The sequence below is a fragment of the Trichosurus vulpecula genome, chromosome 2 (genome assembly GCF_011100635.1).
Source record: "Trichosurus vulpecula isolate mTriVul1 chromosome 2, mTriVul1.pri, whole genome shotgun sequence".
NCBI lineage: Eukaryota > Metazoa > Chordata > Mammalia > Diprotodontia > Phalangeridae > Trichosurus > Trichosurus vulpecula.
In genome coordinates, this window is record NC_050574.1 from 192687259 (window position 1) to 192831437 (window position 144179).

At 39.0% G+C, this 144179-nt stretch overlaps 2 protein-coding genes across 2 annotated transcripts; both read left to right on the plus strand.

Moving 5' to 3' along the window:
• Positions 1 to 17784: 17784 nt before the first annotated feature.
• RXFP2 (relaxin family peptide receptor 2) lies at positions 17785 to 104131 on the plus strand. Its single transcript, XM_036744005.1, has 18 exons — positions 17785 to 17827; positions 34544 to 34690; positions 39145 to 39222; positions 46448 to 46553; positions 48112 to 48183; positions 61579 to 61650; positions 63269 to 63340; positions 64833 to 64904; positions 69273 to 69344; positions 77063 to 77134; positions 79388 to 79459; positions 83228 to 83299; positions 83421 to 83492; positions 86274 to 86345; positions 93482 to 93711; positions 95897 to 96304; positions 97283 to 97501; positions 103869 to 104131. Exons 1-18 carry the CDS (start codon positions 17785 to 17787, stop codon positions 104129 to 104131), a joined length of 2214 nt encoding a protein of 737 aa, XP_036599900.1.
• Positions 87572 to 89643, plus strand: LOC118839331 (NADPH--cytochrome P450 reductase-like). The gene is given in 2 exon segments (XM_036746792.1): positions 87572 to 87620; positions 87623 to 89643. Coding segments are annotated over 2 exon segments (2031 nt in total). The 5' UTR covers positions 87572 to 87595; the 3' UTR covers positions 89629 to 89643.
• Positions 104132 to 144179: the final 40048 nt, after the last annotated feature.

The window sequence follows — 144179 nt, forward strand, 5'->3', positions numbered from 1 at the left end:
GGGAGAGACATGGAAACTCAAAAAAAGTTTTTACTTTTAAATAGTAGTGAAAAGATCTGAGGGTGCACCTGTTTTAATGCTCACTGAAAATACAAGGTTTTCCTGAAGCAAATAATTGAACTATGTGTGCTTTCAGAAAGGTAGCTTTGGCACTTTAAATGGAAATTCATTTGGCTAGATGTCCACAGTGGGGAGGGTGGGGAGGGGAATGAGCAAACCATACCATTAAATAAATATTTGTGACATTTTCAAAGAAAAAAAGACCCCAAACAACTGCTTGTAAATACTTCCCTTTAGTCACAAGAGGAATCAGGTGAGAGAATATGAATGGATTTCACAAATAAAAATCAAAATGAAATTTAAAAGCTCTTTTGGGTTTGTGGAAGCCCTTGATACATGTTAACTCAGTTGAGCCTCATAACAACCCTGTGGAGTTTCCTTTTAAGTAGCAGCTACTTAAAAGTAAAAGCAGGCTATGAATAATAAAGATCTACCATTTCAAGTCCAATCTTATTTTTCCGTTCTATAGGTTTTATGGAAATGTTCATTTTATTTGATGTTTGTTAAGTTCAGGATAAAAAAAGTCCAAGACAAAAATAGCACCAAGAAGCAAAGGTGGTCAACAATATCAAATACAGCAGGGAGATCAAGGATGATAGCGATAATAACATTATATTTGGTGACTAGGTCACTATCCCTAGAGTTGTGGGCTAAATGTATTTCTTGAGCATAAGGAATAAATTTTTTTGATCATCTTTATCTTTGTGTTCCCAGTCCTTGGCATATAGTAGGTGTTTTTTAAATAGTGTCAAATCTCCTTGAACCAAATTGCAAGGGGTTGTGGAAGAGGGAGCAAGTATTCATCGAGCAATCACAAACAATCACTTGTGAAGTGATTTACAAATATTTCATTTGATCTTCCCAACAACCTTGGTTGGTAGGTGTTATTATTATCCTCATTTTACAGTTGAGGAAACTGAGCAAACAGAGTTTAAGTGAATTACTTAGGGTCCTGCAGCTAATAAATGTGTCTGAGGCTGGAATTGAACTCAGGTCCTCCTGACCCTAAGTTAAGTAGTGAATGAATGGCAAGGAAGTAGAAGCAGTGAGTGAAGACCAACTATTCTGCCCAGGATTTTTTTTAATAGAAAAGGAGAGAGATGGGGGCACAAGGAGCTAGGACAATTAAGGAAGAATTTGGGGGGGGGGGTAGTGGAAATCTAAGTATGTTTGTAGGCAGAGAGAAAGGAACCAAGCGAGAGGGTTGAAGATACTAAAGAGAAGTTGATTGATGGAGCAAGATCACTTAAGATCATTTTTTTAAGCAAAAAGTAAGATCAAGAGTATTGGTGGGTGAGTTAGTCTTGGCAACAGGAATCATCTCTTCCCCTGAGACAATAGAAAAAACAATGGATAAGGGAAGACATAAAGAAACCTTAAGGTGGAGAGAAGTCAATAAAGTGAGGACATGTGTTGATCTTAGGGTTGGAGGAAGCTGCCAAGTTTGAAGACGGTGAGAAAGGTTTAGAAGAGTTTCTTCAAGGATTCAGTAGTAAACTAGAGTAGAGATGGGTGAAAAGATAGCAGCAGTGAGGACCCAATCAACAAGCTAAGGCTTAACTGCCATAACTTTGGAATAGGACAATTCAATACAGGTTCAGGACTTTTCTCCTGAAATGCTTGAGAAATGAACACGGAGAGGTAAACTGATGGGAGGGATAGCAAGAGAAGCATTATCGGGGTGGTGGGAAGAATGTTATTGAAATGGATAATTGTAGGGACTAGGTTGAGTAAGGACACAAGTAAAATTAGAACAGAAATAATAGGTGGGGAGAATAAGGAGGATTACTGGAACCAGAGGCCAACATGTGGTAGGAGCAAAGAAGTGGAAAAGATGGAAAAGAGGACATTGTATTCAGAGAGGAGAATTTGAGAATGCAATGTTTTGGAAGTGGAAGAGTTTAGAATGAGGGCAAGATCTAACAAATGACTAGGTTTTATACTAAAACTTTCTGCTAATAAGACACTACAATACATTTGGGTCACACTTAAAAATGTATTTATTGTAGGGGGGAAAGATGCTGTCCCCATTTCCCCTAATGTCACTGACTGGGTAAACTAATAATTAGCATCAGAACAGTTAACAATGACTTTAGTATGTTGTAATATCATTGTCAGAGGTCTAATACCATGTAGCAGTTTAAAGTACAGAAGAATGCTGGATGATATTGGGAATGTCTGCCTCTTTCTCTAACCTGAACTCCCCTTTTCTCTGCACCTCACCCAACTGTGTGTATTTTTTAAACAAGTGAGATCTGATTAAAATAAGAAGAGCTGACATTTACAACCTTGCACCTAAAAAGTACTCCATAAATGTTTGCTGACTTTAATCAAATATTGCACTGTACATTTTGCCAAGCTGTATCTTATCTAACCCTTATAATAGCTTTGTGAAGTCAGTAGTTTTAATTTTATTATCCTCACTTTTTGTTGTTTTTATTTTTTGGTCCATATTTGATTCCATTGGTGGGGAAGTTCTCAAAGGGGAAATTTCTCTCAATGCAGATTAGCATTACTTTGCAACTTGTAATCTTAGAGAGTAACTTGAAGGCACTGGGAGGTTGGATAACATACTCAGAATCATGCATGTGTGTCAAAGGTGAGATATGAATCAAGGACTTCCTTACTGTGAGACCTTCTCACCATTTTACAGATCAGTAAATTGGGACTGTAACAGGCTAAATGACCTGCCCAAGGCCACACTACGAATACATGATGGAGCTAGATATCAAATCCAGGTTTTTAGACTCCATTTCTATTAAGATAGCCATAAAAAGGAAATCACAAGGAGAGAGTAGCCCAAAAGGATGGTATGCTTGTTTGTTTCCCCATGACTTGGCACAGTACCTGGAACATTGTTGTTTTGTTGTTGCTGAGCCTTTTCAGTTGTGTCTGACTCTCTGTGACCCCATCTGAGGTTTTCTTGGCAAAGATACTAGAGTGGTGTACCATTTACCTCTCTAGCTCAATTTTACAAATGAAGAACCTGAGGTAAGCAAGATTAAGTGACTTGTCCAGGATTACACAGCTAGTGCCTGAGGCTAGATTTGAATTCAGGAAGATGAATCTTTCTGATTCCAAGCCCAGTGCTCCAGCCACTGCCCTACCTAGCTGCCCCTACACTTTACAAAAATATAAATTGCCAAATTAACAGAAGAAGAAATAGAATACTTAAATAAACATCTTAGAAAAAAAATTGAACAATGAATTCTCTAATAAAAAATCCCCATAACTAGATGGTTTCACAAGTAAATTCCACCAGACTTTTAAAGGACATTCAATTCCAATACTATATAAACTATTTGGAAAAATAGGCAAAAAAGGAGTTCTACCAAATTCCTTTTATGACACAAATATGGTGATGATACCTAAGCCAGAAGAGTGAAAAACAGAGAAAGAAAACTATAGATAACTTTCCCTAATGCATATTGATGAAAACAATTTAGATATAATACTAGCAAGGAGATTACAGCAGTATATCACAAAGATCATACTCTATGACTGGTTGGGATTTAGATCAGGAATTCAGGGCTGGTTCAATACTGGGGAAAACTATCAGCATAATTAACCATATCAATAACAAAAACAACAAAAGTCATATGATTATCTCAATAGATTCAGAAAAAGCTTTTAACAAAATACAACACTAATTCTTACTAAAAACACTGGAAAACATAGGCATAAATGGAGCTAAAATAATAAGTATCTCTCTAAAACCATCAGCAATCATCAATAATGTGGATAAGCTAAAAGCCTTTTCAATAAGGTCAGTAGCAAAGCAAGGATACCCATTATCACCACTATTATTCAACATTGTACTAGAAATGCTAGCTATAACAATGACAAGAAAAAGAAACTGGAGGAGTAAAAATAGGCAATGAGGAAACAAAACTGTCACTTTGCATATGATATGATGGTATACTTAAAGAATCCTAGAGAATCAACAAAAAAATTAGTGGAAATAATGAATAACTTCAGCAAAATAAACCCACATAAATCATCAGCATATGTGTGTGTGTGTATGAGCAACAAAGTCCAAGAGCAAGAGACAAAGAAATTCCATTTGAAATAACTATATACATATAAAATACTTGAGTGTCTACCTGCCAAGGTCAATCCAGAAATTATATGATCATAATTACAAAATACTTTTCACAAAAATAAAGTCAGATCCAGAAATATTAATTGCTCATTAGTAGGCTGAGCAAATGTAATAAAAATTACAATTCTACCTAAATTACTTATTCAATGTCATATTATTCAAACTGCCAAAAATTATTTTATAGATCTCAAAAAAACTATAACAAAATTTATCTAGAAGAACAAAAGGTGAAGAAAACAAGGGAATCAATGGAAAAAAAAATGTAAAGGAAGATGGCTTGGCAGTGCCAGATCTCAAACTGCTTTACAAAGAAGTAATTATCAAAACATTCTGGTTCTGGTCAGTGAAATAGATTAGGTATACCAGACAGGGTAATAAATGACTACAGTAACTTAGTGTTTGATAAATGCAAAGACCTCAGCTTTTGGGACAAGACCTCACTATTTGACAAAAATTGTTGGGAAAACTGGAAAGAAGCTTGTCATAAACTATAGACCAACACCTCACACCGTATACTAAGACAAGGTCAAAATGGGCTCATGATTTAAACATAAAAGGTGATATCATAAGCAAATCAGGAGAGCATGGAATATCTTACCTCTAAGACCTATGGATAAGGAAGACTTTGTGACCAAACAAAATATAAAAAGCAGTATGAGAAATAAAATGGACAATTTTGGTTACACTAAATTTAAAAGGTTTTGCACAAACAAAACCAAGCAGTGAAGATTAGAAGGACAACAGAAAACTGAAGGGAAAATTTTACAGCAAGTTTCCCTGATAAAGGCCTCCTTTCTCAAATACATAGAGAAATGCATCAAATATATAAGAATATGAGTCATTCCCAACTGATAAATGGTCAAAAACATGAACCAGCAGTTTTCAGAAGAAGACATCAAAGCTATCTATAGTTATATGAAAAAATGCTTTGAATTACTATTGACTGGAGAAATGCAAATTAAACAACTCTGAGATACATCCTCATACCTATCAGACTGTCTAATATGACAGAAAAGGAAAATGATAAATGTTGGAGGGGATATGGAAAAATTGGAACACTAATGCATTGTTGATGGAGTGGTAAATTAGTCCAACATTCTAGTGAGCAATTTGGAACTATGCCCAAAGGGCTATAAAACTGTGTATACCCCTTGACCCAGTAATGCCACTATTATTATATGTTATATATTATTGTTATATACTATATTACATTATGTTATATTGTATCTGTATCTCAGAGAGATCAAAGAAAAAGGACCTATTGTATAAAAATATTCATAACAGCTCTGTTTGTAGTGGCAAAGAATTGGAAATTGAGGGGATGCTCATCCATTGGAGAATGGCCAAATGAGGTGTGGCATACGATTGTGATGGGATACTACTGTGCTATAAGAAATGATGAACAGGATAGTTTCAGTAAAAAAAAAGTTTCAGGGAATACTTATGTGAACTCATGCAAAGTGAAGTCAGTGGAAGCAGGAAAACCTTGTACACAGTAACAACAATATCACACGACGATCAACTGTGAATGACTTAGCTATTCTCAGAAATATAATGATTCAAGAAAATTCCAATGGACTTATGATGAAAAATGCTATCCGCCTCCAGAGAAAGAACTGATGGAATATGAACACACATCAAAGCATTTAGCTTTCTTTATTTTTCTTGGGTTTTTGTCTGTGTTTTCTTTCACAGCATGGCTAATGTGGAAATGTGTTTTGCAGGACTGTACATATGTAATCTATATCAGATTGCCTGCCTTCTCAAGGAGGAGGGAGGGGAGAGAGAGGGAAGGAGAGAATTTGGAACACCAAATTAAAAAAAACATGTTAAAAATGGTTTTTACACATAAGTGAAAAAATAAAATATAAAAATTTAAAATATATATCATAGGTCTTTCCCTCCATCCCCATCCCCCAACAATAGCTCAAATATTTATATCACAGTTTAAGGTTTGCGAAGTGTTAACATATATCATCTCAAGTCTGACAATAGCCATATAAGATAGGAAGAAAGGAAAGGAAGGAAACAAGTATTGATTAATCTTCTAGAGCGTACCAGGCAGTGTGCTAAAAATGTTATACGGTGTTATCTCATTTGATCACCAATCACTCTCATTTGATTGTCAACAAATATTATCTCAATTGATCTCACCAACAACCCTGAGAGAAAGGTGCTATTATTAATGCCCAATTTACATTTGAGGAAACTGAGGCAGACAGAAATTAAGTGACTTGCCCAGAGTTTCACAACTAATAAATATTCAAGGTCACATTTGAACTCAGGTCATTCTGTCTCCAGGCCTACCACTGTACCCACTACACCATCTAGATGGTACCATTATTCTCTTTTTGCAATTAAGAGATCCATGGATCAGAAAGTTTAGGTGACTTGGCCAGTATCATAGAGCTGATAAATATCTGTGATCAGATTCAAACCCAGACCTTCCCATCTCCAAGTCCAGCTCTCTGTCGTATATCATGTGTCTAGGGATAGCTTTGCATATAGATAGACTTCTACATTCCCCCAGCTCATAGCATAGTCAAACTAAATTATTTTGGGCCAATCAACTTTTCTTCTAAAGTCAGCAGCTACATAAATGCACATCTGAGGATATTACAGTTGATTATACTGTTTACCCTCCAGTCATCATTTTAACTATGCAGCTTAAATTACTTTGAACTTCACATCTTGAAATCTAAGAGGCTTATTTAATTGGGTTCCAGTAGGTAATTATTTTCATTTTCTCAACTGCTGTCCATATCTATTTGCTGTTTCTAAGGTCTTCTCTTTCCTGAAGTCTTTTCTTCCTGGGTAATAAAGCTGGCATCTACATACACCATGAACCTTTTCATTATTCACTAAGTACCTAATTTTATTATCTGAGAGATAATTAATCCTTTTGCCTTGGATGCTTTGGTTCTCTTGGAATTTAGATGACTTCAAAATAGCCTCTTAATAATAATTGTCAAACATTCAAGAACCAATTGATTTATTGAACTCCATGCAATTTTTCCCCTTGTTTTTATCAATTCTTTTATTTTAAGGCCATTGTAGATAATTACTTTGGCAAGAAAAGAGAATAAACAGTGATTCCAAAAAAATCCAAGAATCACAGGATTTGAGAGTCAGAGGGACCTCAGTGACCAACCCATATGCAAAAGGAATACCCACTATACCATAACCAATCAGCAAGCATCCAGCCTCTGCTTCGATTGTAAGTTCCTGAAGGGCAGGGACTGTCTTTTGCCTTTTTGTATACCTAACACTTAGTGCAGTGTCTGGCATATAGTAGACACTTAACAAATGTTTATTGCCTATCTGACAGATTCTGATTGATGATCACCATGGAGCAGGAACCCAGCACTTCTGGAGGCAACCCATTCCACTTTTGAAGCTAGGTACTTCAGTGGATAGAGCACTGGACCTGGCTGGAGTCAGGATGACCTGAGTTCAAATCTAGCCTCAGACATTTACTGGCTGTGAGATCCTGGACAATTCATTTAATTTCATGCCACCTACATCTTAATCCAAGTTATTAATAAAAAAAGTCACACAGGGCCAAGTACAGACCTGTAGGGCACTCTGCTAGAGGGCTGTTGCTATCTTGACACCAGACCATCAACAAATATTCTTTGAGTTCAACCAACCAACCAGTGCTGAATTCATTTAGTTGTATTATCTCCTGATCAATATTTCTCTATTTTCTCCACAAGATTAGTATAAAATACTTCATTAAAAGCTTGGATAGAATCTAGGTAAACTGTATTCATGGCGTTCCCTTCACCCACTAGTTTAGTAATCTTGTCACAAAAGGGATTGTATCCCTTCAGATGAGAGACAGGTAGGTGACTCAGTGGATAGTGTGCTGAGCCTGAAGTCAGGAAGACCTGAGTTCAAATTTGGCCTGAGACATTTACTAGGGGTGTGACCCTGGGCAAGTCACTTAACCTCTGCCTTAATCCACTGGAGAAAGAAAGGGCAAACCACTGCAATATCTTTGTCAAGAAAATCCCTTGGACAACATTGGCATATTATGATCCACAGGGTCCAGTAGAGTTGGACGAGACTGAACAACAACAACAATGCCTTAGGAACCACTAAAGACAGTCCTCGCCTAGGGAAGGGCTTATAATTAGAAGTGATTATTGACAGCCTTTTTGGACATTTGAATAATACTGCCAAACTGCATACAGAGAGTAAACTGAAGGAACAAGTGGGATGCTTTTCAGAATCCTGGATAAGGGGAGACACATACCCTTTAGTAATGGAGACTTATTCTTAGTGCCAGAGAGTATCAGGGTTTAGGGTCACCCTACCTAAACCTGTAGCTTAAGGTGAGGACTCTCAGGAAGCTCAATGGGTCAATGTCTAGAGTGTCAAAGTTAGAGTCAAGAGTACCTGAGTTTGAATCCTAGCTCTTAATAGCTAAGTGACCCAAGGCAAGTCTCTTAACTTTTTAGTATCCTTATCTGTAGAAATGAGAATAAGAATAGCACCTAGTTCACAAGGATGTTGTGAGGGTCCAATGCGATAACATTTTATAAAGTGTTCTGAAGACCTTTATGGGCTACATAAATGCTAGTTGTATTATTTTTTTATTTTATCATCATTATTATTATTAAATGCTAGATTTTCCCTCAGAGCACATCTTTGTGCCTGGAAGTACCACAATTAGCTCCAACCAAGGGAATCCATCACTAGAACTGTGATGCAGGGAAGTCTAATTAGGTAAAAGAATTCAAAAAATTATTTTCCATTTCCTAGCCTATGGAGACTTCTCTAGAGAGAGCCATAAAAAGTTACTGCCAGCTGGTAGCCTTGGAGAAATATATTGGGAGCCAAAGGCTTAGAGCAGCATCTGGGGCAACCATCTGGGGCAGCAGAAAGAAGGAGAGAACCATAGAGGGAGTCACCGACAGAGAGCAAAGAGCAAAGACATGTAGAAAGCATCAGCTAGAGAGGTGCTCGCTTGGGGGATTACCAATTATTTGGACAGAGTGGGGAGCAGAGTGAGTTGCATCCTAAGATCTCTGGGACCAAGACACAGTCATTCAAGATTTTCTGTTCTGTTTTTCTGTTTCCTTTCAGTAAAATGTTCTTCTGTGATCTTGTGAACTGTGTACTTGGGGGTGGGGACTTAGCACCACATTATCTGGTGCTCCAGATAATTAGAGAATTTTGCCCCAAGTTTCTGAGGGGGGGGAGCTTTTGTTCAAGGGAAGGAAAAAATTCCCACAAAATGAATTCAAGCTTTTTGCAAAGGTTTCCACGGGGAGCTTTAGTTATTCAAGAGCTAATTACCCGGTCGCTGTTTGCAGGAACTCAGTTTCTTGCTCCTTTTATTTTGATATGTACTCTTCTATGTGCAGTACTGCATGGGTTCTCTCAGTTTCACCTAGAGGCAAGACATCTGCTTATACTTCATTCAGCCCTTGAATTACTGCAAGTTTGTCTTGGTGTTAACTCAAAACGATTGGCAAAAATCCTAGGAAGGCTCAAGGATTTACTTTTGTGTTTGAAATCAGAGAAATAGAGTAGTATGTACAAGTACTTCTAAAAACACATGCCCTTCCCCTCCACTCTCTACCTGTCCAAATCCAATAGCAAGGGAACATTTTCTATTTTTCTTTGCAAAGATCACCCATTTTGCACACTTTAGCAGTATTAGAGTAAAAACACGTTTGAATCCCACTGCTACTTTGTACCTACGTGACCACAGGCAAGTCATCTATGCCCTCCAGGTCTTACTTTCACTATTTGTAAAATGTGGGGGTTGGATGAGATGACATCTAAGGTTCCAGTCAGCTCTGTACCCACAATTCTATGATATAGAGAGCTATAACACTATAAATTAGCTGCAATCTATGTTAGTTCAATAGAATTCCCACAATGACCAATCACAAATTTTTGACATTATTGGTGGATATTCACACAGCTATATAAGGAAGGTCAGTTTGTCTGTTTTTTAGAATATTTACTAAAATGTTATCAACTCAGAATTTTTAAAACAATCTTCTGTGACTAATGTTCCCTCTAATTTTCCTCCAATTCTTTCTTATATGTAAGCAGATGACCACACTTCACATTAGGAAGATTTAGTACACAAAATGTGACCACAAAAAAAAAACAGATTTTCTTGAATGGAGCCAGCCTCCTTATTCTCAAGCCACATTGTAGATAGATAGATAGATAGATAGATAGATATAGATATAAACACATAAATATACATATATAGATATATAGATATCTATCTATATCTATGTATATATAAAGTTTATTCTTAATTACATACAATTCACAACAAAATTCATGTAACATATTAAGTGGTCATAGATCTAGAAGAGGGGTTCTTGATCGTTTTTTGTCACTGACCCTTTCTTAAAATAACATGTTGAAATGTATAAAATAAAACACATAAACCATAAATGAAACCAATTATCCTGAAATTCAATTATCAAAATCTTTAAAAAAAATTATAAGCAAACAAGTTCATGGACACCATGGTTTAGAGGTAAGGACTGCAGGGGCCATCTTGTCCAACTTCTATATTTCATAGATGAAGAAACTGAGACACAAGAGGATTAAGTGACTTGCCCAAGGTTGAATTGGTAATAAACATCAGAGGTAAGATTTGAATCTAGGTTCTCTAGTCTAGAGCCAGTGTTTATTCCACTGTACCGTATGCATAATTACTATTGTGCTGCGTGGCATATAAGCATAAATGATAAGCAAGTCACATTTTGAAACTATAACTTGTCTGACTTTTTTTAGACATTAAATTTTTGAGGGTTTTTTTCTTGGTTAATTCATTATTACCTAAAATCTGTGTGTCTGTGCATGTTACACACACACACACACACACACACACAAAAATACACATTCACTCCGTCCCTACACCTCATGGCCCCAAATTTTCCCTCTTCCAGTCATGTACTCCTATTTCATTGTTCTTTTAGATTCCTGTCCCTAACTCCAACCTGTAAATTGTTAATTCCCTAAACAGAACATTCAGCCTCTTGTCTCCTTTTGCCTGGATAATTGCAATTTTCTCAGTTGTTTTGCTGTCTCAAGGCTCTCTTGAAGCTTCCATGCTTCCTGAATATCACTACCAGAATAACCTTTCTAAATGACCAATTCCATATCCTTTCTAACTGCTCAAAATCCTCCAATGACTCTCCTTTGCCCATAAAATAAAATCTGTTACTCTTCATGTTAGCATTTGTGGGGATAATCTGACCCAACTTTAATACCTATTCTCCCTTAGTAAGAAACAATTCCATTCCTGGCTGCCTACTCTCCTAACCACAGCATGCTCATGCCAGACTCCAAGCCTTTGTACGTTCTTCTCCCCTAAACTAAAATGCCCTCCATTAATCTAAATCCCAGACATTCAAATCTGGCCTCTAATGCTTACTAGCTGTGTGACCCTGCACAAATCACTTAACCCTGCTTGCCTCAGTTTCTTCATCAGTAAAATGAGCTGGAAAAGGAAATGACAAATCACTCCAGTATCTTTGCCAAGAAAATCCCAAAATGAAGTCATAAAAAGTCAGACACAATTGAAAAACAACAGAAAGTTAATTTTATACACAGTGCTATCGAAATAATAGCTCACATGTATGTAGTACTTCATAGTTACAAAGATCTTTACATATCTTGGCATATTTAAGTCTCTTAAGGTAGGGAAGTAGATAGTACAAATATTATAATCCAAGCATTTATTTGTTTGAATCTGTCATTATCTAATATGAAGAGAACCCAGACCACCCACCAAATTGATTATCTTATACTTTCCATTTCCATCTTTATCTAAACAGTAGGCCATTGGTTCATCCCAGCAAAATGTTAATAGTACTATTTCCTTATTAGGCCATAACTACTGTTTCCTTCTTCCCAGCTCCACCCCCAACAAGCATTCAAAATAATTGTTGGGCTACCAAGGGGACATGTCTTTTGAGTAAATTAGTTCTTCTATGGTGGTATGAAGAACTTTCAGAGGTGCATTTGAGGCTGTTTCTGCCACTGTTGTTGAACAAACTGACTCCTTTACAAGTGCCTGGAATGAAAAAACAACAATTAATTCATTTAAGCAGTATTTTCAAGCAACCAACTTCAATGAGTTACCACTGGTCTTAAAATGTACAATTTGAATTTGGAATTATCTGGCCTGTAATTTAAGAAATCTGTGCTTTCTGATGGAAGACTTAACATTTCAGCTGAAAGCAATTTCTAACAAAATAAATGACCACTTATTGGGAGCTAACTAAACAGGTTGTAGTACATAGATGTAATGGAATCTTCCTGAATAGTAAAAAACAATGGATGTGATGACTATTAAGAAACATGGAATGACATATATGAAGTGTTTGACAGGATGACCACTAAGGTTCCTTTCAACTCAAAATTATAGTATGATCCTATGATGCAAAGTGAATTAAGCAGAACCAGGAAAGCAATATACGTAATTAACCAATAGTCATTTAAAAGCCCTGGCCCATTGTAGCAGGCAGAGTGATTCCAACAAAGTAACTGGAAACAAAACGCTTTGGGAAAGTAATAAACAAGCTTGGCTCCAAAGAAGTGATATGAAACTGTACCTCTCTCCCCTCTCAGAGAAATGGGTGAACTATGGGTGTGAAACCTTACAGCCTTGGCTTATGTGTTCATTGGTTTTGCTGAACTGTTGTGTTTCTTTTTTCTTTTGTTATAAAGAATGGCTATCTCAGAGTGGGGGTGGGGCTATGCTGGGAAATGTATGTAGTATAAAAATAAAAGATATCAATATCTTACACCATATGCGAAAATAAAGTCAAAATGGGTTCATGATTTAGGAGTAAAGACTGATACTATAAGTAATTTGGGAGAGCAAGGAATAGTTTACTTATCAGGTTTATGGAAAAGAAAAGAATTCATGACCCAATAAGAGATAGAGAGCATTACAAAATGCAAAATGGATAATTTTGATTATGTTAAATTGAAATGTTTTTGTACAAAAAAAAGCCAATGCAACAAAAATTAGGAGGGAAGCAGAAAATTGGGAGAAAATCTTTACAACTAGTATCTCTGATAAAGGCCTCATTTCTAAAATATACAGGGAACTGAGCCAAATATATAGGAATACAAGCCATTCCCCAATTGAGAAATGGTCAAAGGATATGAACAGGCAGTTTTCAGAGGAAGAAATTAAAGCTATCCATAGGCATATGAAAAAATGCTCTAAATCACTACTGATTAGAGAAATGCAAGTCAAAACAACTCTTAGATACCACATCTCTCCTGTCAGATTGGCTAAAATAACAAAACAGGAAAATGATAAATGCTGGACAGGATGTGGGAAAATTGGAACATTGTTACATTGCTGGTGGAGTTGTGAGATGATCCAGCCATTTTGGAGAGTAATTTGGAACTACGCCCAAAGGGCCACAGGAATGTTCATACCCTTTGACCCAGTAATACCACTTCTAGGGTTGTATCCCAAAGAAATCACACAAGTGGGAAACGGACCCATATGTACAAAAATATTTATAGCAGCTCTTTCTGTGGTAGCTAAGAATTGGAAATCAAAGGGATGCCCATCAATTGGGGAATGGCTGAACAAGCTGTGGTATATGAAGGTAATGGAATACTATCGTGCCATAAGAAATGGGGATGATACGGACGTCATAACAACCTGGAAAAACCTACACGACATAATGCTGAGTGAGCGGAGCAGAGCCAGGAGAACATTGTACACAACCACAGTAATATGGATTCTGTGAGGACCAACCCTGACAGACTTCGCTCTTCTCAGCAACACAAGGTGCAAGGACAACGCCAAAGGACTCATGATGGAGAATGCTATCTACATCCAGAGAAAGAACTATGAAGTTTGAATGCAGATTGAGGCACACTTCATGCTAGCCTTTTATTCTTCTCTTTTGTTTTTGTTTTTGGGGTTTTTTTTTTGGTTTTTTTGGTTCTGTTTCTTCTTTCTCATGATTCATTCCATTGGTCATAATTCTTCTCCACAACTTGACTAGTGCATAAATTAATTCAATGCAAAGTTATACGTGGCAGTTATATGAGATTCCATGCCATCTTGGGGAGGGAGGGGAGAAAATCTGGAACTCAAAATTATGTAGAACCATGTGTTGTAAACTAAAAATAAAAATTTAAAAAAATAAATAAGAACTTTTGCTGTGAGGAAAAAAAAGATATCAATAACAAATTTAAAATAATATATATGAAAAGTGATTTCTAACAAGTGACTGAAGGTTAAACCAGAAACTAAGCCAACTCATTAGAGTCATATTGTTTCACTCTCCTCGAAGTCCACAGTATAAGATATCTTCATGAGTGAAGATGCCTTAGAGGACTCTTTTGGTACCTTCAGTAATTTTGGATGGGCCCTACAACATGCCAACTTTGCACTCAACTTTGCTCTGTGGTGAATTGTATTATAGTGATGCTTCATTATATTAGCATTATATTTTATTACATATTTCATTATATTAGCAAAGATTCCTTGATATATTATGAGTTACAGAGGATATGGTGTAATTTTTTTAAGACTGGTCCGCACTAATAAATTGCTACAGGCTTGTTGAAATGAAATCCATTGGTCTCAATTTAGGATTAAAAGCCATTAATGAATCAATTTATCCACCTCTAGTCCATCTCTCTGCAGTGCAGCAAAATACCTTGCAAAGTCATGCCTGAGAGAAAACTTTTTTTTGCTACTTCTTTTTTTTATTTTTTCTCAATTACATGTAAAATAATTAACATTCTTTTTTAAAATTTTGAGTCCCAAATCCTTTCCCTCCTTCTTTCCCCTCCCTCTTCTTTGATAAGACAAGCAGTTTGATATAGATTATACATGTGCGGTCATGCAAAACATATTTCTATATTAGCCATGCTGTGAAAGAAAACAGACAAGAAAAAGAAAGAAAGTTTTTAAAAGTATGCTTTGATCTATATTCGCTCCAGTTCTTTCTCTGGAGGTGGATGGCATATTTCATCATAAGTCCATTGGAAGTGTCTTGGATCAGTTGCATTGCTGAGAATAGCTAGCTCATTCACAGCTTGATCATCATACAATATCGCTTTTACTGTATACACTGTTTTCCTCATTCTGCTCACTTCACTTTGCATGAATTCATATGAGTCTTCACAAGTTTTCTGAAACCATCCTGCTCAACATTTCTTATAACACGAGTATTCTATCACAATCATATATAACACCTTGTTTGGCCATTCTTCAATTGATGGGCATCCCTTCAATATCCAATTCTTTGCCACTACAAAAGGAGCTGTTATAAATGTTTTTGTACCTATAGGTCCTTTTTTGTTTTCTTTCATCTCTTTGGGTTATAGATCTAGTAGTGATATTGCTAGGTCAAAGGGTATGCACAGTTTTATAGCCTTTCGGGCACAGCTCCAAATTGTCCTCCAGAAAGGTTGGACTAGTTTGCAATTTCACCAAAAGTGAATTAGTGTCCGAATCTTTCCACATCCCCTCCTGCAGTTGTCATTTTCCTTTTGTGTCATGTTAACCCATCTAATAGGTATAAGGTGGTATCTCAGAGTTGTTTTAATTTGCATTTTTCTAATCAGTAGTGATTCAGAGCATTTTTTTCATATGAATATAGATAGCTTTGATTTGTTCTTCTGAAAAAAGCCTCTTCACATCCTTTGAACATTTATCAATTTGGGAATGACTTTTGTTTTTATAAATTTGGTTCAGTCCCCTATACATTTAAGAAATGAGGCCTTTATGAAAGAAGCTTGCTATAAAAAAATTCCCAGTTTCCTGCTTTCCTTCTAATCTTGGCTGCATTGGTTTTGTTTGTGCAAAACAAATTTAATTTAATTTAAACAAATTAATTTAATATAATTAAAATTATCCACTTTATATCTCATACTGCTCTCTGCCTCTTGTTTGATCATAAATTCTTCTTTTATCCACAGATTTGACAGGTAAGTTATTCTATGTTCCACTAGTTTGCTTATGATATCACCCTTTATGTCTAAATCATGTACTCATTTTGACTTTATCTTGGAGTACAGTGTGATATGTTGGTCTATACCTAGTTTCACTTGCTATTCTTATAGTAAAGAAGTGAATAGTCTCTGTCTCTTCTGTTTCTCTGTATCTCTCTTTCTCTGTATGTGCCTCTCTGTCTGTCTTTCCCTCTCCCCCTTCCTCTCTCCTTTTCTTCCTCTCTCTCCCTGTTTTCTATCCTACCAATCTTTCTTTCCCTCTCCCTTTTCCCTTCTTTTTTCCTCCTTATTTCTTTTTCTCTCATTTTCTCTTCCTCTCTTTCTGACTCTCTCTTTGTCTCTATCTCTCTTTCCCCCTCTCTTCCTCACTCTCTCTTTCTTTCTTTCCCTAACATATATAAACAAACATTCCTGTGTACACACGATGATTCCCTCAGCAATGCCATTTCTGCATCTATTTAACAAAAAGGAAGCATTGACTTGTTAAAAGTCTCAGTACAAGAAATACTTGTGATTATATGCTTTAAGATTTCAAAGGCTACATGAATATATGATGCTGAAAAGACCAATAGAAATGGGAAAATATACTGTGATATTTTTCTAACAATGTGAGTGTCTAATTCTTAATGGTGTCCAAAGGAAGCCTAAACTTAGCTCTTGAAAATTTTGACATTTCTCTTCCCACTAAAGAGATTTTTGCATAGGAAATACATTTAAATTTCAAACACATTCAAATAGTAACTACACAGTATTTATTTGTGTTTAAAAGTTATGCACAAATATCTCAGTGCCAGGAAGTGATTACTCATCATTTGGACAAAATAACAATTTAGTTCCTTTAATATCTAGATCACAAAATAGGAAGAAAACTCATTAGAGAGCTGGGGGTGGGGAGTAGGGGACCAATATATGAAGTAATATAATTCTTGTCTAAAATTATTCTAAAGTTATTAAAGAAAATTTTTTTGAAAACGTATGGTAAAACTCTGAATTAGTTGATTTTTTTAAAAATTTCTTTATTCCCTCCTTCCTTCCTTTTGCTTAGAAAACAAGATTCAAGTACATTTAAATGCATCTGGAAGGTATCTTGGGGGGTAGTTCATTTTTAAAGGGGAAAAAACATTATATCATAAATAAAATCTCTGCTGTTTCAAATTTTCTTTAGGTCCTTATAAGGGTGACAGCAAAACTAGAAGAAAGAGCAATGAAAACCCCAATCCTCTTGTGTGATGGTATCCAATCCATCAGAGGATTATTTTCTGCATAACATTGTTGTGACATGGTCAATAATAACATACAGGAGAGGAAAATATGAAGAAGTTGTCTTGATGAGTATCTCTCAGTAACAAAATCCTCTAACCAAACCAGGGCCATATGCTACATAGAGCTTTTCTGAGAAGAGGATCAAAAATACAACTAAACAACCTAAAAGTTCAGCAAAGTCCTCTTCTGGGAAAGGCTTGCTAAGTGTGCTCTCACCAGTCTTTTAAGAATAGAATTTCGAAGCTGAAAGGAGCCTTAGAGATAACATCATCCAACCCTTCTTGTTTACAGATAAGAAAACTGAGGCAAAGAGAAATGAAGAGAATATCATGATCTGCAAAACATTTAAATTTCGTTGCGTGTTATCATCTAAAAGGATGTGGCTGGTGAATCCTTTTCGAAAAAACCAAAAAATCATCGGTAAGCTAAATACCCCCTGCCTGGTTTACCTACCATACAGTATTGCATTTCCAAAAATCAGTTTTTTTAAACATGGGTGTGTGTATGTGTGCTTATGTTAAGTCTGAATGCAGAATTTAGGTTAAAGGAGCATTAGGATCAGATGTTGCTCAAAAGCATAGCTATCTGTAACATGGTGATTTTAAAAGACTTTGTCATGTGAAACAAAGCGTGAGAAGATGGCTTCTGGAGAATATTGGAGCCAACCTAGAAACGGAAGGTCCTTTTCTATATTTCCATTTTTATTCGAAGAAGCATGGCAGTTTGTGCTGCTCCTGAGTTGGAAAACTTGCATACAACTCATATTGTTTAGGTTTGGTAGGTGGAGCTGGGAAGCAAGAATGAAGTGATTCTTGTTTCAAAGCCCATAAGGTCGTAGCCGGTACAGCAGACCCAGGACCAGAGACTATACATTTCTCTCCTCTGAGAGCTCCATGTTCCCTCGAAAAGCATTTCAAATGCATCTAAGCCAAATCGACCCATTCAGTTATTTCACTCTAATTGTTCCTGTCTCACTCGTTCATTACATGAGACATAAGGCTTTGGCTAAAGACTTATTTCACCATTATTTCCAGGTTCCCAAATAACAAGTATTTTGTGTTTAAGAACTTCAATATGCAATGTTACCTAAGACCTGAAGATTCCAAGTAAAGTAAATAATATTATGTATTCCAGAAACTGTAATCATGGTAACAATTGGGGGAAAGTTAGTTCTTTTTACTACTATTTACTATTTACTACTATTAATAATAATAATAACAGCGATGATTATAATATTAATGAAGAAAAGTCTTTCTCATCAAACCATGTCAAAATATTTTTGTCACCTCTCTGCATATAGTCCTGCCAACAGATATCCAATAAGACTATTGCAGTTTAAAATTTGATAGAAAGCTGCTAGGTGACAAGAGACCATCTCCCTTGATGCCAGTGAATTTCTAGCTATGAGCATGCTCAGAAACACAGGAGGCAGCCCTGGGGTTCACTATATCAGGGCTGCTTTCTGAGATATAAGGAGCATAAGTATAATAACTCAATTGGTTTACCCCATTGCTGTTATTCAGCTGTTATCCATCTCTGCAGCTTAAAATCGACTGCAATGTTATTTCTGCTCCATTTGGTCATCTTGTTAGATGTTAAAGGTAAGACTCCTACTTTCTCACTAATTTAAGTTTTAATGACTAGAATTCCAGAAGGCTGAATTTCTGAAAGAAAATAACATTCCTACTATTTATTCTATTTTACAGATGTATATGCGTATACATGTATACATTTGTAATGGCTTCTAGCAATCTCTATCCAGCAGAAAAAATAAATTTGCACTGTTATTACCATTAGTCACTATTTGTTTTGTCGTAAGGTTTTTTTTTCAGATGTGACAGATCTTCCATCAAAAATTGTCTTTGAAAGTAGCCAAAGTTGAAGGTGAAACATTTTTATAGTAGTACAGAATGAAGCAACTATTTTGAAAAGTCACTTTTTATTCTTTTTAAGATACGCCTTCTGAAGTATTGTATGACATTTAATAATCTAAGACTTAGTATGTTTCATAAAATTAGACCTTGTTCAATGACAAGGATATAAACCTTCTTTAATATTCATTTGGTATTTTTTCATTGTTCAAGAACTCTGAGTTACAAAGTTCACCACCAAATCTTAGAGTATATTTTTCACTAGCAATAGAGTTATTTTAAAATATAAATTTAAATCTATAAACTCAAGTTTATTTAGATAATTTTATTCTTTTAGTTTGTGGGAAATTAATTTTCCTTTGAAACAAATCAAACTATATAACTTTTCAAAAGCACTAACATTTCATTATGAGACAGAAAAAGGAACAAGCTTTCACACAGCCTATTTCACACACAAAAAAATGGAAAGAGACTCCTTTTTATAATGTGAAGATTATAGTTTTGTAAATAAGTAACTTGCTCATCCAAAGGCATAAAAGCTTTGGATTGCTGGTTAATTTGTTTGAATGTGTAGATTTTAATATACTATACTTAGTAGAGCCCCCTGACAAACCATCTTCTAGAGAACAAAGTTTAGGATGTATAGGGAGGGAAAAAGTCTTTCTGAGAAATAAAGTTTTGTACAAAATCACTGCATTTTAAGAAAAAAAAATTAAGAAAAGATCTAGTCTTAAAAATAAAATACTCCCAAAAATTATTTTAAAACTTTCAAAATGTAATTCGTTTATTTTAACCCAACTAAATTAAATATTAACCTAATTCTGTTTTGTATATCTCTAAGTAGATAAAATATATCAAGTCATCTATGAAATTATACAAGAAATTTGTAGGGAAGGAGTCTCCTTCTCTGATATAACCTCCCATAGCAAAAAGTTTATGCCCTTACCATCATTCAGTTTTCAATGACTTTTCAAGACTAGACAGTTTTATGGCCTGTACACAGATTCACAGGCCACTTCATAAACAAAATCTATAGTTTTAAGGAAACATTGTATCTGTATCTATTTAACACATGTATAACATATACATCTATATGTTCTATATAACGATTTGACTATTTGTTAACAAGATCACTATGGTATTACCTCAGATTTGAAATTATAAACTTAATCAGTTTTACTAAAATATCATAAAGATAAACACCATTTGGTTTACGGTCTGCTAAAAATGCTTTACAGTCTTCCTCGCAACGTTAACACCAAAAAGGGGTAGGGGAAGGTAGAGGTTTAAACAAGACACCGCAGCTTGCTTTTCTTTACAAGAAAATGTCAAAGTTTGTGCACATAATACTGGTATTCAAGTAAATACGGGGTGGTTTCTTTTTTCATTCCTCCTGACATATTTTTATTTCTGAATTTTGAATTTCAGTAGAACTAGAATACTACTTTAAATCCTAGTACTTTTCAAATGAAGACATAATATTTAGGATATTAAATCATTTCCCCAAAACTAAAGACATTTCATTGACAGCTCTAATGTTTGGTTTTTTATTTCATTTTGAGCTGACTCCACCCTCTTTTTAGAATAAAGACGTAATAGAAAGGTTTTCTTAAATTGGTTAGTTGTAGGGCTTGTCTTGGCCTCAGGATCAAAGGCCTATACAAAGAAGTGGATGAGAAAAGGTCTGATTGATCGATTTGCCTTGCAAAATACCCATGAGTGCTCAAGGCCCAAGCTGTTGGAAGTTTATAATATTAATTGTCAAAGAAACACCTTATTTAAGCCAAATGGATCAGTGTTTTAAAAAGAACTATTTGGTGATTGCAAGAAATCACTTATTCCCAATTTTGCTTAATGAAACTCTTATTTAAAAATTTTTTAGAGTAAATATGGGGAGAGTGTCCACAACCAGTAACCTAAGTTCTGTATTACTTGCTCAAAAAGTCACTGGAAAACTTCACATCGATGGTATTTAAAAGAATAATGATGCTTAGGGTCATTGCTTCTGATACAAGTAATTTGTCAACCTCTGGTAACTGTAGCCAGTAAGTAAATGCAGGGCCTGAGCCTGTTGAAAAGGCAGTAGTGTTTGACTGCCCCCTAATGGCCCACAGAGGATTAGGTTTTGACTTAGACTGTCAATATCAATGGTCGCTATGGCAGGGGACAAGATGTTCCCACTATATTTTAATTTCACACACTTCCTGCCACGCTGTTAGTAGCTGAAAAAATCAATTATGCTGGGAGCTAAGCGAATGGAAGGAAATAAACCAACATTATTGATTGCTAAAAAGCCTGCCTTCATGTCTCAGTGAGGGTCTGTGTGCTGCTGCTAATTGTCAATAAGCTAATATTAGGAGGATAGCTAGAATCTAAGTGGTAAAGTGACCAAGCAAGTGTTGCCTTTATTCCTGTAATTTGGAAATATTTCACATTGTTCTCAAAGTGTAAACATCATACAAGTCAGTTTGCTCACTTGATATGTGGCAACGAGCAAATTAATCCAAATGCTAGCGATAAGAGAAAGAAGCAGCAAGTTTGTAATCAAATGTACCCAAGGGCTAACTTCGTTGTCGTTTGCAGGTAAAATTGAAGTTTGTTTCCTCTGAAATGGGTTGGGTAGAGTGATTAGTTGCTACATTTTTTTTCCTATCAAAAGCATCACGGCTTGAAAATGGGGGTATGGATCATAAAAGGATTAATCCAGAGCTATATCCTAACTGTTGGCAAGATGTAAAAGGAAAAATACAGCATTCTGAGTTAATATAAAGGGGAGACCCAGGAAAAGCTAGGTCTATTTGTCCTGTAAATGTGTAACTAAAGAAGCTCATCAAGGACACTCCCTGGAACATCATTAAAACAGAAATCATTAAAATCTGAGAATAGGAATAGAGACTAGAGCTATAATTTCATTAGCAGAGGAAAATCTTGTGGGAGGTCCAACAGTGCAGGTCAACACCTTCTCTACAACCTAGAATCCTAGAAAGATGGTTATACACTCTCTCTTAAAAGCCAAGCTAAAATATGTTTAACCTCTTCCATGAACTCTTTCCTAATCATTCACTGTAATCACCTTTACCCTTAAACATCACATAGTATTTGTTTTCACCTTTCTGATATAGCACATATTAATTCCTTATATGCATTGTGGAAGGAGGAGATTAAGGGAGGCAGAGGGAGAGAGAGAGAAAAAGAAAGAGAGAAAGAGACAGAGAGAGAGAGAGAGAGAGAGAGAGAGAGAGAGAGAAGGAAGGAAGGAAGGAAGGAAGGAAAGAAAGAAAGGAAGGAAGGAAGGAAGGAAGGAAGGAAGGAAGGAAGGAAGAAAGAAAGAAAGAAAGAAAGAAAGAAAGAAAGAAAGAAAGAAAGAAAGAAAGAAAGAAAAAGGAAGGAGGAAAGAAAGAAAAAAGAAAGGAGGGAAAGGAAGAGAAAGAGAAAGAAAAGAGAGAGAAAAAGAAAGAAAAGTAGGGAGGGAGGGAGGAAAGGAAGGGAGGAAGGGAGAAGAGGAAAGAAAAAGAGAGAAAAAAGAAGAAAGAAAGAAAAGAGAGAGGAGAAGAGAAAGAGAAAGAAAAGAGAGAGAAAAAGAAAGGGAGGGAGGAAAGGAAGGAAGGAAGGAAAAGAAGAAGGGAGGAAGGGAGAAGGGGAGAGAAAAAGAGAGAGAAAGAAGGAAGGAAGGAAGCAGAGAAGAGAAAGAAAAGAGAGAGAAAAAGAAAGAAAAGTAGGGAGGGAGGAAAGAAAGGAAAGAAGGAAGGAAAAGAGGGAGGGAGGAAGGCAGAAGGGCAGAGAAAAAGAGAGAGAAAGAAGAAAGGAAGGAAGAAAGTGAAGGAGGAAGGAAGGAAAGAAGGAAGGAAGAGAGAAAGAGAAAAAAGAAACAAAGACAGAAAGAAACATAGAAAGGGAGAAAGAAATAAAGAAAGAGGGGGTGAAGGAAGGAAAGAAGGAAGAAGGGAAAGAAGGAAGGAAAGAAAGAAGGAAGGAAGGAAGAGAGAAACAAAGAAAGAAAGAATGAAGGAAAGAAAGGGAGAGAGAAATAAAGAAAGAAAGAAGGGGATGGAAGGAAAGAAGGAAGGAAGGAAGGAAGGAAGGAAAGAAAGAAGGAAGGAAGGAAGAGAGAAACAAAGAAAGAAAGAACAAAGGAAAGAAAGAAAGGGAGAGAGAAATAAAGAAAGAAAGAGGGGGATGGAAGGAAAGAAGGAAGGAAGGAAAGAAAGAAGGAAGGAAGGAAGAGAGAAACAAAGAAAGAATGAAGGAAAGAAAGAAAGGGGGAGCGAAATAAAGAAAGAAAGAGGGGGAAGGAAGGAAGGAAAGAATGAAGGAAAGAGAAAAAAAGATGCCTGGAGCACAGAGACAGGTTAAATGACTTGCCCAGAGTCACAAAAGTAGCATATGTTGGAGGGAGGATTTGAGACCAGGTCTTCCTTCTCTGTCCTGTCGGCTTCTCCATGCTTTGTGTTACTGCATCTGTTCAGAATCAATAAATATACAGGAAGAGCCTATATGTAATGATAATGATGATGACAAAGACTGTGATAACGATAATGATGATTCTTATTTCTATAGAACTTAAAGGCTTAGAAGCACTTTCCTCTGAGCAGGCAGGTAGAACAATAATTATGCCCATTTCAGTCTGTGATAAAGATGAGTGTAGTCAAATAAAATAATAACAACAACAATAATATTATAGCTAGCATTTATGTAGCACCTACTATGTGCCAAGCACTATGCTAAGTACTTTATATATATTGTCTAATTTGATCCTTACAACAACCTTGGGAGGTAGCTGCTATCATTATCTTCACTTTACAGTTAAGGAAACTGAGGCAAGTAGAAGCTAAATGACTTGCCCAAGATTATACTTTGGATTTTTAAAACTGGTTATAAGTACTATAATTAATTTAATACTCACATAACCATGCATTTTTAGTATTTTAAGCTTAGGGGGAAAACCCTTTAATGCTAGTTGAAGTCTACAAAACAATTGTGATCCATCAAGTTTCAATAGATCTAACTCCTGTCTTTTCCATTGCCCTTCTTTCCTCCTATGCTTACCTCTTCCCAACTAGCCTTCTAGTTGCAATTTCATTTATCTCTAATAGTTGCCTAATGTTCACAGGACTCACTTAACCATTTACCTCTTATTCAAATGGCTTCCTAACCGCTCTGCTGTTCAATTCTTAACCTTCCCAAATCCCATTTTGCCCACCTTCTTGGTTGCAAACAGAAGCATAGTAATTGTCCCTCTCCACTCCTCCCACCCTCCACCCCTTCTTGGCTTACCCCTCTCAACCTACCATCAGCACTGCCTTCCTCACTCTCTGATGTTTGCTGCTTTCTGTCTGACAAAAATCCCCTCTAATTTTAATTCTATGCTATTTTTATCTCTCGCATGCTTTTAAAATTGTTTTATTTACTTAATTTGCCAATTACATGTAAAATGTTTTAATCTTTTTCTTTTTATTTCATTAAATAGTTCCCAATGACATGTAAAAGAATTTTTAATGATCAGGTTTTTTTTTAAATGTGAGTTCCAAATTCTCTCACTTTTCTCTACTCTCCACCCTCTTTGAGAAGGCAGGTACTTAGATTTTGATTATACATGTGAGGTCATGCCAAATATATTTCTGTATTAGAGAAAGAACTGTGAAGTTTGAATACAGATCGAGGCGCACTACATGATCGCCTTTTTTTTGCTTCTCTTTTGTTTTTTTGGATTGGTTTTTTTTTTTGGTTCTGTTTCTTCTTTCTCATGATTCATTCCATTGGTCAAAATTCTTCTCCACGACTTGACTAGTGCATAAATTAATTCAATGCGAAGTTATACATGACAGTTATATGAGATTCCATGCCGTCTTGGGGAGGGAGGGGGGAGGGAGGGGAGAAAATCTGGAACTCAAAACTATGTAGAACCGTGTGTGGTAAACTAAAAATAAATAAAGAAATTTAAATATATATATATATTTCTGTATTAGCCATGTTGCAAAAGAAAGCACATAAAACATACAGCAATAAAAATAAAGTTTTTTTTTTAAGTATGCTTCAATTTGCATTCAGAGTTCATCAGCTCTCTCTCTGGAGAAGAAATATCATTTCTTAATCATGGGTTCTTTGGATCATTGTCTTTATCAGAGTAGCTAAGTCTTTCATAGTTGATCATCCTTACAATAATGCTGTTACTGTGTACAATATTCACCTGGTTCTACTCATTTCACTTTGCACAAGTTCATATAAGTTTTCCCAGGTTTTTTTCTGAACCCATTCCCTTCATCATTTCTTATAAAACAATAGTATTCCATCACAAACATATGCCACCTACTGATGTGCATCCCCTCAATTTCCAATTCTTTGCCACCACAAAAAAAGAGCTGCTGTAAATATTTGTGTACAAATAAGTCCTTTTCCCTATTCTATGATCTCTTTACAATTTACACCTAGTAGTAATATTGTTGAGTCAAAGGGTATGCACAGTTTTACAGCTGTAGTTCTAAATTGTTATACAGAATGGTTAGACTAGTTTACAACTCCACCAACAGTAAACTAGTGTCCCAATTTTTCCACATCCCCTCCCTCATTTGTCATTTTCCTTTTGTGTCATGTTACCATATGATAGGTGTGAGGAGGTATCTCAGAATTGTTTTAATTTGCATTTTTCTATTCAGCAGTGCTTTAGAGCATTTTTTCATGTGATTGTTAGCTCTGATTTCTTCTTCTGAAAACTGCCTTTTTACATCCTTTGATGATTTCTCAATTGGGTAATGATTTTTATTTTTATAAATTTGTCTCAGTTCCCTCTGCACTTGAGAAATGAGACTTTTATCAGAGAAATGTGCTATAAATTTTTTCATTTCCTGTTTTATTTCTAATTTTGGCTGCATTAGTTTTGTTTGTGCAAAAGCTTTTTAATTTCATGTAATCAAAATGATCTATTTTATCCATAAAAATATCTACTTTCCTATAATCTTCTCTATCTCTTATTTGGTCATAAATTTCCCTTTATCCAGAAACCTGACATGTTCATTTTTCCATGCTCCCATAATTTACTTAGACTATGACCTTTTATGTCTAAATCATTTATCCATTTTCACCTTATCTTGGTATATGGTGTGAAATGTTGGTCTATGACTAATTTCTGCCACTGCTTTCCAGTTTTCCCAGCAATTTTTGTCAAATGGAGAGTTCTTACCCCAAAAGCTTGGATCTTTGGGTTTATCAAACACTAGATTACTAAGATCACTTATTACTATGTTTTGTGTACCTAACATATTTCACTGATCTACCACTCCATTTCTTAGCCAGTACCATATTGTTTTGATGATTATTGCTTTGTAATATATTTCAAGACCCGGAACTGCTATACCACCTTCCTTGACATTCATTTTTATTGATTCCCTGGATATTCTTAACATTTTTTCTTCCAGATAAATTTTGTTACTATTTTTTCTAGCTCTATAAAATAATTCTTTGGTAGTTTGATTAATATGGCAGTGAATAAGTAAATTATTGTGCATGGAATTGTCATTTTTATTTTATTGACTGGGCCTATTCATGAGCAATTAATATTTCTTCAATTGTTTAGATCTGTCTTTATTTGTGTGAAGTGTTTTATAACTATGTTCATATAGTCCCTGGGTTTGTCTTGGCAAGTAGACTTCCAAGTATTATAATGTCTGCAGTTATTTTAAATGGAACTTTTCTTTTATCCTCTTGCTGCTGGGTTTTGTTGATATTATATAGAAATATACTATCTATGTGGGTTTATTTTATCTCTTACAGCTTTGCTAAAGTTGTTAATTTTCTCAACCAGTTTTTCAGTTGTTTCTCTAGGGTTTTTCTAAGTATGCCATCATATCATCTGCAAAGGGTGATAATTTTGTTTCCTCATTGTCTATTTTTATTCCTTCAATTTCTATTTCTTGTCTTATTGCAATAGCTAGCATTTCTAGTACAATGTTGAACAATAATGGTGATAATGGACATCCTTGCTTCACTCCTCATGTTATTGGGAAAGCTTCAAGTTTATCCCCATTGGAGATGATGCTTGTTATTGGTTTTAGATAAATACTACTTATCATTTTAAGAAAGACAACTCCATTGATTCCTGTGATTTCTAGTGTTTTTAATAGGAGTAAATGGGCATCTTTTTCAGATCTGTGATCTGTCTTCTGATTTTCAAGGTTTCCATTTCAGTGTTTAATAGGGGATTTTAATTTTTTCCTTTTTTTAGCTTTATTAGTTGCATGCCCAATTCTTTGATCTGCTCTTTCTCTCTTTTATTTATGTACCCATTAAGAAAAATAAATTTTTCTCTAAATACTTCTTTGGCTGCATCCCACAAATTTTGGAATGCTGTCTCAATGTTGTCATTTTCTTTAATAACATTATTGATCATTCCTATAATTTGTTCTTTGACCTACTCATTCTTTAGGATTAGGTGACCAAGTTTCCAATAAACTTATTCTATGTTTCCTTGGCCTTTTATTAAATGTAATTTATTACATTGTGGTCTGAAAAGGATTTATTCAATATTTCTGCTTTTCTGCATTTTGCTGTGAGGTTTTCATGCCCTAGTACATGGTAAATTTTTTCTGAAGGTACCAGCTGAGAAAAAGGTATACTCCTTTCTATTCCCATCCAGTTTTCTCCAGAGGTCTACCCTATGTAACTTAGCTAAAATTCCATTCATCTCCTTGACATTTTTAAAATTTATTTTATGGTTAGATTTATCTAGCTCTGAATGGGGAAAGTTGAGGTCTTCTACAAGTGTAGTTTTACTGTCTATTTCCTCTTCAAATTCTTTTAACTTTTCCTTTAAGAATTTTAAGTGCTATACCATTTGGTGTATATATGTTTAGTACCAATATTACTTCATTGTCTATGGTTCCTTTTAGCCTGATTAGTTTCCCTGTTTATGTCTTTTAATTAGTTCTACTTTTGCTTTGTCTAAGATCATGATTGCTACTCTTGCCTTTTTAACTTTAAGCATAATAGATACTGCTCCAGTCCCTTATTTTGACTGTGCATGTCTCTCTGTTTCAAGTGTGTTTATTGTAAACAACATATTGTTGGATTCTGGTTTTGAATCCATTATGCTATCTGCTTCCATTTTATGAATGAGATCATTCCATTCACATTCCCAGTTATGTTTACTAACTGTAAATTTCCCTCCATCCTATTTTCTTCTGTTTATCCTTCTCTCTCTCTCTTTTTATCTTATCCCTTCTCTAAAGTCTGTTTTGCTTCTGATTGATGCCTTCTTTTATCTGCCCTCCCTTTTATCACTCCCCACTTTCTTTCATGCTTTTCTCCTCCTACTTCCCTGTTAGGTAAGATCACTTTCTATTGCTGTGTGTTTTTTCCTTCTTTGAGGAAATTTAAATGTGAGCAAGGTTCAAGCATTGCCCATCTCTCTCTCTCTCTCTCTCTGTCTCTCTCTGTCTCTCTCTCATACACACACCAACACACACCATCTTCCCCTTCACTGTAAAAGCTCTTCTTGTGCAACTCTTTTATGTGAGATAATTCCCCCCATTCTTCCTCTCTCTTCTGCCTTCTCCTAGTGGATCCCTCTTTCTCACCTATCCATTTTTTAAAACTCATCCCAAAATAGACTAACTCCCACAACTTCTTTCTATGTATAGTCCTTTTAACTGCCCTAATAATGGTAAAGTTCTTAGAAGGTACATGTATCATCTTCCCATATAGAAACAGTTTAACTTTATTAGTACCTTATGATGATCTCTTTCATGTTTCCCTTTTTATGTTTCTCTTGAGTTTTGTATTAGAAAGTTAGTTCTGGTCTTTTCATCAGGAATGCTTGAAAGTCCTCTATTCCATTAAATATGCATTTTTCTCTGGAAGGATCATACTCAGTTTTGCTTGATAGGTTATTCTTGGTTTTAATCCCAGCTCTTTCACCTTCTGGAATTATATTTCAAACCCCCTGCTCCTTTAATGTGGTATCTACTAAATCTTGTGTGATCCTGACTGTGGCTCCATGGTTTTGGTAATGGTTTCTTGAAATATTTTCTCTTTGACCTAGGAGCTTTGGAATTTTGTTATAGTATTCCTGGGAGTTTTCATTTGGGGATCTCTTTCAGGTGGTGATTGGTATATTTTTTAATTTTCTATTTTATCCTCTGGTTCAAGGATATCTGGGCAGTTTTCTTTGAGAATTTCTTGAAATTTTATGTCTAGATACTTTCTTTGAACATGGCTTTCAGGTAATCCAATAATTCTTGAATTATCTCTCCTTGATATATTTTTCAAGTCTGTGCTTTTGCTAGGAGAGATTTCACACTTTTTCTATTTTTTCATTCTTTTGGTTTTGTTTGTTTTTTTTTCTTTCATTGACGGAGTCATTAGCTTCCACTTGCCCAATTCTAATTTTTAAGAAATTATTTTCTTTAGTGAGCTTTTACACCTCTTTTTCCATTTGGCCAATTCTGCTTTTAAGGAGGTATTTTCATCAGTGAATTTTTGTACATCTTTTCCCATTTGGCCAATTCTGTTTTTTAAGATGTTACTTTATTCAGTATTTTTGTGTCTCTTTTACCAAGCAGTTAACTGTCTTTTCATCTTTTTCTTCCTTTGTTTTCATTTCTTTGCCTAATTTTTCCTCTACCAATCTTATTTGATTTTGAAAATCATGTTTAGCTCTTCCAGGAATTCTCATTGTACATGTGTGCAATTCACATTTTTTTTTCCTTTGAGGCTTTGCTTGTAACTGTTTTGACTTCTTTGTCTTCTTCTGAGTTTGTGTCTTGATCTTTCCTGTCACCATAGCAACTTTTTACAGTCAGGTTCTTTTTCTGTTGTTTGCTCATTTTTCCATCCTATTTCTTCATTTGGAACTTTATGTAAATGTTGGGCTGGGGGCGGGGAGAGGGTGGAAGGGCACTCTCTCAAGCTTCAGGCTATTTTGCACTGCTATTTTCAGAGCTAATTCTAGAGGGTTGAAAGTTTTTTGGTACTTCTTAGGTCATGTGATCTGGAGAGAGGCATAGTCACTCCTCTCCTGTTCTGCACTCTGGTCCTCACTCTGTTCACTTGGGATTGCAACTGATACTGCTCCTCAAGGTCCCTGATCCCTTGGGACCAGAAATGATACTGCTCTAGACCAGCCACCAGCCCCACATTACAGCTCCTGAAACTGCTGCTTCTTCTGTCACCTCCACCTAGTCCTACCACTGGTGTTTCATCCACATGGTCTATAGGCCAGCCTCCATCCTCATATCACAGATCTCTCTTTCTAACCTTCTACATTATCTTGGGCTAAAAGAATGTCTCACTCTGACCCTTTGTTGATTCTGCCACTCTGGAATACATTTTAAAGTTGTTTAGAGGGGGACATTGTGGGGGTGCCTCAGCTGAGCACTTTCTTTACTTCACCATCTTGGTTCCACCCCCAGAAGTCCCTCGCACATACTTTTAATCTAACCTTCTCTCTACTCTGACTGACCTTGTCTATCGTCGGCACTTGTCCTTTACTTTGGTGTCTGCCACGTCACCTACTTCTCACTTCCTGGAGTCTCTTGTTCATCTAAAATAGCCTTTACTGCCCTACCTATTGCTCCTTCTTCCTTCTTGGCTTTCTCATTTCCAGGCTCTTCTTTGCTTCTCTCTGTGCTTTGCCCCTTATTTCCACCATTGCTGTTGATTCAATCTGCTGAGTTTATTAATGCACAGATCCTTTCTACAAATTTTCAACAGACTGAATCAAGGTGGTATTACATAGTTTTTGAGCTTTTCAACTGAAAGATTAATCCGGTAACAAACAGCAGTTCCAGAGGACTAATCTTTTGACAGATAAATGATGGATTAAAAGTGCAGAATAGGATATGACATACATGTTTGGACATGGCCAATGCAGGAATTTATCTTGCTTGACTGTACACATTTGATACAAGGATTTTGTTTTCCTTTCTTTCCCATTCATGGAGGGAGGGAGAGAGTTAAAATAAATGCTTGTTAATTAGAAAAAAATTAAGATCATTCCTATCATATATTGAGGTAGCAGAGAGGAGGGAAAAATCTCATTTATTGGAATGAGTACCCACAGTGATGGAGTATTGGAGTAAGCTAGATCCTTTTATAGACTCATGAAACTTTAGAATTGAAAGGGATCTCAGAGATTCTCTCCAAAATTTCAAAACCTGTAACAGGCAAGAAGGGACTTGGATTTGTAAGGGACCCTCTTTTGTCCTCTCAAATCCTACTACATAGGAAGACCTATGTAACCTATGCATGCAGAAGAAAAAGAAAAAAAAATATTATTGCTTCTCAGGCAATAATCTACATATTCTTAAAACTACAATCTCTAGCTTCTTCTCATGTGTTCATTCTCAATAGTCTAAGGCAGATGTTGCCAGGAAACGTAAAGGGTGCTGGGACAGAAGCCCAGTTGCTTTCAGCTTGTCATCAAATACTTGGAAAATCACTTTGAACAAATGTGTGCAGAATAATGCAGGAGAATAATTGTAGGATCGAAACCCAAATGTCACTGGGAGACTTTTGAATGTAAAACTCTGTCATCAGCAATGTGTTTGGCAATAATCAGATACAGATTATAGCAGAAGCTATCAGGACCACTGTTCTCTTCTTTCCCCCCCCCCCCATAGGCCTCCTACTTTTCCCAGTCATCAAGTTTCAATAACTGCTCTTCTTGACATCCACAGATGGTGCAATAGTGTAGGCAGCAAAATGTACTTTCCACAAAGAGATATTAGCTCTCACTCAGGGCTTAGGTCAGAAGGGGCTCTTGATAAAAACCCATTTGATAATAAGAGAGTAGACAAATTAGTGGGCTGCATACAGTGGCTGAACAAAGATAAAGAAGCCCCAATGGGTTTCATCACTGGGATAGGAATGTCAGCATTAGAAAAGTAAGTTAAGAAGGGCCCCTCCCTAGGGGGCCCTTTTTATTCCTGTAGGTTCCTGGTAAGCATGAAATAAATAGAAAAGACAGATAAGTAATTTGTCTATATAGCACCCAGTAGATTATGTTCATTAAAAGGAACAAGAGGAAATGAAATGTCATTTCATAATATTCTAGTCACCCAGTCTCAGATTCATTCTCTCAAAATTGTGACTATGTATGTAAAACAAGTGCTTTATGAACCTTGAAAGTACCATACAAATGCCAGTCATTATTGCTAATATTGATTGACCGTTTTGCTACCTTTGATAAATCACTAAAAAGATGCCATATTTCATCTTCAAAGCTCAGTGGATAATGCACTTAGAGTCTTAGAGTCAGGAAATTGCTGTTGTTTTTCAGTTGTTTCAGTCGTGTCCAATTCTCCATGACCTGATTAGGGATTTTTTTGGCAAAGATATTGGAGTGGTTTGCCATTTCCTTCTCCAGTTCATTTCACAAATGAGGAAATTGAGGCAAACATGGTTAAGTGACTTGCCCAGGGTCACCCAGCCAGCAGGTGTCCGAGGTCAGATTTGAACTCAAGAGGATGAGTCTTCCTGACTCCAGGCCTAGCACTCTATCTACCACCTAGCTTCCCCTAGAATGAGGAAGACCTGAGTTCAAATCCAGTCACAGATACTTACTAGTTGTGTGGCCCTGGGCAAGTCACTTAACAGCTTCCCTAATATAAAGCGGATCAAAATGGCACCTACATCCCAGAGCTGTTGAGAGAACCAAATGAGTTAATATTTGTAAAGCACTTAGCGCAGTGTCTGGCACATAGTAGTAGGTACATAATGAATTCCCTTCCCTCTCCCCTTCATCTGCAGCTGCCTGGCTATCCCAGTGGAAAATTAATTACTTGGATGGCTTAATTTTATTTATGATCAAAAATACTAATGTTCTCTCTGTTATTTCTTTAAATAACAATAATAATAGCTAGCTTAGCCTTTTAAGGCCTGAAAAGCAATTTACATTTGTTACCCCATTGAATCTTGTACCAGGCCAATACCAGGTCATATGCTGGACATGAACAAAGCCCAGGGAATGTCAGTCCTTTCCACATTGTATTGGGTTCTCCATTTACTTTCTATTTCTTTCTTTTTAGGCAGTCTGTCTACCCTCTTTTAAATGAAAATTAGGTACAACCATGTTGGAAATATGGGAGAGATTTCTCCTCTTTTTGATTGGGCAAGTACAACCATTATCTTCCCAAGTCACAAAAAAAGAAAACCCTGTCCCCGATTTCTCTGGTGGCCTGGAAAAATTAAGCCCATATTAGCCCCATTCCCATCTGCAACAGTAATAAAAAAACTTTTTATACTTTTTAAATAAAAGTCAGTTATCTCAAAAAGCTTATTAAAATAACCATAATACCTATGACAATACCCCTCCAACCTGGCTGCATCACTGAGGCAGCACCTAAGCCATATGTCTTCAGTGGTGGAAAGGGAGAGAAATGTTCTTCCCACCACATATATCCACAGAGGACTTCACCTTTTTAACATAAGGGCTCATCCATGTAAGTTACCCAAAGAATGCTTTGCATGAGAGCATGATTGTTCACCATGACATCAAGCATATACAGCAAAATATTTTCCTTGTATTATCTTGTTTGAGCCCTGATATAACCCCATGAGGTAGCCACTGTTCTTATAATATGCATTTTAGCAGTGAATGAACTGAGACTAGCCCAGATTCATATAGCCACCTTATAGATGTGTTACTTTATCTATAGATCTGTTGCTTTATCTCCTTTTTGAAATTATCTTGATTTTTAATTGAACTGTTTCTTAAAACAGTGATTTCCATAAATTTATAATCTACTGGGTAAAGTAATTCTTTCTTTTATTCACCCTGAAACTATTTCTCTCAAACTTGAAATTTTCCACCCTAGGCTTAAAACTCTGGCGTTGGGTAAACAAATCTGTGGTTACCCTATTCATATCCTTAATAATGTTATAAACAGAATGGAGTCCTGGTTTTTGTTTGTTCTCACAAAGGCATCCATTCATTTGATCCTTTCCGGGCTTGGAACTTTTTTTAGCTCACTCACTAGAGAACTTGATGTCTTTCTTGAGGTACAGGGGCCAGACCTCCTTCAGCATTCCTGGCTGGAAAAACAGATTATGGTTTCCCTTTCTCTTATGGCTTTGTCAATGGTCTGAAACCCCTTTCTAAGGTGGTATTTTTTCTAAATGCAATGTTGATGGATTAAAACTATCACTAGAAACAAGTCCAAGTGAGTGAAGACACACTCTAGAACTAATACTCCCTGTTTTCCTAAGCCTTGTGCGTCTCAATTCTGTAATTTAGTCTGGTGGTTCATTTGTCTTTTTTTTAATCTATCTACAGAATTCACACTGACTGAAGGCAGCTTAGTTGGCCCATTGTGCCAAAAGGGATTTTTCCCCTGTGGAAATCTTACAAAATGCTTACCTCGGGCTTTTCATTGTGATGGTGTGAATGACTGTGGAAATGGAGCTGATGAAGAAAACTGTGGTGAGTATCTGCCACTTAACATTATAGGTATATCTCACTAGAAGTGCTATTGAAAAGCCATGAGTGAATTGAATCGTATATTAAATAGGCAAGAAGGAGAGTACTAGGTATCATGTAGGGAGTCTCTTTGGAAAATGAGAACAGTAACCTCGTAATTGATTGGGTATGAAAAACTGTGTCTTTATGTATCTAGTTTCCATGAAGTAGGGGTATAATTATGTATAAATTATATAATTTTTTTTATTTTAAAAATGTGCATGTATTATGATATAGTATACATTTTTAATTTTAAAATGTGTTATTATAATTAGGCAGCTAGGTGTTATAGTGGATAGTGCCTTTCCTGGAATCAGGAAGAACCAGGGTCAGTTCTGACCTCTGATACTTACTAGCTGTGTGACCCTGGGCAAGTCACTTAACCCTTGTTTGCCTCAGTTTCCTCATCTGTAAAAGGAGCTGGAGGAGGAAATGGTAAATCACTCCAGTATCAAACTCCAAATGCGGTCAAGAAGAGATAAACATGACTAATCAACTAAACAACAACAAACGTATTATGTAAGAAGTGATGTTCAAGGACATTACATATGGGTTGTTATCTTAACCTTGGCCAGCATGCCACTATATATGTTATCTTTCCCTATTAGAAAGTAAGCTTGGTCAAGTCACTTAACCCCAATTGCCCTGCCCTTCCCTCCTCCAAAAAAAATTTGTTTTAAAAAGTAAGCTTCTTGAGAAGAAGAGATATCTTGCTTTTTAAATTTATATCCCTATACTTAACACAGTCTTTGGCATATAGTAAGCACTTAATAAATGCTTTTTTTACCACCACTTCCCTCCCTTCTTTCAGCCCCTCTCCCTTTTCTTTCCCTTTTCCCTTACTTCTTCCTTCCCTTCTAACCACCCCCTCCCTTTTTTTCCCCTTTCCCCTCCTACTGCTTATAGGACATTAGATTTCTATACCTATCTGAGTATGTTATTCCCTCCTTGAACCAAATCTGATGAGAGTAAAGTTCAAACAAAGCTCATCTCCTCTTCTTTCCCTCTACTGTAATGTTTTTGTGCCTCTTCATATGATGTAATTTACCCTTTTCTGCCTCCTCCTTTCTTCTTCTCCAATTACAATCCCTTTTCACCCCTTTATTAAGTTTTTTATCATAACAGTTAATTTATACCCATACCCTCTGTCTATGTATATCCCTTTTAAATACCTTAATAAAGATTCAATTCTCAAGATTTATAAATATCATCTTCCCATGTAGGAATGTAAACAGTTTGCCCTTATTGAATAACATGTTTGTTTGGTTTTTTTTCTTTCCTGTTTACCTTCTTATGCCTCTCTTGAGTCTTATATTTGAAGATCAAATTTTCCATTGAGCTCTGGTCTTTTCATCAGGAAGGTCTGGAAGTCTCCTATTTCATTGAACAACCATCTTCTTGCCTGAAAGATTATGCTCAGTTTTGCTAGGTAGTTGATCCTTCGTTGTAATCCAAGTTCCTTTGCCTTACAGAATATCATATTCTAAGCCCTCTAATCTTTTAATGTAGAAACTGCAAGGTCCTGCATGATCTTAAGTGTAGTGCCAGGATATTTGAATTGTTTCTTTCTGGCTGCTTGCAGTATTTTCTCCTTGACCTGATAATTCTGGAATTTGGCTACATTATTCCTTGGCATTTTCAATTTGGGATCTCTTTCAGGAGGTGATTGGTAGATTCTTTCGATGACTATTTTACCCTCTGGTTCTAGAGCCTCTGGTTAATTTTCCTTGATGGTTTCTTGGAAGATGTTGTCCAGGCTCTTTTTTCATCATGGCTTTTTGGTAGACCAATAATTCTTAAATTATCTCTCCTGGATCTATTTTCCAGGTCAGTTATTTTTCCAATGAGGTATTTTACATTTTTTTCTATTTTTTTAATTTTTTTTAAATTTTGTTTGACTGATTCTTGATGCCTCATAGAGTTATTAGCTTCTACTTCACCAATTCCAATGTTTAATGAGTTGTTTCCTTCAGTTAGCTTTTGTACCTCCTTTTCCATTTGGCCAATTTTACTTTTGAAGGAGTTGTTTCTTCAGTGATCTTATTTCCATTTTGTTGATTGTATTCAATTTTTCTTCTAACCCCTCTAATTTGACTTTTAAAATTCTTTTTGAGGTCTTCCAAGAAGGCTTTTTGGGATTGAGACCAGTTCATATTCCCCTTTAAGGTTTCAGATGTGGGTATAGTGACAATGCTGTCCTCTTCTAAATTTGTGTTTTGATCTTTCCTTTCCCCATAGTAAGGATCTATGGTCTTTGCTTTTCTAAGTGGCTTTTTGCTCATTGTGTTTGCCTTTTTCTTGGCTTTTAAAGTTGATCTCTGCTTCTGGGGCACAGAGGACTCTGTCCCACACTTCTTGAGCTGGGCGCTAGGGGCTTGGTTACTGGCCTTGTGTACTGGGGCCTCAGGTTCTGGCAGCTGGAAGCTGTATAATGCTGTAGCTTACCTGGTGCTGAGTTGAAGCTGGTGGTGATGGCTGGTGCGTGCCAAGGCCATATGAGGTCTTTCTGCATTTCCCATGGGTTACACTGAAGTTACTACATGAGGTGTGGGGGAAGGGTAGTCTGGCCACTGGTGGTCTCCTCCTCCCCAGGGACTGTACTAAAGCAAGTGTGGGTTCAGCCACTGGTAGACATCTGTCCATGGTGTAAGTGGTGTTTCTCTATACTGGTGTCTGCCGATTCCCCTGGCTGAGAGAAAACACTGGTGGGGTCCTGGTGTTGGCATTTGCTGGCTCCTCCACCCTGGGGCTTAGGATGCCCTACTGGTTTGCTGAGGTAGGGTTTGCTTGGATGCCTCCTGTCCTGTACTGGTTCCTTTCAGGCACAGCAAGAGGGACCTTTCCTGTTAATCCCCCTAGCCTCATAAGCTAAAAAATTGCTATACCCTGTCTTTCTGCTGGTTCCACTGTTCCAGGATTTTTTCTGGGGCAGCATTTTCTGCAGTTTTTCAAGATCAGTAAGGGAGAGTGAGAGCTACTTACTGCTTACTCCACCATCTTGGCTCCTAGAACTAATAAATGCTTTTTAAATCAACTAAGTCATTTATTTATTCAAATGCTAGCTATTCATTCACTCTATCCACAGTATTCTGACATGTTAAGCATGAATTTTTACCATCAATTAGTTCAGAAAATTAATTAGTATTATATCAGCTTTGTTGTCTGGTTTATAAAATGTCAACTTTACAAATTTTTATTGTCATAGGTATTACTGGGGGAAAACATATGTCTGATAAAACTGAGTTACAGGAAGCTGAAACATATAGTTTGGGTGTTTCCAGCTGTATTTTCAGTTTCATGTGAAAGTTCTTGCTTTCCTAGACTATAATTTGATAGAGGCAGGGCGGGGGTGGGGGGAGAGAGAGGTAGTTCTTAAGTTTCAGACTGAACATTAAAATGTTTGCCGTCAAGAATCAGTAATGAAGGACAGGTTGCAAATGGCTACCTGTGATTATCTATGATTGCTATGTATGATATACATTGACAGGTTTGCATCTATTGTACTACATTGAAAATACGTTTGTATCCATAAAGGCATTTCTTCCACTGACACAAATCATACCCCAGCTATGCCTTGGTAAAAAAAGTCTTTCTGAGTTACTTTGGTTAAAAAGAGTCATAAACCAGCCACTAGGCCTTGGCTTCAGGGGTTGGACCTTCTAGAACATGGCTGTGTCAACCTTTGGACAAGACATGCCAGTACTAGGTCCACTGGACTCTAGCGGAAGCGGAAGATAATTAGTATTTGTATATCACCTACTATGTGCCAGGTGCTATGCTAAACACTTTACAATTATCTCATTTGATCCTCACAATAACACTGTGAGGAAGGTGTTGTTATGATACCCCCTCTGCAATTAAAGAAACTAAGGCAAACAGGGCAAGCTAGGTGGTACAGTGGATAGAGTTTGGGGGCTGGAGTCAGGAAGACTCATCTTCATGACTTCAAATATCACCTTAGACACTTACTAGCTGTGTGACCCTGGGCAAGTCACTTAACCCTGTCTGCCTCAGTTACCTTTTCTGTAAAATGAGCTAGAGAAGAAAATGGCAAACCACTCCAGTATCCTTGCCAAGAAAACCCCAAATAGGCTCACAGAGAGCCAGAACTGGCTGAAATAACTCAACAACAACATTGCAGTTAAAGAAACTGAGGCAAACAGATTAAGTGATTTGTAGGAGGACCTACCTGCATATTTTTGAAATACAAATAGTAACAATTAGCCCATTTAATGTTTTCCTAATTCCTAGTTCCTCTTTACTTGATTTTACACTTTAATTAAAAGAATTTTATTTTTAAAAATCATTTAACTCACTTCATTACCAGTTTTAATGTAATTTTCATACTTATGTCTGTTTTATAATTGGATATCAGTTCTACTAGAAAGTTAATACAAGAGTTCATTACTCTTTTATAGGAGACAATAGTGGATGGGCCAGTATCTTTGACACAGTTCACGGAAATCCTAATAATATGGAATTATCACTGGAATGCTGTAAGTGGAATTGGTTAAAAGGTTCAGAGTTGTGACATTATAACCAAGATGGCAATTTGTGGGTGTGGGGGGGTGAGGGAGTGGGGTAGGGTGTGTGTGGTACATAGAAACATGTCTGAGGATTGGGATTTTACAGCTTGGTCACTTTGTTCCACATATGGATTTGCCTGGTGGGTGGTGAGGGGGTGAGGTTTTCATAAATCAACACATTTATTTTTTCTCACAAGGCAAGAAAAAGATAGGAGAAAGAAGATGAGTGTGTCATTCCACTGAAGTCATGTTTTGTGCATTAACAGGCTATCAGGGAGAAAAAGTAGGGTATTAACTAAGCACTACAGGGATTACAGATATTCTTTGTAGAAACATTCAGAACCCTTTTTATTGTGTGTGTGTGTGTGTGTGTGTGTATTTTTAATTATATAAAAAGTTATTCACTGCAAAAGACTAGCAGGTACTGAGGCTTAATAACCTCCAGAACTGGGAGCACACTTGCCCCCTCTACATACCCCCTCTTTGGTCCCCAGAAAGAGCGGGCTCAAACTTAAAGTAGTTGCTAGAAACATTTCCCCCATCTAGTTCACTTCTGTGTGGTACAGCTGCTGGAAGAATGTATTCCTTTATTTGTATCTCAGATGCCTGGTCTACTCATTACTGGGCTAGACAAGCAGGGTGATCCTCAGAGGTGGCTCATACAGATCTCAGTTCCTGCTGTTCTCAGTTCTACTTGCTAGGGGACTGTTAAAGGGTATTCTTAATGTTTGAAGCTGACAAGGTGTAATCTGGTCCATTCAACTCCAATACTCATTAGAGAAAGGAAAAGGAAGGAAAGAAGGGAAGGGGAGAGGAAGGGAGGAGGAAGAGCATGGTAGTGTCATATGCTTATTTCCACCATGCTGTAAGGTAGGGAGTTACAATTGCTTCTGTCACTGTGATCTTTCCCCCAACCGAACTCTTTTTCAAAAATGAAAAGTTGCTAACACCTGAAAGAATACTTATTCGATTAAAATTACATAACTGGAAATATTTTAAGCAAAGTGGGAGAGGCAGTATTTATTTTGACCAATAATAACATCTGGTCAAGTTCAAGTCCTCAACAGCCATGAATATAGAATACCAGTAGAATGTAACCACCTTCAAGGCTAATAATAATGTTTTTGTCTTTGTCTCCACAGACTTAGCATAGCATCTAACACATAGAAGACATTTAAATGCTTACTGAATTCAACATGTTCATATTTGCTTATCCAGAGACTTATCTTTAAATTCTTTAGTATGTAACATTTGACATGGCACTAAAAGCAAAGTGAGGTTTTGAAAGATGCTTTGAAATGTTTTTCTTGCTAATAAGAACTCATATTGATATAATGCTCTAATGCCCTACATACATTCTCTTCTTTGATCCTCACAACAACCCTCTCAGATTGGGTCCATTATTATTCCCATTTTATACATGAGGAAACCAAGGTTTGGAGAGATTAAGCTACTTACTCAAAGTCACATAGTTTGTATGCATCTATAGCCCAATTCTAACCCTGAAACAGAGGTTAGTGATTGACTGCTGCTAGGGATACTGTGATTTGGATTCACTGACAATATACAAAATTTTATTGCCAAAGAGACAATCAGTTTGTAGCCTTCGTGTTGTAATTAGGTCTAAGAGGTCATTTGTCATGCCCAGAAATATAAAATGAAAGAACTTCTAACTCTGCAAGTTCATCCATCAGTCACTTTTCTTTTTCTTTCTTTTTTTAAAAGATTGGGTTTTTCTACCTCAAAGTTGACTAGCAGGGAATCTTTGACCTGCTCCATTTCCAATTTGGGCTGCTTCTCTCCTCCTTAGGCAGCAACCTGATGGTCCCCTGTTCCCACGTTGGTACTGAACTTAGTATGGACACCCAATTGATTTAGGGTCTTGCACTCAAAACTCCTGAGCTCAAGCTTCTGCCAGCCTCGGCCTCCCTGCCTACAGTGTGCCCACCATGTCTGGCCAATTTGTCACTTAACAAATATTTAGTAAGCATCTGCTTGTGCAGCCACTTCAAACTTCCTTTTGTAGCACAATCCTTCTATCCAATGTTCTGTGCCACAGGAGGAACACATCCCTCTACCCTCAATAAGCTTATAGTCTAATTGAAGGGATGTCATGCACTGGCCTAAGGCACCGCAAGGACCCAGGGAGAGATGAGCATGCCAGCACAGGTCCTGTCAATAGACCAGAACCAGGCAAAATACACAGCCAGTAGGGCTAAATCTTCATAAATGCCAGAAGACAGGACACCCATATTTAATGTTAGGATCACATAATTTCAGAACCATAAGGGACCTAAGGAACCAGCTAGCCTGACCTCTCTCTGATCAAGAGTTAGGCAAGTGACAATTTTAATGGTTATCTGATTTACTCTCAGCTAGGTGAACCTAGGTCTACCAGATCAGGCCTAAGGAAGTAGCTCCTTGGCCAACGTTTCCCCGATGAACAAGACCTTTATCAAAGACAGCTCAAACCTACTCAGTTAGTCTTGTCCCTTGAGTCTGAAACCTCCAAGCCTAAAAAGGTTTTGACTAATTATAGCATGTATATTATACAATTATAGCCTTTGAATATGAATAGGCCTCCTCATCTACAAAGGAGCCTTCCAGAAGGAAAAGTATGTGTCGCCCACCTCCATCCCACTCTTCTTCTGGTACATCTAAGTCCCCAAGGGTAACCTGACTCTGGACATGAGCTAGCAGTTTGTCCTTGGCATCAGAATCCTTAGCTTCAGTCACCCAACTGACCTCTACATCCAGGTCAGGGGCCCTGGAAGCAGATATCCTGAAATCTATTCCCAATCTGAGGCACAGGCTTCATATGTGTGTGTGTGTGTGTGTGTGTGTGTGTACACATATATATGTATATATACATATATACATACATACACACACATGTATACACATATATAATCATATAAGAAAGAGCAGTTTAGAAATTAATATATATACATATTCATTTATCATATACACATGCATACCTATGTAAATGGGAGTGTGTGCATATACACATATAACTTCAATTATATATATAGATTTCCAAGTGGCTCTTTCTCATATGATTCTAGATTCTAGGATCACCTCCCTCTGAATCTCTTACCACCCTCACCCTATTTTTCCCTTGTATAAGTGGTTAGTTTCAGTAAATTGGCTAATGCAAGCACAAAAGATCAAAAACATTCCACCAATTGCTCCAAAGGAGCAAGGGGCAGGCCCAGAACTGGACACATGGTTCACTTCATAGTTCTGGTGTCAGAGACACATACACTGACTTGTTATGGGAGATCTGCTCTTAGAAACCCAAAACAAGGGACAAATGTGAGTTGTTAATAATAATAGCTCATGGTTATTTACGACTTTAAGGTTTGCAAAGCAATTTACTTGTTATGTCATTTATTATTGCTATAATCTTTGCTGCAAAATGTCCATACCCTTGAAACAATAAAGCAATAAACACACCAATGAAAACTGTGAATATGCCTATGTAGTTCTGTATCACAAAGTATGAGAGACTCTCCATAAAGAAGGTAAAAGAAGTATGACATTTATTCAGACACCTGAAAATCATATCCCATAACCAAATGTTCAGCTCCCACTGTCAGTTAGCCCACTTTATCATAACAGCAAGGAACTTAAAACACCATATCACAGCCTGGAAACTTGCCATCCCAAAACCTCTCTGACTCCCTGCTGGGGTCTTCCCCAAAACGAACTCACAGTACAGCTAAGTCAGTCTGTTCAGCTCTAACGATCACAAGGGTGGCCATTAGCAGCAGTAGCCATAACATCTTTCTCTCTCTCTCTCTCTATACATTTTCTGTGCCATAACTTTCTTTTCCTGTCAGGAAACTCCTCCCACCATGTAACTTGGGCTTTCTGTGATGTAAGCAGGTCACATGGCCTATTAATGGGTGGGAAAGATCTTCAGATTTAATTGCTACTACAACTCTATAGAATGTAAACTCCTGAAAGGCAGGGCCTTTATTTTTAAAATGTTAATAAATAAGATTAGTTTTTTTTAATAAAATTGGTTTGTTTTTACCTTTGTATCCCCAGTGCTTACCACATAAGGATAGGATCCAGACCTATGATTTAATTGCTCTAGGCAATAGTTCTCAAACATTTTTGGTCTCAGGATGCCTTTACACTCTTTAAATTATTGAGGACCCTCCAAAGAGCTTTCACTTATTAAAGTATCTATGCACTGTGTATATTTATAGATAGTTGAGATATACTATTTAAGAAGTTAAAAAGTCTTAGTATTATTATGAAAATAGTTTTGACCTCATAACCTGAAAAGTTTCTTGGGAGTTCCCAGGGATAGCTGGATTATACTTTGAGAACTGTTGCTCTAGGGAGCTCTGTGGTTAGGAAACAGGTCCTATCAATATAATTTATATAATTTCTCTATAATTTATAGACTTATACTTGCCTAGAGCAATAAGAGGCAAGTGACTCACCTGGTCACACACTCAGATGTCAGAAGCAAGACTTGAATCCAGATCTTGCTGGTATTACAGTCAGTTCTGTATCCACCATCCCTCGCATGCCTGATACAGAGTAGGAGCTTAATAAGTACTATTGACACCAGCTGGCAGTAGTTTAGCTATCAGCCTTGAACCACCTGTTTCCAATCACTTTCTACTGGCAGTAAGTCAAAGGTAAACTAATATAAGGTAGCCCCTGAATATTTACTAATGCTGGTTACCTGGGGATTAAACGTTTTTCTCTGAACAAGCTGAAGTAAGCCAGTAGCACTACTTAGGTTATCTATTTATACAGTGGAATAAGATGAGGTTACAGAACCAGGGACCCTCCTATGCTCACAGTCTTGGGTTTCTATCCCAACACTTGATATTGTAGGCATGTGTGAGGTGGTGTAGCTCCCTGGGCATTCCTTCCAGGGGTTGGTGTTGTTTTTCCAAGTTCTAGAGAACATTTATGTCAAAGTGCTGCACTGGAGGACCTAGAAGGCCACATGTAGCCTTGAGGCCGCAGGTTCCCCACCTCTGTATCTAGACAAACAGATCCCTGAGTAGGGAAACTACTGCTTTTTTCTCTCTTTGCATAGTGTGGATGCACCAAAGGTGTGGTGTGCCCTGGTCAGGTAATGATAGGAATCAGATTTTGGAGATATCTGGCCCCAGGGGTGGTTGGCTCAGCAAATACCTAAGAAGAATTTGTCTGAGACTTTCCATCTCATTACAAATAGGCAGGAGGGAGGGAGGGAGAGAGGAGAGATGCTTTGCAGAGTTTTCCTATGAACCACAGAATCTTGGTTTTGTAAAGTGAACTCAATATCACCAAGGGCATAAGACAAAGAAGTAATCTTCCATCTCAGAATATGTTTTATGTTGATGCTCTGTTGCGGCTGCCCTAAAGTCAATGCTACAAGGATTAGTCTCTGATGCTATCACACCAAGGACAGCAAAGGAACAAGGAAGCCCAAGCAGGGATCAACACTTAGGTTTAGTTGAGCAGGAAGAAGCCAACAAACCCCCCAAGTTTATTCAAAAAAGAGGGTCAAACCCACAGAGTCTAGCTAAGTCAGGGAGGGACAGGTAGGCACCTCAGACCTAGCCAAATTGGGTCCAGTTACCTAGAAAGCCAGCCAGTAACAATGATCTTAATGAGTAAGGTTCAATGATGAACTTTACTGGCTATAATTAACAGACATAAAGTCTTTCCAAATTAGTTCTTAAAAGTTACCCCCTAACCCCACTCCTTTTCTTTGAAGGTTCAAAGAGCTTTTAGATACACATCTTCATGTCTTCTGAGAAGTGAAGGCTGTCTGCCAGCTTTCCACCTATTTCAAACAAAAAGCTCCCAAGTGGTATTTCAATTTCTCAAGGGCCCTACTCATCAGGTTCTGGTTAACCAGAGCATTTTTTGGTACTCATGTAACAGAAATAGTGGGCCTGGCCAGGCAGCAAGAGCTGTGAGAGAGGAGAGCGACCACAGGCCTTGTTTCAAAAGGAGCCAAGATTGTCTCCTGTGTGCACGCTGAGCTAAGTGATGTAGTGTATAGCACAATGGGCCTAGAGTCAGGAAGGCCTGAGTTCAAATCCAATCTCAGACACTCACTAGCTGTATGACCCTGGGCAAGTTATTTAACCTCTGTTTGCCTCAGTTTTCTTATCTATAAAATGGGGATAATAATAGCACGTAGCTCTCAGGGTTGAGGATCAAATGAGATTAATTATTATAAAGTACTTAGCACTGTACCTGTTACATAATAAGTGCTATATCAATGTTAGCTCTCATCATTATTAATATTAAAAATTAGGACAAATGCTTTGTAAAGATGTCCCATTAAATGGAAACATTGTGGTGATTATAGGAACTAAGAAGCTGCAAGGCTATATATATATATATATATATATATATATATAGGGCCTGGCAAATAGTATACATTCCATAGCTAAATGTTTATTGGGATGAATTAAATGATTCCCCTCTATTTACACATTTCTGAGGTACAATATAGATTAGTAGTAAGAATTTCCATGTTGAGTCTGAAGACTGAGGTCCCAGTCCTGGATCTACCTCTTGCTGGCACTGTAATCCTGAACAACTGAATTCACTTCTTTTCCCTGAGCTCACTGTATAACTCTAGTTTACATTTGGGATGTCTCTGAATAAATGCCCTTCATCAACAAGTATTTATTAAGCATGTACTATGTGCCCAGCACTGTGCTAGACACTAGGGATACAAATACATTGAATGATGTAATCTGTATTGGAAACAAGCATACATTCTAATGGGGTCTGGGTGTTAAATATTCAGAGAAAAAAGAAGGAAGAGGCTATCTGAATCCAGAGAAAGAACTGATAAATAGAAGCATGTGTAGAATGGTTTCACACACACACACACACACACACACACACACACACACACACACACACAAACTTGTGTCTAATGATAGCCATCTCTAGGATGGGGAGGGAAGAAGAAAAAAAGAAAAAAGTTACATGATAACTTTATTATACACTTAAAAGTAATACAAAAGTGTGCAGCTTTACGTACAATCATCTTTTTCTATTCTACTATGTTATGGAAATGCTTGTTTCATTTCTTAAGTTCAAAATAAAATAATTTTTCTTAAGAACATGGGTAGTATGCATACTATTATGGTTAACTAGTTTTTTTTTCCTAGTTAAGAGACTTTTTTCTTTCTTTTCATTTTTCCTCACCTAGGTTTACAGCAATATCCACAAAGTTGTGCCTGCAAAGAGACTGAACTGGAATGTATAAATGTGAATTTAAAATCTGTACCACTGGTTTCCAGCAATGTAACATTATTGTAAGTAGAACCTAACACTGGGATAAATATGGTTTTCTCTAAAGTAACATGGGACCAAAGAGAGCCCCTAGTGTCTGTGTATGTTAGCAAATTATAGAAACCTCCAGGCTGCCAGCTGAGAATTTCAGAAACATTTTTAGGAACGCTGTTGATTAGATTGATAGATTCTCCTTTTGGCTGCAGTTGGATGTTCAAATTTCTTTTCTAATTATCATCTGATGCCAATTATTATGCAAGTATGTCAGCACTGGCCCTGGGGCAATGGGAGGGGAGCATTATTTGCTCTTTGGAAATCAACCATTCATCCTGATGCTTGTTGGGAATGAGGGAAGTTCATGTAAGATTCCAAACAGGTAGGAGGATCATGTGGATGGCCTGATTAAAAAAAAAAACTATGCAAGGTTTGGAGGTGGAGACACTGCAGTTTAGAAAATTACCCATGTAAGGGAGAAAAAGAAAAATGACCAAATATTGTCTAAATTTGTGTTTTAATTCACTGAATTCAATTGTTAACCTTCAGATACATAGACTTGGCACATCTGGTACTTTTCATTCATATTAAAATACAGTTGGTTTCTTCTATTATTTGCAGCAATAGCTTTTCACTGATTCTTTAAAATGACACTGAGGATCAAGTTACCAAATAAATATTTGAGATCACAGAACCTGAGTTTTGTCTCCATGAGAGTTGATACTATTTCTAGTAATATCAGTCAAGAAGTTCGGGTTCTAGATTGCATCCCAGAGCCATAGTAAAGAGAATAATTACAGAGGAGTACCACTGAGCTTTTGCATGGTCCCTCAGGACTCCAAAGTACTCCTTCCTCACCTCCACCTCTTAGAAATCCTGGTTTATTACCTGGAAAGACTTACGTGAACTGATGCTGAGTGAAATTAGCAGAACCAGGAGAACACTGTATACAGTAACAGCAATATTGTGTGATGAGCAACTTTGATAGACTTAGCTCTTCTCAGCAAAACAGTGATCCAAGATGACTCCAAAAAACTCATGATGGAAAATGCTATCCACATTCAGGGAAAGAACTATGGAGTCTGAATGCAGATCAAGGCTTACTTTTCTTTTTTTTCCTTTCTTGTGTCTTTTCCCTTTTGTTCTGATTCTTCTTTCACAACATGACTAATGCAGAAATATGTTTAATATGATTGTACATGTCAGCCTATATCAGATAGCATGCCAACTTGGGGAGGGAGGAGGGGAGAGAGGGAGAAAATTTAGAACTCAAAATCTTATAAAAATGAATGTTGAAAACTAAAAATAAATAAATTAACTGATAATAATAAAGAAATCCTGGTTTATTTAATGTGTCATCTCCCACACATTCCTTTTGGGATTAGCCTCCTCCTCTTGAAATGACTTTGTCTGTACTTTGTATAGTCCACTAGTAGAATAATGTACATTCGTTGATGACAGGGACAGTTTCATTTTTGTCTTTTTATCTCAATGGCCTAGTATGGTATCTGGCACATAGTAGCTATTTAAGAAATATTTGTTGTATTTGATTTGAACTCAATTGAATTATTTACTACATTATTTTAGGTCTCTTAAGAAAAATAAAATACATATTCTTCCAGACGAAGTTTTCATCAAATACACAGAAGTGAAGAAGATGTAAGTATGTATAAATATAATGAGTTAATAGAAAAACCCTTATTGTATTACACTGTCCAAAATAGTCATTATAAAAGTAAAATGAAGTTGAAATATTTTCATTGAGAGTTTATTTCTTACCTCATAATTTTTAAAAGTTTTTCTATTTGTAAGTTTGAGTAAAGTCAATTGAAAGATATATTTTCTTTTTTTAATTTTCAATTTTAAATGATTGAACTGATTTGTTTAAGCATTATGATTAATTTATATATGAATTTTTAAAAATTCATCTTCTGAGAACATCCATTGCCAAATAATCTAGACTATTTAATACATCTATATCTACATGACCAAACTAAATAGTTCAACTCTTTTAACTTGAAATAAAAAAAGAAAGATTCCAAATGATACAAGTTCACTTGTATTTTACAGACAACACTACTTAGAGCTCTTGATGATATAAAATCTACATTTTCATGCCTTAGATTTAGAGCTGGAAGGGACTTCAGAAGTCATGTACTCCAACCCCCTCATTTTACAGAGCCTCAAAGAAATGCAAAGTAATTTCTGGTGGTGGAGAATGCTAATAATTAGGTACATCAGGAAAGACCTCATATAGAAGGTGTCATCTGAACTGTGCTTTGAAAGAAGCTAAAGATTCTGGCAAGGCAGAAAGGAGGAGGGGGTTGTGTATTCCAGACATGGGGGACCTCTTCTGCCAAGACATAGAGTGGGGAGGAGATGCAATGTCATATATGTTCATTGCTGTTGTTCAGTCGTTTCAGTCATGTCTGACTCTCCATGACTCCATTTGGGGTTTTCCAGGCAAAGATACTGGAGTGATTTGCCATTTACTTTTCCAGCTCATTTTACAGATGAGGAAACTGAGGCAAACAAGGTTAAGTGACTTGCCCAGGGTCACACAGCTAGTATCTGAAGCCAGATCTGAACTTAGGGAGATGAGTCTTTCTGGCTTCAGGCCTGTGTTATCTAGCTGCCAATGTCATATATGAAGACTAGCTAATAAGCCAATTTGGTTAGACTAGAGAGTATGTGAAGGGAAGAAATATGAGAGGAGTTTTAATATCATGCTAAAAGGTTTTTATTTTATCCTAGCAGCAATAGGGAGTCATTCAAGATTATGAATAGGAAGTTGGCATGGTTAAATCTATGTTTTAGTAGTGTTAATTTGGTACCCATGTGAAAGATGAATTGGAAAGGGGAGAGACTGGAGATGGAGAGACCAATTAGAAAGCTATTGCAATGGTCCAAGTGGAAGACGAGAAGAATAAAGTCCACATCTACCTATACTACAAATAAATGAAATGTATGAAAACACAAATTAAAAAATAGAATCTTGGAAAAGGCTTGGGATGTCATCTTTTTCAATCCCCTCCTTTTTACAGATGAGGAAACTGAGACCTAAATACATGAATTTTCACACAGCAAGGGATTGAGACTTGGAATTAGAACCCAGGTCTTCTGACTATCAGAGAAAGGATCTTTCCAGTAGAACTGTACATATTTAGAATTGGAAGGAACCTTAGAAGTCCATCGCATCTCATACCATTCAGAAATCACTTCCACAATCTTATTTCTCATATTTAGGGAATATGAGAAGGTAGAGGATTTCGGTCAGGGACAATTCAACTCAACAAACATTTCTTTTTTTTAATCAGCTCTTCTCTTCCCAAAGATTTTTCTTTTTGAGAGGAAAAGTTAACATTCATTTCCACAAGATTTTGAGTTATAAATTTTCTCCCCATCTCTACCCTCCCCCCACCCCAAGATGGCATGTATTCTGATTGCCTCTTTCCCCAGTCTGCCCTCCCTTCTGTCACCCCACTCCACCCCCCCTTATCCCCTTTCCCCTTACTTCCTTGTAGACCAACATAGATTTCTATACTCCATTGCCTGTATATCTTATTTCCCAGTTGCATGTAAAAACATTTTTTTTAACATTTTCACCAAACATTTCTTACGCAGCTTCTATGTGCAAACCACTGTGTTGGATATTAGGGATACAAAGTTGTAAAGTCTCTGCCCTCAATAAACCGAAAATTTAATGAGCAGTATATGACAAATCCATAAACATGATAACAAGACGGGCTATGATAGGGACAAAGCAAGACAAAGTGCTCTAGAAACATCTGAGAAGGAGAGATCACTTTCCTCTGGAGACCGCTGGGAAAGCGGCATCGAGGTGGATACACAAGCTGAAGAGATAGACTTCCACAACCAGAGTTGAGTAGGAAAGTGTATTCCAGATATACGGTCAACTCGTGCACTTGAGTAGAGGTGGGAGAATGCAGACCAGCTGAGTCTAGAATTCTCTGTGCTTTTCTGACCCATTGGAGTCATTGCTTGACTGTTAGAGTCCTTCCTCCTCTGTGGAGTATTTGGCCAGTGCCTGTAAGTGGAGAATGTAGCTAAATCCAGCTATATTAGGCCCCCAAAGATGATGCAGTGTGTTGATCTGAATTATGGGGGTTGGCTGGTCAGGTCCCCAAATAAATGTTTAATTGTATACTTCATTTTACCTGAGGAAACACTATAAAAGAGTCAATTTCACAATTTAAAGTTTAGTTTTAGACCTTGAAAAGACCTCAAAGAACAATGAGTCCAGTCCTGAAAGTCAGAAGATCTGAAAATTTGGTTTTCTGAATCTTGTTTCAGAATGAGAATTTGAGAATTGGAAAAGAGTACACTGGCCATTTAATTCAACCATAACTCCCAAAAGAATCTTCTCTACAGTAGACCCAACAAGTGGTCATACAGTCTTTGATAGTAGGGCAGCTAGGCAGTGCAGTGGATAGAGCACCAGATCTGGAGACAGGGAGATCTGAGTTCAAATTTGACCTTGCTTATTAGCTGGGTGTCCCTGGGCAAGTCACTTAACCCCTATTTGCCTCAGTTTCTCATCCGTTAAATGGGAATGTACTGGAGAAGGACTCTAGTATCTTTGCCAAGAAAAACCCCATAGATTTGTCCATGGGGTCATGCAGACCCCGACATGTCTGAATAACAACATTATTAAAGGGAAAACCCACTGCCTCCCAAGGCAGCCTGTTTCATCTAGAGACAGCTCACACAATAAGGAAGTGCGGTTTTTTCCTTACATCAAGCCCAAATTTGCCTCTTTGTAACCATCACCTGTGGTTACTAGTTCTGCCTCCTGGCTCCAAACAGAACAAATCTAATCCCTCTTGCATATGGTTGCCTTTCAAATTCTTGTGCCCCTGGGTCTTCTCCAGGTAGAACATGTCATTTCCTTTTAGTTCATCTGCATATGGAAGCATTTTTCTCACAATATTGGACCACCACTCCACTCAATTTATGCTATTAAATTACATCAGGTTCGGGGATTAGATATCTATTCCTACCAAGGTGTGAGAAGCAGGAAGTTGAAACTAGGTTGGACCCTTTCTCCCAAGACAGATGTTCAACTTACAGTTTGTTTTCATTACTGTATTTAAAGCGAATTTCTGAAATACCTCTTGAGCATCAATATAAGAATTTCCCTTATTCAAAAATTGGGTTTTCTGGGCCCCAATTTAAATAACCTATTTGGAATAGTTGATCAAAGGCTTTTATGGATGGCTCTTCCAACATGACAGCAACTAAACTGAGAACAATGGAGCCTTTCATGTTTTTATATGCTCATGAGATATGAGATTAAGCAATCACCAGTAGCAGAAGCAACAAACATTTGTTGAGTACTTATTCTATACCAGGCACTGTCACAAGGTCACAAGGACCTGAGTTCAAATCTGGCATCAGACACTTACTAGCTGTATGACCCTGGGCAAGTCACTCAACCCTGCCTACCTCAGTTTCCTCATCTATAAAATAAACTGGAGAAGGAAATGGCAAACCACTTTAGAGTCCTTTCCAAGAAAACCTCAAAATGGGGTCACAAAGAGTCAGCCATGACTGAAAAATGACTCAACAACAACAAGGCGAAACTAAGCCGAGGAAACTGGAACTTTTAAAGCATCAGATTTAGATGACACTGAATGCACCTCAGGAGCGTAGAAACAACAGAGTTTAACACCTGTTTACCAAGAATAATTAGTTAAAATAAAATCCAGATCATTGGATAGATGAGCTCCTCTCCAAAAAGTACTCTGACACATATACACACAGATACATTGCAGGGACCCCTCTGAAAGTGGCCTTGTGCCAGCACTCAAGGGTCTTTGTGCTCCCACCATGTATCAATATCCCATGCCCCACCCCAGCTGAGAGTGTGCTTTGTGTCACTTGCCCTAGACAAAAATTACAGCTAGTAAATATCTGCAGCTAGATTTGAACACGGGCTTTCCTGACTCCCGGTCAACAGCTCCATCTACTGCCTCACCTAGGTTGGCGTCAGGCTGTGGAAAGCCTTGAATGCCAAGCTATGGACATTAGAGTTCTGCAGACAATGGGGAGCCATTGAAAGTTTTTGAACTACACTCAAAAACATACATAAAGGTAACTCTGGATTTCTAAGGCAGTTAGTGGTATGCGATGTTAGCTCACTGAGGATTTCTTTAGCGTTATTTTCATATGTGATTTTTTTTAAATGAGAAGAGGTCCTTTTGGGGGACCTTCTTTTTAAATCTGAAAAATAATTAAAACAATGTGAAGTTTTAAATGCCAAACGAATGTGTTTAGAGCCCAACTGATGAGAGTCCCTGCCAAGCCAATTATTAGGATCATCTTTAAAAATGCTAAGTCTTATTGAACCTTCTAACAAAAATGGCACTTTCTTCCTGATGACCTTTCAGAGAGAGAAAATTTGTGGGACTGACTGTAATACTTTATCACTGCTACCATGGAAACCAACCAGAAGTCTCTTCTTCCATGTAACACAGACCTTTATGTAAATTAAAAAAACTCCAGCATCATACACTAGGCTCTTGTTATGTGTGACCACCAGCAACAAAATATATTTGAAGCAGTTTGAAGCCAGCTTCTGAATATCAAACGTTGTCATTTAAAAAAAATAGCCAGCCTATGAACATGCATATCATTAAAGCATTTATTTTCTTTAGCTTCAGGTACATAAATTCCTGGTGTTTCTGCTTGAAAAAGTCCTGACAGCTGAAACTGCAGGAATTCATGAACCGGGGAGTTATTTTTAGTAAATGCTTTCAACACACAGTAGAGTAAATGGCTTTATTGCTTCCTTGTGATTTAAAAGAGTCTGCTAGGGAAAGAGAATAAGCATTGACATAGTACCTACTATGTGCCAAGCATTGCGCTAAGAGCTTTTACAAATACTATTTCATTTGAGACTCACGACAACCCTGCAAGGTAGGTGATATTATTATCCCTATTTTACAGTCAAGGAAACTGAGGCAAACAGAGGTTAAGTGACTTGCTCAGAGTCACACAGCTAGTACATTTCTGAGGCTAGATTTGAACTCAGATCTTCCTGAGGACCGTAACTCTGTCCACTGTGCTATCTGGCTGCTTATTGGCAACTATTTGCCAGTTTTCTGTGTTCATGTTTTCCTATGCCCAGACTAAACTCTTCTTTTAGAAAGGAAGAAGAGGCTACTACAGGATCAAATTAAAAGTGAGAACTCCCAGTCTGAGTCCTTTTCCATTCTACTGATGAGCTAGGTAGTTTCAATGCCACCCGTTCTTGTATGGGATGATTGACAAGTCAACTCGATTCAAAATAAACGTTTATTTATTAGTGGGGAATGAACGTATTGTGTTCAGTATGCTGTGCTAGGGACTGTGGGAGAAATGGAAATAAATAAGAGAGAGTCCATGCCCTCCATGATCTTGCTGGCTCATAGCCAACTAAAATGAAGAATCATGGGAGCAATCCAGTTAATTCAGGTTCCAAAATTGCTCAGTGTTGCAGGAAAAAGGGGGTAATGTGGTATAGTGGATGGCCACTGGATCTGGCTGGAGTTAGGAAGCCTTGAGTTTAAATCTCAACTAAATCACTTGCTAGCTGTTCTAGCCTGGGAAAGTCAATTAACCTCTGTGTCTCAGTTTCTTCATCTGTAAAAAATGAGACAGTTGAGAATGATGGCCTCCAAGGTCCTTTCCAGCTATAAAACTTTATATACATATATATGTATACACACACACACACATACACATATACATATATATGTACATATACAGAGAGAGAGAGAGAGAGAGAGAGAGAGAGAGAAAGAGAGAGAGAGAGTGATGCTGAGGAGGAGGTAATGTCTCAACCTTGTAACAACAATGTAGCAGCGACTGTGGCTGTGTAAGATCAATAACACCAGCACACAGAAGGGCTGCCAACATAGGTTCTTTGATCTGTTTTTCTAAGGAAAGCAACCTTAAGGGGTTAACAATCTCACTTTAATTAAACATACATATATCATTCACTTAATTTAGGGGGAAAAGATCAGCCCCTGAACTTCAGGGCAAATACAAACAGAAATTACAAACAAATCAACAGACAGACCTTGTCTGATCAAATCACATACATAGTTACCAAAAAGGGAAGCACCAACACCTGGGTTTTCAAAGCCAAGGGGACTGCTTCAAGGGCTTGCCCAGAGTCTCACCACCCACACTCTTTCAATGAGTGTGCCTTCAAAAGTCAAATGGTAGTCTTCCAGTACATATACACTGTTCAGGACCCTGAGGGCTGGGGGCCTACCATTTAGGGTGTGGGAAAGTTAGTTCTTCAATCGCTAGCACCAAAGTGTGGGAAAGTTCTTCAATCACTAGCACCACATCATATACATTGTTTCCAATCAATGACTCCCGATTGCCTTAGTGCTGCCAAAAACACTCCAAAACAAAAAGGGGTCCACTTTACCTGCCCCATTCAAGCAAAGGTGAGACTCATTAAAGGCCCTTGATAGCCTTAGCACTGGGAAGAGAAGAACAGCAAAAAAGTCCTGCCTTTATTACCGTTACAAACCTAAATCATCCAGATTAAATGTCCAGGACTCCACAGTGCTTGGCATATAGTAAGTAAATACTGTTTTGTTTCATTCGTTAGTTCTATGCTTCGCTCCTCCAGAGGAGACACAAACACTGACTGCATTCATATATGCAATGAGAATTTAGCCATCTATCTGTCTGTTCATCCATCTGTCTGTCCATCCAACCATGGATCTATCTATCTATCCATCTATCAAAATCTGTCTATCCATCTGTCTATCTGTCTGTCTGTCTTTCTCTCTATCTGATTTTAAGACTGAGTCTCCCTGTCTCACTCAGGATGGAAGTGCAGAGGCAACTCACAGCCAGATCCAATTACAGATCAACACAAGAGCTTTGATCTGCTCCATTTTGAAGCTGGATCTATTTGCCCCCTCCTTAGGCAACCTGGTAGCATGCCACATACCCTTTTCCTTTCTGTGTTCACACCACATTAATGTTGAACTTACTGGGCACACCTGATCAGCAAAGCCCACTACAACCTAGAACTCCTGAGCTCAAGAGATCTTCCAGTCTCAGCTTCCTTTGCAGCTGGTATTATAGTGTGTAGCACCACACCAGGAGATAATGAGCATTTATTAATGCCTAATTAATTAATGTATGCAGATCACTGAGCCAAGTGCTTTGGGAGGTAAAAAGATTAGATATGATGATTGTCCCAGCTCTCATAGAGCTTATAGTCTAGGTACAAGACACAAACACAGAAAAGCACAATATATAATATCACAAAATAAGTATGATGGGGAAGAGTAAAACAAGCCTTGAAGAGAGGAGAAAGAGAAAGGCATTCCTAACAAAGAGGATTAATTGATAGCAAAGGCAGGGTTATAAACGATGGTACCTTGGAAGAACATTTTGGACAGAGTTTGAATTTGTGGAAGGTTAAGTTAACAATGCAGGAAACTGACCACTTTGTCAAGATTTCACAAGATGGCAGGAATGGATAGGCCTTTGGAAAGCATTTACTATTAATAAAATGTAAATATCACAGGTAACAGTAAATTTTATATTTAAGGGGCACCACAGGGCACCTATGTTTTTTTTCCAAATTCTGCTGTTGCTGTTATCATAAAAATTCATATCATTAACTTTTCATTTTGTAATTGCTTTCACTAGTATTCTGTAAACACAAAAATTGACATTTACCTTTGTAATCACATTTTACCCACATCTGAGTTTTAGACAAGTTTATGATGAAATTTGTCTGTAGTCTTTTTACTTACATTAATTACACTGTGAGCTCCTTAAGAGTAGAGATAGCTTTTTGCCTTTTTTTGTATCCCAGCACTTAGCACAGTGCCTGGCATATAACAGATGCTTAATAGATGCTTGTTGACTTCACTACATTCAGAGAAAAAAGCAGATCAAGGAAGGGAAAGGATGTTTGCTTGGGATGGATGGGATAATGATAACTAACAATAGAGAGAAGGCAGAACTACTAAGCTTGTGTTTTGTTTCTGTTTTCTCTGTCAAGGAGAATGACCTTTAAACTGGAAATGATAGAACAAAAATAACTGAGAATGAGACCCAAGATAAGTTTGGAGATAACAAGAGGGCACCTAGCTGCTGCTCTTGATAAATTTGAGTCACCTGGCCCAGGTGAACTACATTGTTAGGGCCTGAAAGACCTATCGTGTAATATTTGAAACACTGATGGTGATGTCTGAAAAATCATGGGAAATGGAAGAGGTACCACAAGTTTGGAGGAGGGACAGTGTTGTCCTGATCTTCAAAAAAGGGAAGAAAATAGATTGCTAACTAAATTTTAGAAGAGATTACTAAAGAGATAGATGGCAAACATCTATATATAGAACTGGTAATTACAAAGAGCTAGCGTCATTTTATCAACAACAGGTCATGCCAAGTTGGCTTCATTTTCTTTTTTAACAGGATAGGATTGCTAAGCTAGTAGAGGCAGGGAATGTAGTGGACATAGTCCACCTAAGTTTTAGCAAAACATTTGATAAAATATCTCATGCTATTTTCATGGAGAAAATTGAAAGAAACAGATTAGATAACAATACAATCAGATGGATTCCAAATTGGTCAGATAGCTGGACTCAAAGAGCAGTTGTTAATGGTACAATATCAATGTGGTGGGAGGACTCATTGGAGTACCTCAGGGGTCTGCCCTTGTCTTTGTGCTGTTTAACATTATTAATAATGACTTGAATAAAGCCATAGATGATATGCTTACCAAATTAGCGGATGACACAAAGCTGGAAGGGATAGTTAACGCAGTGCATGACAGAGTCAGTACCCAACAGGATCTTGAGTGGGCTACATCTAACAATATGAAAGTCAAAAGGGATGAATGTAAAGTCTTGAACTTGAGTGGAAAAAATTATCTTTATATATATAACATGTGAAGTATGGTTAGACAGCAGTTCTGGAAAAGCTCTGCAGATTTTAGCAAATATTTAGCTCAATATGGGTCGGCAATGTGATGTAGCAGTCAAAAAAGCCAACGCATTCTTGGGCTTCGTGAAGAGGGCCAGAGCTTCTCAAAGTAGAGAGGTGGCAATTTCACTTTGCCCTCATCAGACCTCACCTGGAGTATTATGTTCATTTCAGGCCACCACTGGATAAGAAAGAAATTTAAAAGCTAAAGAATATCCAAAGGAGGGCAACCAGAATCAGTCATATGAAGATTGGCTGAAAGCATTAGGGTTGGTTAGCCTGGAGACCAAGACTCAGAGGGGACCTGATAACTATCTTCAAGTATTTGAAGGGATGTCATGTAGAAGAGGGATTACAATTGCTCTGTTTGACCCCAAAGAGCAAAGATAAGAGGAATGGGTAGAAATTGCAGAGAGACCACTTTAGACTTGATGCCAGGAAATTTCATAACAATTAGAATCGTCACAAAGTTGAATGGGCTGCCTTGAGATAATGGCTTCCACTCCATTGGAAGTCTTCAAGTACAGTCTGGATGCCTGTTTGTTGGGTATGTTTTAGTGGGTTTTCCACTATCATATGGGTTGTGCTGGATGGTCCCTTCTGGCCCTCAAATTCTGTGGTCCTGAAATATGTTACTATCTTACTCTAATACTGACTAGGGTTGATGGATAGGGGAGATGAAGAGAGAACAAGGTTTTCTCTGTACTATTAGAAATGCCATACTTTACAATGTTATGAAGACAGTGATTAACCCACAATATAATCAATTCCCAGTTACAATGAGCTTCTTTCTAAGAGATTCTCAGTTTAGTGTTGTTCTATTTGTTGTTGTTCAATCATATCTGACTCTTCATGACCCCATTTTGGGGTTTTCTTGGCAAAGATGCTGGAGTGGTTTGACATTTACTTCTCCAACTCATTTTACAGATGACCAACTGAGGCAGACAGGGGTGACTTGCCCAGGGTCACACAGCTAATAAGTGTCTAAGGCCATATTTGAACCCATGACGTCTTCCTGACTCCAGGTCCAGTACTCTACCCACTGTGCCACATAGCTACCGTGGTGTCGCAGTACTGGAGAGATAAGTCATCATTTAATATTTGAGGGGATGAGGCAAATGAAATCAAAGAAGAATATCTGGCAGTCATACAAAAAATCCATGTTTTGGGCCTCTTATTATAATAAGGGGTAAAGATCACATCTGCCCTTAACAGACTCTGCCTAGAATAGCTTTGATTTGCCTAGAGTTCCAACATAGGTGAAGCAACTATTCATTGGAAAATTCCCTGAGTTTTGATACCTCCTGCATGCTCAGCACCTGGGTGAAGGGATAGTATCAGGTATGAAGTACAGAGTAGGGATAGAGAGAGAAGCTCTGTGGAGCAACCCCGAGGCTTTTCTAAGCAGTCAAGAGTTTCCTTACGTGTATCCAATACCTTAAAGGAGATGCCCATGCTCTAAATGCTAACCTCACACTGAATGGATGATCAGCAATACAAGCCGATTCACCAAACATTCCTTGAGCAGCAGTGTATAAAGAGTGTTGTTCCTTATACACTCGGGGAACTTCAAAGTTTAGATAAGACATAGTCCCCACCTTCATGGATCTTTCAGACTGGTAAAGAAATGTGACAAAAACACAGATGGTTATAATATACAACTTTGCAAGCAAGTTGAAAGTGTTTGTTCAGTAATCTTAACCATATTATGATTTTGTCAGTTGTCCATTGTTGAGTGATTAGGCTTACGATGGAACCTAAGGTTCCGAATCAGGAGTCTGGAGGACCATTGCCAGCTTAGTCACTGTTCACTGTAGGAATTCGAACAATCCATTTAACTTTTGTGTGTTTTCAGTGTTTCATCTGTAACAACAGGAATAATAATGCTCGCTGTTCCCTCATAGTGATAAGAGGAGAAATTTGATATTTCATATGTAAGAGCTCTGAAATGTGAACGTGCTATACACAAGTTCTCAGCAGTCTGGCTCAGCAGGAACAAGTCTTTCCAATGTACTGTTGTCACTAACCCACCATATTTTCCTAAACTCTTGTCAGACCATGGCATACCACTCTCTTCCCCCATTTATTCAAGAAACTCCAGTGGCTCCCTAATAACTAGTTAGTCAGTCAGCAACGGTTTATTAATGCCAGGCGCTGTGCTAAATGCTGAGATAAAAAGAAAGACAAAATGACAGTTCCTGTTTTCAAGGAGCTCAAAGTCTAATGTGGCAGACACTATGCAAACAATTTTATACAAATAAGATACATGCAGAATAAATTGGAAAAAAAATCAGCAGTGGAAAGGGGAATTGGCTTCCTGTAGGAGGTGAGGTTTTATCTAGGATGTAAAGGAAGCCAGGGAAGCCAGGAAGCAAAGATGAGGAGGGAGGAATTTCTAAGCATGGGGGAGGACCAGAGAAAATGCCCAGTCAAGAGACGGAGTGTCACATGTGAGGAATAGCAAGGAAGCCAGCATCACTGGGTCATGGACATAGTGGGAGAGTAAGGTGTAAAAAGACTGGAATGGTAGGGGGACAAGCTATAGAGGGCTTTGAATGTGGAATAGGATTTTATGTTTGATCCTGGAGATAACAGGGAGGACTGGAGTTTATTGTATCGGGGTCAGAGGAAGAGAAGAACATGACAGCTCAGTGGGGGATAGACTGGGATGGGCAAAGACTTCAATCAGGGAGACCAATCAAAAGGCTATTTATTGCCTTGGTAAACATAAGCCCCTCTGTTTGGCATGTAGAGCCCTTCACAAATGGTGCTTTCCTGTATTTCTAGTCTTCTTTCCTGTTATTCCTAGCCACTGGATAGGCCATATACTTCTTGGTCTACTTGTTCTTCTCACACAAGATGCTCCATTTCCCATCTCAGTGCCTTTGCATTGGCTGTTCTTCATACCTGCAATGCCCTCCCTCCTCACCTCGAATGCCACTTTCTACAAGAGACCCTTTTCAGTCCCCTCAGCTTCTTATGGCTTTCTAAGGTTGCCTTGTCATTTATGTACCTATTTATGTGCACATTGTCTCCTCTATTAGAATATAATCCCTTTGAGGACAGGGGTATTTTTTCTGTGTTTTTTCTTTATAATCCCAGTATTTAGCACAGTACCTGGCACATAGTACTACTTAACAAATAGTAGTACTCATCAATTGATACATACACCTAATTTATTACTGTTCTCGCTCATGTGGACAGCCTGTCCCAGTGAGAAAAGTATTTCCAATGTACCATTGTCACTGTCCAACAATATTTGTAAACATTTCCTTTGTGTGTGAGTGTGTGTGTGTGTGTGTGTGTGTGTGTGTGTGTATGCTTGTATCAGTTCACTTTTTTTGGAGGGAGGAGCTTTCACAGAATCACAGAATGCCAGAGCAGAAAGGAGCCTTAGAGAACATCTAGGCCAACTCCAGCATGTTACAGATGAGGAAAATAAGGTCCAGAAAGGACCAAGGTCACATAGCTAATCAGTGGCAAAGCCAAGACTTGAACCCAAGTCTCCTGCCTCCAATTCTAGGGCTATTTCCACTACACCCCCATCTTGCTTCTCTCGTATAGCTTAATTTGTGAGATCTGACTGGGCAGAGCCAAAGGGCAGCATTCAAGGCACCACAGCTATGTCTTCCTAATAGTGCAGCAAGAAGTTCAAGCAGCACAATCTGGGTCATTTTTACAGAAGACCTCCTGGGAAAGTTAATGCTAGGTCACCGCAGTTCTAGCCAGAAGAAAAATAAGAATAACTCACATTTCTATAACACTTTGAAATTTCAAAGTGCTTTGCTCAAAACAACCCTGTGAGAAAAGTAAGGCTGATATTATTAGCCTTTTTTTAACAGATGAAGAAAGTGGGGCTAGAAGAGACTGAAAAACTTGCCCATGACCACAGGGCTGGTGTCAGAGAGAGGGTTTGAATCCACATTACTTGACACTAAGTTAAATATTCTTTTCAGAGTTGATATCCTAACAACTTACACTTGTAGAGCGATTTAACATTTATAATGTGCTTTTTTCACAGCAACATTTTAAATATAGCATATGAAACATAACTACAGTGCTCTTTTGTCTCATCCCTACCAGATTCTTACAGTATAACTGTATTAAATATATATCCAGGAAAGCTTTTTTCGGATTGTACAAACTTCAAATATTGTAAGTAACTTTTTTTAGCAATTCTATATATCTTCTTAATTAAAAAGGAAGACTAGAGCTATACTAAATATATATATAGAGAGAGATATACACATATATATGCATGTATATGTGTATATATACATATATATGTGTGTGTGTGTATATATATACATATATATATGCATATATATGTATATATATATATACACACTAGATGATAGAAAAATATCTGGCCAAAGATCACACCACAAATTACTTAACCACTAAGCACTAAGTTTTCACTGAGGAAATTAGTATCTCTCCCTTCCCGTTTTTTAGGTTAAATAACCAAAGCTCCTTTAACCTTTCCTCTTTGGACCAATTACCCAACGTAATACTAATTTTTATTGCTCTATTTAAGGCCTACTTCAGATCATTAGCACTTTTTCTTAAAATGCAGGGACCCTGACTAGATATACTAGTGAGGATGAGACTGGAGTTAGGTATAGCAGAGGGATCACTTTGTAACTCTCGAACTTTGTACCCCTGCTATTAATTTCCAACAAGGGTATGGAGTGTTCAGGTAGGACTAGTACCTCTAGTGTGAGAGCTTGCCAAGCCCTTCTCAGGGCTGCTCGTCTACCTTTGGTGCCCACCTTTCACCCAACTCTCATCCGTGGCTCCAAGAAGCTTGTAGCATGCACAGTGGCCAAACCCAGTTATAATCGTCTTGGAAGATGGGTTAAACCAGGCCTCAAACCTGTCAGTGAGCTAGAGGGGATGTCTACCCAGAAATGTGAAGACTTCCCTTGGTAGAACGGGCAGATGAGAACAATTTGTTCCAATAGTCATGAAAGCGGCTGAAGGCAATGTGGAACACTACGAGCTTGGTCAGACAGAGAAGACCCCAAGGTCATCCACTCCATCCAGGGTCATCCTGTCCATCCAGGATCATCCCCAGTGGCTCTGACTTTTGTTTTGCAATTGGACTTTGATGACTCTGGAAGGCAGAGTGAGGCTGACAACTCTGTACAACTCTGCCAATTCACACTCAAGTCAATACATCACCCCATGATACCATTGGTCCTCTTCAAAATGAAGGACAAACAACACACTATATTCCGATGCATCATATTTGTCATGCCTTATTTTTAATAATAGATTGATAGATTTAATAATAATAACTGAATTTACTGCTGTAAATTCAAGTTAAGATAATAAGAATTTACTAAGTACTTACCATGTGCCAGGAAGAGTTCTAAGCTCCCTCGGGATACAAAGAAAGGCAAAAGGCAGTCCCTGCTCTCAAGTAGCTCACAGTCTAATGGGGCAAACAATACGCAAACAACTGTGTACAAACAAGATATATGTAGGATGATGTGAAGATCATCTCAGAGGGAAGGCACTAGAATAATGACTTACATTCAATGAGTGGTTTTCTATAATTCCCCATTCCTTCTTTTTTCATCTTTGGTTCAATTCAGTTCAATCTAACAAACTCTTATCAACAGCCTGTTATACACAGAGCACTATGTCAACATGGACTTTTCAGTAACGGCTACATAGGTACAGAGCAACCACCGTAAGTAGCATACATTCTAACACAAAGACCGAAACAGCTTGGGTCCAATTGACTTCCATGTTGTTCCGTTTGTAGGTATCTCAGTCACAATTGTATTACCAGTCTCAGACCTGGAGTATTTAAAGATTTACACGAGTTATCATGGCTGTAAGTATCCTAGTTCACATTTCCCCTATAAACACTGTTTCTAGAGGCATCCCATTGTGTGGTTTTGGATTGTTTCTGCTGTGATTTCATTCATTTTTTATGTGGCACCATATTACCATATAATAAAGTCACATCAATAAGTATTTATTAATCGCTTACCAGGCACTATGCCAAGCACTAGGGATACAAATACAAGGGAAAAAGATCATCCTTTTCCTCAAGAAGCTTATGTTCTAAAAAGGGAAGTGAAGGTGATATCCCCATAGGCACATGATAATTATATCCGGAAAATCAGGGAAGACTTGTCTGGGCCCTGGAAAATAAGGAATTCCTTGATTTTATCATATTCTCTCAGTTGTTACTGATCTCTCCCTCTTCATACTACTTTGTCTTTACTTACCTGTACCATAAGTAGAATGTAATATAGAAAGTGCATGTTCAATAGAATGTAAACTCTCTTGGGTTGAGCGTAATCTCCTTGAAGACAAGGGCTATCTTGTTTTAGTCTTTGTACCCCTAGCATCTATCACAGTGCCTTGCACATTGTAAGTTTTTAATAAATGTTTGTTGAATTATACTGAATTGAATTGTACTGACTATAATAGGTACCATTTTTCTGGCTCTATCTCCATCATCCCAGTACAGCCTCACAACTAATTTCTGTTTCCCTGGCACTACCCCCAACTTTCTAGCTCTAACATTACCAGGACTGGAAAAAGAGGGTTAGGGGGCCTGAGGACTTTCTCACTTAAATTGACCTTTCTTACTAATCTCATGAACCCCTGATTTTGGTTTCTTTAAAATATGACCTAGTACCACAACAACTTTATATTTTAATTTACCTTTTCAATTTCAATTTCCCTTTCTCCCTCATCTCATGGACCTCTGATTTTGGTTTCTTCAAAATACGGCCTACTACCAAAATAACTTTATATTAGTCCATCAGTACCAGAGTAAGAGAGATTGGATTCTTGACTTCTAATAAGGGGGAAATGACAGCATGATTAAAAGCAGAGGAATGAACACCAGAGGTATTTCATTGAACATGTGTTCAATTCTTTTGTTTTTCCTCCCATAACCATGCCTGGAAACTATGTAGAAGTTATCTAACATCTTATCTGACATTTACTTGTATAACTTATGGGGGGAAAACACATATATTTCTGCCAATATGTTTCCACTGTTATATTAGCTACCTTGGAAACTCAGAATAAAATTTAGGAGGGTAATTAGTTCATCTCAGATGCCCAGCACCATCTGTTTCCCTACTCCTTTTTACATTTTTTTAATGGTCATGCTTCTCAAGTGACATCAAACCCCTTTTTAGGAAGTAGAGGGGGCATAATTCCTAAATAAAATATAAATTCAGTTCAACATTTAGGAAGTAAAAGAATCATCTGCCTCTTGTTAAGAATTATTTTCTGATACTATTTTTCCTATAGTTTACAAATACCATTAACACTGAAGCTTCTTAATTATGTTTTTTTTTCAGAATTCTAGATGACAACCCAATAACCAGAATTTCCCAGCAGTTATTTACTGGATTAAATTCTTTGTTTTTCTTGTAAGTAAAAATTCACTTCTCCATCTGTTTAGTAGTACCTGATTCAATTTAACAAAGAAGTTCAATGACATTTTCATTAAAATGTCCATAATTCACAAAATGTGTAGTGATTTCATATACTCTACTGATGCCATTCTCCTGACCACCCCCTAAAAGGAATCAAAATCAGAGGGGGTGTATTGCTTTCTTCCTGAGCCCAATGACTGATATTTTTTCAATCCACTTTCATTTGATTTTGGTTTAAGATATACTCTAATTTTTGTTGGCTACCAAGCTAGTGTCCATTTTTCACATAGTGCTTAAGTCTGACAGGATCTTGGCTCCAACACATTTTTTTTCCATAGGTACAAAGAAAACAAGTCAGAAAATAATCCCAACAAATCATTTTAAACAAACCATTTTCCTCCCAACAATGCTGATCAGTAGATAATACCTAAATTCAAAGATGTGTTGGTAAATGTTTAACAACCAGATGTCTGGGGAGCAGAAATGTATGCATGACATACTTTTAAGTTAACTCTGCATTATTGATATTTTCTCATCACTTTCTTAAGTCTAGATAATCAACAAAACAATAAATCAAGCCCTGATTTGTAGTAATTGCCAGTTTCCAAGGCGTAATGATCCCACTAAAAATCTGGCTCCAGCACACCCCTGAATCACAAAACACCGGAAAATGTGGTTTTCATTTTCATTTTCATTCATCCACTGTGAGCCTCAGGGAAAATCACTTTCCTTTTCTGAATTTTAGTTTTATAGTAAATGTCAGAGACTGGACCAGAACTCTAGTCTCTCATTTCTAAGCCCAGTATTCTTTCCATTACACATCCAGGGGAAATATGCCTTTGTCTAAAAAAAAACACCACCTTGCTGATAACTGCACTTTTTTCCAGTGTTTATTAATGCACAGGAATAGATTACTAGTAAAAATTATGTTTCTTTACTGTAGGAATTACACTTTTCTACATGTCAAAGTGAGTGCTGCAGTATTATGAACTATGTCTTCCATCTTAACCTGCATGAGAGATGATTTTCTTTACACTCCTCTCTGTGGCACTTCAAGTTGAATGCCATTCCCAGCAGAGTTCCTGAATACTTGGAAATTAAGTATACCTTAGCTATGTAGAGTATATAATTTTATACTTAAAACAATAAGGAAAATTATCATGTATAGTTATGTATACTTGAAAATTATTACGAGATATATACATGTATGTATATATATGCATACACATACATGTATATATACAATTAGTTTTATTTCATAAAACCTAAACAAGATGATACTTTGAGGTTGCATATCATATTCATATTTCTTAGTTTCTTTTCCAAAGTCCGGTTCTCTTTTTCAATGCCAGATAAAGACCAGTTTGCAAAAAAATTTATTGGGGCAGCTAGGTGGCGCAGTGAGCACCGGACCTGAAGTCAGGAGGACCTGAGTTCAAATTCAGCCTCAGACACTTGATACACTTACTAGCTGTGTGACCTTGGGCAAGTCACTTAATCCCAATTGCCCTGCCTTCCCCCTTAAAAAAAAAAAACAAAAAAAAATATTTTCTTATCCTAAAAGAGCTCTTTGAAAGGCACCGTGAGCTAGGAGATTGAGAGCTGGCCCAGGCATAGAGAAGACCTGGGCCTAAATCTTGCATTTGACATACACTAGCTGCCCAACTCCTGCTGCATGTGACCCTGAGGAAAGTTTCCTACAGGGGCCAGGGACAGACTTCAGTCTGCACCCACAAGTCATGCTGGCAAGATTTTTACCTCTTGTGGCACCCACCTGATCTCCATCCTTAGGTGAGAAGAGAAATGAGATTTTCCATTGACTCTGTGCCTTCCCCTACTGCCTTACATGTCCCCTGAGGGAAAAAGAAGGAAGTTGGTGGAGAGGAGGACTTCCATCTCCTGCTGTCCTGTCTCCTGACTAATCTCCAGCCTTCAGAGAAGTAGTGAAACAGGACCTCCCATGTGACCAACTGACTATGTGCCTTTTATCATAGGTTGTACTTGTTTCTAGCCTCATCTCCAGCCTCCACTGGGAAGAGGAATAATTCCTTCCACTCCATGATGAACATCCTCATATCTGTCATACCTTACATATTCAAGTGATTCTGAAGCTCTGTAGATCATCATCCAAACCCTATTCCCCATCCCCTACCAGTCAATTCCTTATTCCCATCCCTTTCAACCCTCCCATCCCAAAGTCCCAACCAAATACCACCCATTCCTTCCACTGTGCTTTCTCAAATGCTTGTTCCATAGGCAACAAACTTCCCTTGCTCCTAAATCTTTTCCTCTCCTCTCCCACTTCTTTCATATTCTTGCTATCACCAAAACCTGATTCCCGCCATAGCCATGCATTCCAATACTGCCTACACCTTCACTCATTTCCCTAGGTCAAAGTTGGAGAGCTGGAATACCCCTTACTCCCCATCATCATTTCCAGTTTCTCTCTTTACCTACATCACTCACAAACCTCTATTCCTCTGAAGTTCATGTAATTTATATTACCACCCAATCAAATTTCTGGTAGCTATTGCCTACAGTTCTCCAGGTCTTTCTCCTTGCTGCCTCAATGAGTTTGGTACCTGGCTCATAATTCTTCTCCTCTCCACAACTCCTGTCCTTATACTAGGGGACTTTAGTGTACACATTGATGATCCCTCAAACATCCTAACCACTCAGCTTCTCAATCTACTCACTTTTCATGAGCTAGTCCTCTACCCCACATCAGGCACATACACAGACGGTCATACCCTTGATTTTGCCATAACTCACAAATACACTACCACCATGTTCAAGAATTTCAAAATCCCCTTCTCTGACTATAATTTGTAAACTTTCTGCCTTTGCTACTGCCTCTTCCTTCCCTTAAGAAAACTTTCTCTTTCTCCACACCATGACTTTCCAGTTCCTTCACCCCCCAGCTCTCTCTCGGGCCATATCCACTGTATTAGTTACTCTCCTTTTTTCTTTTCCTTTATTTCCTTCCTTTGAAACATCTAGATGGCACAATGATAGAGCACTGGATCTGGAGTCAGGAAGAACTGAGTTCAAATCTGGATCAGACTTCTACTAGCTATCTGACACTGGGCAAGTCACTTAACCATTCATCCTCAGTTTCCTCAATTGTAACATAGGGCTAATCATAGAACCTACCTCTCAGGTTTGTTGGGAGAATAAAATCAAATTATGTTTATAAAATGCTTAGCATTGTGCCTGGCACATAATAAGTGCTTAATAAATTGTTTATTCCCTTTTCTTTCCCTTCCCATTTTTCTGTTTTGTCCCCTTGGTGAGCCATTTCAAATCTACATTGTCCTTTTCTCTTGAAGCACAGATCCAACCACGTCACACCACTACTCAATAACTTCCAGTATTCCCCATCACCTCTAGGATCAAATACAAAGTCTTCTATTTGGTTTTCAGAACCCTTCATAGCCTAGCCCTTACCCATACTCTTCCAGTCTTCTTACACTTTACTCCCACCGCATACTCTTTGATCCAGGCCTCTTTGTTCCATGAACAAGACACTCCATCTGGGCATTTTCTCTGGCTCCATGCCTGCAATGCTCTCCCTCCTCATCTCTATCTACTGGTTTTCCTGGCTTCCTTTAAGTCTCAACTAAAACCTCATCTTCTACAGGAAGCCTTTCCCAAAAACTTCCCTCTTTTAATTATTTACTATTTTTCCTGTAAATAGTTTATTTGTACATGTTGGTTTGCTGTTGCCTTCCTTGTTAGATTATGAGCCCTTTGGGGCTCATAATCTGTCTTTTACCTCCTTGTATACCCAGTGCTTTGCAAAGTGCCAGGCATATAGTTGTTCAGTGATTTTCCATCATGTGCAACTCTTTGTGACCCTATTTGGCAAAGGTACTGGAGTGGTTTGCCATTTCCTTCTCCAGCTCATTTTACAGATGAGGAAACTGAGGGCAAACAGAGTTAAGGGACTTGTGAAGGGTCATACTGCTAGTAAGTGTCTGAGGCCAGATTTGAACTCAGGAAGAATAGTCTTACTAACTCCAGGCTGTATACACTGTCTACTGTGTGTCACCTAGCTGCCCCCTTGGCATATAGTAGGTGCTTAATAAATATTTATTGATGGAATCACAATTTAATCAAACAGTGCCCTTAGACTACTCAATGGCATTCTGTGAGTCTCTGATTCACATTGGTGAGAGTTTTCTTTGTGCAGAGTGCTCCACATAGTTAAATAAATCATACTTCTAGTCCTAAAAAAAAGGTCTATTTAAGCCACCAGATTTCAGAATGATAAGATCAATAAACATTCTCCTCTAGATCGGGGTTTTATTCTGTTTGAAGATAGCAGATTTTATTTCTAATTAATATCTTCCTTTTATAAAGGTCTATGATCAATAACCACTTGGAAGCCCTCCCCAAGGAGATGTGTAACTACATGCCTCATCTTAATTGGCTGTAAGTAAACATTAATGTTCTAATTGCTTATTTATTCAGATGAATAAATCAGAGCTGAAGTGAGAAAGATTTTATCTTTACAACAACAAAGTTCGAACAAAAAGTAAACTGGTAAAATATGTTGGTAGTAGCTAACTCTTAACTCAGAAATCATGATCATTCTGTTGTTATTGTCTAGTAGATTAATTGCGTCCCACTCTTCGTGACCTCATCTGGGGTTTTCTTGGCAAAGATACTGGAGTAGTATGCCATTTCCTTCTCCAGCTCATTTTACAGATGAGGATACTGAGGCAAACAGGGTTAGGTGACTTACTCAGGGTCACCCAGTTAGTAAGTTTCTGAGGCCAGAATTAAACTTAGATCTTCCTGACTCCAGACCCAGTGCTCTAATCCACCGTGCCACCTTGCTGCCCTAAGGTTTTTAAATTTTTGTTCGTGAAACACAAACATTTCAATATAACAAAAACAAGTAAGAAAAAAGAAATTGTGTTGTAAAATTCTGTGACTTTAAGAAGGTAATATATAACACTGTTCAAGATAATAGCAAAATTACTTGTATCACCTTCTATACTTACATTTTTTTCTACTTCACATTTTAAAAACAAGGTTTTATTGCTGCTCTTTTTGAATATCTATCCAATAAGATATTCTCAGATATGTCATTTAGTTTTTCATCTCCACTTTCTGTTTCAATCACTTGCTTTGACAAAAACCTTCATACGGATTGTAAATGAGCCATATCTCAGTGTTGTTCCTATTGTTGTAACTTTCCATTCAGTTGAGAAAAGAAAAATGAAAACATGAACAAAAACTGAGTAGGAAGAATTAGCTACCTGTGTGTCCTTGGGCAAGTCACAAGCTCCCAGTTTCCTGGATTGTTAAAATGATGGAATTGGACTAGATGGGCTCTAGTGCTACATCTATACGGTTATAATTAAAGGACTTGCTCTCTACCTCCACACAAAAGAAAAACAGAGAAAAAGGGAAAGATGGCAGAATTCCAGAATTTCAGTGGCTGTCAAGTCCACTGTTTTCTACAAAATACCTGCCGAGTTTTCATCTAGTCTTTGATTGAAGATTACCAGTGAGGGAGAACTCCCTAATTAGGTTGGTATTCCATTCTACTTTGGACAGTTCCAATTGTCCAGAAGGTTTTCCTTATATCAGGCTAAAATCTGCTTCTTTTCGATGTTTACCCATTGCTCCTAGTTCTTCTGCTTTTGAAGGCCAAACAGAATGTCTCTTTCCCCTTGCATGATAGTCCCGTTTTTTAATTTATGGAATAAAACAAGCATTTCCATAACATAGTACAATAAAAAAGATGATTGTATATGAAACTGCAAACCTACAATTCATAACTTGCTATTACTTTCAAATATTCAACAAAATTATCATGTAAATTTCTTTTTTCCCTCCATCGCCCCAACCCCTGCCCTGCCTAGAGATGACTACCATTAGACACAAAGAGGTATATAGATATACACACATATATATATGTATATATACATACATATACATATACATATATATGTATATATATGTATATATATGTAAAACTGTTCTATACATACTTCTCTTTATCAGTTCTTTCTATGATGCAGATAACATTTTTCTTCATATGTCCTTTATAGTTAATTTGGGTATTTATAATAGTCAAAATAACCTATTCTCTAAAAGTTGTTCTTAAAACAATACTGCTATTACTATATGCAATGTTCTCTTGGTTCTGCTCATTTTTGCTCTTTATTATTTCATACAAGTCTTTCCACGTTTTCTAAAATTATTGAGCTCATGATTTCTTATAGCACAGTAGTATTCCATCATAACCATATACCACAACTTGTTCAGCCATTCCCTAATTGATGGACATCCCTGCAATTTCCAGTTCTTTGCCACCACAAAGAGAGCTTCTATAAACATTTTAGAACATATAGATTCTTTTCCTTTTATCCTAATTATCTTCAGAAATAGATAACAGCTGTCATGATTTCTAGTCCCTTCATTCTGGGCTCCCTCCTCTGGCTAATTTCTAAGTTATTCACTTCCTTCCTAAAATATGGCTCCAGGAATCAAACATAATGCCCCGAGTATGTTTTGACCATGGTAGATAATAGCAAGACTATGACCTCCTCTGTTCTGGAAAATTATGAGCCTGGGTTGGAATTTTTTTTGCCTGCCTTTGTTCAATGTTCATGTTGAAATTTTATTCCTTTAAAACCCCAAGTCTTTTTTGACAATAAATTGTTGTTTAGCCATACTATTTTCATCTTGTACTTGTGAAGCTGATTTATTTTAGCCTGTGCAGGATTTTACTTTAATATTAATTTCCATTTCATCTTCTTAGTTTCAGCATTTCACTTAAATTGACTAATTATATCCTCGGGGACAAAAGGGAAAATGCTCATTTTTCATCCAGTTGTTCCTTATGTCACTAGAGCAGGGGTGGGGAACCCGTGGCTTTAAGGTCCTGAATCCAAATTTTACAGAACAAGTCCTAAAGTCAAAAGGCCACACTTAAGGACCTACAAAGACACATGTGCTTCAGGTTCCCCACCTCTGCGCTAGAGCATCCAATATGAAGATCCTGAATGAGTTTCACAGCGTAGCTCATTGTTTCGCTTGTACACACACAATTCACATTATTCTCCAGCAGACAGCTAGACTCAAGGGACCCTATCAGTCTTCGATCTCTAAAACAATAGCTGATGAGCCCCCATTAATGTGTTTACCTTTATTAGCCAGAGACACAATTAGTTCGAATGAAAGCATTTATTGTGGTAAGAAAAATAACAACATACTATCCCCCAGACTCCATAAACCTAGGGTATACTCTCCCACAAGTACACACAACATCAGTGGGAAGAATGGACACATAGTAAACACACAGGGAAAGTTACACACAAGGAGTTAATGTTACCAAGGTGGACAAGTGGAGAAATAGACCTATAGGCAATACATGCAGAGAAGCAGCTCATACCTTTGAAGACACATTCATGAGAGTTTCCTATCCCTCTATTATCCAACCATCCTTATAGAATTTTAGGCCACTTTCTATGACCTTCTTTCCTAAGATCTAGGCAGGGTGCGAATGCCTGGCTTTCCTCATTTTCTATTACAAATCCTAAATATGTAGTGTTTGCTTCTTTCTCCCTAAAGTCCTCATCATTTCCACTTTACTGATGAGTTCTTCATTATTGTTCTGGAATAGTGTTTTCCTTTATTGTTTCCTGTATCTTTTGAAAAATAAAATTATCACTATAAGCAAGTCAAGAATTTATGCTGCTCTGTTTTTGGCAGAGATAAAACCACAGCAGATGTCCAGATGGTTGAAGTCCCTCATCACTACTCTAGCAGCCCTTTCTGCCTAAACTGTAAATCATTTCCTGAGTTTCTCACCTGTGTTATTTCTTCCACTTAGTGGTTTCCAAGACAATATGATTTCTCATCTCCCTCTCTATTGATCTTCACCCAAATGATCTCTACTATGCCTTTCATTTTGATTCCTGAATTTTCTTATATGAGTAAGCAATATAAAATGCTACTTAATCACCTGTTTTTAAAAAATCTAATTCTGTTCCTTTTGAATAAGTTATATTCTTCCATAGCCATATATTCCGATCATGAGTGCTCTCCTATGAAATCTCGATGATAACTATAAGATAAAATACACATCATTGTATTAGGAGCTCTAATTCTTCTCATTTTTAACCTTCACTTTATTTTTTTCTATACAGGTATCTGAGCTCAAGGGCAAGTAGGTTGCATAGTGTATAGAGTGCTAGTCCTGAAGTCAGGAAGACCTGAGTTCAAATGTGGCCTCAGACACTCACTAGCTATGTGACCCTGGGCAAATCACTTAACCTTGTTTGCCTCCGTTCCTTACCTGTAAAACGAGCTGGAGAAGGAAATGGCAAACTACTGTAGTGTCTCTGCCAAGAAAGCCCCAAATCAGGGTCAGATGCAACTGAACAACAAAAATCTGAACTCATGAACTTTATCAGGGAAAGGGAAGGGAATGAGCATTTATATAGGACATGCTGTGTCCCAGGCACTGTGCTAAATGCTTTATTAATATTAGCTCATTTGACCCTGAGAGGTAGATGCCGTTATTATCCCTGTTTTACAGCTGAGGAAATTGAAGGTAAACAGAGATTGTGACTTATCCAGTGTCACACAGCTGGTAAATGTCTAAGGTCATATTTGAACCAAGGTCTTCCTGACTCCAGGCCCAGTGTTCCATGCACTGCACCAGCTAGCTACATCTTCTTCCTAGGTCTATCTACTGCTATTTTTCTTGTCATGTTGTACCTGCTATATTTCCACGGTATCTGGTATCCCAGATATTCAGTTCACCAAACACAGATTAATCCCCTGCTATATTCCAGGCAGGCAGCTAGGTGGCACAGTGGATAGAGCACCAGACCTGGAGTCAGGAAGACTCATCTTTCTGAGTTCAAATCTGGCCTCAGACACTTGCTGGCTGTGTTACCCTGGGAAAAGCACTTAACCCTGTTTGCCTCAGTTCTTCATTTGTAAAATGAGCTGTAGAAGGAAATGGCAAAACTTTCCAGTATCTCTGCCAAGAAAATGCTAAAAGGGGTCACTAAGAGTCAGACATGACCAGGCATTATGCCAGGTACATGAGGACAGTTTTCTCTCTTCCTCCCTTTTCAGCGGCAAGAACTCTAGTTCAGTCTACAAGCAAGCAAATCTTTCTCATCAACCTTAATTTGGTTACCTTTCCTAGAATTCGATTTCTACTTTCATCTCAGTCTTTACTTGCTCACTGTCCCCAAGTCAAAGTTTACTCACCCTCTGCCATTATAAAGAACTCTGCCCAGAAACCAAAACCCAACAGGCAATAGCGATGAGAGAAACTCGTTCCATGGGATTACTTGCATAGGCTTCCACATCCCCCAAAACGGGCCTGTATAAGAAGATATGAGCAGCTCAGTGGTGCTGTAAATGGAGCAACAGGAATGGAGTCAGGAAGACCTGAGTTCAAATCTTGCCTCAGACATTTACTAGCTGGGTGACCCTGGTCAAGCTAATTATCCCTGTTTGCCTCACTTTCCTCATTGTAAAATGAACAGGAGGAGGAAATGGCAAACCACTCCCGTAGCTTTGCCAAGGAAACACCAAAAGGGGTCACAAAGAGGACACGACCAAAAAATAAAACAACTGGAAAATATATGCAGTATCAGGAGAGTCATAGACAAATAAGAGCTTTTTTAAATGTTATAACATCAAGAGCTGAGGGAGACCTCAGAAATCAACCATTGCAACTGTTAAAGGTCCAGTCATACATTGGTCTGAACTTTTGCTGAAGATCTGGGTCAGCTTGCCCCCTGCACCACTATCTCCACCCCAGGACACTTTTTCCCCCACATAGAATTAAGTGAAGGGCTCAGAATCATGCCATTCATATGTACAGTATCTAATAAGTTTCTTTACTCTTTTCTATCTAAATACTACAATCTCTTCAGCTAGGGAGACTCTAGGCCTGAAGGCACATGCAATTTCTCAGGTGGCCAATAGCCTGCTTGGTTACTACATAGGGCCTTATGTTCACTCTTCCCTGACTTTCTAAATCAAGGTCCATTCTAGGGCAAAACCCAACCCTCTGGGGAGCCACACCGAGATGTGCCCACAAACTGCCCAGGATCCATAGTTCAACATACCCTGACTCAATTGCCCACACCACTGTTTTACTACTGCTGTTCTCTCTGATTCATGCCACCAAGCTCTGAATCAACTCTGTTGGCTGACCGCCTTACTCTGTCCACACTCCATTTTCTGCTGATTTCATACTCTACTCTTGAAACACTTCATCACAAATACCCAGGTGATGCTGACACTGTACCAATATACAGGCAGCCTCAAGAGAACTCCTGATATGCTTTTGGAGCCCTGGTAGTCACCTGGGCAGCTGCCGGTCATTTCACCCTTGCCAGCTGTCTGTCTTTCAAGTTGGTCATCTCTAAAACCTAACTCCAACTTCTTCATTTTACAGTTGAAGCCGAGGACCAGAGGTCAGAAGAGACTTGCCCAAAGTCACACAAGATAGCTGAACCAGGGTTCAAAGCTGGATCCTGGAAGGTAGATGAATCAAACCTCAAATCTCAGCTATGCCATTTACCATCCATGTGACCTTGGGCAAGCCACTTCATCTCACTGGCAACGCTTCAGTTTCCTCATCTTTAAAATAAAAGAGTTGGACTACATGGCCACTGACATTTCTGCAGCTCTATATCTGTGGTTCTATGTTTCCTTCCAGCTCTAAATCTGTCTTCTAGGGGCAAGTGAAACAGGGTAGCTGGCTGAGCATCTCCAACTTAGAAAGCAAGACAAGCCCTAGGGCTGGCAACCTTTCCCCCAGAGATTGTCAGAGGTTTCTCCTGGCTGTTATGTGTTCTAGGAAACTCTCCTGCATTTACCCTTCAGACCCATAGTCTGGCCCTGCCTTAAACACTTCTCAGAGGTACACTTAGCACAGTGCTGAGAGACAGAGAGACAGAGAGGAGAGAGAGAGATGAGAGAGACAGAGAGAGACAGACAGAGGAAGAGAGAGAGAGAAAGAGAGAAATGACAGAGAGAGAGATGAGAGAGAGAGAAATAGAGGGAGGGAGATACAGATAGATATGAGGAGAGAGAGAGATGATAGATTGATAGATACAGAGAAATGTTAGAGATAGAAACTGAGATAGGGAGAGAGAGAGAGAGAGAGAGAGAGAGAGAGAGGGATATGCTGGCTCTTCTTGGCCTGCCTTCCCTTGACCTCTTGTCTGGTTTCTGGATGGCCGACCCAACCTTCCTGGTCACTCTACTGCCCTACCGGAAGTCCTTTATGACCATGACAAGAGGTTTTAAACCTTGTAACCTCAGCTCACTCCTTGGCTGGCTAAACAGGAACAATAGAAAGAAGAACCTATAGTATTCATAGATGACCTACAGTATTCACAGATGGCCTAGGCTTAAATATGAGACAGAAATCCCCTGCTTTTGTTAAGAAGCCTACCTTACCACTTGCTTGTGTTACTGGAAACATGACATAAAAGAGTGTGGAAATGAGACTATACGCTTTCTGTTATATTTGGTGCCCCTAAGGCTTTTATAAGATTACTGTGTTTGTCTTAAACACATTTTAAGAGTGATGTGGAAAAATTAGAGTCCAGAAGAGAACAAATTGGTCTTGCAAGGAAAGAACAAAGGAGTTGGAGGCTTTTAGTCTGAAGAGCAGGCTAAGTGGAAACATAATAACTGTCTTCAAATCTGTAAGAGATTAAGTGGGAGGGGGGCTGGCTCTACAACATCTGGGAGGAGTAAAGGAGACCTTGAGCGAACAGCTCCCTGGGTAAATGGCAAGAAGGGAGTCCTCTGAAATGGAGGCAGTTGTTCCTTAACTCTTCAGAGCACCAACCTGTCATTTCACTGCAGTACTGAACAATCTCAAAAAGCGGACATGACTGATGAAGTCACGTGGAACCATTCAGAAGAAAACAATCTCCGCTCTTGAAATTAAGTGCTAATGCTGACTTCAAGGACAAAGCCTCAAGAAGGGACACGGGGCTCATCACTCTGGCTTTGCCGTCAGAGACTGGGAAGAGGTCCTAGGAAGAAAGGGAAGGAGCAAGGGTGGGCCTGGAAGGGGCTGGCAGGGGCTCAGAATCGGATCCCTCTGCTCCTTGATATGATACATGGGCTTTCTTGGTTTTCAGGGATTTGGAAGGCAATCAGATTAAGTCTCTAATGAATTCCACCTTTCTGGCATGTGATGAGCTCACAGTTTTGTAAGTATTTAACAGACTTATTTGTGAATCAAGAAGGAATACTGAATAAAAGTGAAAAACAACAAAAAACAAAAACCCCAGCATTTCAGTTACAGCTTTGATCTGGAAGTGAAAGCCATGAAATTATTTGCTAGCCATTTAGACCTCTGTATAGGGTCCTGTTTTCTGTTGTTTTTGTCAGTGAGTCAACAAGTATTAATTAATTTGCGCCAGGCCCTGTGCTAAGCATTGAGAATACAAAGAAGGGGGAGGGAGGAAGACCCTGCCCTCAAAAAGTTCACATTTTAGTGGGAAAGACAACATGCCAAAAAGACTTCTTTCTCCCTCCCCCCCCTTCCCCTCCCCCGCTCTCTTTCTCTCTTCCCCTCCCCTTCCCTCCTTCCCTCCCTTTCTCTGGCTCTCTCTGTCTCTGTCTCTCTCTGTCTCCCTCTCTCATCTCTCTCTCTGTCTCTGTCTCTGTCTCTGTCTCTCTCTGTGTCTCTCTCTCCCCCATACATATATATGTATATACATGTATACATATATACATATACGTATACATATATGTATACATATATGTGTGTATGTGTGTATATACATATACATACACATACACACACATATATGTATATATGAAGTGGGCCTTGAGCTGAATCTTGCAGGAAGAGGCAGAGATGAGGAGAGAGAGCATTGCAAGCATGGCAGATGTTTGTGCCCCAAACCTGGCCAAGCTGATCTGTGGAACTTTGCCAGTTTGAGGCAACAACCCCTTTCTTATCTTCCTGGCTACCATTTAAGAGCCCTCACCAAAGCAGTCTTTCTCTGCCTTTCAGACTGGCCATACGGAAGCATTAGTGGGCAGCCAGGTGGCACAATGGATAGAATGATAGATCTTATGTCAGGAAGACCTGCATTCAAATCCAGCCTCAAATACTCACTAGCAGTGTGACCCTGGGCAAGTCACTTAAGTGCTGTCTGCCTCGGTTTCCTCATTTGTAAAATGGGGATAATAATAGCACCTTCCTTCCAGGATTGTTGTAAGGGTAAAATGAAGTCATTTTGCAAAGCATTTTGCAAACCTCAAAGCATTATATAAAAGCTAGCTATTTTTGTTATCATTAGTGACAAGAATGAAAAAGAATCTTCACATTGGCTGAGAATCCATCCTGGCTTCTGCTTGGTTGCTGAGTGGTAATTACTTAGAAGAAGTGTTACTTTTAAACTATACATCTATGATCACAGGATCATTGATTTAATGGTGGAAGGATCCTTAGAGGCCACTGAATCCAACTCCTTCATTTTAAAGATGAGGTTGAGCAAGGTTAAGAGACATGCCTAGGGTCGCACAGCTAGGAAATGTCTAAGGAGAGACTTGAACCTACAGCTTCTTGACTTCTAGTGCCCTCTTCACACTATGCAGCAAAACCTCTCTCTCTCTCTCATTTACAGAGCATGAAAATGAAGCTTAAAAAGGTGGGATGACCTGTGCAGAGTCACATGTGTAGTAAGCAAAAGGATCTAGATTTGAACTCAGTTTCACTTCTCCAAATACCATGTTTTCTTTTCCTTCTAGCAAATCTAGAAAGAGCCCCTATTGCCATTTTGCATGGCATTAATATAAGTGTGCATGAGAAGAGAACACATCACCTACAAAGTGCAAATAGTAACTTCTACTACCCTGAAAATATGAAATGGGGAGGATATGGTATATGCCTTACCTACTAATCTTCCTTCCTTCCCTCACCTAAGAAAGGAAAACTAGAGTATGAGAGACAGAAAATGCCAAACGAGTTACTCAGAATTTAAAATTTGCTGGTATACTAAGGGGATGGGGTGAGTAGGCTCAGTTTTGTTCTTCCTTGCCTTCTCTTAAAGAAACGTATCTTCCCCAGGGTACCTCTATCAACTTGGTCGTGTTGTCTTATTTGAGAATCTCTGAGGTTGCATTGAGAAAGATCCAATTACCAAAATAACCAATGTTCAAAGTTCAAATGCTTCCTCCCTTTGTCAATCACATTCCACATATTGAATCATATTTCATTTAGCAGTATCAGTTAGGGGAGAAGATAATGGATGTTCTCATCACAGCAAACACAACTTGGTGGGAGACAAGACAGCAGCACTGTTTATATTCTATAGCAAGAGATGCTTCCTTCCCAGTGGGACTTCAAAAAGAAGCATTAAATTCATCTTGGATCTACGACAGCTTACAGAATGGCCTAATTATGGGAGCATACAAAAATAACCAGTAATGAATCTTGATCTGTCTTTCAGGTTTCTTCCTAGAAATCAAATTGACTTTGTTCCAGACAAGACCTTTTCCTCATTAAAAAATTTAGGCGAATTGTAAGTAGTAGTAACTACTAAGAAAATATTAAAACTTATAAACCTATAAAAATAAATTGTATGTACTATATGTAGGAATTCGGAAATAACTGATAGGGCTGCTGACATATTGTACTCATTGCCTTTCCCCTGGTAATGATCACAGTTCCATGGATCATTGGATATTCAAAATCAGAGTCATAACTAGGTTGGGACTTACAGGCTGTTGCCCCAGAATGGAAATTTTTAGAAGGCACCAACTGCACCATCCTGGGATACACTTCATCCCCTGCCTCTTTTACCCACATTGGTCTCCATACCATCCTCCTCCTTCAGCAGCTTAGAAACCTTATCGTGTACCAGGGCACACTAAATACCCCTGATAGAGACGCTCCAGATGATAGCACTCATTTCTGCTTCACCCTCAACAATCACTGCCACTGAATTCAGGTACAGAAATTTCTAGTTCTTGCTCTGTTAGAAATATTCCAGTCTAATGTCATATAGGCATTCAATATCTGCCATGAAAAATAAATATAGGCTTGGGTCTCTTATGTTTATATGTGGCTAGGTGGCACAGTAGATAGGGTGCTGGGCCAGAAGTCAGGAAGACTCATCTTTATGAGTTCAAATCTGGCCTTAGACACTTAGAAACTGTTTGACCCCGAGCAAGTCATTTAACCCTGTTTGCCTCAGTTTCCTCATCTATAAAATGAGCTGGAGAAGGAAATAGCAAACCACTCCAGTATTTTTGCCAAGAAAACCCCAAAGGGGGTCACAAAGAGTCAGGCATAATTGAAAAATGACTGAACAGCATGTTTAGGACAGGTCTAAAAATCAGGTAGTTAGCTTAATTAGATAGATAATCTCTTCCATTTGGCTCTCATACTCTTTTATTGGGAGAGAGAGCTACTCACAAGAATATGTGTTTGGAATTGGAATTCAGAGTATATTTGCTGTAGAAAATCCTTTGAACCACCAAGTGCTGAGGAGCAGGTGAAGTTCCAGGGGTCAGCTCAACCAGGATGGGGGCACAAATGTCTACCATATTCACAATGCTCTCAATTTGTTTTTTGGTAAAGTATGAAGTGAGAAGTTGGGGGAAGGGGATGCTGTGAGAGGCTTGAAGAGAGACAAGAATATTTGTGTGGTGGGTGGGATTGTGAAATGACTAGCGAGGTATAAAAAGATCGCCTTGCTGCAATGAGAACCAAATTGAGTTCACGTACATATATTTGTAGTGGACACAATTAGGATGTTTTCACAATTTTTATTTCCTAGCTCCATTCAACAGTATATGAATATAAGTGAAGACAACAGATTGTAGGAGTCCATCAGTCAATAGTCAGCTGGCTGACCATTGACTAAGCAGCACATGAACAGAAATGAAAGCAGCACAAGATGTTAGTAACACGACGTTGTGGCTTGGCAAGGCATGATCAGTGGTGAGACAAGGGGACGAAGGATTGCAGTGTAAAGGACAGTGTACAGTTGGACTGATTGACTAATGAGTTAGGAAAGGAAAAAGGAGAATAGTAAAACCAGAGCAGAGGGAATGGCCTACAGAAAAACTAAGAGGCAGGGTTCAAGGCAAAGATTAAGAACAGGGTTAGGGGTCCCAAGGCATAGGAAAAAATAGAATGATAGAAGATTGTGATCAGATAAAAGAATTTCAGCATTAGTGAACAGGGAAATAAAACACTTGTGGATGATGGCAAGACCATCTGAATTGAGTAGATTAAAAACTTTGAAGTTAGGGTATGTATGTTGAAGTATTCTAGAATGAAGGAAGGGATTGAAGAAAAGAGACAGTCTTTGAGCCAGGCAGTGAATTTACTGTGGAAGGAAGAACAATGTCCTGGGGGGTCAGTAGATAGCAGATATCAAGATCTGGATTGGATGATAAATTTAAATAACATGAACCTTAAAGGAGGGCACATTGCACAGAGAGAACAAGTCTAGAAGGAGCCATGGGAAGCAAGGAATAGTCTATCTCCTCCACCACAACCAGTGAGTAGAGAGGTATGAGTGAAAGTGGGCAGCCAGCGGGCGCAGTGAATAGAGCATCAGGCCTGGAGTCAGGAAAACTGGGTTCTTCCTGGGTTCAAATCTGACCTCAGACATTCGCTAGCTGTGTGACCTTGGGCAAGTCACTTAACTTCTGTTTGCCTCAGTTTTCTCATCTGTAAAATGCACTGAAGAAAGAAATGGCAAACCACTCTAGTATCTTTGCCAAGAAAGCCCCAAATAAGGTCATGTGGAGTTGGATACCACTGAGAACAACAAAAACATGGGTGAAAGTGAATAAGATATTTCTAACAGAGCTGTAACTAGCAATTTCTCTGTTATGTGACCTTTGGAGATGAGGATACAGAACTTCCTCCTTTTCTATCCTAATTTCATTCCATACCCTCAAGCCCCCCTTCATGAAAACCAGAGAAGATTCTAATGGTTCATGTTCTGTGGGTTATTTTATCAGGACAAAAACCCCACAGATCAGCTACCCCCTAATTCTACTTGTAAACGGCAACCTCTTCAGAATGAAGGAGAAGAATGGCACTGCTTTTGAGGAGATAGGAGTTCTAGGCAGCGTGCATAAAGTCAACAAATATGTATGAAGTACTGAATATACGTAAAGTATTTCTCAAGCTGGGCATAAGAGGTTTGTCAATTTGGTTCCTTAAAGCCAAACACAGACCGGGCTGGGTAGGGTTAGTCAGGAGAGAGACTTCTTAAGAGCTAGTTAGAGCTGAATCCTGAAGGAAGCAATGAACACAATGTGCTGGAGAGGAACTATAGACTGGATTGATCGTATTTGAACCCATAAAGATCATGTCCTTCTGAGCAATTACCAAACAAAAAATGGCAAATGTCTGAGAGAGGGACGTCGTAACGATTAAAGAATTATATATTTAGTACTAGACAGATCCTCAAAGGCCATATAATCCAACCACTCATTTTTATTTTTTAATTTATTCTTCTGTTCATGTGTCTGTCCATATTATATTTTGTATATATTGTTTATTTAGGTTATGAACGTAATAAACACCAAATAAAACAGGCATTTCCTGGTGTATCTCATACATAGGATAGTGGAACAAAAGGACTGTACATGAAACTGCAGATCTTTGTTACGTGTTGTCTACTTTTCTTTTAAATAGGTTAAACACGTAACTTTCAAAGTTTCCTACTTGTTCTTCTGGCCTTCTATCCTTTTCTGATTTAAAAAAAATACCTCAATGACCCCTTTTTCTTCCTTTCTTTTTCTTTTCTTTTTTTCTACCTTATCTCTATCATGGGGAGGGTGATAAAAAAGGAAAAAGAAATCCCTCATAAAATCTCGAAAGTTAAGCAAAACAAATTTCTTCATTGGCTAGGCCCAAAAACATGATTTATTCCTCCTCTTGCGTTCATCACCTCTGTCAATAAGTGGGTAACCTGCTTTATCTTTGCTTCTCTAGAATCGTGGTTCAACTTCATCATTATAGAGATAAGGAAACTAGAGTCCAGGGAAATCAAAGTACTTACCTAAGGTTGCATAAGTGGGATCTCAGGTGTGATTTGAACCCAGGTCCTCTAACTCTGGAGGCTTTAATTTCATTAAACTAGCTGAGCTAGTTCAAAGGGGCATGTTGTGGAGTAATGAGTAAAATATCATTTCAGGTAAGATTCAGATTTTCTGTTATGTCAGTGGAACTATGATGCCAATACAGATAATGCCATATTTGTTCTATATCCATTTTAATGCATTGACATCTAATTGTCATGATTTCTCACTCTCTCTACTAGGGATCTGTCTAACAACATGATCATGGACTTACCCCACCATGTTTTTAAAGAACTGAAAGTTCTACAAAAACTGTAAGCAGCAACTTTTTTCCTTCAGAATCAGATTTAATGACCTCATGTTGAACTTTCTAAATAATAATGTACCTTCTTTTTCTCTTCCTGCTAAGGCTACACTGTTTTCTCTTTATTTTAGGAATCTGTCTTACAATCCACTTTCTTACCTTGATGAAGACCACTTTGAAAGTCTGAAATACCTTCAGTCTCTGTGAGTGAAATATTCTAATACATTCATCATGATTACTGAGGCTATGCTATTTTAGCTGGGAAAATATGCCTTTTGAATGGGTATTTCACATTTGTATAACTGTTAAGCCTCACATCGATCGACAAGCAATAATGAGCAGCATTATTATCATCTGGGATTTATTGACTGCCTAAAAACTATTTCTCACAACCTCTAAAAAGATTGTAGGAAGTCTTCCTAAATACCAAATTCAAGTACAAAACTTCATTGTGCAATTTCACAAAGTAAAATGAAACGTAATAATTTCAGAATAGAAATCTTACTAAAAATAAACTACCTCCTCCTTCCCACAACACATTGCAGAAGTGTTGAATATTCATCTTGCAGTGCATGCCTCATTTGTTTCAGTCAATAAGAGAAACAGAATGTTTATGTGTATGAAAATTAAGAAACTGCCATTTTCTAGCCTTCTAAAAGTTCAGTTGGAAAAGGTTTCAAATTATGCTAACAATCAATCAACATTCAAATTATACTGTCAATCAACATTTATTAAGTGCCTTCTATGTACCAGGCTTTGTCCTAAGTCCTGGAGATAGAAAAGGAGGCAAAAGACAATCCTGTGCTCAAGGGGTTTATAATAGAATGAGGACCTTACAACTCTTCTTTGCATCCTTTTATTTCCCCCTCTCTTTTCCCAGAACGGGTAAAATTTTCTTTCCATAAAGTAGGATCTATAGTATACTATCTAAGTTGGATGCATTTCTGCATCTATATTTTAAGATTACATCTTTCATTTCTCTACAATTCTTATTGACAGTCAGCATGGCATGATTGATAGAGAGCTGACTTTAGGGCCAGGAAGATCCGGGTTTAAGTCCTGCCTCTGAAACACGAAGGAATGAAAAAAGCGCATTATATGCCAAGCACTGCTACGAGGATACAATTAGGAAAATCAAGTTAATCTGTGTCCTCATGAAACTTACATTATAACAGGGGAAGACAACACTTATAAAAGAATGAGGATTGGGGGAGGGGATTTTCATCAGACAGGCAATGTGACCCTGGGCATGTCACTTAACTTCTACGTCCCTAGTCAATTCTCTATGACAATTTTTGTTGTTCTGTTGCATCTGACTCTTCTTGACCCCATGGACCATAGCACACCAGACCCTTCTATCCTCTGCTATCTCTTAAAGTCTGTCCAAATTCATGTTCTATAGTTCTTATTAAACAGAGCAGTTGACAATGTACTGCTAAATCTGTCAATGACCGCAGAGGAAGGACCAGCCTTTGGAAGGCTTCCTCAGAAATTAATGCTGGATCTGGGCCCAAGAATTCACAAGTCTCTGAACAGAACAAAAACCATGGGCTTAACGAAAGGCAACTTCTTCCTCTTCTCTCCGCAAGCCTCCTTCCCAGGAGTCCATTTATGTGTGCAGGACTGTTTGCTCATCAGTAGAAACCTAGTGGTTTCTTTGGGAGGGAAAAGGAAGTTGAATAGGACCCCATGCAGGCCTGGAAGTCAGAAGGATTGGGTCATTATTCAGTAACTGTAACCGAATAGCTCCCTTAGATGTCATTTCTGTCTTTAAAAGAGTCAAATTGATTGAACTACATCTTTCTAACTGGGCAAAAAGGCATCTTTACATGGGGTAAAGTATAGGTAAAGTGAGAATCAGGCTCTTTTATCTAAATCAAGTCCTAATTTTTTTTTAAAAAAAAAGAGGAAGTTTTCTGCCTTTTTTGATTGACAATTCTCCATCCATAACTGGAGAATGGCTTTAGGAATTTTCTACACCTATTATGCCATAGTCACTCTCTTTATACACATTTGGAGGGGGGGACCCCTTGCACAAATAAGTTTCATTAGAGATGACTGTGGAAGTTTGCAGAGGACAATTTTTACGGAGAAGAGGCATCCTAGATGAATTGTCTTTCTGGCACCTACACCCTAAACGCCCTGAACCTGATTATGTCAAGGGTTTCTTGGCATCTTGAGGAGACTTCAAGAGATCTCTGTAATCTTGAATTAGGGCTATTTCTAATAGCTTTGTTAGATTGTTGTTAATGTAGGACCCCAACACAAAAAGAGACTGGAAAGTTGGACTTCACCCATCTTACTGCCTTCACTTCAGTAATATTCCGCTGGGGGAGAAGTAACAAGTCCTGGTTATCTCAGAACCCTCTGCATTGAACCCCGCCCAACAAATTACATGGTCAATGGTGCAGAGAAGTTGTCAAAACTTTTTAATTCAATAAGTATTTGTTAAGTGCCTATTATATGTCAGGCATTGTGATGGGCACCGAAGAGAAAAAAGTAGAACGTAAAATGGTCCTTGCCCTAAAGAAGATTATATTCTACTAATTGTAAATAAAAGAAATGGAAAAAATAGGTTTTAAAAAGAAGCTATCAAAAGAAGTATATAAAAATGCTGCCACATCATTTTGCTTTTAAGTGACCAGGCCACAGATTCCACAGGAGCAGAACTGGACAGTCTTACAACAGCTACAAATATAAGTTTTATAAATATATAAACATGTACAGAAACATAAAGATCTTGTGTATGCATATATATGTACATAATATTCATCTGTACATATATTTGTGAATATATACATATATACACAAACATGAATTTAGGTGGTTTCTTTACATTAAAATATTAACTCTGTAATTTTGAAATGTTTCATTCCATAGGCCATAAAATTTGTGACCATCAAAAACAAGAACAAAAATTAGAAATCACTTCAAACTCAAATTCTAATTTATCAGCTATTAAATATGTTAACCATGTTTTTCAGGGACCTGGAAAAGATAGAGATTCCAAATATAAACACAAGAATGTTTCAACACATGAGGAACCTTTCTCACATGTATGTACGTATGTATTGTGTATGTGTACATATGAAAGGTAGGTGGAGATTTGGTAGAAATGTTTTAAAATGTTCACATGAGCTATGTCTCCTATTTATAATTGCATTGTGTTTCTATGCAAGAAAAATATTTTTTCATTAAGAGCTTTTTAATTTTATAATATTTGGACCCTGTTCAAATAGAGCTCAATTTTACCATGAGCCAACAGCAATGAAACTTGTTTGGATACAAGATGTTCATCCATCTGAGGTCCATTAAGTATGGGGGGGCATCGAAGTGCCACACATTACATGAGGTGAGGTCACAGGCTAAACACTGCTCAGGTGAACTAGAAAAATTAAGTCCCCTCACATGGATGAGCAATTGACTGCTCTCACTAGGAGCTCTAAGGAAAAAAAGATGTTATACGAATTCCATGTGTTGATACTGCTAGTGACATAGAAAATTCACCATTACGATAGTTTGGAACAAATTAAGTTCTTTGTGTGAACTCGTATCAGTAAGGCAATAATAACAATGTAGATGATAATTGTCAGTTTGCCTGTGTAGTTCAGTATCACAAAGTATACGAGACTCTCCACATAGAAGATAAAAGAAGTAAACCATTGATTCAGACACCAGGGAACCATATCCCACAAGCCATTTATCCAGTCAGTCTACTTCATCATAACAGCAAGGAACCCAAAACATTCAACACACAATATAACAACCTGGAGCCTCGCCATCCCAAAACCTCGCTGACCCCCTGCTGGGGTCTTCCCCAAAACAAACTAACAGTACAGCTAAGTCAGCCTGTTCAGTTCTAACAATCACGAGGGCAGCCATTAGCAGCCATTAGTAGCCATAACATCGTTCTCTCTCTCTCTCTCTCTCTCTCTCTCTCTCTCTCTCCATTTACTGTGACATAACATCCTTTTCCTGTCAGGAAGCTCCTACCACATATGTCTTAGGCTTCCTGTGACATAAGCAGGTCACATGGCCTATTTATGAGTGGGAAAAATCTTCAAATCCAAATTGCTACTACAGAACTATACTATGCAAATGGCATCAAAGCCACTTAACACAATCAGCTCTCATTAGCAAGGTACTATACATGTTCATCATTTCAAAAATTCTGCAGTATCTATATAAAAATGGGAGGAAATAAATGTAACATCAAAATTTACCGGATGGGAGCTGGTTCGGTGCTGGGCCCTCGGAGGCACAGAGGGAGAGAGCTATCTCTGCTGCAGCGGTAAAATAAATCAACATGGCAGATGTGGACACCAGTGCCACTCGTCTGAAGCTGGAGCTGAGGACGTCTCCCTTTTCAGCGTGACAGACATGTTTCTCTTTTCACTTATTGTGGGCCTCCTGACCTACTGGTTCTTCTTCAGAAAGAAAAAGGAAGAGATCCCAGAGTTCACCAAAATTCAGGCTCCGGAACACTCTCCTGTCAAAGAGAGCAGCTTTGTGGAGAAGATGAAGAAGACGGGCAGGAACATCGTTGTGTTTTATGGCTCCCAGACGGGCACTGCTGAAGAATTTGCTAACTGCCTCGCCAAAGATGCTCACTGCTATGGAATGCGGGGCATGGCCGCTGACCCCGAAGAGTATGATTTGGCGGATTTGAGCAGCCTTCCGGAAATAGATAATGCCCTGGCAGTGTTCTGCATGGCCACCTATGGGGAGGGGGACCCCACAGACAATGCCCAGGACTTCTATGACTGGCTACAAGAGACAGATGTTGATCTCTCCGGTGTCAAATTTGCGGTGTTTGCTCTAGGGAACAAGACCTACGAACACTTCAATGCGATGGGGAAATACGTGGACAGCCGGCTGGAGCAGCTGGGTGCTCAGCGGATATTTGAAGTGGGGTTAGGGGATGATGATGGGAACCTGGAGGAAGATTTTATCACCTGGAGAGAGCAGTTCTGGCCAGCTGTTTGTGAACATTTTGGAGTCGAAGCTACTGGTGAGGAGTGCAGTATTCGCCAGTATGAGCTAGTGGTGCACACGGACGAGAACATGAACAAAGTGTACACTGGGGAAATGGGCCGGCTGAAGAGCCACGAGAACCAGAAACCGCCTTTTGATGCCAAGAATCCATTCCTGGCTACCGTGACCACGAATCGGAAGTTGAACCAGGGAGGGGAGCGCCACCTCATGCACCTGGAGTTAGACATCTCAAACTCCAAAATCAGGTACGAGTCTGGGGACCATGTTGCTGTGTACCCAGCCAATGATGCTTCACTTGTTAATCAGCTTGGAGAGATCCTGGGTGCCGACCTGGATGTGGTCATGTCTCTGAACAACCTGGATGAGGAGTCCAACAAGAAGCACCCATTCCCCTGCCCCACCACTTACGGCACAGCACTCACCTACCACCTGGACATCACCAATCCCCCCCGGACCAACGTTCTCTACGAGCTGGCGCAGTACGCGGGGGAGCCAGCCGAACAGGAGCAGCTCCGCAAGATGGCGTCCTCGTCGGGCGAGGGCAAGGAGCTGTACCTGAGCTGGGTGGTGGAAGCCAGGAGGAACATCCTGGCCATCCTTCAGGACTCCCCCTCACTGCGGCCCCCCATCGACCACCTGTGTGAGCTGCTGCCCCGCCTGCAGGCCCGCTACTACTCCATCGCCTCCTCCTCCAAGGTTCACCCCAACTCCGTTCACATCTGTGCTGTGGTTGTGGAGTACGAGACCAAGTCTGGCCGGATCAATAAGGGTGTGGCCACTAACTGGCTCAAGGCCAAGGAGCCTGCCGTGGAGAATGGGCACAAGGCCACAGTGCCCATGTTTGTGCGAAAGTCACAGTTCCGCCTGCCCTTCAAGCCCACCACGCCTGTCATCATGATTGGGCCGGGCACCGGCATCGCCCCCTTTGTAGGCTTCATCCAAGAGCGGGCTTGGCTGAAAGAACAGGGTAAGGAAGTCGGCGAGACCGTTCTGTACTACGGCTGCCGGCGTTCGGATGAGGATTACTTGTACCGGGAAGAGCTAGCCCAGTTCCAGAAGGATGGCGTCCTCTCCCAGCTTAACGTGGCCTTCTCCCGGGAGCAGGACCACAAGGTTTACGTGCAGCACCTAATGAAACAGAACAAGGAGTATCTTTGGCGACTGATCCAGGAGGGCAACGCGCATGTCTGTGTGTGCAGGGATGCCCGGAACATGGCTCGTGACGTACAGAATGTGTTCTGCGAGATCGTGTCCGAGTTCGGGGGCATGAACCAGTCACAGGCTGTGGACTTCATCAAGAAACTTATGGCTAAGGGGCGCTATTCTCTGGATGTCTGGAGCTAGGATCCGCCCGCCCCTCGCTGGGGACTGAGAAGGGCCGCGGGCCGGAGGAGGCCTAGGGACTGCTCCCAGCCCCCCACCCCGCCCACCCCCTCCCACCCCCTCCCACCCCAGCCCACCACTAGACCTGTTGTACCGAGTAATCAGTCCTTTTCTTATTGCCTTCTCACTCTTACTAGGTTGTTTCCACTTGGCCTGACCATGGGGGAGGGGGAGAGTGAAGGGCCAATTTTTTGTGGTAAGCCTGACCAGGAAGGCCTAGGGGACCACTGGAGCACAGCCCACTGGCTGTCAAGTCCTAGCTAACGGTCACTGTTTAGTATGCCCCAGAGTGGGCATGGGGGGCAACATGGCTGCTTCTGCGCTCTTGGGGATGTGGTGGAGGGGTGGGGATCAGAGCAAAGCCTGCCTCCTGCCCCAGGCCGTGGCCCTCTACCTCAACTCCTAAGTACCACTGGGATTTAGAGTAGGGAGCCCAGTTTCCCTTCCTTTTGGAAGAGGAGGGAAGGGATTAGGCTGATCCCTACCCCAGTGACTGGAGTCTAGGATGCCTCTGGCCAGTGCTCTCCCTCTCCCAAAGTGCCCACCTCCTTCCCTCTTTGTGTGGGTTGAGAATCCAGAGGCCTTTGGCCTATTTCCCAAGGCCTTGAAAGACCAAGGCTTGTCAATGGGGAGGTGTAGGAGGGGAGAGGGGTGGGGGCAGCCTCAGCCTCAGGGCCTGTGCCCGATGCAGGCAATCCTAGTGCCTCAATGGCTCCCAGGCCCTCCTTCCTTTCCCGACTTTCCTTCCTGTTGGCCCTGGCCTCATTTGAGAACCAGGCTTTGGAAAGAGAACTCTGGGTGTGTACCACAGAATGTCCAATGAGTGTAAATAATTTTGAGATCTCCTTGACCCTTGGAATAAAATTGTTTTTTTCTGTATCTGTCCTTGAAGTAGCTTTTACTTGTGTGAACAGCTTTGGCACTGAGCTGTGGAACCTCGTGCAGCCCAGCTGTTCCTTGTGGTGTGAATAGGGTTTATGAGAGGGCTTTGTTAGTGATGTTCCTCCTCTAAAATATTAAATGTGAAAACTGAATCAAAAAAAAAATTTACCGGATGAACAAGATGGAAAACGTTTGGTTTATGGTCATATGGGATCAGAAATTTAGAGCCAGAAGGACTTATAGACCAGCTAGATTAACCTCCTCGTTTTACAGATGAAGAACAGAAGCACAGAAAGGTTATAACTTGCCAAAGGTCATATAGGTAGGAAGCAGCAGATTAGGGATTTAAACCCTAGTCCTCTGACAAAAAGTCCAATACACTTTCCATCGCACCACACTGCTTCTTAAGAGATCTACTCAACCCTCTCAAGTCCAAGAGCAATAGGACCTATGATCAAGAAGGCTTGGGTTCCAGTCTTGACACTTACTGGCTGTTGATTCTGGACCGGCCAGATCAATTTCTCTACCTCTAAAATGGTGATAATCGAATCTGTAATATCCGCCTCATGGTTTGCAACAGGTATCAAAGATAATTCTTTTTACCATTTAACAGATGAGCAAACTGGCTTGCCCATAGTGATGCAGCTAGAGATGCTGAGACTGAAAGGAGTAAACAAATGTAAACTGCTTTGCAGACTTTAAAGCCGTAGTGTCGTTTCCTAACAATTACGTTACTTTATGACTTCAAGTTTGGTTCCTCTTGCTAAAGCTTCGTCAGGTGAATACTATTGCAGGCAGAATGTGGTATCTTCTCAGAACTGCAAACTTCTTGGAATTCGATGACATTGCTACTTTAAACACTGACCCGAGTCTTGTCGATAACAGCATAACAATTAGCAGTTTATTTATTGACCTTTTCTGTGTTCCAGTTGCTGAAGTGCTCAGTTCCTTGCACGGAATCTGCTGTAACACCTCCACAGTCCATTTCCCCCCTAACTGTTTCCATCTACAAATGTCAGCAAAATCACACTGGTGAGGGAAATTAACTGAAGAAAAGCCATCTGGCAGGATCTATTCGATTCAATTTAACTCATCATGCATTAGCCAGTATTAAAGGCCTACTATGTGTCAGCTGACTATGAAGGACACACAAAAAAAAGTCCCTGCCCTCAAAGGACTTACGTTTTACTGGATGGTATTAATATGCAGGGATTATGAAAGAACCAAGAGGAAAGATTTTGTGTTTGGCAGAGGTTACGAGGGAGAGGAAGGAAACCAAGCAGATATAAAAGTTCCTTAAGCTAGATATACTGTTTAAGGAGATCAGATTGTAAAATCCCTGAGATAAGGGTCTGTACATACCATCCCTAGCATTCTAACATAGAGCTCCGCACACCATGTGCCCTTGTTAATCATTGCTCCCCAACTGCCTGATATGGGCAGCACTTTTTAAAGCTGAGTCGGCAGATGAAGAAAGATGGAAGAAGGTTGCCAGGAAATGATGAAGTCAGGATAGGGGCTGAATGAAAATAGGATGATATATAAGAAAATTCAACACATGAGTTTGGGGGCATGGGTATGAGCCAAACGTACTCCATCCTCCAACCCTGCCGCAGCTTCTACCTAGAAAACACATAGATATAACAACCCAAAAGAAACCTTTCTCTCTCCCCTCCCCCCAACTTATTTAAATCTTTTGAGGCCCTGAACCAAAATCAATATTTAAGATGGCCATTTCTCCTCAGCCCCAGATTTTTCCTATTCTCAGAGGCCTTTCCACCCTATCAGTATCAAGGAAAAAAGGCAGCATCTTTAAAGTGAGTGCATTGATGATATTAAACTAAATGTAAGATATATAACTAAATGCAAATGCCTAACTCGTAATGATGGGCTCTTTACAAAGGAGCTATCTCTCTTTGTGCTTCTCAAATCCCCAAATATTGGTTGGGGATCAGCTTCATAATGAGAATCTACTCTCCTTATGTGACAGAATAAGGCAGTATGGATAAGCAAATTAGAATCTCTCAGCCTCCGAATCCTCACTCCACCAAAGGCACTTTGGAAAGGTCTATTAGCTTCTATGTATGTCAGTCTGTTCTTCAATAATATGGGAACATTGCTTAGAACTACAGGGTGGAGGTAACTAAGTAGCTTTGTTGTAAAGTACAAGTATTAGATGAATACGTTAATAAATCAAGAATTTGGTGTGGGGCTTCCTTCTACCAAGGCAGATCCCAGTCAGGCCTATCACTTAGTGTCCAAGTCTTAAGCAGTTGTGTGAGGTTCAGAGAAGATATGACTTGCTCATGGTCACATAGCTGGTGAATGTCAGAGACACAGATGGGAAAAAGGTCTTCTTTACTCTAATTCCTGCACTCTATGCACTACATGAGGCTGTTATATGAATATTATATACTGAATTTAAGATGTTGAGGTAAATAGAGTGCAAGACTTGGAGTCAGGAAGATCTGCATTCAAATCCTGCCTCGAACAGTTATTAACTGTGTCATCCTGGCCAATTTACTTAATCTCTGAGCCTCGGTTTCCTCACCTGTAAAATGGAGGGGGCTGAATTACACAGCCTCTAAGGTCCTTTCCATCTCTAAATCTATGATCTCATGATGAAAAGAAATCTGATATAGAAGCTGGATCAGTCTGAGAGTTAGGAAAATCTAGATTCAAGGGCTACCTCTTATACCAGTGACCACAGACATGCCTCACTTAATCTCTCCTTGACCCAAGCAAGTCTAAGTCTATGAGTTGCAGGTAAACTGGCAATCTCCATCAATGAAGAATTTCCAGAGTTCCAGGGAACTCTTCACAGGTCTAGCCCCCTCAAGAAAAAAGTCCATTGATACCACATATCAAGCAGGCAGATTACAGCTTTAATCTATACTAACAGCTACTGTGGGTTTTTTTCTTTTGATTTCAGTTATTTCAAAAATTTTCGGTATTGCTCCTATGCTCCCCGCGTGAGAACATGTGTACCTTTGACTGATGGCATTTCTTCATTTGAGGACCTCTTGGCTAACAACATCTTGAGGATATTTGTCTGGGTTATAGCTTTCATTACCTGCTTCGGGAATCTATTTGTCATTGGCATGAGGTCCTTCATCAGAGCTGAAAATAAGACCCATGCTATGTCCATCAAAATTTTGTGCTGTAAGTGGGGTTTTGGTTTGATTAGACTCAAACTCTAGCTCTCTGGGGACTGTACTCAAGATGCCTGGAAATCCACAACAAATGGAATTTGTGCATAAATTACAAATCTCATGGATTGGATCACCATATCAATGCCATGCTTCATAGCTATTGGAACATCTCCTGTGCTTTCAGTGATCCAATGGTTCCTACCAGCATGAAATGGAGTCAGATAGAAAAAAAATTAGTCATATGAGAGATTGTGGGAGGATATTGTATAGTAGGATATTATAATAATAATAATACTTAACATTTATGTCAAACTTTCAGGTTTACAAAGTGCTTTACATATAGCATTCATTTGATCCTCCCAATAACCCTGTGAGGTGGGTGCTATTGTTGTCCCCAATTTATAGATGAAGAAAACTGATTCTAGAAGAGGTCAAGTCATCGAAGTCATCGAAGATCACACAGCTAGTTAAGTAACTGAGGCAGGATTTAAGTTCTGGTCTCCTTCCACTGTGCCACATCCCCCTATATAAAACAGTGTTTTAATCAGACCCTCATTTACAGCAATAGTTCCTATTCTTATGCTCTTAGACTGTCTTTGGACAGCAGTCATACAGTCATACACAACGCCCACAATGCTGTCAAAACCCAAACCAGATTAAGATGTAATTGGGAAATATTTAACAAAATAAATTAAAATATAATAATACATGGATAATATGACACAATAAATGCTTGTTCCTTTCCCTTTCCTATCAAATGTCAGGAGTGGGATTTGGCCCAATATAGTACTATTTCTGAAAATATGAATGGAAATCGTACAGATATAAAATCTGCTAGACAAATACTAAAGAAAATAGTCATGCATTTCAGGGGATTTGTGGGAATGAGCAAGGTACAGTAGAAAGAATGATAGTTTTGGAGTCATAGGTCCTTGGATCAAATCCTGACTCTGCCACTTAACTCCCTGCATGACCTTGGACATTTCACCTTGAGAGGACTTACTTTCCTTTCTTATAAAAGGAGGGAATTGGACCAGATAGGGTGTGAGGGCCCTTCCAGCTCTAGAGCATGTTCTTATGATCTCATCAGTGCAGCTACTCCCTCTAGTGATGCCAGATCACAAACCTTCCAAGCCTGCCTATCAGATCCTTCTCTTGTTCATATACTCCAAAAGTTTACTGCTGGGGTTCCACTGTACCAATGTTCTGAGAGTTTTCCTGGAGTTCTGAGGACATCCTGAGGATACCAGTGAATCATGCAGGCTGTCTGTCCATTACCCTTTCTCCATGTGACAATCTATCTTTTTTGTTCAGTCACATACATCTCTGACAACACCCTTTTGGGTCACATCTCTGCTATAATTTGACATTTGTAATATGTCACAGCCAATTAAAACATACCATATGCCTCTCCATTGTTTTTTTTTCATTTTTATATCCATTTTAAGCAGTTATAGCTTGTGATAAGATTTTCATAGCAAGCCCAATAAGATACAGTAGGAAAAATACCAGCCTTGAAGCCAGGAAGACCTGGGCCCTGCCTGTGTGACCCTAGGCAAGTCACAAAATCTCAGTGCCATGGGCAAATTTCTCCAAATTATACATCAGATCTATAATATTAGAGGACGTTTTCTCATAGAGACTTCACTATGCCAATAAAATCATAGATTTAATCTAAATTTTTAAAAGAATTTATGGGATTAAAAAAAAGAAATCTAGAAAGGGATTTCTCTCTGAAATTCATTCAAATGTTTGATAATATTTCCTCATGTCTAGCCAAAATTGTACAACTCAGAAAACAGACCTAGATAGATGGTTATGAGGAAATGGATTCTTACTACTTTTTAATTTAATTTAGTTTTGTGTCATTGCTTTTTTTAAGCCTGGGTCACCCCATCTCACTCAGGCTAGAAGTTCAGGGGCTGCTCACTGGTCAGTCCTACTACTGATTGGCCCAGGAACCCTATTTCTGACCTGGGCTGGTTCATCCCTCCTTAAGCAACCCAATGACCTCCCTGCTCCCGGGGGCTCACCATAATAATTCCAAGTTTAGTGCAGATGCCTAATTAACCTAGCGCACTGCACCTCAGAACTCCTGAGCCCAAGAGATCCATTAGCCTCAGTCTCCCCAGTAGCTGAGATTACAGGCTAGGAAATTACTACTAATATATGACTCTTTTGCAATCCTTCAACAGGTGCTGACTGTCTAATGGGAGTTTACTTGTTTTTCATTGGATTCTTTGACATAAAATATAGAGGACAATACCAGAAGTATGCTTTGTTGTGGATGGAAAGTGTACAATGCCGCCTCATGGGGTTTCTAGCCATGTTATCCACAGAAGTCTCCGTCTTGCTGCTGACATACTTGACTTTAGAGAAGTACGTAGTCATCGTCTTTCCCTTCAGTAATATTCGTCCAGGAAAACGCCAGACGATGATCATCCTTGTATGCATCTGGATTGCTGGGTTCTTAATAGCTATTATTCCATTTTGGAGCGAGGAGTTTTTTGGAAACTTCTATGGAAAAAATGGAGTATGTTTTCCACTCTATGACCAAACAGAAGATTTTAGAAGCAAAGGGTATTCTCTTGGCATTTTCCTAGGTAAATTATGGTTTAATTTTTCCATTTGACTTTAATTTTTCTACAAATGTTATAAATTTCTGGCAAGGTTCATTTATGCACATTACTAAGTAAAATTATATTGCCATGTACTCTGTTTTTAATAAAAATGCTTGATACATGCTGATGAAATATTTTATTAAGTGTTTTATTGTAGAAATTTAGTGCTGAAAATAGCTGAAGGCATACTAAAAAGCTCTCACATTAAATACAGGAGCTCTAGGTGATCTTTCTCTGATCCGCAGCATCCTTTGCTTTCATGTTTATCAACAATGACTGTGGGCTAAAGCAATTCCCCTGGGAACTCTGCCAACTTATGTGAGCCCCGTGTTCCTCAGACAACCTAGATGAGGGTTAGTTAGAATGCAATTTCCCAAACGCTGGAGTACTGGGCACTTTCAAGGACAAGGAAAGGAAGGGTTGTTGTTTACTCTTTATAAAACAAACCTCTAAAGTCAGCCACTTCATGGTTCTTAATAAGGTACTTGCTCCCTAGAAAGTCACTTACATTTTGGGGGGAAACATTTCCAAAACTTGGTACGTCTCCATTTTCACTTTAGTAACGCAGTCTGAATTTTACAGCGTCATAGTGGGAAAAGTCTGGAACTTCAGAGACCTTAAAAGTCTTTCTCTTCTAATTATGATAAAGCAGATCCTGCCTCATGAAGCCCCTAGATTTAAATTGTAGCATCTTGGAATACCCCCATGGAAGGTCATTTTATCTGAAAATATTTTTTCCCCTCTCGTTTGACAATCTCCTATCTGTGGAGAGACGATCCAGGAAATATTCTCTTAACTCTAGATTTTCTCCGCATGACACTGTGGTTTTTTAAGGAGGACGTACTTCTCTGCACTTCCTGCTTAGCAGATCCATTTAACAGCACCTCTAAAAACACCCCACTGTTTGCACTGTTGTCTGATAACAGCAAAGTGTTCAGATCTGTGTTTTTTCCCCACCAGGTGTGAACTTGCTGGCTTTCCTCCTCATAGTATTTTCCTACATCAGCATGTTCTGTTCCATTCAAAAAACAGCCCTGCAGACATCCAATGTGAGGACCCACATTGGAAGAGATGTAGCTCTGGCCAATCGTTTTTTCTTTATCGTGTTCTCTGATGCCATCTGCTGGATTCCTGTGTTTGTAATAAAAATTCTTTCCCTCTTCCCAGTGGAAATACCAGGTGAGTCCTCCTTCCTATTCTGGGAGAGAGAGGGAAACAAAACTTCATCTATGTCCTCTTTTGTATATTGTGAGTGGGAGGGAGGAAAGGAAGGTTACAGAAAGAGGATAAATCAATATCACACGAACTGATGTCTTTCCCTCCCATTTAAAAACCAGGAAGTCATTCAAAGACTCTGTGTGTCTGATAGCAGCTGGGGTAATCAGAAGACAGAAGGGGTTGGGCCCCTGAGAAGGTGAAGGAGAAGCACCTGTGGGTTTTCAATAGGTCTTCTGCTCCACTGGCCAATTTACGGGGACTTACATAGCATTTAAAAATATCCAATTATGTCTATGACTGTGTTCTTTACTGCAGAGGCATCCCACAATGGAACTGGAAAATATTTAACATAAATAATTCTAATGTATGGTTTTGTAAGACAAGATGATGCTAGCAGGGATCTTTTTTACGTACAGCTTAGTGACCTCCATCTCTATTTGAGCTGGATGCCACAGTGTTACTGGTTCCAGTCCACAGTAAACACTCTGCACTTTGTGTTGTGTCTATACTGTATGACTGGGAAAAAATCCGTTGCTGACATCTTCAGATATCTGTGCATGATGTCATACTAAATTCTGTACCTTCGAGTTAAACAGATCCAGTCCCTGCCTTCAAAAAGTCCCCATGATACTATTAAGTCAGGATATCTTATCACTCTTACCCAGACCCTGCCCAGAAGCCAAACCAGGTTTTGGCACTTTCCACCCCAAGCAGCCATTTGACTAAATGAGACTTCACACAAGTCTTGGGAATCTTAATTATCGATGCAAAGTCCTATGCAGATACAGCTCGGCAGGATTATAGAAACTTCATTCTGACAAGGATCACTGGTCACAGAAACATAATTGAAGGACACATACAAAACAATTTAAATTTAATTGTTTTTCCCCCCAGAGTAAAAAATAGTGCAGTTCTGCCGCTTTTAAAATTAAGAACTGGAAACATAATGCTTTATTTTATGAGGAAAAACAAATACTGACAATATATTTTGGATCCATGTTATTTCCATATTAAGGAAGTTGAAGAAAAGGAAAAGATGATAGGGAAGACAAAGGGAGGAATAAGAACGATGTAAGAGTGAGAGGTGAACCAAAGAGAAGGAAGGCGCAGAAAATGGTGGGGGTGGGGGTGGGGGTGGGGAGACTAGAAAAAACAAGAAAACCTGCTAAGGGGTAGGGAAAGCGCTATTAGCAAGTATTTATTAACCACCTACTAAGTGCTGGGCAATGTGCTATAAACACAAAAGGATCTAGCTACTGTGTATCTGTGTGTGTGTGTGTGTGTGTGTGTGTGTGTGTGTGTAGAGATACACATGTACATCTATGTGTGTATATACATAAAATGGAAAGGGGAAAGGTACTAAGAGGTGGAGAGATAAGGAAAACCTTCTTGTAGAAGGTGATGCTTGAGCTGCGCCTTGAAGAAAACAGAACTGAAGAAGTCGAGGTGAGGAAGAAATGCATTCCATGCCTGTGCAAGGCAATAAGAAGGGAGGTTGGGTGCTATGAGTGAAGAAAGGCAGGAAGGCCAGTTTGGTTAGGTCGTCATGTGTGTGAAGGGGAATTAACAATATATAATAAGGCTGGAAAGGGAGGTAGGAGCCAGACTGCGAAGGCCTTTAAATGCCAGAGGAATGGATGTTTGATCTAAGAGAACAAAAGGAGTTTATTGGAGTGGAATGACATGGGAATAAGTTGTGCCCAGAGGAAACACGGAGCTGTGGGAAGAACTGGGAAATTTGGATTTGAATTGTAGGCATGTATGACCCTTGGGTAAATCAGCTTCAGTTTCCTCATCTGTAAGATAAGGTTAATAACATTCCTAATACACAAAGGGTTGTTGTAAGAAGAGTATTTTGTGAATCTTAAAAGACGTCAGAAATCTGCAGTTTCCTCTTTGTTTTCACTTCGCTGAGTGGTACAGTAGATAGTGTCCGGCCTGGAGTCAGGAAGATTTATCATCAAATCGGCCTCAGACACTTACTAGCTGTGTGACCCTGGGCAAGTCACTTAACCCTGTCTGCCTCAGTTTTCTCATGTGTAAGATGAACTGGAAAAGGAAATGGCAAACCACTCCAGCGTCTTTGCCAAGAAAATCTCAAATGGAGTCATGTAGAGTTGGAAAAAGCTGAACACATTCACACTTTACTGCCCCATACCAAAACTCTTTCATGCCCCAGTGGAAAGTCGTTGAGAGTTTTTGTGACTAGAAAATTCCTCATCCTGTGACCAGTCTGGCAATGAACCTCTCCATTACAACTAGGTCAGGTCCTCAGACAAGAGGCATCTGGCACTGGTCTGTGCTTGAGGCTTATCTGCCTTAAAAAGTAAGCACGTGTACTCCACTTCCATAGCATTCAGAGCCCTAGTTCGCCTCCAATCCGTAATGAAACCAGAGCAGGACTTTAATGGAGGTAAACCTTCAAGGGCTCTAGAAACGTGAGCTATTATATAAGAAGAGAAGGGGAGAGAGTGAGAGGAGAGGCAATGTGATAAAGGAATAAGGTGGGGAGGAGGTGGAGGAGGACATAGGACAAATGTTTAAGATAAATATAACATTATAAATATAAATAAATATAAATATGTATAAATATAAGCTAAATAGAAGATAAACACCATTTGAGAAAGACAGAGATAGAAATAAAAGTTGGGGAAGGGGATAAGGTAGAAGAGAGAAGAGCAAAAGATATCATGGTACTATAGAAAGAAAGCTAGATCTGGAATTGGAAAACCTGAATTCAAATCCTGACTATTACATGTTGCCTGATACACCTCAGTTAAATCACTTTAGCTGTCTTGGACTTAGTTTCCCCATCTGAACATCTGGTCCTTTCCAATTCCTGGGAACTTACCTGAAAGAGACAGAGAGACAGAGAGAGAGAGAGAGACAGACAGACAGACAGATAGACAGATGGGAGACAGACAGAGACAGAGAGAATGATTCTGATAAACAAGACAGAGAGAAAGGAGAGTCAGAGACAGAAGGAGAAAGAAACAGACAATGACTGAGAAAAAATGGAAGATACAAAATAAAAGGGAGGGAAAGACAGAAGATGAAGGAGAGGAGTGAGGCTTAATAGGTTTGGGTATGCAGTAATATCTAAGTGATGGAGTGTAAGGAATTGAGTAAGGGATTGAACTCATACTCTGCAATTCCCTTGATAGGTGCATTTCAGAGTGCTGTAACAAGTTAATTGCCCTTTGAAACAGTGAGTCACTTTTTAACCATTGTTCACAGTTTCTTCCACTGTTCTTAATCCTTGAAAGATTCCCTTTGAATAATATTATACTTCAAGTTGAAAATTATTCCCTGAAGTGACAACCAGTGACCAGAAAAATATTATCTTAAAGACAGATAAAATCAAGATGAATGCAAGAGCTCCCCATCCTTGCTGCTCTGTGATTAGGTAACCAAGATTTCAATACACCTGTGATCTCATCAAGGTAGATATCCATCCCCTCCATTGATACAGATCACAACACATCTACACATTCTCATCTAGCAGGATTCCTGCTGATGTTTCTCGATAGAAATGCCACAGAGGCTCTACCCAATAGGGCAGAGGTCTTCCTGGAGGTCTTTTCACATTTGATGGAACTCAGTACAGCTTTCAAGCTCTTCATCCTTCAGTCTCACAACATAATTAGTTCCTATTTTTTTGTGAATGCCTATTTCCTGAATGAGATTTTCCCCGCATTTTTTATGCACAGAGTATCACTGGAAATAAACTACATCCTACTCATACCCACCATGCAGTTCCCTAGGTGACCTTTGGGTAACCTACAACTTTGATCCTTTGGAGATTATGCTGTTCCAAAATTCACAATCATCTTACACCAGAAGATCATAGGTTTAGAACCAGAATGGTATTTGGAGTCCTCAAGTCTAACCCCCTCATTTGACATATTAGGAAACTGAGGTCCAGAAAGGTTAAGTAGTTTGCCCGAAGTCTCACTGATGGTAACAGAGCTGAGATTTTAATGCAGATCCTCAGGTTCCAAGTCCTGTGTTCCTTTTGCTAAGTCATACTGCTAGAGGAAAATTCCATAATGTTCACACTTTTCTGTAAGAAAAGCAACATAAATGGGAAAACACAGTAGTGTACTTGTACCTAATAAGAGAAGGAGACGGTAGCACCCAGATTCCTTTGATAAATTTCAGGCACCTGAACCATATGAACTACCTCCCAGGACGCTGAAAGTACTAGTAGATTTGATTGCTGAGTCAGTGTTACTGATCTTTGAAAAATCGTGGAGAATATAAAAATAGCCCCAAGACCTGAGAAGGGCAAGGGCTGTCACCTTTTTAATAAAAGGAGGAAAAAAACATCTGCAAACTCTGGGTCAATAAGCTTAACTTTGATTCCTGGCAAAATCATAGAGTGTATCATTAAATGGATAGTTAATGAGTATCTTGAAAAGGAAATGATGATCACAAAGAGGCAGCTTGATTTCATCAAGAAAATGTCAGGCCTAACTAATCTCATTTCCTTTTGTTATACTAGTAGATAGAAGAAAGCCGTAAATGCCTAGATTTTAACAGAGATAATAATAATAATACAACATATTTAGTACCTATTATACACCAGGAACTGTGCTAAATGCTTCACAAGTATTATCTCATTGGATTCTCACGATGACCCTAGGAAGTGGGTGTTACTGTTCTTCCCACTTTACAGAGAGGTTAAGGGACTTGCCCAAGATCACACAACAAATAAGTAACTGAGGTTGGATTTGAACTCAAGTCTTCCTGACCCCAGGCCCAGCACTCTATCCACCATATCATAACTTTTAACAAAGTATCTCCTACCATTCTTGTGAAAAAGATATGGATTAGATGATAGTATGGTGAGGTGGGCTCAGAAACTGGTCAGATGACTAGTTCTAAGTAATATTCATTCACAGTTTGATAACAACATGAAAAGAGGTTTGCCATGGAGTGCCTCAGAGACTTCTGATTAGCCCTATGCTGTTTAACATTTTTACATATGATTTGAATAAAGGCATAAATTATGTGCTTATCAAATTTGGAGATGGCACAAATTAGGAAGAGGTAAAACTAATATGTTACATGACAGACATGAGATCTAAAAAAATTATGGCAGGCTAGCACGTTGGGCTGAATCTAATAAGATGAAATTTAATAGGACTAAATGGAAAGTTGCACATGCAGAAGATGGGGGAGGCATTAGAAAGAAGTTCATTTGAAAAATATATGGGGTTTTAGTGGGACGAAAGCTCAATATGAGTAAAAGGTATAACATAGCAGACAAAAATGTTGTGTGATCTTTTTTGTTGTTCAGTCATTTCAGACTCTTTGTGACCCCACTGGGGGTTTTCTTGGCAGAGATACTGGAGTGGTTTGTCATTTCCTTCTCCAGCTCATTTTACAGATGAAAAAATTGAGGCAGACAGGGTTATGTGATTTGCCCAGGGTCACATAGCTACAAATGTCTGAGGTTAGATTTGAACTCAGGTCTTCCTGACTCCAGGCCTGGCACTATCCACTGTGCCACCTAGTTGACAAATGTGAAATTAGGTAGTATTAAAGAAGTTAATGACTAGCCTCTAAGACTAGGGAGGTGAATGTACCCACTACTCTGCCCTGGTCAGACCAGAGCTGGAATGCTGAATTCAGGTCTGGGCACTATCTTTTAGAAAGGACACTGATAAGCTGCGCCTTGTTCAGAGGAAGATGATCATCCTCCATCTCTGACAATGGTCTTTGGTGGGTAAAGAGCCTCAATAGCATACCCTAAGGAGATAAGTTGAAGGAACTTAGCCGAAAGACAAGAAGATTTGAGATGAAGAGGCAGCAGCTTGATAGATGACTTCAGTTATGGAAAGAGTTATGAAATGAAGAGGTTTAGAATTGTTCTGCTTACCCCACCCCTCCCCCAGAACCACGTGAAATGTGCAGAGAAGCAGATATTGGCTCAAGACAAAGACATTTTTCCTGATAATTAAAGCTGTCCAAAAGCTGATTCAGGTTCCCCCTCCCTAGATGTCTTCAAGCAAAAGCTGTAAGGCTAATTGCTGGGTGTGTAGTAGCAATGGTTTCCATTCAGGTGTGGACACAACTAAATGACCGTCAGATCAGAAATCTGTGATTCTGTATGATTAGAGCCAAACACTCCCATCTTTTACTTGTTGGTCTTGGCTTTTCCCTAGATATTTTCAACAAAGTGAAAAAACTGAAAACTTACTGGCAGCATATGGCCCTCAAAAAAATTGTTTGAGTGTTGACCCTAAAATGTTTGTATATTCTTTTATAAAATAAAAATAAACTAAGAGTCTCCCATAATTAAACATCTCATTTCCTTCTCTAGGCACAATCACTTCTTGGATTGTAATATTTTTTCTGCCAATAAACAGTGCCCTGAACCCCATCCTCTACACACTCACAACCAGCTTCTTTAAGGATAAATTGAAGCAACTGCTACACAAGCATCGGAGAAGGTCAATTTTCAAAAGTGAAAAGAAAAGTTTATCTACTTCTATTGTTTGGACAAATGATTCCTCATCCCTGAAACTTGGGGCATTGAACAAAATAATTTTAGGGGACAGTATTACAAAACCAACTTACTTGTGATGGCCTTTGATGTAAGACCACTAGGAGTCAGAATAGACTCTTTATGGATTGGATGCCATTCCAAGAAGATGACTTCAGAAAAACCTTTCATCTTTACCAGCAGCGAATCTATCTGCAAGAGGCACCCTCTTGTGTGACTCTTAGCATTTCAGCACCAAGCTTTCTGGTTATCATTTGTGCTGAGAATCACACTTTCCTTTCCTTATCTTCCTACAAGAAGCAGCATGGTATCAAGTCCATTGGACTTAGAGTCGAGACGACCTGGATTCAAATCCCTCCTCAGGCACTTGCAAGTTGTATGACCCTGTCCAAGTCACTTAACCTTTCTAAGCCTCAGTTTCCTCATCTATAAAATGAGATAGTGGGACTAGATGATTTCTAAGGTCCCTTCTGTCTCTAAACCAAGGATCCTCTGATCTTATATAAGCAATACACAATGACTAAGCAATTGATCTTTGCCTGTTCTAAACTAATAATTGATTTCCTTTCACTCTGGAAATATGTGGGTTGTCTCTGTTTAAATATGGAAATACATTTAAAATTCAGCTAGCAAGAAAATTATTGTCCATTTATAAAATAAAAATGTAGCATCAAACTAGGGAGGAGGGGGTTGGGCAGGGCACAGCAAGAGTGTAATCTTTTAATCCCTCCACTGCTCTTTCAACTTTGGGTGAAACTATAAGTCGTCTTTGCCTTTCTGTTCACAATATCCCTGCTCTTGGGCTTTGTATTAATCAATAGGAGATACCCAGCCTTTGGGGGATGCACAAGGGAAAAGATCTTGCTAGATTTCCACATTCCTGTTATCTGTGTTAGGCAGTTTAACAGATCTGGGTCTAATAGATCACATCTACTTGTATTTCGTTGTCTCCCACATTGAGGACTTGAGCATGAAACATTTGAAGTGACCTGAATCACAGTGAATGCCATATACTCCAATTACTAAACAATCCTTCTATCCTTGAGAGTTCTATGGTGGTATTCTAATTAACTGAGACAAAATAAAATAATTATATTCATTGACCCATGCAGCAATCCTTTAAAACTTTTAAAATCTTTACAAAAAATTGATCTTCAAATATGTATTCCTTTTGGACAAAATTGCATTTGTTCAAGGTTTTCTGGTTGATTTACCCAAGGGTAGGAGTGTGGTTAGTTGGGTTTTAGAACTGATAAAGCTACAGATAAGAAATTCAGTGCCTAAACTGATTGATTACTCATGTGCTGCCTTTTGCATTCCTAGTTCTCCTTTCTGACAAAACACCGAAGGGTAACTTGATTTCTTCACTTTCCTTCTTTCTAACTTCTAAATTAAGACAAAACACAGACGTGTGGTCTAATACACTGTGCCTTCTCTAATGGAATGTTGAATTCAGTGCCTCTTTCTAGGTTAGTAGAGAGGCACCCCAAAAGAGGAATAGTGCTAGACTTGGAGTCAGGAAGACATTAGTTCAACTCTCATCTTTGATATTTACTAGTCATATCACCCTACATAAATCACTTGATTTTTATTAACCTCAGACATCTAGGTGTTGCCAATAAAGTTGATTCCTTAGATGTTGCTAATTGCTTGGTGCAGAGAATTCCCATACCAGTAGTTTCCTATGCTGATGAATTCAGTGGTCTTTGCTGCATTCATATTTCAAGTACAATCTATGATAAGGAAGAGGCATGGATTGGCTGTCCATCGATAACATTTATACATTGTTCTCCTATTAATTTAGAGAAACTTTTGTTATTACTTAAAGCTTACTAAACCATGATGTGCTAGGTGATGTATTGGACATGTATACAGTATTGTATATTGTGTAGGAGTTTGTAATTTTGATCGAATCAATTATTTTTACCTTTACTGCTGTTTTTTTTCTCACTTGGCAGAGAGAAATGAATCCAAGACAAACTATAGCCTTTCTCCCCTGGTATAGGAATCTTACTTCTTCCAAAACTATCTCTGTAGCATCTTCTCATTCCCCTACAATTCTAGAAATACCCATCTCACCCTGTGGCAAAATTCTTCTGTCTATTCCATTCAAACATCATCTTTGCTCTTCCACTTGGCTACTTGACTTCTAGCTCTTGTTTCACTCACGTTGGGGTCCCCTTTCATCTATTTTTTATATTCACTGATTTCCAAAAGAAACACTAAAAAAGTAGTATCCTTCCTGTTTTTGAATGATGGATGGTTTTTCTATCAATCTATTTGCCTTCACCAACAGTATGAAGTAGGACCTCACAGTAGATCTATCTAATCCATCTGAACCATTCTAGCCCTATCTACAGTCCAATTAGGAATGAATATGATCATTCACAGAAACTTTTTTCACCCTAATGAATATCCATAAAAGTTCAGAAAACTGTTGTTTGCAATGTCTCTAGCCTCAGTCCTACATAGCAAACATGAGTAGAAACACAATAGAGAACCATGTAAGATGGCTAAGTTAGTAGCTCTAAAAGCAAGTTATAATTAGTATAACACAAGCCACACCAAAACCTTGTTAATGATACTAAATTTAAAACTATAGTTGAATTCTAACTTTAGCATTATACATACTCTAGTAAGATACTGACATATAAAGAGTCAAAATACGTCTATAAAGAGTCAGTATGTCTTTGGCAGAATAGAAGACAGCATCTGGCACCTGTAAGGTGTGAGAAACTATACCTCACCATTATTTTCCACAGTATAAAAATGACAAAATACCATACTTGTGGAAAGAAATGATAGTCACAGCCATTGCTTAGGAGTGCAGGATCAGAGGCCCCAATCCCAATGGGTTGAAGTCTCTAGACCAAATGAATATCAGTGGCGGCCTGGAAAGAAAATAGGAAATCACAAAAAAGACCACATATAATCTGAGATGGTGTATGATACAAGAACAGAGGAGAGTGGTGGCAGATACTGTTGACAGGCAGATAGAACTATGATTGGGGGAAAAGAGGAATTTAAGTTCCTACTACTTAACACTAATTAGTGGTGCCAGTTCCCTCCTTCTATCAGCTTCCTCCATTAGTTATGGTGAGTCTCTGACTTGGTTTCTCTAACCACATAGAAAGTCTCAAGTCTGGGGTGACTTACCAAACCACTAGGATTAATTATGGTGACAAAGTAGGTGGTCACTTAGTCATATATTTCAGTGCTTTGGTGAATACATGACTTCATTGCTGCAGGAATTCCTTCCACTGAAGAAATTTCCAAGCAATCTATGCCTTCCCATTTTATGTTATTCTTTTCCAAGTCTTCCATCACTCCTACAAAGAGGGTCCACCTTCTCATTCATTTAATTTCACATGGGGAAAATTTGTCATCTCGAGTCAGGTCAAGTTAGTCAGTCAACAAGCATTTGTTAAGCAACTATTATGTGCTAAACTCTGGGTATACAAATACAGGCAAAAATAAAGACAATTTCCGCCCTTGAAGAACATGCATTCTAATGAAGGAATCCAATCCATAAAAAGAAATTGAAACATGGAGGGTATGGAAAGAAGTATGGAGGGGTATTGTGGAAGGGGAAGTTCAAAGAGTCAGAAAAGGAGCCAGTAGGGAAATAAAAGAGGAATGAATGACTAGGCTGGTCATTTCCTTAAAATGGAGGTTCTAGGAAGAACTGACCAGTCAGAGGAAGGGGTCACAGAGACATCCTCATTACATGATCTGCCCATCACCTTTTCTAGTCAGGAATGTATTTTAGCTTTAGCATCTTTATGTCAATATAGATGTGGTTCAGCTCATCCAGTAGGATCCTATATTTAGAACTAGAATGGACCTTAGAGATTGTCTTATCTGACTCCCTCATTTTACAATTAGGTGACACAATAGGTAAAAGTGCTATACTTAGAGTCCAGAAGACCTGAGTTCAAATGCAGCCTCAGACACTTAGCAGCTGTCTGACCCTGGGCAAGTCGCTTAACCTGTCTGATTCAGTTTCTTCAACTGTAAAATGAGGCTACTAAAAGTAACTACTTCCCAGGGTGTGGGAAAATCAAATGAGATAACATGTACAGCACTTTACAGATCTTAGAGCAGTATCTAAATGCCAGTTATTATCATTATTATTACAGATGAGAAAACTTAGGCCCTGAAACAAGTGACTTCCTGAAGGTCACACAGATAGGAAATGACAGAACCAGGTTTCCATTCTGGGTCCTCCTCCAAATCTAGGAGCTATGTGACAATTTGTTGGTTGTGGGATAAAGGTTATAAGTTGACTGACAAAAGTTAAATTAATGTTTACCACCTAAGAACTAACTATGTCATTTTTATTACCTTCAGTCCCCATTTTCTACTTTTCCACCAGGCAATGTGGAACTGGAGGGGGAATGAAGATCATTTTGAGTTGGGGTTTCCCCGACATTTTATAATCTGCCACAATAACAACAACAACAAAAGACATCAGAGTAGAAGTTTCTTGGACTGCACACTGACATCTCTAAACCTTTGAGATTGTATCTTCCCTGTGGTCACCTTCAGCTGGCACTTTCCAATCTGCCAAGTATTTTCAGATTGTCAAATAATACTACCAAAGTCAAGTCACTTCAAACCCCTGGGAATTAGGGCTAGCAAAATGCCATCCATGACATTGTCGCAAACATGGCCAGCTTGCTTTGAGTAGACCTAAAAGGAATGTCTTTTAATCACATTTATTTTGCATTTATTTGCATAATTTCTTGCAGGAGTCCTTATATCTGGCAATTGGTTTGCGATACACACAGGTATCCATTTGTATTTAACCCTTTTTAAAAAATTGTTTAACATTTTTATTTAAAGTTTTGAGTTCCAAATTCTATTCCTCCCTCCATCCCTCTCCTCCTCGGTCCCTGAAATGGTAAGCAATCAGATATAGGTTATACATGTTCAATTATGTAAAATGTTTCCATACTAGTCATTTTGTACAAGAAGACTCAGATAAAAGGGAAAAAATAAAAGAAAGAAAGTGAAAAATAGCATGAGTCAGTCTATATTCAATCGATATCAATTCCTTCTCTGGAGGCAGATAGTATGCTTCATCACTACTTCTTTGTGATTGTCTTGGGTCATTCTATTGCTTAAAAACAGCTAAGTCATTCACAGTTCTTCACTGAACCTTGTTGCAATTACTGTGTACAATGTTCTCCTGGCTTTCTTCACTTCACTTTCCATCAGTTCATGTAAGTCTTTCCAGGTTTTCCTGAAGTCATCCTGCTTGTCATTTATTACAGTACAATAATATCCATTACAATCATATATGACAACTTGTTCAGCTGTTCTCCAGTTGGTGGCCATCGCTTTGATTTCCAATTCTCAGAAACCACTAAAAGATCTGCTATTAATATTTTTGTACAAATAGGTCCTTTTCCCTTTTTTGGATATCTTTGGGCTATAGACCTAGCTGTACTTAACCTTCATACCATTTACACATCACTCCTACTTTAAAAAAATACCACAAAGGAAATCACAATGCTTATTTGTGCTGGGAAACCAAGCATCATTCTTGGTGTTCTTTGAAAACGACATGCAGATCGCTTCAGAAAGATCTCTTTCTCTTCCTTGTTTAGCTATTGACTGATACCCTCTTTATAAATGGAAGGTGGTTATATATATGAAGTAAAGGAGAAATACAGTTAGAGACCCTTTTTCCAGACCCTAGCAGATGGAATAAGTAAGATATTTTTCTTTGGGAGAATCATATTTTGCAGTGAAATATCTCAAAATCCTTGAGAAACTATTTCTATACCATTTTAATCTAAGTAAAGACTATTATTCATATCACTGGGTCAACCTTTGTATTATTTTCCCACACATATGTACTTTTGAATGGATAATAAATGGCCTACAAATGAAGACACAGGGAACAAAGAGGCCAAGTGATCAGTGTGATGGGGCTTCAAGAGTTCAGAGGTAGAGCCACGAGTAAGAACTAGGTCAACCAAACTCTAATCCCAAGCTCTAGGTCTTATCCATTGTATATCTCTCAAGAAAGCCAACTTAGTTAGAAATCAGATGGCACCATTCTGGATGTTTAAAAAAGAATGAAACTTTTGTCATATTGGTTAAATTCTGTACTTACAATAGGCTAATTTGAAACACATTAAGAGTTTTACATTAGGGAGTAGAGCCAAGATGGCGGCTGGAAAGCAGGGACTTGCGTGAGCTTCCTACCAGGTCCCTCCAAAAACCTATAAAAAATGGCTCTGAACAAATTCTAGAACTGCAGAACCCAGAAAATAGCAGAGGGAAGCAGGGCTCCAGCGCAGGACAGCCTGCGTGGTCTCTGGTTAAGGTCTATCATGCATGGAGCTGGGAGCGGAGCAGAGCAGAGCCCAGTGTGGGCGGTGGCAGGACCACCCAGACCCAGACCAGGAGCTGGGTGGAGTGGGCCCTGGCACCCTGAATCAGTGAGCTGAGGCAGTTACCAGACTTCTCAACCCACAAACACCAAAGACAACAGAGAAGGTTAGTGGGAAAAGCTTCCAGGACAGAATGATAGGAGTTGGCAGTTCGGCCACCACCCCGGGAGCAGCGGAGGTGGGGCAGCTACAGAACTACAGCTGCAGTTGCTTCTCGCCCCAGGCCCACCTGGTGGGAGGAATTAAGTGGCAGATCAGAGCAGGAGTGCAGAGCCTGCTTAAGATCTGAGCCCAATCCAGGTTGGCAGTTCTTGAGGAAGGAGGAGTGCTGGTGTGGCAGAGCTGGCTGTATAGAATTAGCTCTGAAATCAACGGCACATCCCCTCAAGCTTAGAACAAAGTACTCTTTACAAGTAGTCATACCCCGACAAAATACTCAAGTCAAGTAAGTTGGCTGGGAACATGGCCAGGCAGCAAAAACGCACTCAGATTCAGTCTCAGACTTTGGAATCTTTCTTTGGTGACAAAGAAGACCAAAACATACAACCAGAAGAAGTCAACAAAGTCAAAGAGCCTGTATCAAAAGCCTCCAAGAAAAACATGAACTGGTCTAAGGCCATGGAAGAGCTCAAAAAGGATTTGGAAAAGCAAGTTAGAGAAGTAGAGGAAAAATTGGGAAGAGAAATGAGAAGGATGCGAGAAAACTGTGAAAAACAAGTCAATGACTTGCTAAAGGAGACCCAAAAAAATATGGAAAAAAATACTGAAGAAAACAACACCTTAAAAAATAGACTAACTCAAATGGCAAAAGAGCTCCAAAAAGCCAATGAGGAGAAGAATGCCTTGAAAGGCAGAATTAGCCAAATGGAAAAGGAGGTCCAAAAGACCACTGAAGAAAATACTATCTTAAAAATTAGATTGGAGCAAGTGTAAGCTAGTGACTTTACGAGAAATCAAGATATTATAAAACAGAACCAAAGGAATGAAAAAGTAGAAGACAATGTGAAATATCTCCTTGGAAAAACCACTGACCTGGAAAATAGATCCAGGAGAGACAATTTAAAAATTATTGGACTACCTGAAAGCCATGATCAAAAAAAGAGCCTAGATATCATCGTTCAAGAAATTATCAAAGAGAACTGCCCTGATATTCTAGAGCCAGAGGGTAAAATAGAAATTGAAAGAATCCACAGATCACCTCCTCAGAAAGATCCCAAAAAGAAAACTCCTAGGAATATTGTTGCCAAATTCCAGAGCTCCCAGATCAAGCAGCCAGAAAGAAACAATTTGAGTATTGTGGAAACACAATCAGGATGACCCAAGATCTAACAGCTTCCACATTAAGGGATCGAAAGGCTTGGAATACAATATTCCGGAGGTCAATGGAGCTAGGATTAAAACTAAGAATCACCTACCCAGCAAAACTGAGTATTATGCTCCAAGGCAAAAAATGGATTTTCAATAAAATAGAGGGCTTTCAAACTTTCTCAGTGAAAAGACCAGAGCTGAATAGAAAATTTGACTTTCAAACACAAGAATCAAGAGAAGCATGAAAAGGTAAACAAGAAAGAGAAATCATAAGGGACTTACTAAAGTAGAACTGTTTTGTTCACATTCCTACATGGAAAGATGATGTGTATAATTTATGAGACCTCAGTATTAGGGTAGCTGAAGGGAACATGCATATATATATATATGTGTGTGTGTGTGTGTGTGTGTGTGTGTGTGTGTGTGTGTATTCATATGTATATGTGTGTATGTATGTATATATGTGTGTGTATACATATATATGTATATATATATATAGACAGAGGGCACAGGGTGAATTGAATATGAAGGGATGATATCTAAAAAAATAAAATCAAATTAAGGGATGAGAGAGGACTATATTGAGAGAGGGAGAAAGGGAGAGATAGAATGGGGTAAATTATCTCGCATAAAAGTGGCAAGAAAAAGTGGTTCTGTAGGAAGGGAAGAGGGGGCAGGTGAGGGGGAATGAGTGAATCTTGCTCTCATCAGATTTGACCTGAGGAGGGAATACCATACACACTCAATTGGGTATCTTACCCCACAGGAAAAAAGGAGGAAGTAGATAAAAAGATGTTATTAGCAATCTTTCTCAGACAGCAGATGCCTTTAAGATTCACAGATTTCGTTTGGATATGTGGCAAAATTTCTTAATAATTAGAGGCTTAAAATATCAAATAATCAAAATAATTATATAAATCTAATAAATTAATTATTTAATTAAAATAAATAAATGTAGGCTTAAAATGAAATGGACTACTTTGGAAAGTGCTAGAGTTTTTCAGGTGCAAGTAGAACAAGATGATCACTTGTCAGATATGTTTGCAGAGAGCTAATCAGGCATAGGTTGGCCTAGATGGCCTCTGCAATCCCCTCCCAAGTTGGAGGTATTGTCATTTTTTAGCTCCTTAGGGAGATAGTGTCATGAAGTAGTGAGACAGTTAATCTTAGCGCCAAAAATCTGGATCAGTTTTGACCCTGACACTCATATGACACAAAGCAAAGAGAACTCTCTAAACTTCAGTGCCCTCATCTATAAAAATAAGGAGAATAATAACAGTGCTTTATCTCATGCCACTGTTATGAAGAAAGCACTTTACATACCTTAAAAGTTTATAGATGGGTAATTTGGGGCAATCATAGGGCCCTATCACTCCTTTGCTCATGGACAAGCTCATGGGCTTCTGATGGCTTGATTCAGCGAGCCTAACTGCTGTTGCCTCAGAATTCTACAGGGTCCTGATATGGCCTGCCCTTGCGGTGTTCCAAAGATTTTCTCAGAGAAGCCAAGGAATCCCTAGGCGACAATACCCACCGAGGAGCTGTCTCCTGCCTACCAAATGCTTCCTGAAAGCAACATGGAAAAACAGAGAATTGACTATAGTTTGCATTTTAACTTTCTGAAGAAGTTTAGCACATATAATCTTTTTTTCTCTTTACTGAGACCCTAGAAGGTGGAGCAGATCCTACCTATAGGTAAAATAAACAGCTACCTATGTTATAGGATCTTAGGGACCCCAAGAGACCTCTCTGCCCTCAAGTATTTTCTGGTGCTCATTGGTGTTCCACTGCCATCTGACTTATATCTCACATCTCCCTACCTTATCCACAAAGGTAGTATGGGAGACTTCAACAAATATTTTGCTGAAATTTATGAATAAGTACTGTGTATATGGCATTTCCCATGATCTACCAGTCAAACAACAGGATCAGGTTAATCTAGAATGACGTGTTCTTGATGAAGCCATACTGATATTTGATAATCATCTATTTCCCTTTCAAATTCTCCCAGATCATCCCTTTAATCAATGTATTCTAAAATTCGGTCAAAGAGAAAGTGAAACTTCACCCTCATAATTTTTTTTTTTTGAAAATGAAAATGTTTGCCCTTCTTTACTCTCAAGGCTCCTTTCCCATTTTCCACAAGATTTCAAAGATCACTGGCACAAACTCATATGTCAGATTCTTTGCAAACCATTAAGCTCCCATACAAATGCTAGCTATTGGTATTAGTTATTATTTCCTCTCCCTCTCTCCCTCTCCATGAATCCATAGAAGGCAATTAAGTGTTCTTTTATCACATACTTATTTTGGCTTTTATTTTCCTGTTAATTATGTTTATTTATACATCCCTTTCTAAAAGATCATTCTCTTTGGGAGAAGAATAGGGAAAAGGATTGGAGCCAGGAGTTCACTGTCAGAGGAAAGTCTCTGGTAAAGAAACACTTACCAATGCAGGTTGGCACGTTCTTAGCACCTTGCAGTCTAAAAGAGTCACTTAGGGCATTAAAAAGTTAATTGATTTGTCCAGAGTCACACAGCCAATACATGGACTTCAGCCAAGGTCTTCATGGCTTTGAGGCCAATACTCTGTTCTCTATATGACATTGACTCTCTTAGTTAAAAACAAAACAAAAAAACAGAAATAAAATAAGTATTGTCTTCCATCCTTTGTTCTCAATCCATCCAAACCAGCAATGGTTCTAACCCTACTTTTATCATCCTCTTGTCCCTGTCATATTATTTTGGTCCTCTTCGAGAATGAAGGACAACAATCAACCAGCTGAATCCAATCTGAGCTTAAGCATCCCTGAAGCTATTCTAAAAGAACTAAATTACTCTTTTTTAAGTTTATCCTTGGTGACTATCTTCATTTCCATCTTCTATTCATTAGTTTTTATAATATAAAATGGTGAAACCCACTTCTCTTTCAGTAGAGAGATGGAGAATAATTGATTTAATATGTTGCTAACTCTGTCCAATGTAGTCACTTGTCCATTTTGCATAATTGTTTTTCTTTGTTACAGGGGAAGATTCCATTTTGGATGGGTCTATCAGAAGTGACTGGTATTAAAAAAGATGTCACCAAAATATTTAAAATAAAAATAGGTTTATGAGTTACATATGAATTTGCATGAGTCTCTTTAGATAATTTCCCCTGGCCTTTCTCACTAGAATCCCTTGGGTATATGTTGTAAGAGACAGGTCCATAGTAAGTAGTGTTAGCCAATACCACAAGACAGTATTCCTGTGCACCTATGAAAAAGACAGCTGACTGGGCCATCAGCAATCTTATATTCAATTACAAAGGACAGCTATACATTCAGGTATGTGAATATATATGTATAGATAGCCCACAACCACCCATTCAAAATAACATCACCTATCTGGTATGTTGCATAAAAAACCCCAAATTTCCAACCACACATTGGATATTGCCCCCTTGAATGTTCTCCCAGCACTTCAAACTCAACATGTTCCAAACTAAACTTATCATCCCTACCTATTTCATCCCGGAGCATCCCCAAACTTATTCCTTCCCTTGAATTCCCTATTTTTATTAACAGCAACACCATTCTCCCAGTGGCCACATCTCAAAATCAGTCATCTTTGGTTCTGTTTACCCTCCTTCTCTCTCATTCAGATCTCCAATCGGACCCTCTTTCTCTCTCATTTCCAAACCTCATAAAATTAGTTGTTAGTTCTCCCTGCAGCATCTTGCAACTGTCCCCTCCTTTCCATTCCAGCTACTATCACTACTTTATTTCAAAGTTCTCATTACCCCTCATTTGAACTATGAGAATAAGAAGGCAACTAGGTGGTGCAGTGGAAAGAGTGCTGGGTATGGAGTCAGGAGGATCTGAATTCAAATCCGGGTTCAGACCCTTATTAGCTGCGTGACCCTGGGCAAGTCACCTAACCTCAGTGTTCTTGCACAGTGCAATACCCGGCATATAAGAGTTTGATGAATGTTTGTTTCCTTCCTACTTCCCAGGTTTGTCATGAGGATGAAGTGAGATGACATTTTAAAGGCACTTTGTAATCCTTAGAGTGTTATCTAAATGCTAGCTCTCATTGCTATTAATATCCATTCAATGTGTCTCCCTGTCTTCAGTCCTTCCCTGTTATCATCCAGCCTATGTACCCACATTCATTTTAAATCCAACTAGGATGATCAGTGCATCACAATATGACATAGGACAATAATGAATGTTCAGTCAAGCAAAGAATCATTTATTAAGTTTTTATTACATGCCAGACACTGTGCCAGGCACTGAGAATACAGAAAACAAAGTGTAACTGTCCCTCCTGACATTCTCTCAGGGGATATTCTTGATAACCATGAATGGTTTAGAAAAGATTAAATTATGATCAGTGTACTATGTGTAAAAGTCAGGAAGGTATGTGAACCCATTTCAGAAATTTTTTTATCAAAAATACTGAAATATAAATCAATGGCAAACCCTCTATTACCCAGAAAACTCAATTATCCAGAACAATCCCTTCTACAAGAGTCATGGATAAGCTAGGTTTTGATGTGCATATGATGTATGATGTAATGTCCATATAATTGTGCCTCTGTATGTACATATCTATAAGTACCAGCGAGTAGATAGAGTCCTTACCTCCCAGATTTCCAGACTCAGGTCCAGAAGACTTATGTCAAATATTGCCTTCGACATTTAATCAAAAGCAGTTACCCTAAGCAAGTCACTTAAATTCCGTCTACCTCAGTTTCTTCATCGATAAATTGGGGCTGATGACAGTGCATATATCAAAGAGTTGTTGTGAGAATTAAATGAGATAATAAATGTAAAACTTGTCACATACCTTGAGGCATTATATAATATGAGCTATTATCTTTATATTTGTATATATGTACATATTCCATCTGCATTCCATGTCATATATAGAGTATGCTTTATAGGTGATATAGAATATGTATTCCATATTCTATATGATAGACTCTATAGGCTATATTCTATACATGATATAGAATATATCTATAGGAAATACAGATCTATACCATACAGATCCATTGTCAGATAAATATACAAATGTCTAAATAACATTTGATCACTGTTTCTTATATTCACCATTTTAATGATAGTCAGCAACAGACCGTTTATCCCCTGTCCCTCAATCATCTTTCATACCACCAGAAACTAATGTGCCCTTCTTGCTGGGCTCCCTATATCTGCTCATTCAGCTCACTGACTGCTCATTCCCCCGCCTTGCCCCTTGCTTTGAGGGAAAGCTCTGTAACAGAGGGAGTATCTGGCTTCCTGGTATGGCAGCAGCTTTCCTTGGCAGCTGACCAGGCCAAATGTCACTGGCCCAGGATAAGAACACATCATAGTCAATTATTATTATAAGATAAAATATACCCAGAGACAGGCTCATTTCTAAAATATGTAAATAACTAGTTAAATTTATAAGATGTCTTTCTTTTCTAGAGCTCTTCTATTATATTAACACATTTAGAGAGCTGATCTAAGACTACAGAAGACCTGAGTTCAAAGTTCTACCACTGACTCATACTGTCTTTGTGACTTTGGGCAACCCAATGCCCTGGGTCAAATCACTAATGTTATAAGCTGAGGTAGAGGGGGCAAAGGGGGTTTCTCACCAAGGAGCTTGCTACAAAAAAAATCACTAGGAAGGAACATAGAACTGTAGTATGATGGCTTTGGCCTATGCCCAGACCACTTAAGATGGAGGCGCCCACATGGGATAAGCCAGGAATCTGCTTCTGGGAGACAGGAGAACTGGCACAGGCATGGACATTCTGTGGTGGCCTACTATGTGTTTGGGAACAGCCAGCCTCCTTCCATTGCACAGTCTGAACTGGCTGCAGTCTATAATACTACCTGAGTGGGATAGTCTGTCTCTCATTCCTGTGTTGTCCAGGGGTGAAGAATGCTTTCACTCAGAACAAGTAGCATCATGTGCCAAGGGAGGCCTGAGACCATGCAGCCCCAAGAAATGGGTCTCGGTTTTTGGTCTGTTTTGTGTGTCCTTTTCACAGTGCCTTTAGCAGGTGCCTGGCATATAGAAGGAGTCTGATAAATGCTTGTTTCCTTCCTACTTTCCATGATTATCATGAGGATAAAACAAGATAATATTTTTAAGGCACTTTGTAAACCTTAGCTGAAGGAAGCAGAGTCCCTCACCCAGGAATCCTCCTCCCCCAGGATTCCCTGGTACCTAAAGGGAGGGAGGAGAGGGAAAGGCAGACTCTTGTCTCTGCCACTGACTGTGGCAGAACTCCCACTAATTGTGCTCTGCCCTACTTTAACAGCCAGTGGTTAGCACGGCATTTAGCCCCTTATATCAGGTTAGCTTTTACAAAGGAATATTTACATCAAAGAAAACAAAATCAAAAGTTTTTCCAATATCTCAAAGGCATAATTCCCCCTTCCCCACCTTGGGAGGGGAAGAAAGAGTAAACTCACAGATGATTTCAATTCCCACATAGCATTAGTCCCACCAAGTTCCAAGCCCAAGGTTTCCCCCACCCCCAGCCACTAGCTTCCAGGACACTGGCTTCTCAGGGCTTCCCTACTTGGCCAGCAGCAACACCTGGCCTGGAATCTTGGGTTCCAAGGACCCTATAGTGTAACTCTTGGGTCAAGGACTTCCCTTCTTATACCTAGAACTGAAAGGACAAACAAAATAAATCAAAATCTCAGACACATTTCTCAGGGCTACTACGTGACCTAAAAAGAGGAGAAAGAGGAAATGGTCTTCAGGCCCTTTCCGGGACTTGATGATGTCACTTACTGGGAGCAAATGAATCCTTCAATCCTGGATGCCACAGGAAAGGAAAAAAGAGAGACTTTCTAGATCAGGTGGTTTTAAAGAATGCAGCCAGTTTAGACACACAGCCAACTGGGAAAAGGATGTTCCCAAATACATGGTAAGCCAACAGAAAATGCCTAGCCTTCATCAGTCCTCCCATCTCCCCAAAGCAGATCCCTGGCATTTCCCACATGGGTGCCCCCACATGAAGTGATTTGGGTATGTGCCAAACCCATTACAATAGACAAACATAAATATACATACAGCTAGAGAGTGTCCCAGAAGTTTTAGTGTAGTTTTAAGCTATTAAAACTCAAAAGAGAAAACCCATCAGTTCTCTTCTCAGGAGGTAGTTTGCTATTAAAGTATGCTTTATATATGCATATATATTTAGATCCTTAGGTATGTATCAGAACATCAAAAATCTGTACCTAGCTCTGTGTTTTTCCAATATTCAACAGCCTACTCAGTGAGCCCTTTCAAGTCTCTGCAAATCCTGTCTCTATTCCCTCTGCCAATCACTGGAAATTAGAATAAAGAAGCAAAATGAAAAGGTGTTGTAATCCTGCCTAGACACAAATCCTGGAATCCAAGAACAAAGTTTTCACACCTAAACATGGCTGCACGCAACACAATTCTGCATTGAACTCCTTTCATGTGAATGGTTTTGAAAGCAGTTTTTTTTTTTTTACTTTTAAAGTATCTGACATCTCTCTCCTTAATGGCTAAGAGTAAATGAGGTTGTGCAGAAGCCAGAGATAATAGAGGGGGACGTCAACCCCATGACATTGCCTCCCAGCAAGAGAAAATGCAATGTGCTGAGAGAATCTGGAAAGCATCCAGGGCCCAGACCTTGATCTGGCAGTTCATCCCATGCTCATGGGGAAATTCCAGATGGCTGAGGAGACAAAGATGCTCTGGTAGTTTTGTGCGGAATTCTGGTGTGTTGGTGTGGATTATCCCTCCAGTTTTAAAACTCTCCTGTGAATACTGTAACACTGCTGAGTACAACAAAATATATGAACAGTAACCAACAACAGCAAAAGAGATGAGCCTGAACTATTAGAAATGTCAGAATGAAATAAAATCAATACTTTGTGCTTAACTGCAACTTAAACCCCTTCCAGCCAGAACCATAGAAAAATGACGTCGCTGTGCTTTTTCTCTAGGAAATATGTAGCCTGAAGTCAAACATTCAATAGGCTTCACTGTCTCAAAGAACTAAAAATGTTGATGAAGGACAGCAAGGTATGAATGAGTGTTTTCTTATCTCTTGAGATAATTGAAAATGGATACCAACATTTAAATCAGTTTAATTCAATAAACTAAGGGTAAGATCTCAGCTAATTTTCTTTATATCTACAATCTGCTTTTTTAAAAATCTACATAATCTACAAATCTAACTAAACTCTAGGGCCGAGAATAGAAACAACAGGACCCATCCTGGGCAAAATGTTCGAGGTGAAGCATGGAGAGGTGCAGTAGTTAGCCATTCTCTTCATGTATGAGGGCTCCTTTTAAACATCCAAAAAAAATTGCAGCTCTCTAGGTTCAACCCCTACTGCAGATATTAACTGGCTGTGTGACCCTGAATATTATCTCCCAGATCTTCTGTTTCCTTGTTTGTAAAATGGAAATATAACAGCACTTATGTCACAGGATCAAATGAGAATATATACTATGCAAAGGCAAGGCAACAAGCATTTATTAAGGGTTTACTATGTGCCAGTGATAAAGGCTTCATTTCTCAAATATGTAGAGATATGAGTCAAATTTATAAGAATACAAGCCATTCCCCAATTGATAAATGGTCAAAGGATATGAACAGGCAGTTTTCAGATGAAGAAATCAAAGCTATCTATATGCATATGAAGACGTGCTCTAAATCACTTTTGATGAGAAAAATGCAAATTAAACAATTCTGAGGTACCATTTCATACCTATCAGACTGGCTAATATGACAAAAAAAAGGAAAATGATAAGTGATGGAGGGGATGTGGGAAAATCAGGACACTAATGCACTGTTGGTAGTTATGAACTGATCCAACCATTCTAGAGAACAATTTGGAACTATCCCCAAAGGGTAACCAAACTGTGCATACCCTTTGATCCAGCAATACCACTGCTAGGTCTGTATCCCAAAGAGGTCATTAAAAAGAGAAAAGGACCTAAACGTGCAAAAATATTTATAGCAACTCTTTTTGTTGTGGCAAAATACTGGAAATTGGGAGGATTCCCATTCAATTGGGGAATGGCTGCACAAGCTGTAGTATATGAATATAATGGAATATGATAGTTCTATAAGAAATGATAGGGGCAGCTAGATGGCGCAGTGAGTACAGCACCGGCCCTGGAGTCGGGAGAACCTGAGTTCAAATCCGACCTCAGACACTTGACACTCTTACTAGCTGTGTGACCTTGGGCAAGTCACTTAACACCAATTGCCCTGCCTTCCCCCCTCCAAAACAAAAAAAGAAGAAATGATGAACAGGCAGATTTCAGAAAAGCCTAGAAAGACTCGTATGAACCGACACCAAGTGAAATGAGCAGAACCAGGAAAACTTTGTTCACACTATCAGCAACATTGTGTAATGATCCACTGTGAATGACGCAGCTCTTCTCAGCCGCACAATGATCCAAGACAAGTACAAAGGACTCATGAAGGAGAATGCTATCCATATCCAGATAAAGAACTCATGGACTCTGAATGCAGATCAAAGCACACTTTTTCCACTTACATTTTTTCCTCTTGATCATTTGCTTCTTTCACAACTATGACTAATGTGTTTTACATGTTAGCACATGCATAACCTATATCAAATTGCCTACTATTTTAGGAAGAGAGGAGGGGAGGGAGAAAAATTTGAAACTCAAAATCTTGTAAAAATGAATGCTAAAAATTGTCTTGACATGTAACAGGGAAAAATAAAATATTATTTTAAAAAAAAGGTGTAATGTTAAAAAAAGAAGCAGAAGACAATATTACTGCAGTACTGATGATAGCAATAACAGATGAACCTATCCTCAAAATAGCTGTCTCTGAGGGTCTTACCTCGATACGAAACTAAAAATACCAATCATTTCCTGGGAAGAGAGAGCCTATGATTTCATCAGGATAAGGAATTTCTAATTTAGAATCTCCATTCACTGATATACAGTAACTCCTCTGCGACTTTCTGTCTTGGAGAGTTGTGAGAGACTCTGACAACTAAGTTACCCAAGGTCACTCAGCTAGTTTGGGTTAGAGGCAAGAGCTGAACTAGAGGGCTTTTTTACCCTGAGGACTTAGGCCCCATTGCCTCTCTCAAGAATAATTTCAACAGTAGTATACAATTCAGTTGAAGTAAACTGAGTGTGACTGGCCTTGTATACAAGCCCTCAGTCATCACTAGACAATCTACTTTATCACTAACACTGATGTGATAGAAAAGAAGGGGGAAAAAACAGAGTAATTCCCAAATATGGAGGATGCCAATCAGCAGATGAAAAATGGCAGAAACCAAGCAGAGGATGCAACATGTGGGTCAATAACTTGTCAGTCTAAATCCCCTGGAACTTTCTTGCTCTTTATGAAGACAAAATGTGGAATTGCACTAGATGGATGAATTCTTTTTTCACAAACTCTCTTCTTCTGCTTTGGTTAGTTTTCAGTGCTTCTGTCTCCATTTTCTTCTAAAACTTGGAAAAGGAAAATCTGATGCTGATGGGAAGATTAGCAGTGTGAGGACCGAAGAAGCTAAAGGAACCTTCGAAAACATCTGGTTTAACCTCATTTTATAGATGAGGAAATTGAATTCCAAAGAGGTTAGACAGTTTATTCTAGGTTTTACAAGTAGTTTGTAGAAAAGTCAAGATTCGAACCCAAATTCTGTAATCCTGAATTTGGGGCTTTTTCCACTATGCACTCTTCCTTCATTCTTAGTAACCTCGCCATTTTCCGTGACCATGGGTTTGTCTTTGCCTTGTAACAGAATTCTCATATTTTTTTCTCTACAGGATATAAAATGCTGAAAAATAGAGAGCCTAAGTAAGTGCACATACCACTAACCCTCCTCTCCCCCTCCCCTCCCGCCCCCATCTCCTCCTTCAGATGAAACATGAAGTTTGCCTGGGGCTTGACTAGAAATAGAACCAAAATCTCAGCTCCTTTCCTGAGGTTCAGCTTTTAGATTTTTCATTCATATCCATCATCTCTGTTATTGTGGGACAGCTAGATAGTGCCAGCAAATTTGCCCTCAGAGCTAGTTCCACATCTGAACTGAGCTCATCCTTCTGGCCCTATAAAAATGAGCCAGCCCCAAGAACTCAGAATCCAGGTCAAAAGCACCTAGAAACTCATGGGCTTTTTTGCAGCAATCCTAATAAAACTATATGATTCATAATAATACATACTGTCCATGGGCTCTATGGGCTCTAACATTTGGATAGGAGGCAGTTGAGTAGCCAGTATGAAATTTGGGAGCTGATATGTGAAGAGGTTATGGTAGATATCGTGGGTCCTAAAACTCCTATTGGGATAAAGAATGAAAGTATGGGAGGCTAGGTTTTTTTTTCCCTTTCAGGAAAAATATAATTAATAAATATTATTAACGTTATGGACTTCATCTAGTCTGTGTCTCAAGAGACTGGCTTAGTACCCTATTCCATGTGCCTGTACTCACATGCTAGATGACTCAAGGTAAGGTAAGACTCACTACTGTTTGAAATTTTGTTTTTGCAAAAATATATGTCATCACACCCAAGTTGGGTCACATGTGTAAGATAATCCTTAGTCAAGTTTTTCCTGTTTGGGATGCTATCGCATAACTAATGAAAAATAAAGTATGTAGTATGATATTTCAATCTAAGTGTTAAGGGACCATGCTCACTCTAATGATCTGGTTCTCCTTTGATCACCCTACCACCACCTGAAGGCCTCTCTTCCCAGGTGTACTAATTAGAGGCTCAAAACTGTGCTATTCAGATATATACCTGACAGGGATCTTTCATCACCATTCCCAGAACCGGAATCACTCCATAGATTGCTCAAACATGTACTCCATCTCACTGTTTACACACACACACACACACACACACACACACACACACACACACCTTTTGCAGGCATCTGCTCCAATCAACTTTCCTTGAATTCTATAAAGCAGAGTTCATGCGTCCTGGGCCATCTCCAGTCATCTTGGTGAATATCAGGCAGCTGGACCCAGATGGCTCTGGAGGACAAAGTGAGGCTGGTGACCTTGCACAGCCCTCCCTCACTCAAATCAAAGTCAACTGCAAGTCATGTCATCTTTTCCCTGATGTTACGGTCCTCTTTGAGAATGAAGGACAAACACACAACAACAACAACAACAAAGCAAAGTTCACCCTAGGATCTTCACAACCCACTGAGAATCTTTATCCAATTTTACTGGAACACATTTCCACTTACAACCTTTTCTCTCCATTTTTAACCCAAATGTTTTAGCTCCATTTGTATAGGTGGTATAGTGGGTAAGAGTGTAGTACATGGAGGCATAAAGACCTGAGTTTGAATCGTGACTCAGACACTTACTAGCTAAGATTCTGGGCAAGTCATTTAACTTCAGAAAGCCTCTGTTTTCTCATAGGTAAAATGGATAATAATACCACCTACTTTGCAAAGTGGTTGTGAGGATCAAATGAGATAATATATATGTGGCATTTTGCACGCCTTAAAACACTGAGTCTCAAACTTTGTGAACACTCTGCATAAATATTAACATGATAGATACTAACTATTCACCCACATGGTTTCTTAACTATTCCTAATCTACCAATAAATGGCCAGCATTAGGAGACAATCCAGACCATTTTTTATAGTCCAAGGAGGCAATCAAAAAATATTGACAGACTGAAGCCTTCTTTAGCTCAAGTGCCAACTGTTTCCCTCTTCAGATCATCATGGAACTAGAAGCAGAGTCTGTTAAAGGATGGACAAAATCTATCACAAAAGACAAAACATTTAGGGAAAGGTCTTGAAAAGGTAGAAACTTAATCATGTAGCAAAACTTACTGCCTCATCTATATTTGAAATTTCAGAAGGGCTCAGATATCTGTCTGTTCATTTTAGACCAAGGATTTTTAATTGAGAATTAATAAACACAGTAGAGGAGGTGTAGTGGCGAGCTAAGGAGGACTTTTTGTTGTCTTTTATTTTAAAGCGCTTCTCAGCACTAAGGCAATCAAGTGCCTTTGAGTCTTGCCATTGTTTGAATCAAGAGTCACTGATTGGAAACAACATATATGATGTGGTGCTAGTGATTAAAGATCTTTCCCACACCTTTTTGCTAAGTAAGCACTAAGCCCCAGGGCCCTAAACAGGGTATGTATGCTTTGAGGGTAGCATTTTGCTTTTGGAGCTCACTCATTGGAAGCGTATTCTTGTGGAGACCCTAGGTAACCTTTAAGGAGACCCTAGGTAACCTTTAAGGATCCCCCCAGCTTTGAAAAATGCAGATGTTTGTGCTTCTCTCTCTGGTAACTATGCATGTAATGTCTTGTTCAGACAGTCAGAAACCTATCTGTTGATTTGTGTTTATTTGCTCTGTTTATATAATTTCTGCTTGTAATTTCTGTTTGTGTTTTCTCTGAAGTTCAGGGTGCTGACTTTTTTCCCCTGAAATAAGTGAATGGTATGTATATATTTAATTAAAGTGAGATTGTAAACCCCTGAGAGTTGCTTTCCTTAGAAAAGCAGATCAAAGAACCTGTGCTAGGAGCCCTCCTGTATGCTGGTGTTATTGGTCTTATACCCCCAAGGCAGCTGCTAGCAACACTGTTAGTACAGGCGGTGGAAAAGAAGAATAATCTCAGATGCTGCTGAATTCTGCTATAGTAAGAAGGGATTGTGAAATTATAAGAGGAGGGAGGAAGAAATTATGTAACTATGTGGGTAATGATTCAATACCATCCTCAATAACTAATCCTTGAGATTCTCATTTTCACTTACTAAAGAAAAGCCATATAAACTAGAATCTAAAACTCCTTATAAGAGTTGTGTCCTCATGAGAGGGCTTCAAGGAAATCTGAAAGAAAAGTAGGAAAAGGAAGAAGATTGACAAGTGGTTGAAAAGCAGTTTTTACATTTTACATTTCCATTTCCATCCCACCTCTCAATTCCCGTCTCATTTCACATTTAGGGATAAAAATATCAACTGATTCCACAGAAAGAAGGACCAGGCAATCCCCAAAGTCCCAATTCAATGCTGAATAAGAAATGTACTAAGGAAATCCTGGGACAACTAAGTGTTGCAGTGGATAGAGCTCTGAGCCTAAAGAGAGGAAAACTTATCTTCCTGAGTTCAAATCCAGCCTCAGACACTTACTAGATGTATGACCCTGGGCAAGTCATTTAACTTGTTTGCATCATTTTCCTCATCTGTATGGTTGTTGTCCTTCATTCTCAAAGAGAACTATGTCTTATAGTCTGTGCCTACTCTGGCATTAAAGTCACCCAGAGTTACAAGTTTGTCCCCTTTCGGTACATCATTGATAAGTGTCTTTATAAAATTTTTCTTATGGTTCATCATGGTGGGAGCATATGCACTGATGATGGTGGCGTGTACTTCCTCGCAAGTGGCAATCGCATTGAGCTGAGTTTATCATTCACTTCTTTTGGTACACATACAAGTTTGTTGACTAGATTAGTTCTGAATGAAAAACTATGCCAGCTTCACAGCACTCTCTTTCACTGTGGCCACTCCAGAAAAAAAAATTCTGTATCCAGCTCCAACTTCAGTAAGCTGGGCTTCACTTGCCAGCCTTGTTTCACTCAGAGCTGTTATTTGGATGTAATACTTGCCAAGTTCTCTCACAACAAGAGCTGTTCATCTTTCAGGTCTTACTGGATTTCATGTTGTCCAGAAGCTTGCACACATTTCATGGACTGATAGTGAGTAGAATCACCTTCAAAAAAGTTTTTGTATATTTTTGTGTATTTTGACTACCAGGGTGGGATCCTCGTCTGCCATGGCAAGCAGACCAGAGTTGGGTAAAGCAGATAATTTTTAGGGCACCTTTTCTAGCCCCTTCCTCATGCCAGAAGGTGAGCAGTGGGGTCCTTAAAAGAGGCTGCTTGGACACCCAGGAGGCTGCCAAATCCCACTGCTGCCTCAGTCCAGTGAGAAGATGACCTTATGGCCTAGGCCACTTGTGGGCAAGGTTATGACTACAGCTCCCAGTGTATCCCCACCTGCTGCTTCATCACTTTGCCTGTCACCACAGGATATAGAAGTAGGTAAAAATGGTAAAATGGCATGGGTGATGTCTTGATTTATGTGCAAATTGGATTTAAGTGAGGCACAGTGATGCCAAATCATTGGCCTGACTATTCCAGAGTCATCAGAGTCTAAATGGCAAGACAAAAGTCGAGACAACTAGCGATGACTCAGGATGCAGTGGATGACTAGCATCTCCAATGTCTAACAAATACTAAGGGCTCCATGATGCCTGCTTCAGGCTCATCTGTAAAATGAGCTAGAGAAGGAAATAGCAGACCATTCCAGTGTCTTTGCCAAGTAAACCCCAAATGGCATCATGAAGAATCTGATAAAACTAACAACAACAACACCTCCCAGGGTTGTTGTGAGGATCAGATGCATTAATATTTGTAAATCAGTACAGTTCCTGGGCACTTAATAAGTTCTTGTTCCATTCTCTCTCCCTCCCTCTATCAGGGTGGTTTTAGTACTGGAAGAAGTCAGCAAAAGAGGATACAAGCAGCACCCCCTATCCCACACACTCCACACTTTGTACCTCCGAGGGAAAAAGAAGAACTTAGGAGCAGGGGGTTAAGGATGACTGCTGACAAGCCTCATCTCCAGTCAAATTCAACTCAATACACCCTTGTTAAATATCTACAGTGAAAGACGTTGTGGTAGATCCTGGGGATGCTAAGATAAGATGGAAAACAGTCCCTGTTCTAAAGGATCTGATGTTGTCCTGGGGATATAACGTGTAAACAGGCAAGTGTAGTCATGATAACTTGAAGAGGAGGAAGAGAGAGCAAACCCCAACAACCAAGGGAAGGGACAGGCTTCCTGACAGAATTAGCACATGATCTGAGCCTTGAACAGAAGTTTGGGGAAGAGTGAGTAAGGTAATTGGACTTGATTTCCCTTCTGTGAAGGGAAGTATTAGGTCATTCACCCAGAAACAGAAGCTAGAACCAGGCTGTGAAGGACTTTAAATGCCTAGCTAAGGAATTTCTATTTTATATTAGAAGAAATAGAAAACTGTTCAAGTTTCTTGGACAGAGGAATGATATGGTCAGACTTAAGTTTTAGGAAGATTACTAAGACAAGGGCATGGGATGGAGCAACTGGACTCTGGGAGTTCATTTGGGAAGCTATTGAAATAGTCCAGAAGAAGTGATAATGGCCTAAACTTGGCTGGTGTTGGTTGTCGTGAATGGATTGGAGATAAATTTGAAAAATGCTATAAAATAGAAGCTTATTCTGAAGCAGTGAATCTGGATGACTAAAATGATATGGTCATAGATTTAGAGCTGGAAGAGACCTTCAAAGCAATCTAATCCAAACCCTTAATTTTACATTTGGAGAAACTGAGGCCTAGAGAGGGGAAGTGACTTATCCAAAGCCTCAAATGAAGTAGAAGAGTATTTGAACCCAAGACTTTTTACTCTAAAATCATACCACCATGCCGTATTTCTTCTCAGTGTTGGAGCTGCCAACAAAAACAGGGATGTTTGGGAGAAAGATGAGTTTAGGGAGTAATATAATGCATTTCACTTGGGGCATGTTGAATTTGAGATGCCTACTGACATCTACATGTAGATATCCAACATGTAGCTGGGAGGACAGGACTGGTGCTCAACAAATGACTAGGGCATCTGGGAATCATCTTCATAGAGATGATAACTGAACCCAAAGTTGTTGCTGATCTCACCAAAAGAGTTAATGTGGAGAAAGAAAAGGGTTCAGGATAGGACCTTGAGGAAAACCAGGGAAAAACTTGGGGGTTGGGGAGCAAGGAATGGGGAGACAAGAATGACGATCCAATCAACGAGGCCGAGAAGGCACAGTCAGACAGGTAAGAGGAGACCAGAGAGAGGTCAGTGTCACAAAACCCCAGAGGGTATCCAGAAGTGTGTGGCTAATAATGCCAAATGCTACAGAGAGGTCAAGAAGCATGAGGCTGGGGAATGAACCACAGGATTCAGACTCAAGAGATCACCTCTGACCACAGAAATCATTAAACCAGTTTTGTTTTCAGGACCAGTCTTAGGGCGGGCCTAAAATGATGTCGGAAATGTACACACCAATCCACGCCATCCTGCCTAACTCTTTGTGACCCCATTTGGGGTTTTTTGGGCAAAGATACTGCAATGGTTTGCCATTTCCTTCTCCTCCACTTTCCTTTCCTTCTGCACTTCATTTTATAGATGAGGAAACCGAGGCAAGCAAGGTTAAGTGATTTGCTCAGAGTCACACAGCTAGTTAGTGTTGGACGCCAAATTTGAACTTAGGTCTTTCTGGCTCCAGGCCTGGAGCTCTATCTGCCGCTCCACGTAGCTGCCCCACGTTAATCCATATTCCCTGTTTAAAAAGCAAATGCTGTCTTCCTTACTTGCTCAATGAGGCCTGAAATTTCTTTAGGGGTGGGACAAAACCTTTTATGCTAAAATTAGAGATAAAGAAAAGCTTTAAAATTTGCATACTGGTTGCAATAACATACTGAATGAAACTCAGCTCAAAGTTCATTTAGAGAATACAATACTAGTATTGAGCACCGAATAAGGTAGCTAAATATATACATATATGTGTATATATATGTATATATATATATATGTATATATATATATATATATATACATGTATACAGAGAGAAGGAGAGTGAGAGAGAGAGAGAGAGAGAGAGAGAGAGAGAGAGAGAGAGAGAATCAAGTCTAGTAAGTCAAAAGGCATAAAGGTAATGGTGTGTTGGCAAATGTTTAACAACCAGAAAAACACCATGACACACTTTTAAGTTTAATGTGCTTTATTAGCATTTTCTCCATTGCCTTCTTAAGTCTAGACAACAAAATAATCAATCAACCCCTGCTTTGTAGCTTTTGCCTGTTTCCGAGATGTAAATGGTTACAATGAAAACTTACCAATTGACTCTCCAGAACTGGTTTGAGCTGGCACTAGTGCATCCCTTTAAAAGGTGGCCTTTCCTTACTTTGATAGGAGGAGAGCCTAAAGAACATGGGATGGTGCTGAAACCTAATGGGACAGTTACCACTGTGAGGAAATGGATGCAGAGAGAAAATTGCAGGGACAATGAGCACAAACTGAAATGACTTAGGAATGTTGTCCTAGACTAGCCATGTCTCTTTTAATCTAGACAAGAATAAATAGAAATGAAAGAGACGTTTCATTCATACTAATGTGAGCATAAATATTTCTTTTTTATTTGTTTTTAATTAATTTATTTATTTTTAGTTTTCAACATTCACTTCCATAAGATTTTGAGTTCTAAATTTTCTTCCCCAAGATGGCATGCAATATGATATAGGCTCTACATAGACATTCATATTAAACATTTTCATATTAGTCACAGAATTAGAACCAATGGGAGGAACCATGAGAAAGAAAAAAACAAAAAGAGAGAGCAAATAATATGCTTCAATCTGCATTCAGACTCCATAGTTCTTTCTCTGGATGTGGATGACACTTCCCATCATGAGTCTTTTGGAATTGTCTTAGATCTTTGCATTGCTGAGAAGAGCTAAGTTTATAGAAGTTAGTCATCACACCATGTTGCTGTTACTGTGCATAATATTCTCCTAGTTCTACTCACTTCACTCAGCATCAGTTCATGTAAGTCTTTCCAGGTTTTTCAGAAGTCTGCCTGCTTACCATTTCTTATGGAACAATAGTATTCATTACATACATATACCACAACTTGTTCAGCCATTCCCCAATTGATGGACATCCCCTCAATTTCCAATTCTTGGCCACCACAGAAAGAGCTGTTACAAATATTTTTGTACAAATAGGTACTTTCAATGAGGAAGAACATGGCATCAAGGTCAGCTACTGCACTGATGGTAAATTTTTCAACTTGAAAAGGCTACAAACCAAGACCAAAGTGGAGAGACTGTTGGTATGAGATTTTCTGTTTGCAGATGATTGTGCACTCAATGCAGCCTCTGAAGCTGAGAGGCAATAGAGTATGGATTAATTCTCTGCTGCTTGTGCTAATTTTGGCCTAACCATTAACACCAAGAAAACACAGGTGCTCCATCAGCCACCACTATACCATCTCTACATTGAACCATAGATTACAGTAAATGGAGAAGTTTTGAATGCTGCAGAAAGTTCACTCACCTTGATAGTGTACGTTCCAGGGACGTACATACTAATAATGAGGTTGATGCACATATTGCCAGAGTTAGCTCAGTGTTTGGAAGGCTCCGAAGGAAAGTGTGGGAGAGAAGAGGTATTAGACTGATTATCAAATTGAAGATCTACAGAGCTGTGGTGCTGACCTCATTGCTGTATACCTGTGAAACCTGGACAGTCTACCAGCGCCATGCCAGAAACCTGAATCACTTCCATGTGAATTGTCTTAGGAAGATTCTGAAGATCACCTGGCAGGATAAGATACCAGACACTGAGGTCCTTTCCCAAACTAAACTGCCAAGCATTCCAACTCTGCTTCAGAGAACACAACTCTGATGAGCCGGCCATGTTGTTTGATTGCAAAATGTATGCTTGCCAAAAAGGCTATTTTATGGAGAACTCACACAGGGCAAGCGCTCTCATGGTGGTCAGAAGAAGCAATACAAGGACACTCTGAAGGTCTCTCTTAAGAACATTGGAATTGATTGTGGGAGACATTGGCACAGGACCACTCAGCATGGCATGACACATCAGAAAAGGTGCTGTGCTCTAGGAGCAAAGCAGAATTGAAATAGCTCAAAAAAAAAAAAAAACAACCTGCAAGATGTGCAGATTTAGAGAATCCACCCCAAATGTTCACACTTATTTGTGCCTGACCTGTGGTAGAACTTTCTGAGCTTGTATTGGTTTGTTTAGCCAGTCAGAAACACTGAAACTTGTCTCTAACATAGTAATGTCATTTTGATCCTCTTTGAGAACAAAGGACGGCAACCATACCACAACTTGTTCAGCCATTCCCTAATTGGTGGGCATCCCCTCAATTTTTAATTCTTGGCCACCACAAAGAGAGCTGCTATAAATATTTTTGTACATGTGGGTCTTTTTCCCATTTTTATGATCTCTTTGGGTTACAGACCTAGAAGTGGTATTGCTGAGTCAAAGGGTATGCACATTTTTATAGTCCTTTGGGCATAGTTGCAAATTGCTTTCCAGAATGGTTGGATCAGTTCACAACTCCACCAACAATGCATTGGTGTTCCAACTTTCCCACATCTTCTCCAATATTTATCATTTTCCTGTTTTGTCATGTTAACCAATCTGATAGGTGTGATATAGTACCTCAGAGTTGTTCTCATTTGCATTTCTCTTATCAGTAGTGATTTAGAGCATTTTTTCATATGACCATAGATAACTTTAATTTCTTCCTCTGAAAACTTTCTTTGACCATTTATCAGTTGGAGAATGACTTGTATTACTATAAATTTGTCTCAGTTCTCTATATATTTTAGAAATGAGGCCTTTATCAGAGACATAAAATTTTTTTTTCTGCTTCTTTTCTAATCTTGGTTGTGTTGGCTTTGTTTGAGCAAAAACTCATAAATATTTCTCTTAAAAGCTCACTCTGATATGAAATATTGAGCTCATTTTTTTTCCTGGCTTTGGCCAAAAGAGTAGGACTGCTGACAGAAAAAAAGGATGGTATATAAATTAATTACAAATATATTACTCAATTGTTTAATAGTAAAACAACAAAGCCTATTATAATAAAATAGGGATCATTCAGATGTGACTTTTAAAATGAGGCCAACTTAATTATAAAGGACCTTCATTCTTAGAGGATTTGTTAATAATGTAGGTATCACTGATGAAAAGGAACTTACCTGGAGGAGAGGGACTAACAAGTTGAGAGTGCATTATTTTCCTTTGCTTGATATTTCTAACAGATGTAGGCCTGAATGGAGCTGCATTACACTAAGGTGTGTTGGTACGCTATGATTATATATTGTATTCACTCTATGCCAACAGTTGAAAGAAATAGCGGTCAATGTTTTCTCTTGAATGGAGTTTTGACCCTCTAAAAGGAAAAAAAATTAACAGAGTATGAAATTTGTGACATTCCCATTCACAAAGACCTGAGTATTTCTTCCTAATTTCAACAACAAAATCTTCAAAAACGAATTCAACTCTGTTGATGCAACTAATGTGATAAGTGAAAAATAATTCCAATGATTGGTTTGCCCTCTTTTTAAAATTCCCACCCAGCAGAGGAAAACAGGTCAAATATGAACATTTCAAGATGAATGAACTCCTAAGCTTCAGTCTATCCATTGTCTGGCACCTGAAGTGATAATATATCTCTATGTATCAATTATTCAAAGACATCATCAATTTTAAAATTTTAATGTGTGTATGTATCAACTGTGAAATTCATGTAAATTAAGACATGAAATTGGAAATCTTGGAAACATTATTTGTCCATTACTAGGTACCACAGAGTGATGTAACATTGCATCTCTACTCACAGCTGTAATAGCTTCTGAAATGTGATTTTTTAAAAAAATCAATACCTTAGAGCATTTTAAAAGCCTAGCCGAGCATTATTCATCCCATAGTTATGCGCATTTCATTTTTAGAAAAAACAAAAGCACCCTCATTTAAGATAAAAGCTATATATTTTTATTATAGTACTATGATTTGATGCTGCAAGATTACTAAATAGATTTAGCTTATTTAAGAGAATGAGCTAATGATAAAGTCATATTGAATTAGAGTTGCTGGGTCATAAATCTTCTATGAAGATGGCTATGAATTTTGCTTTGGTAACATATTTCTCCTAGAAAAGTAGAATAGCAAAAAAGAGAAATGAATACGATAAAATAAATATTTCTTCCATTATATACACTCTGGAGTAAAAACACCTCTTGGGAGAAATAGGAAAATACTTCTGTTTATTCACACCAGGTCTATAATTGATTAATAAGAGTATTTTTTAAGCTCACATTGACATGAAATATTGAGCTGATGTCTTTCCCCATGTTGGTCCAAATAACAAGACTACTAGAGGGGAAAGGCTAATTATGAAAAGAGTATTCGGTTGTTTAATTGTAAAACAACAAAGTTTATTAGAACAAAATAGGGATTATTCTCATGTCATTGTATTTCTAGGGATTCTAGGATGTTACAACTAATAATTAGAAAAGAGACCTAAGTACAGGTTGTTTGAAATGGTGTATTAGGTTTTATTTTCCATGCTTATTTTTAGGGAAATAATGACTCATTTTTGTGAAGCTTAAAATGTTTACTCTCAATTGTAATTAAATTATACTGAGATTTTAAATTCATGCTCTGATACCCACCTATATTGGGATCAAATTTATTATATCAACAATATTGTGTCTAGGGGGCGGAGCCAAGATGGCGGCTGGAAAGCAGGGAAAGCGTGAGCTCCCTGCCGAGTCTCTCCAAAAACCTATAAAAAATGGCTCTGAACCAATTCTAGAACGGCAGAACCCACAAAACAGCAGAGGGAAGCAGGGCTCCAGCCCAGGTCAGCCTGGATGGTCTCTGGGTGAGGTCTATCCCACACGGAGCTGGGAGCTGGGAGCTGGGAGCAGAGCTGAGCAGAGCCCAGTGTGAGCAGCGGGGACCAACCAGACCAGGAGCCGGGCGGAATGTGCCCTATCACCCTGAATCAGTGAGCTGCAACAGTTACCAGACTTCTCCACCCACAAACACCAAAGACTGCTGAGAAGGTTAGTGGGAAAAGCTGTGGGAGTGGAAGGAGTTCGCTTGCAGTTCGGCTTCCAGCCCCAGGGGCAGCGGAGGTGGAGCAGCTACAGCTGTTGTTGCTTCTGGCCCCAGGCCCACCTGGTGGGAGGAATTAAGTGGCGGATCAGAGCAGGGGTGCACAGCCTGCTGAAGATTTAAGCCCAGTCCGGGTTGGGGGTTCTTGGGGAAGGAGTAGTGCTGGTGTGACAGAGCAGGCACCCCCCCCCCCAACGTGGAACATAGAACTCTTTAGTCTACAAGCAGTCATACCCCACTGAAAAACTCAAGGGTCAAGTTAGTTGGTTGGGAATATGGCCAGGCAGCAAAAACGCACCCAGATTCAGTCTCAGACTTTGCATTCTTTCTTTGGTGACAAAGAAGACCAAAACATACAGACAGAAGAAATTAATAAAGTCAAAGAGCCTACAACAGAAACCTCCAAGAAAAACATGAACTGGTCCCAGGACATGGAAGAGCTCAAAAAGGATTTGGAAAAGCAAGTTAGAGAAGTAGAGGAAAAATTGGGAAGAGAAATAAGAAGGATGCGAGAACACCAGGAAAAGCAAGTCAATGACTTGCTAAAGGAGACCCAAAAAAATGCTGAAAAATACACTGAAGAAAACAACACCTTAAAAAATAGACTAACTCAAATGGCAAAAGAGCTCCAAAAAGCCAATGAGGAGAAGAATGCCTTGAAAGGCAGAATTAGCCAAATGGAAAAGGAGGTCCAAAAGACCACTGAAGAAAATAGTACTTTAAAAATTAGATTGGAGCAAGTGGAAGCTAGTGACTTTATGAGAAATCAAGATATTATAAAGCAGAACCAAAGGCATGAAAAAAATGGAAGACAATGTGAAATATCTCATTGGAAAAACCACCGACCTAGAAAATAGATCCAGGAGAGAGAATTTTAAAAATATTGAACTACCTGAAAACCATGATCAAAAAAAGAGCCTAGATATCATCTTTCAAGAAATTATCAAGGAGAACTGCCCTGATATTCTAGAGCCACAGGGCAAAATAGAAATTGAAAGAATCCATCGATCGCCTCCTCAAATAGATCCCAAAAAGAAATCTCCTAGGAATATTGTCTCCAAATTCTAGAGCTCCCAGATCAAGGAGAAAATACTGCAAGCAGCCAGAAAGAAACAATTTGAGTATTGTGGAAACCCAACCAGAATAATCCAAGATCTGGCAGCTTCTACATTAAGAGATCGAAGGGCTTGGAATACGATATTCTGGAGGTCAATGGAGCTAGGATTAAAACCTAGAGTCACCTACCCAGCAAAACTGAGTGTCATGCTCCAAGGCAAAATATTGACTTTCAATAAAATAGAGGACTTTCAAGCTTTCTCAGTGAAAAGACCAGAACTGAATAGAAAATTTGACTTTCAAACACAAGAATCAAGAGAAGCATGAAAAGGTAATCAAGAAACGGAAATTGCAAGGGACTTACTAAAGTTGAACTGTTTTGTTTACATTCCTACATGGAAAGATGATGTGTATGATTCATGAGACCTCAGTATTAGGGTAGCTGAAGGGAATATGCATATATATATATATATGTTTATGTATATATATAAGTGAATGTGTATGTATGTATATATCTATATATGTACATATATATATATATATATATATATAAAAGAGAGAGAGAGCAGACACAGGGGGAGTTGAAGATGAAGGGAAGATATCTAAAAGAAATAAAATCAAATTAAGGGATGAGAGAGCAACATACTGAGAGAGGGAGATAGGGAGAGATAGAATGGGGTGGATTATCTCGCATAAAGGTGGCAAGAGGAAGCAGTTCTGTGGGAGGAGGGGAGAGGGCAGGTGAGGGGGGAATGAGTGAACCTTGCTCTCATCAGATTTGGCCTGAGGAGGGAATACCATACATACTCAATTGGGTATCTTACCCCACAGGAAAAAAGAGGGAGGAAGATAAAAAAGGTGGGGGGATGATGGAGGGGAGGGCAGATGGGGGTGGAGGTAATCAAAATCAAACACTTTCGAAAGGGGACAGGGTCAAGGGAGAAAATTCAATAAAGCGGGATGGGTTGGGAAGGAGCAAAATATAGTTAGTCTTTCACAACATGAGTATTGTGGAAGGGTTATACATAATGATACACATGTGCCCTATGTTGAATTGCTTGACTTCTTAGGGAGGGTGGGTGAGAAGAGAAGAGGGGAGAGAATTTGGAACTCAAAGTTTTAAAAACAGATGTTCAAAAGCAAAAAAAAAAGTTCTTGCATGCAACTAGAAAATAAGATACACAGGCAATGGGGCATAGAAATTTTTCTTGCCCTACAAGAAAGTAAGGGAAAAGGGAATGGGAAGGGAGTCGGGTGATAGAGGAGAGGGCTGACTGGGGAACAGGGCAACCAGAATATATGCCATCTTGGAGTGGGGGGAGGGTAGAAATGGGGAGAAAATTTGTAATTCAAACTCCTGTGAAAATCAATGCTGAAAACTAAATATGTTAAATAAATAAATTTAAATTTAAAAAAATTTAAAAAAAAACAATATTGTGTCTAATAGCAAATTGGGTCATGTCTCAAATCCACTAGTGGTATTGGCTTTAACTTTGGTTATCCATGATTTTAAAAGTGACCTTTCTTATTCCCTCTTGTCAAAGATGTGTTAATAAGTGAAAATGAATTTTTATTTGATGATAATCTTAGAAAATTGTTCAATATTTTCTTATTTACAATATATAGTTTATTTTACAGGTTCAAAACCTATTATTTGGTTTTATTTTCATTTTATGAGTGAAAATTATAGTTTTGTGTTTTATTGTGGGTTTTGTAGGCTTTTGAAAGGGATCTAAAGCCAGAAATCTTGACTCAGGGATTTTGAAGCCTAGCAATGTTGTGGCTATTACCTAACAGCTTTGTAAAGGTATCTTAAATATCACTTAGATAAAAGCATCAAACAGAATTGTTCTTCTTGTTAAGTCATTTTAGTCGTGTCTGATTCTTCATGACTGCACTTGGAGTTTTCTTGGCAAATATAGTGGAGTGCTTTGCCATTTCCTTCTTTAGCTCATTTTACAGATGGAAGAACTAAAGTTAACAGGGTTAAGTGACTTGCCCAGGGTCACACAGCTGGTTAGTGTCTGAGGCTAGATTCAAACTCGGGTCTTTCTGAATCCAGACCCAGCACTTTATCTACTGCTCCACCTACCTGTGAATTGCTGCTCCTCAGTGAAATATATAACAGAGAGTAGGTTTGTTACTGACTACATATGCATATCAGAGACAAGAAGGTGGCAAGTTAGAGGGAAAATGATTATGCTGTCCCCTGCACTTTTTCCCCTTTTGTTTTTATGGAAGATCAAAATAATCTGGAGATTAAGAAACTCGCAGGCCCAAAATCAAGAATCTTTGAAAGGATAGCTTCTAAAATAATACTGACTAGAAGAAGACTAGCAATTTGAAACTAAGCAGGGGTCCAACAAGAAATTTCTAACCATAACTTATAGGATGGCCTCTGAAAGAATCACTGTTCTTGGCGGACAGTGAAAATAAAATGGACTTAAGCCTGAAGGCATCAGTTAGTTCTATTAACAATGTATTCTAAAAATCTTGGTTCCTGGAACAAGAACCACTGTCTGGAAAAGGAAACGCCTAACCCAGACAAAGCTAAGTGAAATAGATGGCCTTCTTCCACCGGTAACAATATTAAAAAGCATAGAGGACTTTTAACAAAGTGAAAAATGGTAGAATGCCTTACAGGGAAGATACCATCTCAGCTAAGGACTCCAGTGAAACCAGAAGATGGAGCTAGGGAGAAGGTTGTATAACTTGTGTCCAGTAGAGACACAACTGATATCAACCATGAGACCAGCAGACTGTCATTAAGCAATAGCTACTAGATACCAATATAATAGCGTATGTGCATGGGGTGCTGTTTTCAGTTGCCTGTGTAGATTATGTGTGTCCGTACAGGTCTGTCTAGAGGTGGCTCAAAGGGAGGCAAGAATAAATACTTCTAGAGTCTTCTCCTTCTGAACCCTTCTCCAAGGGAGATTTTGATTCTTGCCAGAAAGAGAAGCAGGAACTGGGAGCCAGAGACTGGTCACTCTGTTCTCCCCAGAGAGAGGGAGCATGAAGCTTCATGGATCTGAAGAGAGGTTGGAATTACATGTTTCTCTCTCAATGATAGGAACTAAAAGGAGTTCAGGATCTCTTTTCTCTCCCACTGTCGCCAACTTGGCCCCACTCCTCATGCAGGCAGAGGGCAAGAGTAATCAGTCTCCACCAAAGAAAAGAGTCCCAAGCAACTGGCCCTTTAAGCCAAGGATTGCACCAGCAAGGAGCAATGCTAGAAGAGACAGCACATCTGATAGAGGCTGTGCCCCCTGAGACCAGCGGGAAGCAGACCCAGCAGCAACAATGCAATGACATCATTGGAAAGTATATGTAGCCCTGTGGCATTGGAGGCATGAACTGCACCTACACATTTGTGCTCTGGCCACAGACATTCTTTATGTATGTACCCCTATAGGATCACAGATGTAGAGTTAGAGAGTTAGAGTTAGATGTAGAGTTAGAAGGGAGGCATGAAATGACCCGTGGCACTGGAGGTATGAATTGTACCTACACATCTGTCCTCTGGCCACAGGTATTCCTTATGCATGTGCCTCTATAGGATCATAGATGTAGAGTTAGATGTAAATGTAGAGAGTTGGAGTTAAATGTAGAGTTAGAAAGGATATCTAGTCCCAACCCCTCATTTTACAAATGAGAAAACTGAGTCTGAGAGGTTGCCCATGTCATACAAGTAGTAACAAAGACAGGTACACTTCCATGTGTGTGTCCTGTCTACATGTTCCCCTCCACACACGTTCTCTATGTATGTCTTCTCATTATTCTTCCTCAACTGTATCTGTGGGAAAGTGTGCCTTACTTTTGTTGGGAGCAGTGTTTTATTGCAATTTTGCTTCTTAAGTGCCTTTGGGACCTCACTCTGTCCAAGAAGGTCTAAATCCCAAGTCATCTGCATGGATCTGGTAAGAGTCACCTATGATCACAAATAGCCTCCGTTAATTTGGGAGATTTGCTAATATTCCCTGCTTTTTTGCCCAGACCACATACCATTGCCAGACCCAAACCAGAGCACAGTAATACCTTGTCTCTGGCACCTAAAATGGACCACGGCCACAAAGAGGGCTCTTAGGGTTTTGAAAAGATGACCCATGGCTGGTCTCAGTACTAACAAACCCAGATCCATCCAGGGCTTTTATTGGGGAAATATTCTCTCTAGTGTAGCAACTGTAGTGGCTATCTTCACCAGAGGGACTTTGGCCCTGTGTAAACTATTCTCTGAACCTATCCACAGCTGAAATAATTATAGGATTTGGCAAGAATAGCTATTGGCCATGAATGGTGCATTCCAGGCCTGAAGCCCTCATTTGGAGGGCACCCAGCACACTAAAGAAGTCCAATATACTGACAAAAGCCTCAAACATCTCTAATAGGCAGAAAATTCATCCAGGGAAAGGAAAAGTGGCCATTTTCATCAGCCAGTTTAATTTTGCTTTAGTCTAGATTCCAGGTCACCACAGTCAGCAAACAGGTTCACTGTCACAGAAACTGGAATATTGCCAGTTAGCCATGTGAGCAATAGGCCATCTGGAAAATGTTTCAACATGGGAGTCAGCACAGGTGCAATGGAACAAATGTTTATCTGGAGTCCAAGCACCTGGGTTTAAGGCTCAGGTCTGTTACTTAGTTACTGTATGACCTTGGACAAGTTATTTAACTTCTCTAGGCCTCAGTTTCCTCATATATAAAATGAGAGGTTTGGTCTAGGCGATGGCTGAGGTCCCTTCAGCTCTAGAGCTGTGAATTCTATCTAAAGCATATTGAGTCTATACAAGAAGCACAAGACATTTACTGTCCACCATGAAAACAAGAAGGAATCCTTTCTTCCCACTGCCAACAAAGGAAATCGTAGTCTACGATGGACTGCTTCATCTGCAATCAATGGCATCTGTTTGCTCAGGGAAGGCTCCATAGACACATAGTCACACAGAAATTTTGGTGGCCCCATCTCGGCATGATGCCAGCCCTTCAGTCCTATGGAGCCCAAGTGAAGCACTCCAGAAGAGAAACTATCCAGTTTATTATAACTGCTCTCAGTTCTTATTGGGCCACAGCAGTGAAGGATTCTGTCCCTGAGCTGCCACGCTCACAAGGGTATGATTTGTCATTGGTAACAGGAGACACTCTCACAAAAATGGCTCACTCTACCTCCTGCACAAGCTATTCTAATAGCACCTGAGGCAGCTCAGTTATTCCTCGAGGCTGCAGAGGAAAGATCTGTGGATTTGGAGTCAAAAAACTTAAAATCAAACCACTCCTACTTCTTACTACCTGTGTGACCTTGAACAAGCTGTTTATCTTGTGTGGGTCTCTGTTTCTTCATCTGTGTAATTAGGAGATTATACTAAGTGACCTCTAACGCTAAATGTGCGTTTGCACCCTGAGCCTCCCATCTGCTGCTGGGATCAGTGTGTCCCCTGAGGAAAGGCTGCTAGGGGTCAGGGATTCTCCCACTTCCTTCTGCCACCTCATAGCCAGATTCCTCAGGTGAGAAGATTTTAGGCCACAGGTACACTTGTACCCTGAGCCTTCCATTTCTTCCTAGGTGCAGTATGTCCCCCAAGGAAAAGCTGCTGGGGGCCATCTCCTACTGCCTGTTGACAGCCCAACAGGATGAGGAGAACCTCAGTGCAAAGAAAACAACCCTCCCTTCAACTTCAAGCCTTCCATCTCCTGCTGTGTCTGTCCTTTGAGGGTAGAGGAATGGCACCCTCCAATCCATGATGAACGTTCTCACATCTGGACATACCCTTCACATCCCATTGACTCTGAACTCCTGTAGATCATCATCCAAACCCCACTGCACACCTCCTACCACCTGATTCTTCATTTCCATACCCCTCAACCCTCTTCTACCCCAAAGTTTCACCCAAACATCACCCATCCTTTCCATTGTGCCCTCTGGAATGCCTGTTCCATAGGTGACAAACTTCCCTTCATCTTAAATCTATTCCTCTCCCATTCTTTACATTTATCAGCTCTTACTGACATTTGGCTCCATCCTGATGACAGTCTCCCTGGTCACCCTTTCCAGTACCAGTTGCACCTTCACTCATTCTCCTCAGCTCACTGGTCAAAGAGGAAGAGTTAGAATACTTCTTGCTCCCCACTGCCATTTCCAGGTTCTCTCCCTTCCTCCATCACTCAGTCACCTCTCTTCCTTTGAGGTTCATGCTATTCACATCTGCCACACAATCAAAATCCTTGTAGCTGTCATCTATAAATCCCCTCCTACCCCCAGGGCACTCACCTCCCTTCCTCAAAGAGTTTTATACCTGGTTCACATTTTTCTCTCCTCTGCAACTCCTGCTCTCATACTAGGAGATTTCAATACACATACTGATTGTCCCTCAAATACCCTAACCCCTCTTTTCCTCAACCTACTGACCTCCCATGAGCTGCTCCTCTACCCCACCTCAGCCACACACAAAGATGATCATAACTTTGATCTTGCCATCACCTACAATGTACCATCTCCGGGTTCAAGAACTCTGGACTCCCCTCAATTGACCATAATCTATCAATTTTTTACCTCTCCCTCTGCCTTTTCTTACTAAATCCTACTCTTTATCCACACCATGACCTCCAATCCCTTGACCTCTCAACTCTCTCCCAGATCATCGATCCTTATACTAGCTACTCTCTCTCCTCCCCATCTTGAACCCTTAGTGAATCAATTCATCTATGCTGTCCTCCTCTCTTGAATCCCTCACCCCCTTATCATATTGCTGATTACTCCCAAATGAGTCTCAGTTTCGGTCCTACCGTTCACTCACCCACTTTCACTTCTACACACATGCTGCTAAACAGAAATGGAGAAAATCTCACAAACTTTCTGACTGGATCCACTACAAATTTATGTTACATAATTTCAACTGGGCCCTCACTACCTCTAGGCAATCCAATTATACCTCCCTTATACTATCCCACTCTCCACAATGGCTCTTCTAAACCTTTTAACCTGTCCTCAAAACTCCTATTGCTCCCCCTACCCCATCTCTCTAAGCTGAGAACCTCACCTTGTATTTTACAGAAGAAAATGGAGGTCATTCTCTGAGAGCTTCCTCTTCTCTCCTTTTCCTCATCTATCACTCAGATGCCTTCTGACACTTTCTTCTGCATCATCCATCTCACAGGTTAAAGTAGTCTTACTCTTCATCAGAATGAGCCTTTCTACCTGTTCAAGTGATCTCATTCCACCCAGTCTCCTCCAACAGATTGCCCCACTGTCATTCCCACTCTTTCATTCATTTTAAAACTCTCCCTCTCCATTGGTTCCTTTCCTACTGCTGACAAACACACCCGTGTCTCCCCTATCTCGAAAAAACTCTCACTTGACCCTTCCATCCTTGCTAACTATCATACTATATCTTTTCTGACCTTTGTGGTTAAACTCCTAGAAAAGGCTATTTGCTGGATGTGCCTCCACTTTTTCTCCCTTCACCCTCTTCTTCACCCTAACAACCTGACTTCTGAAATTATCATTCCACCAAAACTGCCCTCTCCAAAGTTACTAATGATCTCTTAGTCACTAAATCCAATGGCTTTTTCTCAATATCAGTCTCTTTGACCTCTCTGCAGCCTTTGACACTGTTGACCACTCTCTCTCTTTCTTGATACTCTCTTCTCTCTAGGTCTTCATGATACCACTCTCTTCTGGTTTTCCTCCTCCTTGTCTGACCATGCCTCTGTCTCCTTTGCTGGATCCTTTTCAAAATCACACTTCCTAATTGTAGGTGACCCTCAGGGTTCTATCTTGGGCCCTCTTCTCTTCTCCCTCTATATGACTTCACTTACTGATCTCATCAGCTCCCACATATTTAATTACCATCTCTATGTTGGTGATTCTCAAATCTACCTATTCTGTTACAATCTCTGTCTTGATTTCCACTCTCATATCTCCAAATGCCTTTCAGACATCTCAAACTGAATGTCCAGTAGACATCTTAAATTCAATATATCCAAAACAGAACTCATTATTTTTTTCCTAAACTGTTCCCTACCTTAATCCCTCTGGGTCTTAATTTCCTCATCTATAAAATGGAGTTACAATGGCACCCACCTCCCGAAGTTTTTGCAAAGATAAAATGAAATGGTATTTGTAAAGCATTTTGCAAACATTAAAGTGTTATATGTAAATACTAGCTATTATTGGAACCTCCAGACTAAGGTTCACTTCCTTGCTGCCTTACTATCACCCTCAAACCTGTGGCAAGTCCTAGAGAACCAACAGAACTCTAGAACAATACTTCCACTTGTATCTCCTACTACCAAATGACTTCTTAGTCCTTGTGACCACCACAGAGTTGTGCTACAACAACTCAATTTGCTCCTCCATGTTGAATATCCCCTTCCATTCATTTCATGCTTCTAAATCTTACTCCTTGCCCTTTGGTGCCAATGGCAAACAACCATCTGGGACAACTGGAGGTGGAAGAGACTTTCACCACACCTGCAAACTCAGTGTCATCCTTGACTGCTCACATTCACTCACCTTACACATCCATCCTACTGCCAAATCTCACCAGTTCCACCTTCATGACATCTCTGATTCACATCCCACTTTTATCCACTCATACAAGCAACTACCCTTT

Excerpts from the sequence above, each read along its gene's own strand:
- RXFP2 (XM_036744005.1), top strand. The coding sequence starts at position 17,785 with ATGTGGCTGGTGAATCCTTTTCGAAAAAACCAAAAAATCATCG. Across the intron at positions 39,223-46,447 it reads GGAATTATCACTGGAATGCT|GTTTACAGCAATATCCACAA; the intron begins GTAAGTGGAATT and ends TTCCTCACCTAG. Across the intron at positions 83,493-86,273 it reads CTGAAATACCTTCAGTCTCT|GGACCTGGAAAAGATAGAGA; the intron begins GTGAGTGAAATA and ends CATGTTTTTCAG.